Here is a 144,179-nt window from a genome sequence, read left to right on the forward strand (position 1 = left end):
GTAAGCCTACTTAATTTCAAAGGCTAAATGAAGACTATCCGGACAGGCGTGCGGAATTCTGAGAGTTGAATAGGATCCGACAAGATGTCGACCCCCAGGTTTGCTAAAGCATTCTCTGGAGCACCGAAGAATTTTTTAACGTGATTGGCAAAATGAACAGGCACAGCTTGTAACACGCCCGGGGGTACAACTGGTGGGAGCCCTTAAGCTGTTCTTCTTTGACCGTGTGCCCTGGTACTCCCACGGCGGTCGTATTTTTTTCTGCTCCAAAGTGCTGCTGGCTTGCCTGAAATTATGTATACAAATATGCAGGTGAGTTTAGAGGGAGCCACTCAACAATAAACACAACACTGTCCTACGTCTAGTATGAACAATTATATTCTGAGACCATAAGAAAATCGCAGATTGCACTGTTTACACACTAAGCCGTAAGTGTTTATGCCAATTAACATTCTTGATGGTTATCTGTCCACAATTATCACTTGGACAAGCGTACGCGTAACCAACACGACGCGAGTGATTGTTCATGGTGCGGAAGCCGAATGGTCGAACGGAACTTCTTACGCTCGTCACGTACACACAGATATCTGGTAGCAGTCCTTGACACTTGTGATACTATAACACTGTTCATAAAAGTTCATTTACAGTTTACTGCTCTCCCTCGCGGCGATACGCGGCTGACTGTTGATGCGGAAACGCGATAACCGAACGTATGTTCTCACGCTCGCTACACGACACTGACACTTGAATGCTCTCCTCTGTGGTAAACTAATTTACCGATTCACATTAGTTCATTCTAGGAGGCCGAAAACGACGGGGATGATTGATGTTGTACGGTACGACACGCAAACGGGCGGATACTCAAAACATGTTATCGGTAGCACTGCTCATATTCAACTTCTTCTTTACGCACCTTTCACTGAATCCACTTCGATATCTCATTACGACACAATAAAGGCACTTGCAGCCACTCTTGAACTTCCATAATAAGGCCTTTCCCATGCAGAGCCACTCACAACACAACGTAACAGCTCCGTGTCCCGTACTCGACTCAGCAAAAAGCAGGCACTCGCAAAGATACTCCGCAACCAAACCAGCGATAAGACAATACGCTTACAAGCTGTGTCTACTGGGATCCTACGAATCCCCATGTGAAATGCTTTTTACTGCAAACGTACATCATTTCCACCAAGGAACTGAAGTTAAGTCTTCACAAATAAATAAATTTCCTGAACTTAAAAAATAGTTGGACCCCGTCAGTCAAAATGGTAACGCAACTCTTCGCAGTAATGCAACATTGGGGATCCATGGAATACAACTATTTGGCTGCCCAAATCATCGCCTATACATCGTCATGTTTCTTTGAGATATAAATTCAGCCAGAATTGGAAACAATGTGTAACGAGACTCATCCGACCGAATGATTTTCTTCCACTGCTCAATAGCCCAGGTTTTATGGCTTTGGCATTAAGTTTTCCTGTTATGAGCATTTGCACCACTGATGAGCGTTTTTGGAATTCCATCTCGCTCTGCACTTCCCACATTACGGAGCTCCCTTCGTGTTGTTTTGGTGCTGACAGTGTTCACGAGTGCGATATCCAGTTCTGCAGTGAGTTTTGCAGCTATCGTCTTCTTATTTTTCGTTCCAGACCTCTTCACTCACCACGTTATGAGTTAACGGAAGTTTTTTCTACATCTACATATATACTCCACTAGCCGCCAAGCGGTGTGTGGCGAAGGACACAATTCGCGCCAAAGTCATATTTCCCCCCTTCCCCCGCACCCCCTCCACCCCCCTCTATTCTACTCGCGGATCGCGCGATGGAAAAACGATTGTCTGAACGCCTCAGTACGAGCTCTTATTTCCCTTATCTTTGAATGGTGATCATGTGCGATTTGAAAGTTGGTGGTAATAATATATGCTCTACATCCTTGGTGAAGATAGGATTTTCTGGAGCCGAGCGACCGGTACGGTCGCAGGTTCGAATCCTGCCTCGGGCATGGATGTGTGTGATGTCCTGATGACCTCAGAAGCTAAGTCGCATAGTGCTCAGAGCCATGTGAACCAACAAAGATCGGCTTTCGGAATTTAGTGAGCAGCCCCTTCTGTTTAGCGCGCCGTCTGTCTGCAAGTGGGTGCCACTTCAAACTTTCTATGAGATTTTTAGCGCTCTCGCGATGGTTAAATGTACCAGTTACGAATCTTGCCGCTCTTCTTTAGACCTTCTCAACCTCTTGAATCAGACCCAACTCTCATTAGTCCCATACAGATGACCATATAGACGAACAATACTCCAAGACTGGACGAACTAATGTACTGTAAGCTATTTCCTTTGTTGAAGGACTGCATCGCTTCTGGATTCTATCAATAAACCGCAATCTAGAGTTCGTCTTACTCGTTACTTCTGTTATCTGATCATTCCATTTGAAATCATTTCGAATAGTGACACCCAGATACTTGACGAACGTTACCGCTTCCAAAGACTGGACATTTATTTTGTACTCGTACATTAATTGGGATTTTGCCTTGTTATATGCAGTAGGTTAAAATTACTAATATTGAGAGGTAACTGCCAGTCATTACACCAGGCATTTATTTTCTGCAGGTCCTCATTGATTTCTTCACAGCTTTCGTGTGATACTGCTCTCCTGTAGACTACAACATCATCGGCAAACAGTCTAAGGCCGCTGTCAATACCATCAACCCGATCGCGTATGTAAATAATAAAAAGCAGCGGACGTATTACGCTGCCCTGGGGCACACGTGATTTTACGCTTGTATCTGTTGAAGTCTTCCCATTTAGGACGACATACTGCTCTTCATCTGTTTGAAAACTTTCTATCCAACCGCATATGTCATCGGATATACCGTAAGCGCGCACTTTTTGTAGCAAGCTTCAGTGAGGAACTGAGTCGAACGCCTTTTGAAGGTCGAGAAAAATGGCATCAACCTGAGAGCAGTTATCTAGAGCCTTTGTATATCATGCACAAAGATGGACAGCTGTGTGTCGGATGATCGCTGTTTCCTAAAACCGTGCTGGTTTCTGCAGATGAGCTTCTCAGAGTCTAGAAAGGTCATTATATCTGAACGTAAAATATGTTCCATGATTCTACGACAAATCGATGTCAGTGAAATTGGCCGGTAATTATGTACATTTTTCTACGGTTTCCCTGTATGCGTTGTAAATGTTAGATACGTAGTCTTTTGAAACAGCACTACCATGTTTACGGAAGCACGCATCATACGAACACCAACAGCTTGCCCATGTTCGAATTTATTGGCTCAGACACGATGCATTTACAACTGCACTGAACGGCGTTCTCACACCGACTTGCACTTGCGGTGTACTGAGGACTGTGCGTGGGTGCCATTTTCAGTCACGAGGGCTGTTCGGGAAGTAAGGCCCGATCGGTCGCCAAATAAAAACCACAGTGAAAATAAAAAATATTTTATTTGTACAGTTAGCCACGCTTTCCAGATACGTCTCTTAATAGTTGCCACTCCGACTTAAACATTAGTCGTAGCGTTGCACAAAGTTTACAGTACCCTCGTCACAGAAAGCAACCGCTGGTGCTTTTCGTCAATTCTCTACACTGGTCTGCCTATCGTAGTTTGTGCCAAAATGTTGTCTTCGTAGCCAGCGGTTCATGTGAGCAGAGATGAGCTAGGTAGGAAGCCAGTTAAGGGACGTAATGTGGGTGATAAAACACTTCCCATTGGAACCGGGGCAGGAGCGCCTTCATTGCCCCTGCAGAATGCGGCTGAAAATTGTCCTGAAGGAAGAAACACATGACATTTCTGTTATGTGGGCTGCATAGTTTCAGGCGAAATCTGTCACCAGATTCACATACTTGGCGGGAGACACTGTTGATTTAGGCATTTCTAAGTGATCACTTTGCGCTCCGAACTGAAAAAAAGCGATGTGAAGCGATCTACAGGCACCCTAAAGACACTGCCCAACACATCTGTGCAAAGTTCCATCTGTTTTTCATAGTGATTTCCATTCCGCACCTAATCGGACCTTACTTTCCGAATACGGCAAATAAAAGTAAAATCCCAAACTGCAGGCTTGGCTAATATCTATATTTATGTTCGAACATGTATTTCTAGCGTTGTTCCCCTAATTTTATTCAGGCCCTGTGTGTCTAATATCTTTTACAAAAGGCAGTTTATAAAGTATTTGACGGCGCACTGTGGTACTTTCAGTACATCTTTTTATGAAAGTTAGAGCTGGGGCACATATTTTACAAAAATTCTACCCGCGAACTTCTACGGTGTAATACGGGCACCACAGACTGCGATCTGTTTGCTGCCCCCTGTCCCCTGGAACTTAACACACGCCTACGATCTCCCTTCTGGCTTGTTTCAACGGCAACTCGGCAAAACGTGGGCAGGAATGGCAGACGCGTCCACTAATACCGCTACTCAAAACACAGTGGGTGGAGAGCAACAGGTTTGCCCTCGCCGGAAGGAAATATACGCCCTGCACGCAAAAAGAGCATTCCACTCGCAGTACCGCACTCGTGCTAAGGCAAGACTTAACGGAAGGCCACAGGAAGCAGTGAAACAGACTTAGTACTGGTGAATAATTCAGAAATACTGGCCACCGAGGTGTCGTCACACTGGAGGCCGGACGCAAACAACACACACAGCTAGTCGGTGAGGGCACTAAATCACATGTCACACGTTTCGATCTCCAAAATATGGGCTGAAATTTGACGGCAGTGTGCCCAAAATAATCTTTACAGACTTGATAACGTAGTCTTCAGATACGGGGATAGGTAGAAAGGGGCAGTTTGCGGCATAATGTTCGTACACTTCAAAAGTTTTATTTTAGTTTTAGTTCTTGTAAGTTAGTCATTGTTAACGTCTACACACAGCTGCAGTTGTGTTCTTTATTATTTTTTCGTGTTAGCTAGTGATGAAAATGCCCCCCCCCCCACGATAAATGATGGTACATTGTGTTGAATGGTTGACAAGGACCAATCTGACAGACAGGTACAAGGCCCAGTAGGACTTCTTGACACGTCACAGAAGCACACCATCATCATGTCCGACCACCAGACAGTGGTACACGAACACGTCCAAGGCCCAGTAGGACTTCTTGACACGTCACAGAAGCACACCATCATCATGTCCGACCACCAGACAGTGGTACACGAGGCTCAAGGAATCCGGGAGTGTGTTGAAAACGACGAGCTCTGAGCGTCCGACCTCTAGTTAAGCAGGTGCGGAACGGATGCAGCAGACGTCTGTCTGGAGTCCAACCAAACCAAACCGTCAAGCGTAGACGACCAACCACGGTGCTACACAAGTGGTTGAAGCTTCATTCGTACAAGGCCCAGCTTCTGCGTGCGCTTCAATCTGTTTAGAGGCCAAAGCGCAAAGCATGTGCGGTTGAGATTCTCAGTGCCATCGACGATACATGGAAAGGCTATATGCAAACGGTGATGCTTCGGTGAGTCCTCGGGTAGGAATACCGACAAAATCTGAGGATATGAAACTCTTAAGGCCTCCCACTTTAGCAGGGAAATGGTGCCCAACAAGCAAAAGGTGGTCTGCTTCATGGCCGTGTGGTTTAGATTAGATTAGGTTCAGTTTTCGCTACAGTTACCCAAAAATCAGATGATTCCCATCTGTGTGGAACATGTCAGAAAGTATAGGACAAGAAACGTAAAAAAAAAAAAAATAATATAATACTCAGTACACTGATCATTTCTCAGGAGATTGTCAGAGTATGTGAATACATTACAGTAAACTGGAACTGTTAATATCTGCAGAACTAATACACTGTCAGAATGTAACATAGTTACTCATTTGTAACAAATTTATCATACACAAAATACCTAATATTGCCTGTTGTAACCAAACGCTGTCAAAACTGAAACCTAACAGACATTTATATTTAAGCAGATCTAACAGTTCCTGTTAAGATAATGATCTATAGGGTAGGAGCTGCCTATCAAAAAGTCTCTCAGACTTTGTTGAAAATGTGCTTTACCTGAAACCAAGTTTTTAATTGTTGCTGGCAATTTATCGAATGGATCAAGATAAGTAATTTTAGGTTTTTATATAGACAGATCCATGTGCAACTGTCCCATTTTCCGCGGTGGTCTCGCGGTTCTAGGCGCGCAGTCCGGAACCGTGAGACTGCTACGGTCAAAGGTTCGAATCCTGCCTCGGGCATGGCTGTGTGTGATGTCCTTAGGTTAGTTAGGTTTAAGTAGTTCTTAGAGTAGAGGACGTATGGCCTCAGATGTTAAGTCCCATAGTGCTCAGAGCCATTTGAGCCAGTTTTTGACTCTCCCGTATCGTAATACTGCTCCCACCAGCTCTTACGTGGTGCGCTGCACGTTCCAAGGCGCCGTTCACCTTGATGACGGCGTTAGTGGACAACACCTAGTGTAGTGTACTTCACCCGAAGAGCCGACACATGCCCATTGATCGATGGTCGAGTCTCGATGATCCCGTGCAATTGTGACTTACGAGGTCGCTGTTTCAACAAATTAATTTACATTGGTGCTCACGACAGTAGCACGTGAACATTCGACCAGCTCCTCCGTTTTCGAGGTACCCGTTCACAGGCTCTGCGTAATAATTATCTGCCCTTTGTCAAAGCCCCTTTCCACAATGGATTTCCCAATTTGCAGCCCATATCTTCGCTAGGGTGATCCCCCGTCCCTGTCTGCTCCGCTCACATACTTCTGTTACATCACATGCCCGCAACGGCACGAGGCGGCGTCCAAACTCCCGTCGCCATGGGCAGTGGTCATCATGTTTTGGCTTATCAGTGTATAGTTAAATTAGACCTAATACTGAGGTCTACCCTTTATAATTCCTCCTACTCGTAACCTGCGAATGGAGCAGCTAAGAGGTGTCAGTTAGTGGTACGAGGAGTACCCTCCACCACAAGCGGGCACGTGGCTTGCAAAGTATAGATGTAGACGTAAAAAAATGCAGCAGAATTACGTGGCCCTCTGTATATTGTAAGCTGAACATCACATTTCAATATTTGTGAACGATTTACGAATTGAAAAGTAGTTAAAATACACTGACTTTGTATAGGAATACAAAATATAACACGAAATTTATCTATTCCTTTGACTCATTAGACAATCGTGTGAAACCCAGCTCGCGCTATTTGTTCACGAGAGCAGGGCCATAGACACGGATTCCAGGTAGATGCCGTGTTTCTTGACTTCCGCAATGCTTTCGATACAGTTACCCACAGTAGTTTAATGAACAAAGTAGGAGCATATGGACTATCAGACCAATTGTGTGATTGAAGAGTTTCTAGATAAGATAATGCAGCATGTCATTCTCAATGGAGTGAAGTCTTCCGAAGTAAGAGTGATTTCGGGTGTGCCGCAGTGGAGTGTCGTAGGACCGTTGCTATTCACAATATACGTAAATGACCTTTTGGATAACATCGGAAGTTCACTGAGGCTTTTTGCAGATGATGCTGTGGTATATCGAGAGGTTGTAACAATGGAGGATCTGCAACGAATTGGCGTATGGTGTAGGGAATGGCAATTGAATCTCAGTGTAGACAAGTGTAATGTTCTGCGATTACATAGAAAGAAAGATCCTTTATCATTTAGCTACAATATAGCATGTCAGCAACTGGAAGCAGTTAATTCCATAAATTATCTGGGAGTAGGCATTAGCAGTAATTTAAAATGGAATGATCATATAAAGTTGATCGTCGGTAAAGCAGATGCCAGACTGAGATTCATTTGAAGAATCCTAAGGAAATGCTATAGCGTTTACAGCGGGGTGCATATATAAAATCATATACCCTACAGAGGTATCGCAATATAAATACTTTGTACAATGATTTTAAATTACTTTCCAGTTTCCACGTAGGTTCAATTCTCATAGCTACGGAAGCTAGATATATAACCTGTAGACAAAATAAAATTAAAAAAAAGAGAACTCAGCAGCAGATAGCCGGAAGTAAGAGTGATAATGCACCCATGTTACTATATCGTATAAAAAAAGCTTTTATGAATTTGTGGGTATTAAGGATACAATAAAACAGGAGCACTTGTTGGAAGGAGTACTTTCGGTTTCACAATATTTTTCAGCATAGAAAATGTGCTTCGAACAAACTGCAGGAAAGCAGCATATGATCTACAGCTCCTTCCTCTTTCTTCTGGCAGTCGCAGAAAAAGTTAGCTATGGTGCCATTTCGATATAACTGAATTAGTTGCACAGCTGTTGGTATGCATTTCTACCAAGGCAATTTTCTCGCTAATTGAAATTTTCAAAACCACGGACGGGTTCCAATTACTGGTTTAATAACAAGGTAGTACTCATTATTCTTACGAAGCTGAGAACTACCTTCGTACGAATGTGTACCTACCATAGATCAGCCTTTGACACTTACATCGGATTAGCATCAAGGTAACCATTTTTACAGTTGTTGGAAGAAGGAAGAAGGAATTCTGAAATTACTTCACGTTTCTTTGCATTTTCCTCGAAACGCAACAGAATCACTTACGAAAACAAAATCTTGTGAAACTGAAGTTGCCACTTCTGACAAGTGGTCCTGTTTTATTGTTATTCGAAAATTCTCAAATATGGACGTATGAGAATTCAGCTGGATATGATGCAGAGCAGAATGTGCAGATAAATTTTAATTGTATTTTCGGAGCTGAACTCAACTAACTGTCAAGAAATAGACCCGAGATGCTAAAGATCCTGCAAAATTGTCTGTTCGTGTTTATAGTAAATAACGTCACTGCTCATTTCACATGCACCTATTTATGTTGTGTTATTAGGTTCGGACTTAACCGTAACCTAGTAAATCGCTACATATTCGGAAAAGAAAGTTCCATACAGTTCAGAGCTACTGCGTTCTTTTATTACATATGTCCCACCAACACCTATGTATAAGGCGAGATTACCTGCGATGTAGCCGGTGCATAGGATATATAGGATGTAAAATGTAGACTGGCAATGGCAAGGAAAGCCTTTCTGAAGAAGAGAAATTTGTTAACATCGAGTATAGATTTAAGTGTCAGGAAGTCGATTCTGAAAGTATTTGTATGGTGTGTAGCCATGTATGGAAGTGAAACATGGACGATAAATAGTTTGGACAAGAAGAGAATAGAAGCTTTAGAAATGTGGTGCTACAGAAGAATGCTGAAGATTAGATGGGTAGATCACATAACTTATGAGCAGGTATTGATTAGAATTTGGAGGAGAGAAATTTGTGGTACAGCTTGACTAGAAGAAGGGATCGGTTGGTAGGACATTTTCTGAGGCATCAAGGGATCACCAATATAGTATTGGAGGGCACCATGGAGGGTAAAAATCGTATAGGGGAACCAAGAGATGAATACACTAAGCAGATTCAGAAGGATGTGGGTTGCAGTAGGTAGTGGGAGATGAAAAAGTTTGCACAGGATAGAGTAGCATGGAGAGTTGCATCAAATCAGTCTCTGGACTGAACACCATAGCAACAGCGGGTATGTAAGCAACGACATGTAGGCAATGGATTAGTGTTTCGTTTGTATCTTACTGACATGCATGCGGTAAATGCGGAAACATGAACTAAGACAATGTTTTTACCAAGTAACGATGGACGTGCACCGTTGGACATCCATCAGAGAATGAAGAAAGTATGTGGGCCAGTATGTATGTCGAAAACCAACGTTGTGGAATGGCTCGCCAAGTTCCGTGCTGGTCGCAGTTCGACACGATACACCGATCGATCTGGAGGTTATGCACAGGTTATGCCAACTCAAGTGGGACTCACTCGAGCACATGATGCCTTCCCATGCGATTATGTCTCATTCGGTCCTTTAAAAAAGTGCTTGAAGTGTCGATGATACCTGTGTGGCGAGAGCGCGTAGCGGGCAGTTAGGGACCTCTTAACACGGGAGGTCACAGTGTTTTACCCAACGGATAATCTTGTACCTGGTGCGTCGTGTGACGATAGCCTCAACGCTGATGAGAATTTTACCCGATTCTGGACTGTACGGCCCTCAAACGGAAACTTTTTGATCGTCCCTTACAGTTTATACACTTTCTGGAAGAAACGCCATATCTGTGAAGTAGTTGGAAATCTGCCTATTATCCAAAGAACACACTACCACAGGCCTTGTTTTTCATTGCCCAATATCCTTCTTCGGGTTAGTATTAACACTGAAGTTTAGCAGAAACATCAGAAAATAATAATAGAATGATTATACGTGTGCGTGTTCAGTACCGAAAGTAGTGCAGAAGTGATAACAATTTCTCCATTATCTGATGCTGCCTATTGGAATTTCACATGCTGTTGGACCAACTCTTCATTTATGCCACGTTGCTCGTCTACGAAGTCACCATTTAAAGGAAGTGTTTCAGTAGTTCTTGATCAAAAAAATTAGAAAAACAACTAACTAAAGGAAGTCCACAAGGCCCTGTATTTAGACCAGAGTTATTGGATGTTGACCGGGTGCCTCTGTTACAGAAAATAGGAAAATTACTCAATACAAAAGCACTGCAAAGGATTAGAATCATTTTTAATTCGTCAGGAACGCACACGTTATATCCCCTCTGCAACATTCATCTTCAGTGCTGCTTTAAGGGGGGGGGGGGGGGTAGGACTTCAAAAATTTAAAATATTAAATTTTTCGAAAATATGCCTATTTTGTAGCGGACATCTTCCTGAATAGTTTAATGTATAAAACATATACGTATTTGAGAGAGTGTAAGGCACGTCATTTGGTCTCAAGTGTACCAAGATGCAGCGCAACATCCCTTTGCACAGCATTCTACTGTCATACGTAAGCGGAAAATGCCATGACAGGAATTCTCTACCAACTGCTGTAATCGAAGGCATCAATCCTACATTCAGGGACCTTGTAAATGAAAACTTATTGAAGAAATGTCTCTATGGCGGTATCCGAACCCCAAATGAATGTTTTAACAGGGAAACATTGCCAAAAACAATTTTTGTGGAAAGAAATGCGCTTCTTATTGGTGTTTGTGGTCAGTTCCATGTTTTAATGATGGTGAGCAAAACAAGAAATATGTTTAAGATAAAATGAGAATTAAGCTCGGTGTGAACTGCATCAAAGCTTTGTATGCGATAGGCAGAGAGCGTGTAGTGAAAACAGATAAATCATTTTTGGAGGTGATAAAATCAAGAAGAGTGCATCAGAGGAATGTGAAAAGGAAGGAAACTGATTTAGCAAATGAAAAGGGACCTGCTTATGGTGCCGGACAGTTCTAAAAGAATGCCAAACACAAGCAGAAACTTTAACGGTTATTTTTCGCAAAACACAAATTCCTGTACTTAGGTACATATAACATCCAAAATAAATATCCTATTACTTTCAAACTTGGTATGCTTTTTAATCACTAATTCCTTAATGTAAAACTGTAGAATCTTCCAAATGTATTAAAAACAGTAGTAAAAATTGAGACAATCAACTATAAAATTTGAGACTTTTTGGAAATATGAAGCTTAAAATATAACAGCTATTTCATTTTTCATAAATTAAATAAATTCTACAGTTTCATACACCTGTAAGTATGGTTTGTATGCTGTGCAAAATTCATAGAAGAATCTCTCTTACTTGTGAAGAAAAGTGTACCTGTAGCAACAAATTCAGCCAATAGTATGTGAAAAAATGATGAAATTCCATGTGTAAGAAAATTTATTTTGTTATGTCTTTGAAAAGTATAGACAGCGGAAATTAAATTGTGCTGTGGTGCCTCTCCTGCTCCAAGTCGGTCCGTTTGACGTCGTATCCCCCTTGAAGAAAAAGTTCTTCATTCTTTGCATTTTGTATATTAAAATAATGAATGAAACTGCAACAAATGTTATTCACGATTTCAAACAAACCAAACAAACATAACTTGACCTGTTTTGCGATGGTTTTGCTGCGCCTTCCACTCCTTTGTTGGGTCAGTCGTTCTCTCGAAATTTGGGGGGGGGGGGGGGGGGGTGCGCGTTGCTGTTGGAGAGACAGACTTGGACCACAGCGCGTGGTCGGCTGGTCGCCTGGTCGCCTGGTGTGTGTGGCGGCTCCCAGCAATGTGTTGCCACTGACCCGGATTGTGGCGACAGCGGCCGGAGCGGCTTGGCTGAGGTGTGCTTAGGATGGCTGTCACGCGAGTAATAGCGTGGGCCGCTTTGCGACTGCTAGAGGCACGTGTGTCTCAAAGGGCGCTGTCAGCAACCTCAACAACAAATCAACGTGCTGCGTGGCATTCTGGAATTGTGTGGCGCGGAGTCTTGTGGCGCCCGCGATAAGTTGCTGACATTGTGGCGAACTGTTACGGGAATCTTGTCAGTTCTTCTTCTCTGGTAGCCTGTGGCCAGAATGTCATTTCTAGCTGATCTTGAGGGGCAATCCACGGTGATAGTTATTGTGTGTGTTAACTGTTCCCGCCCCCTGGTTGCATCTTAATTGTGAGTAATGTGTTGACTCTCCTTTCAAATTTTGAATGTGCCATGGCCTCAAGTTTTTGTCTTTCGTTAATTTTTAAATCAGCAGTTGCTGTGTGCCAAAGAAGCCACTAATCCCGCCCACGTTTAACGTATAACTGCCTTCCCTTATGTTTTTTCAATGTCTGTTGCTTGTGCTAATAAATTTATGTTCGAGGTATTTCTGTCCAAATGTTCTGTTCTGTCTAATGCACTGCAAAGGCCACATTGATGACTGTTGTTTTAAAAACGTACAGAGAGCCGCATGGCAGTGAGGGTTGTATATGTGCTTGTAATTTATTGTCACTGTTTGGAGCCAGGCTCTTAAGTGATTCTTAAATTTCTCGCCCTGTTGTTAACTTAGTCGATTCTTAGTTCGCTATTCCGATTGTCCAGGGTGACAGTTATTGAACTATATGAAGAAAACAACGTAAATTAGTTACAAACTACGGCGTGCACACACTTTATTCGACACGTATACGTCACTACAGATATTCGGATTTAGGCCTTGACGTGTTCGATATGCCTACCATCATTGGCGATGATGTGCCGCAGACGAATAGTGAAATTCTGCATGATCCGCTGAAGTGTCGGAACATCGACGCTGTCGGTGACCTCCTGAATGGCTGCTTCCAGCTCAGCAGTGGTTTCCGCATCATCGCTGCACAGCCTTTCCATAACACAGCCCCACAAAGTGAGTCGCACTGGCACCGATCCGGGGAGAATGGCGGCCCAGCCTCCGAGTCGGAGTGCGGTCCCCGGAGTGCTCCTCCAGGACATCAAACACTCTCCTTCTCCGATGGCGTCCAGCTCCGTCTTGCAGTAGAAATGAGATAATGGGGATTAAATCATCTTCCTAGACCTTCACATACCGTTCGGTACTCACCGTGCCATCAATAAGTATCGCACCGATTACCCCGCGACTGGACACTGCACACCTTAGAGTCAAGCATTGAAGCTGAAGAGACTTTTCGACCGTGGAATGCGGTTTGTCAATCCCCCAAATGCACCAACAATTTTTATTATTGACGAATCCACCCAAATGAAAGTGGCCATCGTCGCTAAACCACACCATACAATTTCCGTGATGCCCCGCCGCCAGCCGTGCAGTTTGAACGTCCTAACGCAAACCGTTCAGAATGACGATTTTATTTCATAAAGTTCAATAATTGTCACCCTGTATGTACTCTGGGGACTGTTAGTTACCGAAATTTGCTATTTAGTTCCAAGCTGCCGTTAGTGTTTTGGAACTGTCTGACTGAGCTCAGTGCCTTGTAATACACTACATCGGATCCTATAGGTAGATACATTACGAAAGACTGTGTTTAATGTTATTTAGCATTTGTGTATCCATGCCTTAAATTTTAAGAATTGTTCACTAACTGAAGTTATTTAATTACTGTTGTGTCTTTTTTAGTCTCTTCACTGCACTGCCCTCTGGCTTAATGACATTTACAAGGTTCAACAATTTATATTATAATTGCAAGTTAATATTAGCCCCACCAGGTGGAAACATTGCAACTAGATTACGTAAAATCTTCGTAAGCACAGTTACGTTTCTCATTCAGATTTTAACTTGTATACCAAGTGGATTTGTTATTTTAAAGTTGTTATCTTAAGTCATGGAAACTCATTTGAGTTTTCACACATCCTCTTTTCCAGAGCTATAGTCAGTGTGTAAAATATGTGCTTACTGGTTGGTTTCATGAGGGTCAGCATCAAACTGTTAAACTATTATTTCTCATAGCGTTACGTCATCAGCTATTGTAATGTGGGTTACGAAGCATGTATTATTCACTCTGTGAAAGTTAAAACAAGCTTTAGGATTTCGATATTGAAGTTTGAATTTCTGTGCGTTAAATTATTTTAAGCAAAACGTGTAATGTAATCTCGGAGCAGCGCGTTAGCACTTCCTTCCCGATCGCACCACGTCAGAGAGAATGCTTGTTTGGTCGGGGACCACATAAATTATCAGTCAGATCATGTGGATTGTATTCTTACGTGACGTACCCTTGAAGGCACGAAATGTATTCGCGTCTAGGAACGTGGACAACCATCAGCTATTTAATGGAATGACGACAGTGAAAATTTTTGTCAAGACTCGAACCAGTTATCGCGAGGGGGTCGCCTTACCATCAGGGTACCCGAGCAACTTTGACAGCCAGATTCAAACATCCATATGTCGTCAAACATTTGTCTCCAACCTGTACTCGTACATCCATTTGTATAGTCCCATATACGTGGGACATTTTAGTTGAAAGTCATTCAACCAGTGTCGGCAGATAAATACGATACTGCAGTGCCTATTACGATGCAGTATTCGTTCCTACATACATACATCTCCAAAGGAACAGGCACTGTGGCGAGTACAGTTGTTATCATATACAGGGTGTTACAAAAAGGTACGGCCAAACTTTCAGGAAACATTCCTCACACACAAATAAAAAAAGATGTTATGTGGACATGTGTCCGGAAACGCTTGCTTTTCATGTTAGAGCTCATTTTATTACTTCTCTTCAAATCACATTAATCATGGAATGGAAACACACAGCAACAGAACGTACCAGCGTGACTTCAAACACTTTCATACAGAAAATGTTCAAAATGTCCTCCGTTAGCGAGGATACACGCATCCACCCTCCGTCGCATGGAATCCCTGATGCGCTGATGCAGCCCTGGAGAATGGCGTATGGTATCACAGCCGTCCACAATACGAGCACGAAGAGTCCCTACATTTGGTACCGGGTTTGCGTAGACAAGAGACTTCAAATGCCCCCATAAATGAAAGTCAAGAGGGTTGAGGTAAGGAGAGTGTGGAGGCCATGGAATTGGTCCGCCTCTACCAATCCATCGGTCACCGAATCTGTTGTTGAGAAGCGTACGAACACTTCGACTGAAATGTGCAGGAGCTCCATCGTGCATGAACCACATGTTGCGTCGTACTTGTAAAGGCACATGTTCTAGAAGCACAGGTAGAGTAACCCGTATGAAATCATGATAACGTGCTCCACTGAGAGTAGGTGGAAGTACATGGGGTCCCATCAAGACATCACCAACAATGCCTGCCCAAACTTTCACAGAAAACCTGTGTTGATGACGTGATTGCACAATTGCGTGCGGGTTCTCGTCAGCCCACACATTTGATTGTGAAAATTTACAATTTGATCACGCTGGAATGAAGCCTCATCCGTAAAGAGAACATTGGCACTGAAATGAGGATTGACACATCGTTGGATGAACCATTCGCAGAAGTGTACCCGTGGAGGCCAATCAGCTGGTGATAGTGCCTGCAGACGCTGTACATGGTACGGAAACAACTGGTTCTCCCGTAGCACTCTCCATTGACGTGGTCAACGTTACCTTGTACAGCAGCAACTTCTGTAACGCTTACATTAGGGTTATCGTCAACTGCACGAAGAATTGCCTCATCCATTGCAGGTGTCCTCGTCATTCTAGGTCTTCCCCAGTCGCGAGTCATAGGCTGGAATGTTCCGTGCTCCCTAAGACGCTGATCAATTGCTTCGAACGTCTTCCTGTCGGGACACCTTCGTTTTGAAAATCTGTCTCGATACAAACGTACCGCGCCACAGCTGTTGCCCCGTGCTAATCCATACATCAAATGGGCATCTGCCAACTCCGCATTTGTTAACGTTGCACTGACTACAAAACCACGTTCGTGATGAACACTAACCTGTTGATGCTACGTAATGATGTGTTTGATGCTAGTACTGTAGAGCAATGAGTCGCATGTCAACACAAGCACCGAAGTCAACATTGCCTTCCTTCAATTGCGCCAACTGGCGGTGAATCGATGACGTACAGTACATACTGACGAAACTAAAATGAGCTCTAACACGGAAATTAAGCGTTTCCGGACACATGTCCATATAACATCTTTTCTTTATTTGTGTGTGAGGAATGTTTCCTGGAAGTTTGGCCGGACCTTTTTGTAACCCCTGTAGATGAAACGTAATCACAATTGCAAACATGGACAACTATCAGCAGTATAATGCAATGAAGACAATGAAAATTTGTGCCAGACTGGGACTCAAACCAGGATTTCCTTCTTACAGCGAGCGGTCGCCTTATAAATATGCTATCCGAGCACGTTTCACGACAATACCCGAACTTCCATGTGTCTACAACTAGGCGCTGCAATAACGTATTTATCTGAGTACAATGGACAAGCCATATTTCAAGTAAAGTTTCTCGTCTATGGGGTTATATACATAAAGGACGTGCGAGTACATGTTGTAGACACATGGCCGGCCGCGTAGCCGAGCGGCTCTAGGCGCTTCAGCCTGGAACCGCGCGACCGCTACGGTCGCAGGTTCGAATCCTGCCTCGGACAGTGATGTGTGTGAGGTCCTTAGGTTACTTAGGTTTAATTAGGTCTAAGTTCTAGGGGAGTGATGACGTCAGATGTTAGTCCCCTAGTGCTTGCAGCCCTTTGAACCGTTTGTTCACTACACGTGGCTGGCGACACGGTCTGGCTGTTCATCGAACTCGGATCAGTGACGGTTACAGAAAAATCTCAAGGAGGGGGCGCTTAAGACATCTTGAGCTACCTTTACTTTTACCGTAATAAAAAATAATTAAGCCACATGCAAAGTATAAGAAAGTTTTATTTAAGCTCATTGCATACATATCCAAGACAATGCCCTCTGTTGATATAAACGAGTTAAGTATGGGGAACTATTGTTACGTTATTAGTGGAAATATTGTTACGAGTCCGTTACGGGACTCGGTACAATACCTTGTTACGAATATTTTTACTCAGAAATTACCGTTATTAATACTTCACAATCAACTGATCACTCTCACTCTTGACTCATCTTCACATTTGCACTTGCTACAACTAAGACATTTTAGCAATTCATTCTTCAGTCTTAATATTTCTGCTTCTGAACGCTAACTGTCCCTAATTGGCGAATAGTGGGTATTTATAACGCCACATATAGAATGTTCTCTGTACAGGAAAACAGTAGAATATTCGCGACTTTTCTCGAAAAAATGCGAGGCAGAAGAACGATTCGAGATCACTTGAATGGCACCGACTTTTTACGTAGGTATGTGTTAGCTATTTATGGATCAGACAGAAACGTGTATGATGACCCGGACGCGCGAGCTACATAGGAAAGTACAGCTACTCTATAACTCGATTCAGTAGAGTCGACTGACGGAGCGAAACGAACGAATGGCGTGCGGGTTGATTGGCGGGAGCGCAGATGCGGATGACCTCACGAGGGGGCGGGGGTGGAGGGCGCTCCCCCCCCCTCCCCCCCCCCTCCCCCCGCCACTGGCTCGGATGGTCTAATGATCAGGTGACCGCTGGCGATAAGCAGGCCGGGTCCGGCACAAATTTTCATTGTCGTCATTTCATTACAGAGCTGATGGTTGTCCACATTCGCAACTGCGAGTAGATTTCATGTACCGGGAGATCAAAAAATCAGTATAAATTGGAAAACTTAATAAACCAGGGAATAATGTAGATAGAGACGTAAAAATTGACACACATGCTTGGAATGACATGGGGTTTTATTAGAAAAACAAACAAAGTTCACAAAATGTCCGACAGATGGCGCTGGTCAGCAAAACGTCAGTGACTCCGCATGATAATCGTGTATAAAAGGAGCTGTAATGAGAGAATCAGATGCGCCAGCAATCACAGCATGTTGACGTTACCTGAAAAGGCGCTTTTAGTGAAGCTGTATTATCACAATGGGGAATGTGCTAGTTCAGCGTTACGATTCTATGGCGACAAGAAGGGGATTAGAACGGGTAAAGGTCCGTTGAGAAATGCAGCTATGGCGAGAATGATTTCGAAGTTCCAAGCCACGGGTTGTTTAGACGATAGACTCCGTAGTGCCCGACCGAGCACAAGGTGTAATACTGCTGAGACTGTTCAGGAAGAAATGGAGACTGTAGCGGACTCGTCTATGCACGGGGAAGTCAGCGCTCGTGCAGTCGCACGTCACACCGGCATTCCATACACTTAGGCGTACCTTCCGATGCTATTCGTACTAAATTCGTCGGTACCTGGCGGAGGGCATTTGCGGTGTGGGCGTTTCAAAAGATGGCGGAAGATGACGATTCGTTGAGTAACGTGTTATGGAACCCCCACAACTGCAGAATTTGGTCTACCGAAAATCCTAGAACTGTCGTGGAAACTCCATTCCACGACGAGAAAGTCACGGTATGGGTTGGATTTACCACATCTGCCGTTATCGGACCTTTTTTTTTTGTCGAGGAAATGCGGGATTCTGGTTTTGTAACTGCTACCGTGACGGGTGAGAGGTATGCCGATATGTTACAGAATAGCTACATTCCCAGCCTGGCTGATAAACACCTGCTCGAACGTACGATGTTTATGCAGGATAGCGCTCCACCCCATATTGCTAGACGCGTGAAAGATCTCTTGCGCTCGTCGTTTGGTGATGATCGCGTGCTCAGCCTCCACTTTCGTCATGCTTAGCCTCCCAGGTCCCCAGACCTCAGTCCGTGCGATTACTGGCTTTGGGGTTACCTGAAGTCGCAAGTGCATCGTGATCGACCGACATCTCTAGGGATGCTGAAAGACAACATCCGCCGTCAAAACCTCACCATAATTCCGGACATGCTTTACAGTGCTGTTCACAACATTATACCCGACTACAGCTATTGTTGAGGAATGATGGTGAATATACTGTAAAGAACATCATCTTCGCTTTGTCTTACTTTGTTATGCTAATCGTTGCTATCCTGATCAGATGAAGCGCCATCTGTCGGACATTTTTTTTGAACTTTTATATTTTTTTGGTTCTAATAATACCCAATGTCATTCCAAGCATGTGTATCAATTTGTACCTCTCTGTCTACATTTTTCAGTGATTTATTCAGTTTTCAAATTTATACTGACTTTTTGATCACCCTGTCTTTCACAACGGCTGTTGTCGCCGCAGTGCACGGTGCACGCATGTCCGAAGGAATCTCGCATCGCAGTCTGGAATTCCACAGGCTCTGCAATACCTTAGCCACCCCGGAGGGTGTGAAGCTCGGCGCCGCCTTCCAGCCCAGCGGAGGGCCGGCTGGCGAGCAGCCGGCGCCGTATCGACAGGAGAGTCGGCCGCCTCCACCTCCGCCCCCAGCAGCAGCGGGCAGCCAGCTAATTGCTGCGCCCTCACAGCTATTCGCGGGCCGGTCCAGCACGTCCGAGCCAGCGTTCGCATTACACACGGCGCTACCCGCAGGCCGGTTCTGCACTAATAACGCAGGGGGCGCGCGGCGGAAGGCGCCGGACGCCTGGGTGGCGCTCACAGGGAACGGGCCCACCCGCGGCGTCGGAACTTGCCGCAATTCCACTGCCTGGTTAAAAAAGACAAAAAGAAAGGAGCACGCAGGAGACACGATCGGGTGCCAGTGTAACTGGAGTTGGAAATCGCCGTAATTCCACTGCCGATTAAACTGGAAAAAAAAATGTAGCACGCAGAAGACATGCTTGGATGTTAGCGTAACTTCGCACACGCTCACACCATCGCTACAGGATTAGGGTTGCAGTTCTCTGTGACAGGTAGAACATCAATCACACTCTTCGTGTTTAGTGTTGTTACCAGGTCTGGTAGGGCGTACATGGTAAACATCAATGAAACCGATGATAAATTGCAAGGACGGGTTCGTGACTGGAAATGTAACAGAAAAGATTCTAAGAAAATGTGTCCGGAAACGGACGGTGTGCCGCATCGACCACAAACAGTCCGAGGAGACAGTACAGAGATGCATCGCATACACGTCAGAACAGACGTTGAAAGTGGTCTCCATGGGATTGCAGGTGATAGGGATACTGGCGGTTGTCATGTAGGACATGCATAATAGTACTTTGGCTCACACCATGTTGGCGGTCCGCTTGTCTGGAGCTTCTACTGTGGTTCGACTCAATGTCCTGTAGAACTGGCCTTCAAATATACACTACGTGATCAAAATTGTACGGACACCTGAAAATGACGTACAAGTTCGTGGCGCCCTCCATCGGTAATGCTGGAATTCAATATGGCGTTGGCCAACCCTTAGCCTTGATGACAACTTCCACTCTAGCAGGTGCTGGAAGGTTTCCTGGGGAATGGCAGCCCATTCTTCACGGAGTGCTGCACTGAGGATAGATATCGATGTCGGTCGTGAGGCCTGACACGAAGTCGGCGTTCCAAAACATCCCAAAGGTGTTCAGTAGGAGTCAGGTCAGGATTTTGTGTAGGCCAGTCCATTACGTGGATGTTATTGTCGTGTAACCACTCCGCCGCAGGCCGTGCATAATGAACAGATGCTCGGTCGTGTTCAAAAAAGATGCAATCGCCATCCTCGAATTGCCCTTCAACAGTGGGAAGCAAGAAGGTGTTTAAAACATCAATGAAGGCCTGTTCTGCGATAATGCCACGCAAAACAACAAGGGGTGCAAGCCCCTCCATAAAAAAACACAACACCGTAACACAAGCTGGCAGATGACGTTCACCGGGCATTCGCCATACCCACACCCAATTTCCTGATCACGTCATTGTCCAAGCAGTTATCGTAATTTAAATGCGGCGTGCGATACCCAAAAGCTATTATACCTTAGTTTCTCCCGGCGTACAGTATTCATATGTTATTAAAACACATAGACTCGGGGGCACTGGGATCCTCGTGTGTTTAGGATTACACAACTCAGTCGGTATAAAAGGAAGCCTTATAGTATCGCTCTTCTGACCTTGAATATGGCTGTCTGCCCGTCAGACTGTTCAGAGACCCTTTTCACAGGAAGTACTACAGTATAGATGTATGTCAAATACTAAGGACTATGGCCTCTTGGCGGTGTGAAAAATTTAGGCTTCTAAGTCAATGCAATAGAAAGGTACCATTTCGATACTTGTAAACTCATTCATGAAAACCAGTAGGGTACCTCCTGCTAACCTACAATCGTGAAATCTGTCAGGAAGCAAGGTTTCCCAGAGAAAGTCAAGAAGAAATCCGAAAACTGTATATTGGTAATTATGCAACTAAACAAAATACTTTTTGCCATTTGCTGTCTGTCTGTTCGTCCGACTGTTGAGATCCTTTTATGTCAAGAGGTATCAAATTGAAATTCATGTCACTTACACAAGTCTAAGGTCTCATGGCGATGTAAATAATCTGTCACTTTTTCTGTTTCCCGTCTCTCCCTTAGTTGCTTTAAATTCTTGAAGGTATGTACCATCTATGCAACTAAGTGAAGACAGTTCGCTTATTGCCATAAGCCTTTCGCTTATTTTATTTGAGAAGCATCATCACTGGCCTGTAATACATGTTTCCTTTTATAGATACAATAAACGTATTATGCGGCAGATATAACGCGGTGGTATATTACATTTTGTAGTAGTAGTAGTAGTAGTAGTAGTAGCTTTATTTATCCGTAGATCTCTTTTTTACACGGATATAGGACATGTCAAAGTATTTACAAGTTAATATCAATTTAAAGTAAGCTAATTCGCTTCCACATACATTTACAGACTTCTAGTTAGAGACAATCATTAGATTTATTCTTGGTATACAATGTTTTTTACAAATAAATTACTACATAATATAATGCCACTCTGTTCACTCATGTCTCACTATCAGTCACTGAACACAACATATACACATTGTTTCATAACACTTCACTCACTACACCCACCCACCCACCCACACACAGACACACACACACACACACACACACACACACACACACACACACACACACACACACACACACAGACTGCTGATCTCTGGGCCATTTTCTGTACCGCAACTTCCCATTTGGTGTCCTGAAAAACTGAGTCAGCATCCCTCCATAATGAGTGAGATGTTGAGCTCAGAAAGAGGAACAGGTGTTAGTATTGTGCTATGCATAGCTTTGGGGTAAGTATTACTAGAAAGGAAAAAAGAAGAAAAAAGGTCAAAGTGAAGTTGTTATGTGGAGTGTTGGATGTTTCATAATAATAATAATTATTATTTATTTCTGTAACTTTTTTTAGCAAACTCGTACTCTGTTTTGTCTAGGTAATCCTTCAATGTATAAAATATATTGCATAACAGGTACTTTTTAGCTCCTTTCAAAACAAGTGTATTTTTGCAGTTTCTTTAATCTCTTTTGGTAATTTATTGTACAGTTTTATTCCTTGGTAGAAAATGCTGTTTTAAGTTTTATATTTATTTTTCTCGGAAAATGTAAGTTGAGTCTATCTCTTGTTGCATGGTCATGGACTGAGCTGTTTGTGCAGTAATTACCAGTGCTAGTTTTGATGTGTACAATTGACTGGTAAATGCACACTCATATGTTTTTTATGTTAAAATCAACTTTTGTAGCGCAAAGGTCTTAATGTGAACTTATCTTCGGTGTTACTTACGATTTCCAGCGCTTCTAACTCATGTGTGTGTTCCTGGAGATTTATTCGTTAGCTTGTATACTCCAGCCAGCCGATTTCTGGCGTTCTTTCACCCACATTTGTCACATCGCATATATCAGTTGTATTTTCCATTTTGTAATCAACATATGAGTGATTCTTGAGTTTCTCCCGGCGTATTTGATAATCAAAATATCCACGGGTGTACTGCCGGTCTGTAGTGTCCAACCGGCACAATATTTCGGCGATCAAACATGTCGCCATCATCAGGTGAACTGACGGACTGAACTCCTGTGAACGTGCCGGCACGGAGATCCGTACGCTATGGCTGCTCAGGGGGAACTGGGTTCGATCGCGGCGGCGGCCGATTCTTGAGTTTCTCCCGGCGTATTTGATAATCAATCGCCGCCGCGACCGAACCCAGTTCCCCCTGAGCAGCCATAGCGTACGGATCTCCGTGCCGGCACGTTCACAGGAGTTCAGTCCGTCAGTTCACCTGATGATGGCGACATGTTTGATCGCCGAAATATTGTGCCCGTTGGACACTATAGACCGGCAGTACACCCGTGGATATTTTAACATATGAGTGTTTTCCGTGTGTAGTGTTGCCTACTGTTGTTGTGTGTTTGTCTGTCTTTTATTTGTGTTATGTTCTGGTTTGATATTATTCATTTGTTGTATATGTGAGGGGGGGACAGAGGCGGTGAGAGAGAAGGAGGGAGAGAGAAGGAGGGAGAGAGAAGGAGAGAGGGAGAGAGAGAGAGAGAGAGAGAGATAAGGTGGGAGGAGAGTCATTAATTATTTATCCTAGTTGCATTTCGTTTTGTTATTGTTTCGGTGGCTAGCATTATCAGAGGGTTATTTCTTATACGCATCTGGTCGTTGAGCACCTTTTTTGCCATTGCAGTGGCTCCCTGTATGTGAAAGTTTTCTTGCAACGTCAGGAGCTTTTTGTTGTGATTACTCACGCTGTAACTGTCATGTTACACTCCATGTTGAATGGTTCATGTCCATGTTTTATCAGGTGTTCGGCGAAGGTAGCATGGCCATTTTCATATGTCCAACTTTTTATATGTTCTTTATACTCGTATCTAGTTTTGTAGTTACTGCTTTTCATCTCCAGGTATACGATTTACATTCTTGGCACCCGTATATACCGACAAAATATGACATAGCAGCCTATTATATCTACCACATAATACATTTATTGTATCTATGAAAGGAAACATGTATGACAGGCCACTTATGATGCTTCCCAAGTAAAAGAAGCGAAGTTGCATAGACGGTACATAACTGCACGAACGTAAATAACTGAAGCTTCTAACTGTGTGAGAAGTGGCCAGGCACAGAACACCACCTGGTTCGGATTCGGCGTACATCTCGTTTCCTCGGCTTGATAACGGAGGTGGGTTAGGGACATCCAATTCGAATGGCGTGAAAAATAAGGGGTTTGCACCAAGCCACTGGGCTAATATTTAAATTTGTACGGAACACTCAAATTGCGAGTTCTTCTCGCACATATGTGGTTTCTTTTCATAACATCTGTATTCAGTGTACCCGAATATTCGCTTCGCGATGGAGATGAAAAGGAATGGCTGCCATCCGTTCCTTGAAGCGTTCGCCATTGTTCAACAGAACGGCTTGTGGTACAGTGGTTGATATGTACAGGTTGATAGTTGCCACCCTCCACCTGAAATGTAAGCGTAGGCTTCCGCGGCCGTTGTCAATTTCAATAAAATTCTTCTGGGCTGTTGTCCGCATTGTCAATATATATAAAACAGTCCGACGTTTCGGCAATTGTTGCAAGAGGCCTTCCTGAGCTCAACACAAAGACCTGAAGACAGCCTCTTGCAACAGTGGTCGAAACGTTGGACAATTTTATATATTGACAATGCAGTCGACAGCCCAGAAGAATTTTACTGACTTCTGGCTGAAAGCTTGTCAGCTCAGTTAGGCCATATGATCAGAATGGTTACAGTGACAGAGAGATGTGACGCGCGTTCTGCTATTGACGAAGCGTGGATCAAGTGAGTAACGATAATATCGAGGTGCCCCCCAAATTCTTATTGCAGGATGGCAAATCAGCCATCTTTCAACCGTCTAATTCGTGAAATGTTATTTTATTTTTTATTTCGGCGATTTACTACGCTATGTCCAGGGCGCTGATCGACTTGTAGAAAGATGCCAACCTCAGTTCGGGTCAAAATGGGGGCCAACATTCGAGTACTGGTATCTGTAGATTTCTGCTTGATACAGCTACATACCAACCATCACCTGCCGACTCAGAATACTGCCTTGGTGTCAGTCTCCGCTGGAAAGTAACAACGCAGAGGTTCTGGCATGCACTTCCAGGTGATTGGACAGTGTTACTAAGGAAGAAGTTTCAATTAAATCAGCTACTGATCTTATAAATAGAGGTCTTCCTGGTGAAACGACAAATGGACAGAGTTAATGCCACCTCACCTGTTTATTATTAATATTCGCGATTTGTAACTTCTGACGTTCACATCTTTAACTGTTTGGCGTCCCAAGAGAGTGTGTGTGTGTGTTGTGTGTGTGTGTGTGTGTGTGTTTCAGTCAGCGCCAGTGCTCTCTTTTTAAATTTGTGTCATCAGTCGGACATAATTCCTTGTAAGTTATGTGAATATTCTGATTGTGCCAATGAAACAAGCAGGCAAAGGCAGTGAGAATTAACGTGTTACCATAATTCAATATCAAATCTTTGTTTTGGAAAACTCAAATATTTTCATACATCTGTGAGAAATTTTTTCAGATAGCAGTTTCCACCTTAAAATTATAGTCGATATTGTATTTCGTTCGATGCTGCAGCACATATCGATGTTATTGGGATACTCCTTGGTCATTTAATTAAATAATGATTTATATACTGTCATACAGTGAGACCGGTCTATCAGCATGTAAAGTATGTATCCTCGGGGTCTTCACGGTTGTATCCTTTAATAAAATCGTAAAAAAATTCCCATCGCTACATTAAATTTCACTGACCGGTACTTAAATGCCAACAGTTTTCACCACCCTGCACATAAGAAAGCGGTACTGAATACGTTAGTGCACAGAACAAAGATTATATCTGTTGTCGACCATGTAGAGTCTGAATTTCAGCATTTGAAGCGTGTCTTCAGAGAAAAGTGTTACAACAAGAGAGAAATCGCTCAAGATTTCGAGTGCCACCGACGAAAGATGCATTACAAGTCGGCGGAAGAGGCCAACGAGTTACATTCCTTCCGTACAGTGGCGCATCTACTAGCAACGTTCAAATGGTCGAAATGGCTCTGAGCACTATGGGACTTAACATCTGAGGTCATCAGTCCCCTAGAACGTAGAACTACTTAAACCTAACTAACCTAAGGACACCACACACATCCATGCCCGAGGCAGGATTCGAACCTGCGATCGTAGCGGTCGCGCGGTTCCAGACTGAAACGCCTAGAACCTCTCGGCCACCCCGGCCGGAACACTAGCAAGAAAGGGCGCGTCTTGGACTGAGACCTGTGTTCCGGCCCCACCACAAGATAAGAGATATGCTACGCCCCGCTAAAGACGACACAGAATCGTCGAGCTCCCGGAGTGTAAGGTGTCCCTTGTGAATGTGGTAATAATTACATACGTCAGACGACTCTGACTGTTGCCGAACGATGTGCAGAGCATTTGCGACACATCAAAAATAGGAAACCTAAGAGGTCTGCCGTGGCTGAACGTTGCCTGGAAAACGGGCATAAAATACACTTTGAAAAAGCGAGAGTTTTGCCTCGGTCAACGTCGTACCGTGATCCTGTTATCAAAGAAGCGGTCGAACTTAGAGGAAACAGCAACAATTTTACCAGACAGCAGGGGTACACACTTAGTAGGGCATGGGCGAGGGCTTTGTATACTGAGCGAACAGAAAGAGACAGGCTTGGCGCCTGGAAGGACGCGCCAGCGGCAGTTTGAAACGTGGCGCCGGCCGCTGCCGTCGTGTTCTGCTAGGTTCTGCTTGTAGGAGCGGCTCCACTCCGGCCCTCTCTGGAAGGTTCCAGGCGCTCCATTACGTCGATAATAAGCAGAACACCACGCCAGTCCTGGAGATAGCTGTCGAAAGCTCGAGTGTTTTATTCGAAACGACGTGGCTTGTAAACCGAGAAGATTTTATTCAAACATGTAAAGTAGTTGGGAATCCTCTCAGAAGATTTATGGGGTGGCAGTTTAGTGAGGACCCTTGGAGACGGCCAGAGGCGGACATACGGTGATATGAGCAAAAGTAAGGCTCCTCGTTTCGAATTTAGGAATTTATTTTATAGTAGAAGGTCACTCTCAGTTTATTATAATATTGGTGAAGATTTGATTCTATTATCTTTCGTAAGAAAATAGTATCTCATTCGGATAAACTCAGCACAAACGTTTCTGTGGGAGGTGGAATGCACTTATAGTAATCGGAGGCGTTATCAAGTCATTGGGCGCAAACTGAAGTATGTCACTGCAGTTTAAATCGACTGGATTCAAATAAATGTCCTAAAGGAACGAACTACTTCATGAAGCGATCTGAGGCTTTCCCGGCGAATGTGCTGTATCCAAGGTTGTCAGGTGTCCAGCCGGATCAGATCGTCGAAGTTCCACGATATTCCGGCGAATAACCGTTCCGCCATAATGAGGTGGTGCTCAGCACCTCTTGATGATGGCGGAACGGTTATTCGCCGAAATATCGTGGAACTTCGACGATCGGATCCGGCTGGACACCCGACAACCTTGGACACTACTTTATGAAGCATTAGGCACTGCAGATGTTATTACTTCAAATTGAAAGGCGTATTATGAGGCTGTATGGTCAGCCTCAGAAAAGAGAGCAAAGTTTATTGTGGCTGAGCACACGTGGTCCCGACACCCATAGCACGGAAGGCTTTGAGTAAGGGCCAGCAGTATCGCAAGACTTTTGAATCCATGGAATTAGTTTCGTCATAAAAGTCTAATGTGATGTCATTAGGGTGTGTTTAACCTGTCACGTATTAATATTTAATTTCTCAGACGGAACTGGTTTAGTTTGGATTATGTCTGATGGCCCGGAATCTGGGCACAAGCATTCAGGAAACAATGTGACGTCTCGGCTGTTCGAGGAGTGTTGTGGTGAGCATCTTTAACACGTGGCAACCCCTTTTCACAGATGTCGGAGGTCGCAGGCCTGCGAGACTGGTAAAATAGGACAGGCGGTGAACTGTGGCTCCACTAACAGCAGACTTAAATGTTGAGCAGAGTACGAGTGTATCTGAACAAGCGGTGCACCGAGATTTTATTTCGTTCAAAGCACAACCCCTTAAGGATTTTTAAGTGTGACGTCATGTTAATTGTACTGCAGCTTCAGCATATCAAAATGTTTCCAATGGCGTCGTTACACATCATTGTACACTAGGGTGTCCATTTCATTTTGATTGGAAAAGGGGACATTTAAAATAAATTAGAGAAAAGCCTTGGACAATGAAGAAAAGAAATGGGACATAAATATATTATTGGCTAAATTTAATACGCATACAAGTTTACCTTTACAACATGCACTCAGATGATCCAAAATCACTTTTTACAGTTATTCTGCCATACTGTCACCGTACTTTTTACTTTTATGTACTTTATCAAGAAGTGCATTTTCGTTTGAAATTGTATCATAAAAGTCAGTACACAATACACCATTAAAGTGTGTTTTGACAGTGAGCAAGGCCCTCACTTCTTTCAACTTTCATTCTGTTTTTTTCGTCTGACCACAAAGAGTTCACTGACGAAAACGCACATTCCACAGCAATATTTGACCCAGGAATTTCCAGAAAAAACTCCACCAAATGAATCATGTTTTTCATTTAATGTTTTTACTTTTGAAATATGCAAATATTTTACACCACGGTGGACAAACACTTTCTTTGTCTCCTTCTTCACTTTTTATGAAGTTCTGTGCACATGAAAATTCATCGAACAGTTCGTCTTTATCAACAGGAAAATTTGGTACAATACTCTTAACAAATATCCTTCCACTGCAGCTGCTCCTTTTCTGTATTAACCCAGTCAAATGCTTTAAACTGTGTGGGAAATGGTAAACACCATTAATTAATATACTCAACGCAAGAGTCATAGAAGATGTCAGCATAAATATGAAATTGTTGTACAGTAACTTCACCCTCTTCTTCCAGCTTTCTTAGAGTCTGTACAAAGGATGTGAGAAATCTTTCAGATTTTCTACATTGTAATTTGCCCAATAATTTGTTTATTTCTTGATAAACTCCCACTATTGTGATTTCTTGTTTCTCAATACATTTAATTGTTGTAGAGAAAGGTTTTAGCTGGGTAACAAGAAAATGTAAAAGAACAATAGACACAAGGTTATCAAAGAATTGTTTAAGGATAACAGAACACTTAGCAAGAGAAATGAAATATGATTTCTAAGAAGGAAATATCTCTACAATTCTTTCCAGTGCTGGTAGCAGAGATAGCCACCTTGTCTTGCTGTGCCCAAGTACAGTTTTGTATTAACTTTCAGTAAACTTACAGAATGACTTCAGAGATTCAACCCTTACTGTATGCATGTACGTGGAAATGCTGGTACATTTTATTTACGATTAATTGGCAGTCGATGGGTAGGCAATCTGAGCCAGTTGGGGAATTGTGCACTACACGTGCTGGACAGCCAACACCTACTATATTATTCAATATGTTCTGTTGAATTTTATAGAACAAATTGTATTTCCTTTCCTCTGCTTACCACCAAAATTGGTGTTACTGTTTTCAGCAGGAACTGCAATCACCTTTCCCTGAAGATCATATTTCTTTAAAACCTCCAGCACCTAATTCTGAAATAAATCTGAAGTTTCTCCAGCTAAATTCACCAATTCGAGCCTTTTCACCGTGATCCCATTTTCAGGATATAAATACCTGATAAGGAGAGGAACCAACTTCAAATCCAGATGATTCGATGTATCAATCATTACAGAAATGAATCGAGCCTTTTCAGATTTAAAACCTGATGATTGCATACGGTGCAATAACATTTGAAATGATTGCATTTCATTTTGTGTGTCCACATGTGAATTTAGGATTGAAAAGTTTTTTAACAACTTCTATAGTACAGTCCATTGACTTAAAGCTATGGTTATGCATTGCACTGTGGTATGCAAACGTAGGTTCTTGTGCTGACAACTGCCTATCCATTTCTGTTAGTGATTTTAAGTTTATATAGTAGTCACTCACGCATTTATTTGCTCTTTTCGTTTGATCACGCATGCGATGTTTCTTCGTCTTAATGTGATTCACAATGTCAGACCTTCCACCATGATCAATAGCAAATTTTGATCTACACAACGTAAATTCTACAGTTTTCCACTACCAGTGATAAAAGGAAACTCGCTTTTTATATTGCTGTTAAAATTACAGTTTCGTTTTGGCATAATGAAACAGTGATTCCACAGAGCAAAATATTAACAGTGTGGTGACGAAAGCCAGAGAGCAAGTACCAGTGGTGTAAAGTCTCTGGACCGAAAGGACGGATTCAATGGATCGATTTAGAAGAGAAGAATCTTCGTTGTTATTCGTAACCTATAGTGCGTTTACAATTACTTCCGATTTTTGACAGTTCGGTACATGTTTGGGGTATGCTGGAAGTCATCACACGCTTCCTTGCGTAAATAATTGCGCAGTTAATAGTAAGTCAAACAAACACTAGCGTAAAACACTCTCGCCAAGCGGAATCATAAAAAAACGGGACATTTAAGCGTCCCCCAAAAAACTTTCGGGACAGCGGGACATTTTGGTACAAAACGGGACAGTCCCGGGAAAAACGGGACGAATGGACACCCTATTGTACACTGATTCCATCCCCGGCGATCCTCTGATTCTTCTTACTTGGACGGGAGCAGTGTTCGGTGTAGCTAACAGCGCGCCGCAAGCCTGCTGCCGAGCCAGGTGGCTTGCAGCGGCGGACGCAACAGGTAAACTGTGTCAGGGCGCGTCAGTCCTCGCCAGCCAGCCGGCTGACACACCTTTCCTCCAGCCGATCCGTCGGCTGCCCCTGTAAACACACGTTCCCCCCCCCCCCCCCCCCCCCCCCCCAGTCCTGTCCTATCACGTGCTCCCGCTCGCCGCACACGCGTCGCTTTCTTCGCCTCTGCTGCGCTCCATTCCGCCCACTGCACAGGTCATTACAGCGTCGCCGCGATCTTTTCGCCTTCACTACACTGCGGGCTAATTTCGTCGTCGCCACGGCGCTAACGCCTCGCTGCGCGCTGCGGCTACAAGCACGGCGGAGCACTTTATTTACTTCCGGCGGCGGGAGATGCTTAATTGCAGCGCAGGGTCGTTTATTCCGCTATCAGAAGATCTCGTAAGTGGGCGGCTTGCTTAGCTGTGACGTTCCAAATTACTCACCACTGTTCAGCGGCGTTATAATTTTCTGTTGCGTCGCACCTTAATTAAATTCAGCAGAGGCCAGCGATGAAATGAGGTAGAAGAATTGCTAGGACCAGAGAAAAGGAGAGGCTGAATAATCTCGAGTGCTTTCGACACTGAAACATCAGTTAATATTTCTACTCTCTATAATGTTTCCGTTTTCAGCACTGAAGTTCGATGCAATTGGAAGATGTCAAATAACTTCACTACTTACCTGTTAAGCTGTGAAATACATTCGTAACGCCATATCCTTTTTATTAATCGGGATTATTTCTTTCTTTCAAATCCATCCTGCAGAATAACATTCACTCGTTGTAAGCGGGCACAGCTTTTGAAAGCATTGTCCTGGCTTCCAAGTGCAAAGGAACTTGATGCTGACTTAAAGGCGTGAGTACGACCTGTGTTCTTGCTCGAAGGTGTGGATTAAGCCGTTGAGCATAAGAAGGAGAGGGGTCGCAAGCTGTGATATACAACAGTATATTAAACATACAGGCTGTTCGGAAATTACCGTTACAAACCTCAGGGACTTTTAGAGGAAAGCGTGTAAACAATATTTTGAATAGGAGCCCATGGCAAGAAACGTACGGTTTCCGTTCTACGACTTTTTCAATTCGACTTTTGCTTGAGGAATTGAGTTAGGAGTGACGCAGTACAATATTTAGGTAACAATTCGAAAGAAAACATAACGAAACATCCATTTATGACTTAAGCACATTTGTTTATATTAACATGTGTTTATGGTATTTCAAACCAAAAAAGAACTTAGCATAGTGTACTTACAGAACTTGAAGATGAAGTGTTAAAACAAACAAATGTGCTTAAGTGATTAATGACTGTTTCGTTATGTTTTTTTTTCGAATTGTACTACGTTACATATAATTCATTTCCTCAAGTAGCTGTGGATGAATTAAACATCTGAAATCATGGTGTCGTAGAATGAAAACTATCCTTTTCCGGACACGAGTTTCTGTTGGGAACATTGTGTACTCACATCTCTCTACCACACCTAGGAGTTTGTGATGGGAATTTCTGAACACCCTGAATGTAATGTAAGATTGTCTGAGTCATTGCTCCTCGTCATGTCAGTTAATACTCTGTGATAAATTGGATAACGAAGGTTCTAATACAACAACAGTGATATTCATGGTCAGAAACATTATTTTATGTTTTAGTCATCCAGGGCTCCATAAAAGATTCACAGTAAATACGTTACATATAATTCATTTCCTCAAGTAGCTGTGGATGAATTAAACATCTGAAATCATGGTGTCGTAGAATGAAAACTATCCTTTTTCGGACACGAGTTTCTGTTGGGAACATTGTGTACTCACATCTCTCTACCACACCTAGGAGTTTGTGATGGGAATTTCTGAACACCCTGAATGTAATGTAAGATTGTCTGAGTCATTGCTCCTCGTCATGTCAGTTAATACTCTGTGATAAATTGGATAACGAAGGTTCTAATACAACAACAGTGATATTCATGGTCAGAAACATTATTTTATGTTTTAGTCATCCAGGGCTCCATAAAAGATTCACAGTAAATCACAATGGACTATACGCCACAGCATATCACAAAACTTTTCACACTGAAAGTCTGGATAGCGTGTCCTGTTCTGACGCATACGTGCGATTTTATTTTTGAATCAGATTGTCTCATACCCTCTTCAAATATTGGTCAAATCGTACATTGGGGAACACAACCGTTGGGATAGGGGGTGGGAAAATGAGATGGTAGCTGTCCCCCCCCCCCCCTCTCTCACCCTCCTTAGCCACCCCCCTCTTGGATAAAATCGATCTTCACAAACCGAACTTTAAACCTACCTTGCAGTGTAGACACGATGGACAGACGTTTCAATTCGAAGAGTGGAGAAACATGTATTCGATGCTAAATATTCGCAAGGGTACCCGGAAACATTAGCCGTAAAATCTCAAAACTGTTTTATCATTCACTGTGAGACTACTATGACTCCCTCCTCCTCCTCCTTCTCTTGCTTTCCCGTACCTACCCCCCCCCCCCCCGCCCCCCCGCTCCCACCCCACTCTTCTAACACAGTTTCTCATTAACGTATTGTTATCGGTCAGTGATACGGTTTTCTTATCAATTTACTATTATTCGATAATCATTCCTGCTGTTTTATTGACAGTATTTTATTCAAGTGATCGAATTCGAAATGTTGGAACTTTATTCCTGTTTATTCTCTCAACACCTCGGTATCACTTGCCTTTATATACACTCTGTATATGTACCTGTAATCGATAAAAGTAGTTTTCTTATGAAAGTCTAAAATAAAAAATACAAAGGTAAATGTAACTGTCGGGCAGATGGACAGAGGGGAAAATGCGATGTTAGGTCATAAAGTTTTTATTATCAGCTGGAAAGAATTATCGCACGCCGTTAGAGAAACAAAAACACAATGGTAAAAGTTTATTTTTTCGAGGTGACAAGTCGTACTCTTTTATATGTAATAATGAATGGTGTGATAGACTCAGAGTGAGGCAATCATATTAATTCGTATCACAGTTGACGTCCACGGAAGGCAGCTGAATGGTTACAGAATGTAGGCGGTAGTACTCAGCTAGCTTGCAGCGAGCCAAAATGTAGGTAGAATTACAGGCGCAATTGAAATCAATAAGCAGCACTAGCATAGGAAACGATACTTTTTATAATCCGATAGTGATGCTAATGACATCTTTCACTGTACCAGAGTTTGTTTATTTTGCAAATCGGTTAACAATATTTACTGGCATCCTGAATTTTTATTAATTTCGTAGAAGTTGTTACGTCTTCATTTGGATGCTGTGTGGTTCTTTAGTGGAGAAAGAAGGGAGGAACGGATGCTGTTCATGAACAGAGAATTCAGATATTAATTAGTTCTACATATAATATCAAATAGTAAAGATAATACATAACTTCGTTGCAGCCTCAGGTGCTAATAGCAGATTTGAATTTTGAGACATACTGTATGTACTTACAAAAGATTTATAAATCTCTAACTCTTCAATATAATGTCTGTTTAGGATGTGTCGAGACATGGCAACTGTGAAAGTCTGTTAAGTTTATTCAACTGGCAAACACAAAAATGTGGCCTGTGCGTGGTCACATTAACGTGACTGGGTCTACAGTACTGGCCATTAAAATTGCTACACCACGAAGATAACGTGCCACAGACACGAAATTTAACCGACAGGAAGAAGATGCTGTTATATGCAAATGATTAGCTTCTCAGAGCATCCACACAATGTTGGCGCCGGTGGCGACACCTACAACGTGCTCACATGAGGAAAGTTTCAAACCGATTTCTCATACACAAACAGCAGCTGACTGGCGTTGCCTGGTGAAACGTTGTTGTGATGCCTCGTGTAAGGAGGAGAAATGCATACCATCATGTTTCCGACTTCGATAAAGGTCGGATTGTAGCTTATGGCGACTGCGGTTTATTCGTATCACGACATTGCTGCTTGCGTTGGTTGAGATCCAATGACTATTAGCAGAATATGGAATCGGTGGGTTCATGAGGGTAATACGGAACGCCTTGCTGGATCCCAACGGCCTCGTATCACTAGCAGTCGAGATGACAGGCATCTTATCCCCATGGCTGTAGCGGATCGTGCAGCCACGTCTCGATCCCTGAGTCAACAGATGGGGACGTTTGCAAGACAACAACCATCTTCACGAACAGTTCGACGACGTTTGCAGCAGCACAAAATATCAGCTCGGAGACCATGGCTCCGGTTACCCTTGACGCTGCATCACAGACAGGAGCGCCTGCGATAGTGTACTCAGCGACGAACCTGGGTGCACGAATGGCAAAACATCTTTTTTTTCGACTGTATCCAGGTTCTGTTCACAGCATCGCGATGGTCGCATCCGTGTTTGGCGACATCGCGGTGAAGGCACAGTGGAAGCGTGTATTCGTTATCGCCATACTGGCGTATCACCCGGCTTGATGGTATGGGGTGCCATTGGTACACGTCTCGGTCACCTCTTGTTCACATTGACGGCACTAAGCCGGCCGTAGTGGCCGAGCCGTTCTAGGCGCTACAGTCTGGAACCGCGAGACCGCTACGGTCGCAGGTTCGAATCCTGCCTCGGTCATAGGTTAGTTAAGTTTAAGTAGTTCTAAGTCTAGGGGACTGATGACCTCAGATGTTAAGTCCCATAGTGCTTATAGAACCATTTGAATCTATTTTGACCGAAGGTAGATTCTGATTGCCCGGACGCTTAGCACAAGTATTTCGGAAACTGCATTATTTGTGGGATGCTCTAGGAGTGTTTGGTGAGTGTCTTCAACCAAGGTGAAGCCATGACCAGAGGTTGTGGGTTTGTGCAGCCACACCCAGTTAACACATGTTGGGCGTCGTTGGCTGGACAGACTGATGAAACGGGACAGACTTCGAACTGTGGCGGAACTAACATGAGACTTTAATGCTGGGCACAGTACAAGTGTGAACACACAGCACCGAACGCTCTTAAAGCGTGCCGCTGCAGCCGATGACCCGTGCATGTGAAGCTGTTGACACCACGACATCAGCAACTACCACTAAAATAGGCAAGTGACCATCGGCACTGGATTTTGACGTAATGGCAGAACGTTGCATGGCCTTATAAATCCCAATACGTCTATCATCATGTGGATGGAAGGTGGCGAATTAATCGTCTTCCACGTAACTGCTCCTTGACATCTGTACTGCGGGACGAAGACAAGCTGGTGGCGGCTCCATTACGCTGTAGGGAACACTCAGATGGGCATCCATTGGTCCAGTGGCGCTCGTGCAAGATCCTTGACGGCCAAGGAGTGCCGGTTGCAGGCCACGTACACCCCTTCTTGAACATGTTGGATGTGAGTGAACGTGGCTCATCACCCCACCTCCCAGGAGTTTACGGAAATAACGTGACTTGTGTGTCAGCTCCCTCCAGCGACCTACCAAAGTCTCTTCACCTCCGTGACACGACACGTCGCTTATGTTATCCGTGTCAAAAGTGGACGTACCGGCTATTAGGTAGGTGTCAAAATTTTCTGGCGGATCAGTGTAAAAATTACATCTGACGGAGATATTTTGCTTTTAAATTGGAATTATATAAAATGCTTAATAAAAGAACTTGGCCCTCCCACATCCATCTATTGCGCCAACAAACGAACAAACACACTATAATTAAAGCGGCTGGCTTAATGCATTAAGTAGATATACATCTGGAAATTCAGATGTATTCCCTTGAAGACGGAGGCACAAAATAATCTCATGATTAAAGATTTTGATATGTATAGTAATTATTATTGCCACTGATGAAGAATTTAACTGGTTTTATATTGCAGTTAACTGATATAAACTTTTCTAAACGAATTTAGTGCTCCCGGTTTTGTTGGTTGTCCCATCAAAATACCAGCTTACTGTCTCTGAATAACAACATGTGAAGTGCCGGTAGTGCGATTAGCTCACACGAGCGGTACTGCGACGTATCGGTCACTATATTTAAACGGGATCGCAAATAGGGCTTCGTAAACAGAGTTACCAGTAACGCTTCTGGTTGATCACGGGAACACTCTAATATAGATTCTTCAAATGGGATTCTAGCCACCGAATTTACTCTCCATCGGTCGATTTTCGCTCCCGTCTACTAACATTTTTTGACTAATCTAGAGGACGTGATTTTCTGTGATGTGAATTAAACGTAGAAATGTTAAAAACTTATTACATACGATATTTAACTGAGGGAGAGACATTTTGCTGACAATATCAGAGACAGAATCAGCTAATTGTCATTTGTCAATGGTATAAAATAACAGACGATCGAGAAACCTTTGTTAGACAGGTCCAGAAAAACGGCTCCAGGCTTTAACATGTAAACCATCAGCGAAAAACGATATCCGAAACTCAATTTTCGTATTTTCCTAAGTTGTGTGTGATGTAAGCGTAACAGGTGTCCAGTCCATGGGAACTATTTCTCGTGTATGTATTAAATGAGATTAGAATAATAGTTTTTAATTCCCCATGTCCATCCAATTTTTGTACCGACTTCGTTGCTATACGTGACGCAATCTGTTGTTAATGTACGTTTAAGTTATGAGCTACGCAGTCGTTTCTCAGAAGGAACAAAGAATGACACAACGTGCCAAATGGCTCTATGGACCATGTCGAGTGATTATGTTCGATAATAAGACTCGAGGTTATCACCGTAGTAATCTCCGGATACCAATAGCCTTTAAAGATGAAGTACTTAAGCATAAATGATACGGGTATTCTTTTCTCTGCGCTAAGAATACGTTTTCAGTGATACTGCCCTATAAAAGGAAGTGAAACGAGTTGACAATAACTCATGCAACAGTCGTAAAACACAAGGAAAGTAAGCTCTTGACACATTAGCAATATACTGAGAAGAACATCTGCCTAAAGTGATATGACGGAACATAATTTACTGGGTCGCTTTCTGCATAACAGCGATTGTGAAATAACTAGGCCAATAACGATATATAGTAACAAAAATTTACTAATAATGGTAGTGCTTATGTAAACTTCAATAATTTTGACACAGTTAAATAAGTCGTCTTACAAAAGAATACGCTAGTAGTGGCGAACGGGTTGTGCCTTTTGTTTGAAAACATGTGTGGTGCTTAATCGCAAAAATAAAAAATAAATCGATCTTACATACATTCATTATAGTTTTATAGCATGCCAGAACTTAGTTACTACGTAAAGCTAATGGGTATGTTCACTTAATTTCGGTTTATATTTACTGTCGTTTTTCTAATTTGTTGCCATGCGATAATAATGGCTGTGATACCCATATTAATAATCGAGAAGGGAAATGTTTCACAACCGTAACGTGTACCAAAGCAAGGGTTGTTTAAGATTTCGTACTAACACTGAAGATATTATTTGAAACAAAAGGTAAATCACTTATACCGTTGAAAATAGCCATGGGCCAGTTTTTATATATTTTGTTTGTTATCAACGAACATACGAAAGATTATCATCTGCCTTCATTCAATGCCGTCCGTGAAACATAGGTCACAAAAGACATAGTGCTGCTATAGTTCAAAACCAATTGTGGCTTCAAAGCTGTTGGAAACTCACAAGAATCACTTTGAAGAGAAGTATCTGAAATTAGAAAGAATACGGGTGGCATATCTAAGACGACCTGAAATGAATTATTGTCTCACGTTTAAGAATTCGAATGTGAGTCACATACCTTCTTGCTTTCCGCAATTTTAAGTACAAACAACTGACTCGGAGCAGTCTCGGGGAGCCTACGTTCGAAACGCGTATACACAGACAGACTGAAGTGTGCCATGGTTAGGCTCCGTTATATATACAAGTAACGTAGTGAGAAAGAAATTATTACTTACCTTGTAGCTTAAGTACCGAGCCATCGGCCTTGGGTTGTGGTTAAAATTATCTAGTCAAGAGCGAGTCTACCCATCAGGGCAGGGATTTTCTGCTTCACGTAGCCAGAAATCGTAACGGAGATTTGTGGGCTCGACGTCCTATCGATGTTAAACAGAACATGGATGTGGCAAGGAAACTACGGTAAAACAACGAGAAAAGTAAGCACAACCTATTCTGTTATCAAGAGATCGCATATACGTCAGAAAAAGGTGGAAACATCGGACTAAAGTAACGTTTGTTTGGCTTAATGCTATTCTACGTGTTTACTAATCGCTGACTGCAAATTACTTTCATATGTATGTGCTTCGAAACTGGAATGTAGAAAGTTTACACACACACTCACTCCATACTGCTTTCTGTTCTTCATAATTAACTATGATTACATAATATCGTCGGAAAGTAATTGTAACTGTGCGATATAGGACTTGACGTGGCCGATTTTCAGGAAAGGAGCTAGTCCTCACTGTATACCTAAAGTGGCCCACTAACCAACTGCAGCTGTAGACTTGAGGATTTATACTCAGTACAGGTGTACAGTTTCGGCCACAAGCCGTTTTCTAATCCACCAGGTGTAAAATTTGAATTTGAATCATTCGTGAAGAAAAATATTTCGACGCTGGCCTCTTGTACCCTCTTGTATGTACTTCTAGGACTTGTAGAACGGAGTGTTGAGTACCTAATATTTTGAAGAGGAACGACGGTTTCAATTTAGGTGTTAAACTCAACGCTTCTGCTTGAGGAGTTGTATTAGGCGTGACGTAGTAGAGTTATTAGGTAACAGTTAGAACGGAAACACAACGAAACATCCTTTTATCATTTATGCACATTTGTTTGTATTAACACTTAAACGTTATGAGTTTACATTAGATCAAAACAAAAAATAACCCAGCATACTGTGTGTACAGAACATCACTGATGCACTCGGACAGCGGCTCGATGTGGCGACCACCACAATTGTTACAGGCATAGTAACTACGAAGCATGTGCTTGTACATGCTCTCCATCCCAACTGGCGTCTCTTCAGTTTCTAGTGCAGCGGGTAACCGTCTGGTGTAATACGTGCCATTCTGTCTACCCCACTGCGCACAGGACAAGCATATCTGAGACTTTTCCCTCAGCAGACGTGTACGTGTTACGCATCTGAATGGAAACCGTCGTAGAACGGAAACGGTGCGTTTCCGGACATGGGTTCCTACGCAAAATATTATGCACTCACTCTCCTCTAGCAGTCCTAGACGTCTGTAACGTGAGTTTCCGGACGCCCTGTAAATCCACGTGCCGGGCCTTCGTAGTTTCGAGAGCGAAATAATTAGTAGTCTTGCAAGTACAATGCTCGAGACGTGGATTTATATACGAGATCATAAATATGCTATCACGGATCATTCCATATGTATAATTCACATCTAAGGTACTTGAAAATTGCATAACCCAGAAATTGTACGATTTTGCTGAGAATGCACTTATAGGATAACACTTGCAGCCGTTTATGGAGTCATTCCGTAAATGTCTGGCAACTGAAGACATAGCTATAAAATTCATCGGTTTTCATCTATAGAAGTTGTTTAACAATTGTTTAATTTAAAAACCGCACGATGCGTTTGGAAAATGGGATAACGAAAGCGTCTGTTATCTTTGACGATCACCTGTTTAACATTATATAACCACGCAGTCACTCACAACTAGTGTCGTAAAAACTCTTTCAATGAAAATCCGAACTTGCAACAATAAGCACCGCTTTCTTCGTTACAAAATCTATTGACTTTTGAAGAGGTAACGGAATACCTTTTTCGTTCACGAAGTTTAAAAAGCAGCTAGCCTAGAATTTGGCAAAGAAATCTCCAGTCGATGGAGCCTCCTCTGTCTATATAAATAAGAGTATAAAAACAGAAAAAAACTGCCAGTTATTACGCACTACTTGGAGTAAAACCTGTACTTTTTTAGCTTGGTTTACGCACTTTCTAAGTTATTACGTGAATAATGAAAACTGAAACCAACAGCATTTTTGTAATTCAAACGTCATTTATTGAAAACATGCTACCAGTATCGACGCGAAAAAACGTCATATTGAGGCCCCAAGCGTAATGTGCCATCACCGTACGAATCACAATGCCAGAGATCAACGGAGTCTTCAACCGTAAACAGTACAGCTTATTAGACATGTTACGCCAGCATGTGCAACGAACAAAGTCGAGTGCAACGGGACCAAAATCAACCGGAATCCGTAACTTCTAGAGTAGCAAGCCAACAAATAGACGAAATTTATTGTCGGAAGCCTAGACTTTCATAGACGCGACAAGTACACTGAGAACAGTTATAAAATAATGCTACGTAGATAGCAACGCAAAGGTCGCTATTCGTTTGAGAACAGGATGAAGTGCTCCTCGGCACGCGGTGCAAGCGTTGCCAACCGCAGGCACGCTCTGGCTCGGTGGATGACAGCTGAGGCGCTAAAGAGGCGACAGCTTGTTGATGACGTCACGACAAGTAGGCGGCCAGGCAATGGAGTGTACTCACGGCGTGCTAATGGCGGCGTTTCTGCGCGGCGGTTCAGGCGAAGTCGTCCCGAGCGGCGCCGGGACCGCGGGCGGAAGCGACGTTCGCCACGGCGGCGGAGGCGGCGTCGGCGTCGGCGTCGGCGTCGGCACCGGAGGCAGCGGAGGTGGCGGGGGCGGAAGCACGGCGCTGCGAGCGCGGCGCGGCGGGCACTGGCCACCGGACGGCCGCTGCGCCGCCGCCGCCACCGCCGGCGCCGCCGCCGCCACCTCCGACGCATGCGTTCCGCCCCCACCACACGGCGCCGCCCCCACCGACGTCCTCCAAACGCAACAGGCTCGACGGTACTACAGTCCCCGACCAGTGCGTAGCTGAGAATCGCCACGCAGTCTGCAGCGAACCGTGTTACGACGTGGGCACTCCAGCGGCGATGGCCGTGGGGACTTGGCGGATTCCAAATATCCCTACTGTGTTTAGGTCGTTGTGTTGACCTCGAGTGCTCGGACAGTGGGCTGGCAGAATTCGTGCTGTTTGGGTACAACCGAGCAGTCGGCTGATACGTACAGTGCATTTGCCGTGGAAACGTGTTTCTTTTTCAACTTTTTTCGTGAACCTTATGAGAAGACATCTACATCTACATTGATACTCCACAATCCATCTGATGGTGCGTGACGGAGAGTATACCGTACGGCTAATAGTCATTTCATTTCCCGTAACATTCGCAAACAGAGTGCAGGAAAAACGACTGTCAATATACCTTTGTATGAGCTCTACTTTCTCACATCTTATCTCCGTGGTCCTTACGCGCAATGTATATTAGACACAACAGAATCCTTTTGGAGTCAGCTTCAAATACTGGTTCTCTAAATTTTCCTATTAGTGTTCCTCGCAAAGAATATCGCATTGTCACCAGCTATTCCCGTTTGAGTTCCGAAAGCATCTCCGTAACACTTGCGTTTTCTTCGAACCTACCGATAACAAATCTAGCAGCCCGCCTCAAAACTGATTCGATGTCTTCCTTTAATCCGAACTGTTGTGAATCCAACAATACTCAATAACAGGTCATCCTAGCGTCCTATATGCTGTCTCCTTTACAAATGAACCACACTTTCCTAAAATTCTTCCAATAAACCAAAGTCGTCAGTTCGCCTTTCCCACCACAATCCTCTCGTGCTCGTTCTATTTCATATAACTTTACAACGGTCACCCCCAGATGTTTAAACGATGTAACTGTGTCAAACGGGACGCTACTAATGCTGTACCCGAATATTATAGGTTTGTTTTTCCTACTCATCCACATTAACTTACATTTTTCTACATTTAGACTCAACTCGAAATTTTGTCTAAGTCGTTTTGTGCCCTCCAACAGTCACTCAACATCTATATCTTATCGTACATCACAGCATCATCAGCGAACAACCGCAGACTGCTGACCACCCTGTCCGCCGAATCATTTATATGTATAACGAATAGTAGCGGTCGTATCACACTGCTCTGGGGCACTCCTGACGGTACCCTTCTCTCTGATGAACACTTGCCGCCGAGGAGAACATGCTGGGTTCTATAAATTAAGATGTCTTCCAGCCGCTCATATATCTGTGAACCTATTCCAAATGCTCGTAACTTCTTTAGTAGCATACAATGGAGCACCGTGTAAAACACTTTCTGGAAATCTATAGATAAGGAATCTGCTTGTTACCTTTCTTCCATACTTCGCAGTATATCAGTTGCCACGCTCATGCAATCTTCATCCACACAACTGTTCTGAAATTCACCCTTAATTGCCTGGCTGAGGGTCATGCAGCCACCTTCCTGCTTTCGACTCTCTAACAGATTTCCGGAAAAGCGAATGCTTAAGTTATTCCGTGCGAGCTCTGATTTATCTTATTTTTATGACCTACTGACCATTTCTTCCTAGAAAGGTGTGCGTCACGATAATGTTTCCGTATTCGGAAGAGAAAGTTGGTGATGGATATTTCGTGACAAAATCTCGCCCCAATGAAAAACGCTTTTTTTATATGATTGCCACCTCAGATCGCTTATAACAACGGTCATACTTTCTTCCGTATTTTGTGATACTATAAAACGAGCTGCCCTTCGTTGCATTTTTTCTTTTCGATGCTCTCTGTCAATCGTATCTGATAAGGATCCCATACTGTCCAGCAGTACTTCAGAGAAGGACATACAACCTTAGTGCAGGCATTCTCTTTACTAGGTTTGTTTTATCCTCTAAGTATTCTTCTAATACAACACAAAATTTGGTTCTCCGTCCCCTGAAAGTTATCTGTGTGGTAGTTCTAATTTAAGTTTTTCGTGATTCTAGCACCTAGGTATTTAGTTGAACTGACAGACTTCAGATTTGTGTCATTTATCGTGTTACCGAAATTTAACGGAATCCTTTTATTACTCATGTCGATGACTTCACACTTTTCATTATTTTCAATCAAAGCGCAACTATTCGAACCGTACAGTTACCTTGTCTAAGCCATTTTGTAGTTACTTTTTATCTTGGGATGACGTTACCACACATATTTTCAAACAATCTCAGAGGGTTGCTCAGATTGTGACCTCAATCATTTACATAAATTAGGAACAGCGGGAGGTCTATAATAGTTCCTCGAGGAACACCTGCTACATTCCTATGAATCGGATAGTTTCGACAATCTTTGAATAACACACTTCTGGTCGTTAGTCTCGGTCATAATTAAACACTAACACAACTATTAAAAGGATATTTCTCCCATGTTTGTAGCAAACCTCTTCAGAGTGATTAAACTGTTTGATTCTAGGGATGGTGATGCCTATTTCAAGTGTGTTGCATGATTAAGAACGACACGAGCGAAGCAGCAGAACCCAAAATTCTCCAGTAAACAGGCACCTGGAAACAAGCCGTCTGCAAGATAATTTCCCACCAGTGACTACAATATGAAGTGTTCTTCTAGCTAAGGCATGGGCAATGTATCGTGAACTGCGGGTGTGTTTCACATACTTAAGTAAGCTTGGAGGCCGTCTCACAGATGACGCGACAGCAGCGCCTCTAGTGCATAAAGTCAAAACTATAACGATCGTGTCGTTAAATACTTATGGGGTAACGGACCGATATGGATAGCATCCCTTTGCTGAAACGACACGCCAACAAATTATGCCTTAAAACACACGTTTTTGACAATTACATTTACTTTCTCGGGGTGAACAGTGTTTCCTTATATGCTGTTTCCTCGCCTCGCCTAAAGAGCTTCTGTAGCAAAATTCTGGAACGGCTTATTAAAGAAATAATGTTGTCAACACGAAACTAAATGTGTATACATTCTAAACTGGTTATAACGGCGTCGAATGCACCTACAAACCGGGTTTTCGCATTATTTTTTTAATGAAAATTTTGTATCCGTAACTTTTATACTGTCATACAGTTAACACATCAAAAGGAGCAGAAATATAGTACACCTACAGTAACTGTGGACAAGGAGAGAAGAGAAATTTTAGTTATGTTTATGGAGCGCGTACAGCAAAAAAATAGCAGCAAAATGTAAAAACCTTTAATAATTAGGGAAAGAAGTAGTAACATTGTAAATTTTTCAATAAAGTCGAACCTATTCTTGGGTAACGTTTGAGATAAAACGATAAGAATGTTTAAACTATCTGTAAGTGGTATATAGTGCAATAGTCATGAATGGCACAACTTCGTTCCAGGTCCTGTATTACAAAAATTGATCATGAATAACAAAATGAAAAGACAGTATTCCATTCATAAATTACACGGAGACCTACACTTCCGCATTTGTTTCTCTTTAAAATGTTGTACAAATGTGATGAGCTGTATCTAACACACCAAAAATGTCTAACACATAACCACAAACTATCAATAAGGAATACACTTTTAATCCACTTTTGTACTTTCCTTTTTTCAGAGTACAGAAGCGGATTAATAATGTATTCGTTATTTATGTTTTGTGGTTATGTGTTAGATATTGTGTCCCTTTTTTCAATCAGAGTTTTATTTTTCTAACGAAGATAGCGATGTATAGTTTTGTAATCAGTTCCTTTCAGATGCAATGGTCTAAAGCATCCTGCAGTATACTGCCCTGCTTAATGTAACAACTTATCTTTGTTTGCTTTTTGCATTTACGAAGTGCGTACGCACTTTGCATTTGAGGATACATTCGTTTTAGCGCCTAATTCGAAACCATCAACCAGCAAAAAAAAAAAGAGGTTGGAAGTAAGCATTACATTCTTACAAACGTATGACGTAACAAACAAAAATGAACATTGGACGTTATAACCGATATATTTCCCCGAAAGTGTAATGAAAAAATACGTCGTTTTATGTCATTAGCCGCAGTAAGCGATGTCGAACTAAGCGATTTATTAAATCTATTGTTTACATAGGATTTGGAGGGTACCGTTAGATTTCGCTGTTATAGCCAATATTTCGTTGGAAGAGATGTCGCTATAAACGGTATCGATTATATATGAAAATAGAATACTAGGCATCTTGAAACGTCATTATACAAAAATAAACGCCCATAAAGGCAACTGGTTGCAGAAAATTCATTGTAAATTAGCTCCAGTTTCAGCACTTGCCTTAACTCTAAAACCTCGAGAATGGGAAAACATTACTAACTAATATTAATACGAAAATGAATAGGAAAACTACGAGGGCTGATCAACAAAGATTGAGACTAATTTTCTTGCACAGATGTTTATTTACTCCATTTCAGTATTAACGTTATCTTTTACAAAGTACTGCCGTCGTAATTGAACGCACTTTTTATAGGACCTCTGCCAGCCATCGAACACATGGTGCAGGCCATTTTTTGCCAGGTTCTTGCGAATCGCCTCTTTTTTCTTGAACACTCAGTTCTCCAATCAAATGCCCCAAAGCTTTGACATTGGTGTTCGGAACATTACAAAAGTCACACGGTGGTAGGTCAGGGCTTCGAGGCGAATGTGCTACACACGTAATACTGAGCTGATCCAGAAACCACTTGACTTGATTTGGGACATGTGGCCGTCAACTGTCATTTTGAAGTCGCCATCCAGTCCGAGAAAGTTTTGGTCGTTTCCTTGCGATGTGCTTCCTCAATTTAGCCAGTGCTGACGTGTAGTATGCTGGTAAATCATTCCGTGACAATAAAAAAAATGTGATCACCATCAGTTTCCTTGCAGATGGAACACCTTTCATCTTTTTTGGGGTCTGCCGATTTCCGAGCTGTGCTAGTACGTTTTCCTTCAGGATCATGATGCTGCATCTGTGACTCATCGCCACTATTCGATTGCAGAAACGCACCGCCTCCATGAACATAGAGACACGGCATCTCACGGTTTGTCTCCACCGGCAAAACCTCTCGTTAGCGAGTCAACAGATGTGGCACACAATGGCCACAAACACGGATCATATGGAGATGATCATGCATAATCGTAAAGAGACAGTCGTGTGAAGTTCTCATCATCTGACTGAGGTTACATACTATCACCCGCCTATCCTCACGGACAATCAGCAGTACCTGTGTTGTTGCTGACACCAACCACAACAGAAGCCGAAACGCCAGGCTCATCTTTCTTAACAGAAACAACTCGGGCTCCTTTGGAGTCCTTGGACCAGATAAAGACTGACGCACGAGGTGGTGCATCTTCACCGCACGCCTGCTGCAGCCTTTCGTATGTTTCAGTGGCTGTGTAATTTAAACGCACACTGAATTTTATTGCGCTGTTGTGCTCCTCACCCGTCACCTCCACTGTCTGGCAGATGAAATGCAAGGACCGTCTACACAATAGAGCATTAGTAGCGACCTACTGACGGTATAATGCTGCCGCCTGCTTTTTGATGTATTCGTGGCGCAGACAGGAAGCTATCACGGACGCTACAGGGAAAGAAAGCAGTCTGAGTCTCTGTCGACCAGTCCTCGTGTACGGCAGTGACTGCCGCCTTCGTGGATGAGGTGGCGCGTGGTGTGAGGGTCGGTGACAGGTGTCTGACTCCTCTGGCACTCTGGCACTTAAGTACCCGTCTGAATCCCCATCAGACGCCTCCTCGCCCGCTCCTCTTTCCGCACTCTGTACACTTCTCACAAACAGAGACGAATTCCGTCAAGCGGATTTGTGCACAAATTGTTTGCTGCCGGCGAGAAAAATGTCCTTCATGTTTGTCACATCCTTAATAAACGCCATTGTGCAGTTGTCCGCAATCTCAAATGCAGACAGTCTTTTCTTCCATTTTCCTCTATAGTGTCTTTTTTTAACCCACCCCAGAGTTGCTGTATTACTGCGTTATGGAGTTCCACTCTGGGAACCGATTATTCTCTGTTCATCGGAACGTTCTTCCTCGAAAAACTATGCATCGATAGTCTCACCGAATCTGGCACCTTTCCGCTCCCCTTTCCTCACGACATCGGCTTTCTGCTATACTGGCTGGTATTAATAACATTAAAATCAAAAAAATGAAAAATGATTGACGTCCTTTGTACATATACTCCAGTTTCCCTACCCTTTCTTTGTTTTCTCGGAGAAGGGTATGGGACGTGGTGGCCATAAGCAAAATCGTAGTGGCATTGAAAAAAAGATAGATTCAGGAGTCAGCTGGTTCGAATCCTGGTGGTGGAAAAAATTATCACTGTACTGCAATGCAAGGGGAGAAGACGTGGTGCCGTAAAGTTGCTGGTCACCAGACTTTGCGCCAGTGATATGGTTTAGATGCTAAAGCTACACACACTGTTTCATGAAGTGAGGGTATGTGACACTATTGATGGTGATTTCTCTTCAAGTAGGCTATGCGTCGACACCTGACTTCACCCTTCTCACATCACACAACGCAAGCATTACTCTAAACTACACACACACACACACACACACACACACACACACACACACACACACACACACACACATACACACAATACATGTAGAGGGTGTTTCACTATGTTTGCCTGTATAAGTTACGAAGTAATAGGCGACGTGTTGGGAAGCAGGCAGCTTGGTAATTAGCCGCAGGAACAGACGAAGAACTGCAAGAAGTAGGGAGACGGAGGTGTTTGTTTTAGCTGCAGTACACCTCGATCCTCATGTCAGCTTACCAGCCGTTGCTGCAGTCGCTGGTGTCAATCTGACATGTGTGTGGCGTATAGTACACGGCCACGGGTTTCACCCGTACCGCCTGTCACTGAAGCAGGAGTGCATGGGAACGATTTCCGTCCGAGAGTTACATTCTCTGAATGGTCCATGCGTAATTTCACGCTGGAGATACTGGGCTGCAGACAGTCTTCGGGGGGTACGACCTGTTTGACCGTCAACGTAGGTGGTCTACTAATGCATGGTGTCTACTCCTTGGAGATGAAATCATAGGTGCACACTACTCCCCACGTACACTGACAGGTGAGTTATATCGCGCGTTCATAGTCGACAGGTTGAGTGGTCTCCTTGAACATGTGTGAGTCCGTATGTGGATGCAGCACGATGATCAGCCAGCGCATTCTGCGCGTGCTGCTGTGGAAGAACTGAACAACAGTTTTGCAGGAAGGTGGTTGGGGCGCTATGGTCCTCATTCATGGCCAACAAGGTCTCCCAATTTAACACGATTATATTTCTTTTTGTGGGGATATCTAAAGGATCGTGTTTATGTCACTGAGCCCGCATCACCAGATGATCTAAAACTGCGCATCGAGGTCGCATGTTGCTCCGTGACACCGGGGATGTTACATCTCGTCCGCAGATCCTTTAGAAGGCGCGTTGCATTCTGCATTCAGAAACATGCACACACAATTGAACTTCCCGCCGCGAGAACATCTGTACCCACCACACAGCCATGTATTATGTACAGTGTGTGGTATCGCCCCCTGAAACTTTGAAGGGTTGTAGCTCCCAAACTAAAAGTGATAGGAATGTATTTTAAATTGATGTATACACAGCTGGTGTTACTGATTCCAGTGTATGATAGAAAAAACCATTACCACATTTAAAAATTGCATCTTTTTGCTGTAATTCTTTGGATAACAACGCAATATTTATGTTCACTTGTGGCGTCGCAACTAGTGCGAGCGCACAGTTTTCTATCAAATATTTACTGTGAAATGTAGACAGACTGTAAAGTAGCCATCAGATTAGCATATGTGCTGTAGCGGGCAGATTACCGGTGTCCGTTCGTCTGACGTCACGACCATATGGCATGTCTGTACCGTGAGAATGTAAGACCTGTGCGCTAACTAGCCGCGTGTATAACGTGGAACTTTCATCTTTAATAACTTCTAACTGAGGAACCTGAGGAAATTAAAAGTTAATATACTAGTTTCTGTTATGAATAAAAATAAGTCATCCAAATTTGAGCTTTGAAACCTGCATATTTTGGAAATTAGAAAAATCTTACAGAAAACACAAATTTCTACAATTTTCGAGTCTAAATAAATACCATTATGTATAGATCACCTTCAGTGACCATCCAACTATGAAACAAAATCACCTTCCGTGCTTTTGTATTTATTTTGAGAATTTTACTTTTAGAAATTCACCTATAACTTTGTTAAAACCATAAATGTTTTAAATTTTTGTGAACAATTATTTTATATGAGTAGGTGAGAGTGAATGAGTGTGCCTGAGTGAATGAAAGAGGGACATTCGCCATTCTTTGCAAGTGTATAAAATCTAGGTTGGAACTCGCAAGTGTTCAGACGATGTAACCGTGGGAACAGAGTCGCCAGTGGTTCCCCATCTTAGTGAATGTCGGATGTCCAAGAGTGTATGGTATTGTACAAGCAGCCAGAACGTTCGCGAGTATTTAAATAATTTCTGGAAATAAAGTAAAGTCTAGTTTTCCTTTCGGTTTGTTAAATTATACAGTAAATTTTGTGTAACAAGAAATCATGACGTAAATGATTCAGAAGTCATGACTGGTGCGTGCTAGATTTTGGCGCGAGGCGCACCCAAAGAGTTAATTCTGATTGGCTGTGTGATGTGTGAGCCAATGAGATGCGAGGACGGTTAGCAGACTAGGAGAGTGATTCGCGAGTGGATGAGGAGTCGCGAAGGAACTGTGATCGAGAAGAGACATGCTTGATGTGTCCTCGCGAATAATGTGTAAAATGAAGTCATAAAACGGCTTCATCGGTTCGGTACTGTGCGATTTGAGACTGGAAGAGTCCAGTAACGCGTAGTGTGAGTTTGAGCGAGTTGTGACTTTTCGTTCCGCGAAAGACGCGAGTAACTTTAATAATTAAAAGCGTGGCGGTACTTCGTAAACTTTTACTAAGTGCTTATGGCGAGCATTAACGTTAAAAAACGAACTATTATTGAACATCGACTGCAAACGTGTATGTTAGAAAATCGTCTGTGTTGCAGTTAAGTAAATTCCGTAACTTTGAAAGCTAATTCTGGCGGGGTTTGAGTGTGGATAGAATTGTGAACAGAACTTTCTTCAAACGTAGATTAGCGGGCTGATGATCAGGCTTAAAGACAATAAAGAGCTTAAATAGAATTACCAACTTCGCGTTCTCGTTTGAGTAAACAATTACTACCATTCCAATAACTCAATTTATTTAGGAAGATTGCTCATAGATTGTATTTCAGAAAACATGTATCGCGGCCTCCGGTGAGCGGCTATTAAATTGCAGTTTCTTCAACACTGCTTTTCTGCAACTTTTCCAGTAGCTGCTATCAGGAGAGGCGAGTGCAGCAACTACCTAAGAAACGAGGTAGGTGGATTTTCTTTCAGGGAAAGGAAACTGCGCGATAAGAGCCTGACCCGTCGCAAGTGGTGCATCGGCCGGGAAATAAAAATAGTAAATTCCAGTGAATTTCAAAAAAAGCAGTAGTGACAATTACCGGACAATACAGAAGTGCTCGCTATGTGTAGAAAATGTGTAGCGTACAAATTGATATCGCCACGTGAATAGGAAGGACAGTGAAAGTGTCCGTGAACTGTAATGTGTTGTACGGAACGGAAGAATTTTTCGGTGACTACGCGCCGATTGGAATAGCAGTCTACGACGGCGTCTGGCAGACGACGAGCTACGGAGACTACGCAGAGGCGACGACAGCAGTGGCAGTTGGCAGCGCTGATTCGAGCGGGGGCCCGGAAACTGGTACAGCATTGCAGTGTATGGTGAACGGACCCGCAGTTTCATCTAGCAGCAACGCAGCACGCCGAAGCACAAAGTTAAGTACAGTGCTTTTGAAAACTTGGTATGTTTGTGGAGTCAAACTGAGAAAAATGGCTGAGTTTCAACCAAGTGACAAAAAGGCGGAACTAAGTTGTGATAGTGGGATGGAGACAGGGGAAAATGACCCCATGAATTTTAGTTTAGACGTGTCTCAACCCAATTTCAGTAGTAGTTTGACTGATTCATCCTATGTTAATTATAGTTTGGAGTCAGATCCAAATATGTCAGTGCCCAGTGAGTTACAGTTACCCATGCCGGTAGTTAATGTTAATAGGGACATTGTATCAGCAAATGAGGGGGCGAAGGATAATGTCGCCAGTATGCTGATGAATCTATTAACTAAGATGAACGTGTTGGATTCCAATATGTCAAGTAAGATGGATTCCAGTATGTCAAAATTGGAAACTAATATGTCAAGTAAAATGGATTCAAAAATGTCTAAATTAGGATCTGATTTAAGTAATGAGATGACTAAAATGGGCGCTGATTTAGATTCCAAAATATCCGATCTCAGAGACTGTTGGAAGCAAGATTTAGCAGTGCTCAGTAGTAAAGTAAATGTTGAAATACAGCAGGTTAAACTAGAATGTACAGAAAATATTGTTCAAGTGCAAAGTGAATTGACGACACGAATCGAACAGGTTACTGAGGATCAACAGCAATTTAAATCCCATGTTGATGCAGAATTAGATAAAGTATGTGAGCACATAAAAGTGGTAGAGAATTCCAATGAAATTAATCATGCCGCCTTAGAATGTAAAGTAAATGATACCAAAATTCGGTGTGAGAAACTTGGAGAGCAAGTTGTAAATAAGGTCAATAATTTAGAGACTCACATAAGCCATTTCAGTGAAAGTGTGAATGAGCAACTTTGTGGGCATGAATGCAGACTAACCAAAGTAGAACAGTGTGTTTCTAACCATAGTGGTAGTATAATTTCCAGTGGAATAATTGAATCTACCGAGGTTGCGTATGTTACCCACAGACAGTTTTTAGAATTTGACCCAAGTAAGAACATGCACCCCAGAGAATTTTGGAACGATTTTGAAGACGTTTTGCCGAAAGTATGGAGCGATAAACAAAAGATAGGCTTTATCACTTCAAATTTGATGGGAGAGGCCAGAGTATGGGGGAATTTAGCCTCTGAAAAATACGCGAAATTGTCAGAATTTAAATTAGCGTTCTTTGAGGAATACTGGGGAAAGAGAAAGCAGATGGATGTTCTTAATCGGTTCTGGTCGGGAGAGAAGTATGACCCCAAGAGAGAGGGCATCAAACGATTTGTTCAAAGGTGGGTAACAACTCTGTCCTACCTTAGTAATAAGTTAGAAACAGAACAGATCATATTAGGGGTAGAAAATAAGCTACCGTGGAACTGGAAAACTAAGATCATATCTGCGCCCCGAGATAACATTGACAAGTTCGTACAGTATTTAGAAAGGGTTGAATCCGTCCAAAAAGAAGAAGAAAACATGAGGAGGGAGCATCGCCCGCCTGCTAGGCAGAATGACAATCGCGCGGATGTAAACATTAATAGGATGGGTGTTCAGAGAGGCGGCGGATACCGTGGCAGTTCACGTGGTAGAGGAAGAACATATGTTAACAGGTTCAATGAACGCGAGCAGTATGACAGCGGCCGACAGATGTCAGGAGGTGAGGCGGTCAGCTGGAGGCATAGTGATGACGCACCGCGCTCGGAAAACCATTAATTGTCTACGAGTGTGCTGGCGATCGTAGGCAACAGCGTTTAAAGTTAAATCCGCTGGCAAAACCATTCATAAGAAAGCAGCCTGAACGACCACCTAACATAAGTATTGTTGCTACAAAATTTAGGGAGGATAACGTAAAACAGACAGAGATAGTAGCTTTAAGTCAAGTGGAGGTTAATGAACCAATTAACTGTAAGAATAATCATAAGAAGCCACTTATTGAAGAACTAAGTACTAGTTATAAGGGTAATAATCAGAAAGACATTATGCACAGTAAAACTAATGAAGAGCTGTCGGATAGGGGTGAGAACAGTAATAATGGCAGGGTTGTGACTGTGCTTGATAAGATAATTGATGTTGTAGATAGTTACGAAGAAGAGGATAGATTAGAGGAGGAGGTAGAGGTTAATGACGACGCCTTGGATAGGGTCGTAGAAAAGGAGGTTAATGAGAAAGGGGGGGAAACATTGGAAAAATGTTTTGACTTAGCAATAGTGGATAGGCTAATAGGAGCTGCCACTAGAATTGAGGGTGATAATAAGCATGAAATAAACCCTGTAAGTGTGAATGTGATTGCCACCCAAAAGACAGGCTTCGAAAGGAGAGAAATTGTGCAAGATTTATTGGAGGAAGCAGAACCCAAAATAAATAAAGAGTACTTAGGGCAACCGATAGTAGAGCTAAGAGTATTAAATGAACCAGTTAAATGTTTGATAGATACTGGATCGGAAGTCTGTGCAGTATCCCAGAACTTGGTAAATGAACTCCCTAACAGTAAACAGATTGTTAAGATGCCAGTAAGTGGCTTGAACATTGTAGTAGCAACCGGTAAGACTAAGAAGACAGTAAAACAGGAAGTGTTTCTACCCATAGCATTTAAGGAAGTAGAAATAAGACAGAACTTCTTAGTTATAAATGGACTGAGTGTAGACATATTGGTGGGGGCTGACTTTTTGAATAAATATGAAGGATGGGTGAATTTTTCTACCAATGATGTTATGGTAAAAATTAAGGGTAAACTAATTACTATACCTTTCATCGGTAAGCAGCTATGTGAGGATCCTGAGCAGAATGATTTTCCTATATGTATTTGTAAAACAGAGAAATTCTTGGAGGGCTATAATGAGTACGGTGGCAAAAAAGTAGAGGATCCGTCTGAGCTTGTGAGTGTCAGAAATAGGATCGAGGAGAAATTACTAGAATTAATTGATATTGATGAAGCAAGGATACCTCAGAGAGCTTTGCACTCTTTGCAGAGCTAAGTGCGTGACGAGCACTAGGTCTCGAGTCGTTTGACAATATTTCTTCCACTTTCTTTTCCGTATTGTCAACCTACCTCTTCTTTCATTCAGAACTAAAATTCTATCGTCTTTCCTTCTTCTCTATCGTAGTTTTTAAGTGATAAAGTGTTTAAGTAATGAGTAGGAAAGAACCTCAGTGCAGTATAGGTTAAGCGTAAGGAATGAGTGTAAGAGAAAATCAAAAAGGATTAAGATACCTCAGAGAGCTTTGCACTCTTTGCAGAGCTAAGTGCGTGACGAGCACTAGGTCTCGAGTCGTTTGACAATATTTCTTCCACTTTCTTTTCCGTATTGTCAACCTACCTCTTCTTTCATTCAGAACTAAAATTCTATCGTCTTTCCTTCTTCTCTATCGTAGTTTTTAAGTGATAAAGTGTTTAAGTAATGAGTAGGAAAGAACCTCAGTGCAGTATAGGTTAAGCGTAAGGAATGCGTGTAAGAGAAAATCAAAAAGGATTAAGATACCTCAGATAAGTAATAAGTCTCAGTAAAGTAAATGTTTGGCCTAAGGTGTGAGTAATGCCCTTAGAAAGGTAAAATAACTAAGAAATGTAAGAGCCTCAGAAAATATGGTGACGAACATTGAAGCTGTTTGTTAAGTAACAGAACGATATGTTAAGACGTAGCATTAAGCTAATGTTTAGGAAAGGAAATGGAGCAGTACAGCAAAACTGTCTGTTCAATGAAGTCAGAGCCTCAGGAGGTGATTTAGTGGTAAAATGAGTAAAGGTACAGTGCAACAAGGTTGACTGTCAAAGGGGTAAAGGAAGTTAAGTTAAAGGGACAGTGCAGCAGGACTGACTGTCAAATGAAGAGAAATATGTGAGAAAAGGAGAAAGAATGAGCATAGTGTTTGGCTAGCTCGATATTAGGAAAAAGTGAGGCTACGAAGGTGAGTAAATAAAAAGCTTAATGTTGGTAACCAGAGGTGGCGTTTGTTGGTAAACAGAGGAGATGTTTGTAAACAAAAGGAAGTGAGGCTACGAATGTAAACAGAGCTGAGGCGACGTTGGTAACTCAGGAGGTGGATGTATGTTAGAAAGTATGGGTAACGAGGTTTCGCAGATTAGTAGGAAACGCTTTAACAAATACTAACCTGAGTGTGTGAAGTATGAGTATGAGAGTTGTAAATTAAACCCGAATGTGACTAGAGAAAACCTGATGTTGACAAGAAATTGAAGTAACTCCAGATATGTGAGATGAGGAAAGTACCCATGACATCGATTCCATTTTTGACCAGAGACACACAAAGCTCCCCAAGTTTGTCGTAGAGATTAGTATAAGGATTGTAGTGTTGATAAATGAATAAGTAAATATGTATTTTTCAGTGTTTAATTTATGATACAGGACTACAGGAGATTGCCTGGAGACAGAATTGTAATATTGATAATTTTGTGTATATTTTATATTGTTGTGTATTGTACAGGAACTGGAGAGTCACCAGTGCTGGCGGAGATTTATTATGTATTTGTGAACTATTTGTAGGAATTGTTTTTCTTAGTATTTCTTATGTAACCATAACTTGTTTGATTATGAGATGAAGAAGTAATTAAAGAGTAAATGTGCCACTTCGGTACTGCATTAGGAAAGTCAATTCACTTTTCACTTAAAAAAAAAAAAAAAAAAAAAAAATTTGAAAATTGTACATACTGTAAAGTAAATTTTATCAAAAATATGAGACTTTAGAGTCAAGCAGATAGCGCCATTTATCGCTGCTGTAGGTTAAGACGTAGCAGTTAGAAAGGGAACTGAGGCCAGCTGATGTTTCAGGTGCGCCGAAGTAAACAGAGGTGGTAGCACGAGACTTGAAATGGACCTCCCAAGCAGGACCCGGTCGAACTACGAGTGCTATCAAAATCTTAAGTGTAAGTGGTAAAAAAGTGACGCTCACCATAGCGATAGTAGTGTTAGTGTGCGTGTGACGTACATCAAGATAGTATTTAGGTTTGTTTTCTTTTTCAGGAATTTGTAAATAGAATTTTGTAATCTGAAAAATTTTTTTTTGAATGATGATAAAAGTGCATGTTTAGATATAAGATGTTTTGTAGGTCGTCAGCCCTAGGTATAAGTGGATGATTGATGTACAGGAACTATAAATGTTAAATAGCTGTTTGAGTAAATCTTTAATAGAAATTTTTTTAGAAAACTAAAAGTTTGTCATGAATGAAAAAATTTAGTTTCCTCAGGAGGTGTGTGGCGTCGCAACTAGTGCGAGCGCACAGTTTTCTATCAAATATTTACTGTGAAATGTAGACAGACTGTAAAGTAGCCATCAGATTAGCATATGTGCTGTAGCGGGCAGATTACCGGTGTCCGTTCGTCTGACGTCACGACCATATGGCATGTCTGTACCGTGAGAATGTAAGACCTGTGCGCTAACTAGCCGCGTGTATAACGTGGAACTTTCATCTTTAATAACTTCTAACTGAGGAACCTGAGGAAATTAAAAGTTAATATACTAGTTTCTGTTATGAATAAAAATAAGTCATCCAAATTTGAGCTTTGAAACCTGCATATTTTGGAAATTAGAAAAATCTTACAGAAAACACAAATTTCTACAATTTTCGAGTCTAAATAAATACCATTATGTATAGATCACCTTCAGTGACCATCCAACTATGAAACAAAATCACCTTCCGTGCTTTTGTATTTATTTTGAGAATTTTACTTTTAGAAATTCACCTATAACTTTGTTAAAACCATAAATGTTTTAAATTTTTGTGAACAATTATTTTATATGAGTAGGTGAGAGTGAATGAGTGTGCCTGAGTGAATGAAAGAGGGACATTCGCCATTCTTTGCAAGTGTATAAAATCTAGGTTGGAACTCGCAAGTGTTCAGACGATGTAACCGTGGGAACAGAGTCGCCAGTGGTTCCCCATCTTAGTGAATGTCGGATGTCCAAGAGTGTATGGTATTGTACAAGCAGCCAGAACGTTCGCGAGTATTTAAATAATTTCTGGAAATAAAGTAAAGTCTAGTTTTCCTTTCGGTTTGTTAAATTATACAGTAAATTTTGTGTAACAAGAAATCATGACGTAAATGATTCAGAAGTCATGACTGGTGCGTGCTAGATTTTGGCGCGAGGCGCACCCAAAGAGTTAATTCTGATTGGCTGTGTGATGTGTGAGCCAATGAGATGCGAGGACGGTTAGCAGACTAGGAGAGTGAGTCGCGAGTGGATGAGGAGTCGCGAAGGAACTGTGATCGAGAAGAGACATGCTTGATGTGTCCTCGCGAATAATGTGTAAAATGAAGTCATAAAACGGCTTCATCGGTTCGGTACTGTGCGATTTGAGACTGGAAGAGTCCAGTAACGCGTAGTGTGAGTTTGAGCGAGTTGTGACTTTTCGTTCCGCGAAAGACGCGAGTAACTTTAATAATTAAAAGCGTGGCGGTACTTCGTAAACTTTTACTAAGTGCTTATGGCGAGCATTAACGTTAAAAAACGAACTATTATTGAACATCGACTGCAAACGTGTATGTTAGAAAATCGTCTGTGTTGCAGTTAAGTAAATTCCGTAACTTTGAAAGCTAATTCTGGCGGGGTTTGAGTGTGGATAGAATTGTGAACAGAACTTTCTTCAAACGTAGATTAGCGGGCTGATGATCAGGCTTAAAGACAATAAAGAGCTTAAATAGAATTACCAACTTCGCGTTCTCGTTTGAGTAAACAATTACTACCATTCCAATAACTCAATTTATTTAGGAAGATTGCTCATAGATTGTATTTCAGCAAACATGTATCGCGGCCTCCGGTGAGCGGCTATTAAATTGCAGTTTCTTCAACACTGCTTTTCTGCAATTTTTCCAGTAGCTGCTATCAGGAGAGGCGAGTGCAGCAACTACCTAAGAAACGAGGTAGGTGGATTTTCTTTCAGGGAAAGGAAACTGCGCGATAAGAGCCTGACCCGTCGCACACTGTTCCGCGACTGTGTAACGTTTCTTATGGTGTCCTACCGGAATAAATATTTGCGTCGCCTATACTTCGTAACTTACAGAGGCACACACATTTAGTGAAACACCTTGTATATATATTATGATTCACGAAGATACGCAAATATTTCAATATGTTATTATACGAGTAAAACTAAAGAAAAAGTTCATATAAACATAGGTCCGCAAATGTCACATACTTCATCGGTAGACTGACAAAGTCAAGCTGATTGCGAATGTTCCCCTATACGCAGCAAGTATTAGAATGAAGTTTTGAAAAAAGTAGACCGTGTTTTTCTGCAGCGGTACCACAATTGATCTTTAAAATGAACTGAGAAACGATCTACATCTACCTGATTACTCTGCTATTCACAATAAAGTGACTGGCAGAGGGCTCAGTGAACCACCTTCAAGCTGTCTCTCTACCGTTCCACTCTCGAACGGCGCTCGGAAAAAACGAGCACCTAATTTTTTCTGTGAGAGTCATGATTTCTCTTATTTTATCACGATGATCATTTCTCCCTATGTAGATGGGTGCCAACAGAATGTTTTCGCAATCGGAGGAGAAAAATGTTGATTGAAATTTCATGAGAAGATCCTGTCGCAGTGAAATGCACCTTTGTTTTAATGATTGCCACTCCAGTACAAGTATCATGTCTGTGGCACTATCTCCTCTATTATGAGATACTATGAAAGAAGACGCCCTTTTTTTCGATGTCATCCGTCAGTCTCACCTAATGCGGATCCCATACCGCACAGCAGTACTCCAGAATAGGGCGGACAAGCGTGATGTAAGCATTCTTTTTAGTAGACCTGTTGCACCTTCTAAGCGTTCTGCCAATGAATCGCAGTCTTAGGTTTGCTCTACCCACAACATTATCTATCTGACCGTTCCAATTTAGGTTACTTGCAACTGTCTTCCCTAAGTATTTAGTTGACTTAAGAGCCTTCAGATTTGTGTGACTTACCGCGTCATCGAAATTTAGCGGATTTCTTTTAGTACTCATGTGAATAACCTCACACTTTTCTTTATTTAGGGTCAATTGCCACTTTTCACACCGTACCGATATCTTATCTAAAACATTTTGCAGTTCGTTTTACTCACCTGATGACATTACAAGACGGTAAATAAAAGCATCGTCTGCAAACAAACTCAGACGGCTACTCAGATTGTCTCCTATGTCGTTAATTTAGATCGAGAACAATAGAGGGCCTCTAACACATCCTTGAGGAACGCCGGATTACTTCTGTTTCGTTCGATGACTTTCCGTCTATTACTAGGAACTGTGACCTTTCTGACAGGAAATCGCGTATCCAGTCGCACAACTGAGACGATATTCCATAAGCATGCAGTTTGATTAGAAGTCGCTTATGGGGCAACGTGTCCAAAGTCTTCTGGAAATCAGAAAATATGGAATCAGTTTGACATTCTGTTGATAGCATACATTACTACATGAGTATAAAGACCTAGTTGTGTTTCACAAGAACGATATTTTCTGAATCCATTCTGACTCTCTGTCAATAAATCGTTTCATTCGTGGTAATTTATAATGTTCGTGCACACTTTAGACTATGTGAAGATTTCTCGGAGAATGGCAGCCCATTCTTCACTAACTGCTGCTCTGAGGAGAGGTATCGATGTCGGTCGGTGAGGCCTGGTACGAAGTCGGGGTTCCAAAACATCCCAAAGGTGTTCCATAGGATTCAGGTCAGGACTCTGTGCGGGCCAGTCCATTACAGGGATATTATTGTCGTGTAACCATTCCGCCACAGGCCGTGCGCAATGAGCAGGTGCTCGATCGTGTTGGAAGATGCAGTCGCCATCCCCGAGTTCCTCTTCAACAGTGGGAAGCTAGAAGGTGCTTAGAACCTCAATGTAGGCCTGTGCTGTGATAGTGCCGTGCAAAACAACAACGGGTGCAAGCACCTCCAACAAAACCGCGACGCCACCACATCACCACCGTCTCCGAATTTTACTGTCGGGACTACACACGGTGGCCGATGACGTTCACCGGGCATTCGCCATACCCACACCCTGCCATCGGATCACCACATTGTGTACCGTGATTCGTCACTCCACATAATTTTTTTCCGCTGTTCGATCGTCCAATGTTTACACTCCTCACACGAAGCGAGGCGTTGTTTGGCATTTACCTGCGTGATATGTGGATTATGAGGAGCTGCTCGACCATAAAATCCAAGTTTTCTCACCTCCCACCTATTATTGTACTTGCAGTGGATCCTGATGCAGTTTGTTTGGAATTCCTGTGTGATGGTCAGGATAGATGTCTGCCTATTACACATTACGACCCTCTTCAACTGTCGGCGGTCTCTGTCCGTCAACAGACGAGGTCGGCCTGTACGCTTTTGTGCTGCACGTACCCTTCACGTTTCCACTTCACTATCATATCGGAAACAGTGGACTTAGGGATGTTTAGGAGTGTGGAAATCTCGTGTACAGACGTGTGACACAAGTGATGCCCAATCACCTGACCACGTTCGAAGTCCTAGAGTTGCACAGAGCGCCCCATTCTGCAATCTCACGATGTCTAATGATTACTGAGGTCGCTGATATGGAGTACCTGGCAGTAGTTGACAGCACAAGTCACCTAATATAAAAAACGTATGTTTTTTTGGGGGGGGAGGGGGGTGTCCGGATACTTTTGATCACATAGTGTATGTTCCAAAACTCTATTGTGAATCAACGTTAGTGATATGGTCCTGTTATTCAGCGAATTACTCCTATTTCCCTTTTTGGGTACTGGTGTGAACTAAGAAATTTCTCAATCTAAGGTCTCGGATCTTTCTATGAGCGAGGGGTTGTATACAATTGCTAAATACGGAGCTACATGTGGGGTTAATGGTTAAATCGCTTGAACGTAGCACGTATCGGCCTTCTTATACAGAAGGCGAACTGGAAAGATGCGAACTACAGTATGAGGAATATCGTTGGCAGAATACTACGTGAGGGCCTGACTCTCTTTCGAGAGAATGAGGGCCAAACCCTGTTCGCAGGCCGCCAGTTGCCGAGGCGTATTCTGGTTGATGCTGACGTAATGTGAACTTCTCATTTAAACCACCATGCAATTCAGCTACAATTTCACGACTGGTCGATAGTTAAGAAATATGCTAGATGCATGATGGGGTACAGATAAATTTTGCTAGTGGTGTAAAGTGAAACGTAGTGCACTGCAGTGGCCCATGGTGTGTAGGTCGATTTTTCTGCCTACAGTTGTCTCAAAATTGAAGTACGCAGTAATGCTGTTGATACAGTTGAACGAGTGGAGCAGCGAATTGTTGAGCTTTACGAGATGATCCGGTATTGAAAAAGGTAGTAGCTTACTGCAGACGTGAATTGAGGCTGCATCTGGATATTTCATACTGAAAGGAATGGAGGCCGTAACCACAAATCCTCAACTATCTCGCAAACGGCTCCTCTGTTTATGTGCCACTTTTTCGTGAAACCTCTGTAAGTTTTCGCTATTAATGTATTTCCTGTATAATGTTTTATTTCGGCTGTCTGGTAGCAACCGACGTGACACTGTGCTATGCCACTGAACAGTTCGACGTCAGGACGCCTGTGGAATGGTGGCTATACTGTAGGTTAGTGCCTGCGCTACTCTAGCAGGTGGTGGGCTCGAACTACAAATCTGAAACTTGTACCCACAGAAACTGCCAATAACGCTTTGACTGCATATTTGCCTCGGATGCTGTTTCGAAGACTTGGCCATGTATCACCTTTAGGTACTTCAACTGAACGTATTTCCGGCTTTAGGCAGAATTTGCTATCAACACTCAACTTTACACCTGCCTCATATCATATAGTAAAAGTACCGCAACACGACGTGGCACACAGGGCGGAGATCTCTTCTGAACAGCGCACTTCAGAGCATCCCAGATATGATCAATAATGTTCATGTCTGGCGAGTATGGTGGCCAGCGGAAGTGTTTCAATTCAAAAGAGCGCTGCTGGAGCCGCTCTGTAGCAGTATTTGACGAGTGGCCTGTCGCATTGTTCTGCTGGAACTGCCGAAGTCCACCGGAACGCACAACGGACAAGAACGCATGCAGGTGATCAGACAGGATGCTTACGTACGTGTTACCTGTCAGAGTTGAATCTAGACGTAACAGGGGCCTCATATCACACAAACAGTACACGCCCCACACCATTACAGAGCTTCCACTAGCTGGGACATTCCCTTGTCTCCTCCGACCAGGCAACATATTTCCAGTCATCAACAGTCCAACGTCAGTATTGCAGCGAAATGCAGGAAGATTTGCAGCGGATAGCCACTTGGTGCAGGGAGTGGCAACTGACCCTTAACATAGACAAATGTAATGTACCGCGAATGCATAGAAAGAAGGATCCTTTATTGTACGATTATATGATAGCGGAACAAACACTGGTAGCAGTCTGGATAATTGACTGATCTGGCCTTGTAACACTAACCAAAACGGCCTTGCTGCTCTGGTACTGCGAACGGCTGAAAGCAAGGGGAAACTACGGCCGTAATTTTTAACGAGGGCATACAGCTTTACTGTATGGTTAAATGATGCTGGAATACCCTTGGGTAAAATATTCCGGAGGTAAATAGTCCCCCATTCGGATCTCCGGGCGGGGACTACTTAAGAGGATGTCGTTATCAGGAGAAAGAAAACTGGCGTTCTACGGATCGGAGCGTGGAATGTCAGATCCCTTAATCGGGCAGGTAGGTTAGAAAATTTAAAAAGGGAAATGGATAGGTTAAAGTTAGATATAGTGGGAATTAGTGAAGTTCGGTGGCAGGAGGAACAATATTTCTGGTCAGGTGACTACAGGGATATATAAACACAAAATCAAATAGGGGTAATGCAGGAGTAGGTTTAATAATGAATAGGAAAATAGGAATACGGGTAAGCTACTACAAACAGCATAGTGAACGCATTATTGTGGCAAAGATAGATACGAAGCCCACATCTACTACAGTAGTACAAGTTTATATGCCAACTAGCTCTGCAGATGACGAAGAAATTGAAGAAATGTATGATGAAATATAAGAAATTATTCAGATAGTGAAGGATGGCGAATATTTAATAGTCATGGGTTACTGGAATTCGGTAGTAGGAAAAGGGAGAGAAGGAAATGTAGTAGGTGAATATGGATTGGGGCTTAGAATTTTGCACACAGCATAAGTTAATCATAGCTAACACTTGGTTCAAGAATCATAAAAGATGGTTGCATACATGGAAGAATCCTGGAGATACTAAAAGGTATCAGATATATTATGTAAGGGTAAGACAAAGATTTAGGAACCAGGTTTTAAATTGTAAGACGTTTCCAGGAGCAGATGTGGACTCTGATCACAATCTATTGGTTATGATGTGTAGATTAAAACTGAAGAAACTGCAAAAAGGTGGGAATTTTAGGAGATGGGACCTGGATAAACTGGCTAAACTAGAGGTTGTACAGAGTTTCAGGGAGTGCATAAGGGAACAACTGATAGGAATGGGGGAAAGAAATAAAGTAGAAGAAGAGTGGGTAGATGAGGGATGTAGTAGTGAAGGCAGCAGAGGATCAAGTAGGTAAAAAGACGAGAGCTAGTAGAAATCCTTGGGTTGTTGTTGTTGTCTTCAGTCCTGAGACTGGTTTGATGCAGCTCTCCATGCTACTCTATCCTGTGCAAGCTGCTTCATCTCCCAGTACCTACTGCAACCTACATCCTTCTGAATCTGCTTAGTGAACTCATCTCTCGGTCTCCCTCTACGATTTTTACCCTCCACGCTGCCCTCCAATGCTAAATTTGTGATCCCTTGATGCCTCAAAACGTGTCCTACCAAGCGATCCCTTCTTCTAGTCAAGTTGTGCCACAAACTTCTCTTCTCCCCAATCCTATTCAATACCTCCTCATTAGTTACGTGCTCTATCCACCTTATCTTCACTATTCTTCTGTAGCACCACATTTCGAAAGCTTCTATTCTCTTCTTGTCCAAACTAGTTATCGTCCATGTTTCACTTCCATACATGGCTACACTCCAAACAAATACTTTCAGAAACGACTTCCTGATACATAAATCTATATTCGATGTTAACAAATTTCTCTTCTTCAGAAACGCTTTCCTTGCCATTGCCAGTCTACATTTTATATCCTCTCTACTTCGACCATCATCAGTTATTTTACTTCCTAAATAGCAAAACTCCTTTACTACTTTAAGTGTCTCATTTCCTAATCTAATTCCCTCAGCATCACCCGATTTAATTTGACTACATTCCATTATTCTCGTTTTGCTTTTGTTAATGTTCATCTTATATCCTCCTTTCAAGACACTGTCCATTCCATTCAACTGCTCTTCCAAGTCCTTTGCCGTCTCTGACAGAATTACAATGTCATCGGCGAACCTCAAAGTTTTTACTTTGTCTCCATGAATTTTAATACCTACTCCAAATTTTTCTTTTGTTTCCTTTACTGCTTGCTCAATATACAGATTGAATAACATCGGGGAGAGGCTACAACCCTGTCTCACTCCTTTCCCAACCACTGCTTCCCTTTCATGCCCCTCGACTCTTATGACTGCCATCTGGTTTCTGTACAAATTATAAATAGCCTTTCGCTCCCTGTATTTTACCCCTGCCACCTTTAGAATTTGAAAAAGAGTATTCCAGTCAACATTGTCAAAAGCTTTCTCTAAGTCTACAAATGCTAGAAACGTAGGTTTACCTTTTCTTAATCTTTCTTCTAAGATAAGTCGTAAGGTCAGTATTGCCTCACGTGTTCCAACATTTCGACGGAATCCAAACTGATCCTCCCCGAGGTCTGCATCTACCAGTTTTTCCATTCGTCTGTAAAGAATTCGCGTTAGTATTTTGCAGCCGTGGCTTATTAAACTGATAGTTCGGTAATTTTCACATCTGTCAGCACCTGCTTTCTTTGGGATTGGAATTATTATATTCTTCTTGAAGTCTGAGGGTATTTCGCCTGTCTCATACATCTTGCTCACCAGCTGGTAGAGTTTTGTCATGACTGGCTCCCAAGGCCGTCAGTAGTTCTAATGGAATGTTGTCTACTCCGGGGGCCTTGTTTCGACTCAGGTCTTTCAGTGCTCTGTCAAACTCTTCACGCAGTATCGTATCTCCCATTTCGTCTTCATCTACATCCTCTTCCATTTCCATAATATTGTCCTCAAGTACATCGCCCTTGTATAAACCTTCTATATACTCCTTCCACCTTTCTGCCTTCCCTTCTTTGCTTAGAACTGGGCTGCCATCTGAGCTCTTGATATTCATACACGTGGTTCTCTTCTCTCCAAAGGTCTCTTTAATTTTCCTGTAGGCAGTATCTATCTTACCCCTAGTGAGATAAGCTTCTACATCCTTACATTTGTCCTCTAGCCATCCCTGTTTAGCCATTTTGCACTTCCTGTCGATCTCATTTTTGAGACGTTTGTATTCCTTTTTGCCTGCTTCATTTACTGCATTTTTATATTTTCTCCTTTCATCAATTAAATTCAATATTTCTTCTGTTACCCAAGGATTTCTAGCAGCCCTCGTCTTTGTACCTACTTTATCCTCTGCTGCCTTCACTACTACATCCCTCAGAGCTACCCATTCTTCTTCTACTGTATTTTTTTCCCCTATTCCTGTCAATTGTTCCCTTATGCTCTCCCTGAATCTCTGTACAACCTCTGGTTCTTTCCTTAATTTCCCACATTTTTGCAGTTTTTTCAGTTTTAATCTACAGGTCATAACCAATAGATTGTGGTCAGAGTCCACATCTGCCCCTGGAAATGTCTTACAACTTAAAACCTGGTTCCTAAATCTCTGTCTTACCATTATATAATCTATCTGATACCTTTTAGTATCTCCAGGGTTCTTTCACGTATACAACCTTCTTTCATGATTCTTAAACCAAGTGTTAGCTATGATTAAGTTGTGCTCTGTGCAAAATTCTACTAGGCGGCTTCCTCTTTCATTTCTTAGCCCCAATCCATATTCACCTACTATGTTTCCTTCTCTCCCTTTTCCTACACTCGAATTCCAGTCACCCATTACTATTAAATTTTCGTCTCCCTTCACTATCTGAATAATTTCTTTTATTTCGTCGTACATTTCTTCAATTTCTTCATCATCTGCAGAGCTAGTTGGCATATAAACTTGTACTACTGTAGTAGGTGTGGGCTTCGTATCTATCTTGGCCACAATAATGCGTTCACTATGCTGTTTGTAGTAGCTTACCCGCATTCCTATTTTCCTATTCATTATTAAACCTACTCCTGCATTACCCCTATTTGATTTTGTGTTTATAACCCTGTAGTCACCTGACCAGAAGTCTTGTTCCTCCTGCCACCGAACTTCACTAATTCCCACTATATCTAACTTTAACCTATCTATTTCCCTTTTTAAATTTTCTAACCTACCTGCCCGATTAAGGGATCTGACATTCCACTCTCCAAGAGGATGCCATCATCATTTAATCATACAGTAAAGCTGCATGTCCTCGGGAAAAATTACGGCTGTAGTTTCCCCTTGCTTTCAGCCGTTCGCAGTACCAGCACAGCAAGGCCGTTTTGGTTAATGTTGCAAGGCCAGATCAGTCAATCATCCGGACTGTTGCCCCTGCAACTACTGAAAAGGCTGCTGCCCCTCTTCAGGAACCACACGTTTGTCTGGCCTCTCAACAGATACCCCTCCGTTGTGGTTGCACCTACGGTACGGCCATCTGTATCGCTGAGGCACGCAAGCCTCCCACCAACGGCAAGGTCCATGGTTCAAGGGGTAACAGAAGATATATTGGATTTAATTGCTGAAAGGAGGAAATATAAAAATACAGTTAATGAAGCAGGCATAAAGGAATACAAACGTCTCAAAAATGAGATCGACAGGAAGTGCCCTATGTAGGCGGGTGCCAACAGAATGTTTTCGCAATCGGAGTAGAAAACTGGTGATTGAAATTTCATGAGAAGGTCCCGTCACAATGAAATACGCCTTTGTTTTAATGATTACCACTCCAATTCACGTATCATGTCTGTGACACTTTCTCCCCTATTTCACGATAATACATAATGAGCTGCCCTTCTTCGTACTTTTTCAGTGTCATCCGTCAGTCCCACCTGATACGGATCCCACACCGCACAGCCATACTCCAGAATAGGGCGGACAAGCGTGGTGTAAGCAGTCTCTTTAGTAGACCTATTGCACTTTCTAAGTGTTCTGCCAATGAACCGAAGTCTTTGGTTTGCTCTACACACAATATTATCTATGTGATAGTTCGAATTTAGTTTATTTGTAACATCATTTCTTTTATTATAATCAGTGTCTATAAAACTTTCTTTGACAGTGTTTAATAGACCTCTATATGGGCGCCTTTAGGTCCACGAAGCACAAGACGGTACTCGATTTCTTGCCATGTTCGCTGTAGCCTAGCGGCATCGGTGGTGGCAATGACATTACGAATACTTTGCTTCAAGTCAGCAGTGTCTCGTATCCGTGTTTGATTGACGATGTCTTTTACATACCCCCCTAAAAAAGTCCAAGAGAGTGATATATGACGAACGTGGTAGCCAAGGAATTGGCTCATCCCTTCCAATCCATCTGCCTGGAAATGTTTAATTGAGGAACCGACTAACATGCTGTACCCAAAGTGGTGGTGCACCATCTTGCTGGAAAATGATAGTTGGTTGTAAGACAATCCGTTGTGGTGCTACATATTCGCCCAGAATGTCGAGGTAAACCTCTGCAGTAATTGTTGACTCGTTAAAGAAAAATGGACCAGTTATTCGGTTGCCCGTGATTCCACACCATATATTCACTTTCGGACTATCCTGTTGAAGCTGCTTAGTCACATGGGGTCGTTCAGGTCCGCAGATTCCCACATTGAGGCTGTTTAATGTCGCAGAAACAAGAAAATTTGCCTCATCACTAAAACAAACTCGCTTGAGGAATGCTTGATCCTCCGAAAGGCGTTCCAGCACGTTGAGTGCAAACTCTGTCCGTTTTGGCTTGTAATTTGGCTCACGTGTCTGTAAAAGTTGCACTTTGTAAGCATACAACCGTAAGTTCTTCTGGAGGACCTTTTTCACAGTTGAGTGTGGTAGTTGCAACTGTCTGGGAGCAGTGCGGATGGACTTCGTAGGTGAAAGAGTGAAGACGTTTAAAACGCGATCGGTGTTTTCCTCGAGTGTTCTTGGTCGCCCGCTCCTACTTTTATCCAACACTGTCCCTGTCTCCGTAAATTTTTTTGTGTCAAGCACGGATTGAAGGGCACGATGGTGGATCTCTTCCATACTTCGATCTGAAGTTCCGTTGAGTCTGAACATCCGATTTTGTCTCAATAAACAAGGACAAACACTGTGCCTTCTATTGAGGTGTTGCCATTTTATAGAGGTTCACTTCCATCCATCAACAAAGTATCTGAAACACAAAATTTTAGTATATACAAAAACTTTAGTAACATTTCAACAACAGCCGTTGAATATAATTCTGAGGTTGTAAAGGGACTTTATGGACACGCTGTAGATTTCGATGCGTGAATTTCCAAGTATGAAAATATGTGAATTAAATGTTGAATTGACTTAGAAGCTTCAAATTTTTGCACCACAAAGGGATTATATACCTCAATATGTAACATAAATTTGAACTTTGTAAGTCTACTACTTCCTGAGAAGTAGGATTCTCAGTCGGACAGACACACAAACAACAACAAAGCGGATTCTGCTCCGAAGAGCCAAAGAAACTGGTACACGTGCCTAATATCGTGTAGGAACCCCGCCAGCACGCAGAAGTGTCGCAACAAGACGTGGCATGGACTCGACTAATGTCTGATGTAGTGCTGCAGGGAACCAACACCAGATTCCTGCACGGCTATCCGTACATCCGTAAGAGTACTAGAGGGTGGAGATCTCTTCTGAACAGCACGCTGCAAGGCATCCCAGATATGCTCCATAATGTTTCTGTGTGGGGAGTTTGGTGGCCAATGGAAGTGCTTAAACTCAGGTGAGTGCTCCTGGAGCCACTCTGTAGCAATTTTGGACGTGTGGAGTGTCGCATTGTCCTGATGGAATGGTGCAAGTCCATCGGAATGCACAATGCACACGAATTGGGGTAGGTGATCAGACAGGATGCTTTCGTACTTGTCACCTGTCAGAGTCATATCGAGAAGTATCAACGGTCCCACATTACTCCAACTGCACGTGTCCCACACCATTACAGAGCCTCCAGCAGCTTGAACAGTCCCATACTGAGATGCAGGATGCATGGTTTCATGAGGTTTCCTCCATACTCTTACATGTCCATCCTCTCGATATAATTTGGAACGAGACTCGACCGACCAGGCAACAAGTTTGCAGTCATGAACATTCCAATGTCGGTGTCGACAGGTCCAGGCGAGGTGTAAAGCTTTGTGCCGTGCAGTCATCAAGGGTACACGAGTGGGCCTTCGGCTCCAAAAACCCATATAAATGATATTTCGTTGAATGGCTCGCACGCTGACACTTGTTGTTTGCCCAGCATTGAAATCTGCACACAACCTGCAGAACGCCTGCACTTCTGTCACGTTGAATGATTCTCTTCAGTAGTCATTTGTCCCATCCTTGAGGGACTTTTTCCCGGTCGCAGCGATCTCAGAGATATGATGTTTTACCGGGATCCTGATACTCACGGTACACTCGTGAAACGGTCGCCAGTTCATCGTTACCTCAGAGATGCCGTGTCCCATCAGAAGTGCGCCATCTGTAACACTACGTTCAGACTCACTTAAATCTTGATAACCTGGGATTGTAGCAGCAGCAAACCTGAGAACTAAGCCTCACACTTGTTGTCTTAGGCAAGCGTTGCCGACTGCAGCGCCGTATTCTGCCCGTTCACGTCTCTCTGTATTTGAATACATATGCCGACACCAATTACATTGACGCTTCAGTGTATGAGGGCTCCTTTCTTAAGTACTGAGGCTCACGGCCCTAAAAATCAACTGTGGGTCCAACGAACCAGTGAAGAAACGCACATGGGAAAAGTGTTATACTAACGTTGATCTGTGAGTGTACTGTGTTCAAAAATTTCCTGTTCTGTACGCTTATGCCACATTATGCATGCCCGCACCGTAACACCTGGAGCACGAAAACGTTCGACAGTGCTGGACATACCCCGACATGGCGAGAGGTGGGAACCGTAAAGCATCCAGGAACACTGCCGAACATGAACGATTTGTTGGTCCAGGTGTTATGATGTGGGGGCATAATGTTACGTGCGAGCACTGGCCCAGGGATCTTTCCAGTCGTGCACTCACCGGGCATCGTTATTAGCACGCTGTACTCCTTCCTCGCGTGCGTCTTTTGAGGGTCGCATTCACCGTCTAACAGAGTGTGAAGAGCGCAGGTGGTGGAGGTTTTGGAACGAGAGAATATTCGATCAATGGATGGCCTGCCTGTTCCCCCAACTTAAATCCCGTAGAGCCCGTGGGAGATGCGTTGCGTTGGTGAACAACGACCATTCAGCATCTCCATCATTTGCATTATACTAAGCAAGCCACCTAATGGTGGGTGGCGGAGGGTCCTTTCGGTACCACTATTTGATCGCTCCAAACCTGTTCCACTCGCGAATAGGGCTTGGGTAGAATGACTGTCGGTAAACCTGGGACTGGATTGATGGGTGACCTTCGATTCTGCACGTAAGAAGAACCCCGGACGTCAAATGTCTAAATTCTCTCGTCTCTCCGACAAACCATGGCTGGAGGCCCCACGAAAGACGGGCATCAATCTGACGGAGATTGAGCTGACTGGGGATGCAGTTTCCGTTCTGGAGGATGGACTTAATTTTGCTCCAGCACCTAGATTCACGCCGGTAGCGGACATTAACAGTGCAGTTGAATAGGTTGCTGCGCGACTACCACCTGAAGCAGCTGAAGAAGTACGCCGGGAAACCAGCCGTGCTCTGACGAGAACTAAACCGATCAAGTCGAATATTACCAGCAGGGAGAGGGCAGCCATTCGAGACCTGAGACAGAGCCCTGGGATTGTTGTCTTACCGGCTGACAAAGGCAATGCTAAGGTTGTCCTTCCCCATAAGGCCTACATTGAATAGATGCAGAGCCTGCTAAATGACGAATCTTACAGGAAGATCAACGCTGACCCCACAAAGAAGGTGGAGAACAAGACCAGAGTTCTAAGTCCACAAACAAGGGGTGCCGTTACGCCCAATTGTCAGCAACATTTGGGCACCTACATATTTGCTGGCCAAATACCTGGCAGAACTACTAAGCCCTTATGTGGGTAAATGGCCTCATTACGTTCGTAATTCTGTGGATTTCGTAAAACGTCTCCACAACTTCAAGCTGAAAGATATCCTGGTGAGTTTTGATGTTGCTTCATTATTCGCCAGGGTGCCTCTTCGAGAGTCAGTTGAGCTTATTGCACAGAAATTTGACGAGAAGACGACAGACCTTTTCAAGCATGTTCTCACCTCCACCTATTTTCTCTTTAATGGAGAATACTATGAACAAACAGAAGGAGTCGTAATGGGGAGCCCACTCTCCTGTGGTGGCGAATTTCTATATCGAGTACTTCGAGGAGGAAGCTTTGGCGACATCCAAATGGAGACCTGTTTGTTTTCTACGTTATGTGGATGACACGTTCGTGATTTGGCCCCTTGGAAGAGACAAGCTCCTAGACTTCCTTACACACCTGAACTCCATACATCCGAGCATCAGATTCACTATGGAGACCAAAGCAGAAGGAAGATTACCATTCCTGGACGTCACAGTCAAAAGAAGAGCGCATGGCACCCTGGGCCACGGGATGTATAGCAAGAAAACGCACACCGCCTTGTATTTGCAAACGGATAGCTGCCACCACCCTGCAAGAGGAATGGGATGATGAAAACATTGGTGCACAGGGCGCGCACCATCTCTGCTGCGGAGATACTGCCCCAAGAGCTGGAACACTTCAAAACTGTATTCCGGAAAAACGGGGACTCGGAGTGGCAGATCAGACGCGCTCTCCGCGCCAACTCTACAGTACAGTGTGTGGAGACGGAAGAAGTCACGGAGAAATAGATAGCCACTGTCTATATACCTTATACAGGCGCACTATCGGGGATAACAGGACGAATATTGAGGAAACACCGAGTAGGAACTGTCTGTTGCCCATCAAATAAAACGCGAGCATTATTGACAAGTTTCAAGGACGATCTCGGTTTGCGGAAGGCCGGCATTTACCAGATTCCGTGTCAGTGTGGGAAGACTTATATTGAACAGAAAATGCGCACCGTCGAAGATCGTTGCCGAGAACATCAGAGGCACACTCGACTTGGGTACCCCAACAGGTCGGCGGCCGCAGAGCACCGTTTGTTCGAAAATCACGAAATGGACTACCAACATACCAGGGTCTTGACACAGACTGGGGCAGTGTCGTTAGAGAGGCTATCGAAATTCGTACCAGGGACGGACTCATCAACCGAGGTTGCGGCATGGGAAACAGCATTGAGTCTAATTAAAAAGATGCTCAGCAAAGGAAACGTACGGGTGACTAGAGCGGACGAGGCGATTACTCCGACGCCACCACAGACGCCGACGCCAGCGTCTCACCGACCGCTGACGCGCGGGTGCGGCCCGCGGAGAGAACGTTTCGCGAGGGGAGGGGATTTAAGACGGCCGCCCGCCCTCAGAAGCTCAGATCGTCAGCGCACCTGATGATGGCGACATGTCTGATCGCCGAAATATTGTGCCCGTTGGACACTATGGACCCACAGTACACCCATAAACTCTTCAAACAACAAATACGCCGGGAGAAACTGAAGAATCACAACCTCTGTATTGATTCTAATTTCTGGAATTTTCTCCTCGCGGTCAATACGCGAGATATACACTCCTGACACCGGTGTGTCAGACCCACCATACTTGCTCCGGACACTGCGAGAGGGCTGTACAAGCAATGATCACACGCACGGCACAGCGGACACACCAGGAACCGCGGTGTTGGCCGTCGAATGGCGCTAGCTGCGCAGCATTTGTGCACCGCCGCCGTCAGTGTCGGCCAGTTTGCCGTGGCATACGGAGCTCCATCGCAGTCTTTAACACTGGTAGCATGCCGCGACAGCGTGGACGTGAACCGTATGTGCAGTTGACGGACTTTGAGCGAGGGCGTATAGTGGGCATGCGGGAGGCCGGGTGGACGTACCGCCGAATTGCTCAACACGTGGGGCGTGAGGTCTCCACAGTACATCGATGTTGTCGCCAGTGGTCGGCGGAAGGTGCACGTGCCCGTCGACCTGGGACCGGACCGCAGCGACGCACGGATGCACGCCAAGACCGTAGGATCCTACGCAGTGCTGTAGGGGACCACACCGCCACTTCCCAGCAAATTAGGGACACTGTTGCTCCTGGGGTATCGGCGAGGACCATTCGCAACCGTCTCCATGAAGCTGGGCTACGGTCCCGCACACCGTTAGGCCGTCTTCCGCTCACGCCCCAACATCGTGCAGCCCGCCTCCAGTGGTGTCTCGACAGGCGTGAATGGAGGGACGAATGGAGACGTGTCGTCTTCAGCGCTGAGAGTCGCTTCTGCGGTCTGCACGTCCAGCACGAACGCTGGTCCAACTGAGGCGCCAGGTGGAAATGGCATGGCAAGCCGTTCCACAGGACTACATCCAGCATCTCTACGATCGTCTCCATGGGAGAATAGCAGCCTGCATTGCTGCGAAAGGTGGATATACACTGTACTATTGCCGACATTGTGCATGCTCTGTTGCCTGTGTCTATGTGCCTGTGGTTCTGTCAGTGTTATCATGTGATGTATCTGACCCCAGGAATGTGTCAATAAAGTTTCCCCTTCCTGGGACAATGAATTCACGGTGTTCTTATTTCAATTTCCAGGAGTGTATTTGGGGGGAAGTATTATGTTGTTCGACTCCTTCTGAAAACTACAGTCCCGAAGTAAGTTTCAATAGTAAAGCTTTCGCTGATACACAACGCCTCTCTTGTAACGCCTGCCAGTGGAGATTGTTTAGCATCTCCGTGAAGCTCTCTCGCCAGCTAAACTATCCCCTGACGAAACGCGCCGCTCTTTGTTGGATCTTCCCGATCTCCTCTATCAGCCCTACCTGATAGGGATCCCAGATAGAGGAACAATACTCAAGAATCGGGCTAATAAGCGCCTTATAAGCCACTTCTTTCGTGGATGAGTTACATTCCTTTAGGATTCTTCCGATGAATCTGCTTTTCCCACTGTCTGTTTTATGTGGTCATTCCACTTAAGGTCGCTCTGGATGGATGCGCCTAGATACTTTACGGCAAACGCTGTCTCCGACTGTTTATATCATCAATAGTGTATCTGTTCGTTAGCGGGCCGGCCGTGGTGGCCATGCGGTTCTAGGCGCTTCAGTCTGGAAGCGCGCGACTGCTACTGTCGCAGGTTCGAATCCTGCTTCCGGCATGGATGGGTGTGATGTCCTTAGGTTAGTTAGGTTTAAGTAGTTGTAAGTTCTAGAGGACTGATGACCACAGATGTTAAGTCTCATAGTGCTCAGAGCCATTTTTACGTTAGCAGATTTCTTTTCCTTCGTATGCGTAATATGTTAGATTTATTTACGTTCAGGGTCAACCGCGAGGACCAGCGGTATTCGTCAATTCCCTGCAGGTCGTTCTTACTGTTTCTGGCTTTGCTTCTTTGGTATAAGCAACTGCACCATCTGTGAATAGCCTTAAAGAGCATCGGACGCTTTCTACTAGATCGTTTATACATATTGTAAACAGCAACGGTGTTATCACACTTCCCTGTGGTACTCCGTGTATTACCTTTCCATCTGTCGACTTAGTTCCGTTAAGACCGACGTGTTGAGTTCTATCTGCAAGAAAGTCTTGAATCCAGTCGCAAGTCTTCTCCGATACTCTATAAGCTCGTATTTCGTTCGTTAAATAGCGATACGGTACGGTGTGAAATGCCTTACTGAAATCAAGGCACACGGCACCAACCTGAGCCTCGTTGTCCACTGCGCATTGGACCTCATGGAGGAACAGAGTGACCTGAGCTTCGCAGAATATCTGTTTTTTCGGAATCCATGTTGATTTTTATAGAGGAGATGTTCATTTTCCAGAAACGTCATGATCCTTGAGCACAAAACATTTTCCATAATTCTACGACAGACTGACGTCAACGATGCAAGTCTATAATTGTGTGGATCTGTCTTATGGCGTTTCTTAAAACGGGAATGCCCTGCGCTTTTTTCACTCTTTCATTGCCGTTTTAACTAAGAGCTGACTTGCATGGAGTTTTATTACTACGTAAAAGGGAAAAAAGACTTGCTGAAAAAGGTGAAATCTTCCGAAAAGTGTGGTGTACCAACTACTTTTACCACATCAGGATCCATGTAATTGGCTTCTAAATAAAGAGTTATTATGCTGAATATATTTTTTACTTCATTTCTATGCGCTTAACTCAGAGTGTCCCTAAGAGATCCGAGCCAGATATGGCAACCCTACCTCTGATTCATTTCTGCGCAGCGCAGTTTCTCTGCCGAGGACGTTCGCATGGCTAAGCGATCCATACACTAGCAGCGCGATTCCAGGCATCCAAAACAAGAAAAATTCCTACGAAAATTTACGCACACGCCTTCAACCTACATGTTTACGTGCGGGATCGAGCTTCTGTTATTTTATAACGCTGGTCTTTTTTCGCCCTGTAAGTAGGGGCAACCAAATATTTTGGCAATTGAAGCAAACCAATTTTGATTAGTGAAAAGCCATCGCCTCAGGAAGAAACGTCTGTGTTTTAATGGCTAAAATGGTCTTGGGTTTCCGGCCACTACAAGAGGTAGAATGCCGCGAATTACAACGTCGCACTCTTCGGCCATTGTCAAGTGGAATGACTGCCGGTGGGATGCTGTTACGCCCTTATGTACTGCTGCCTCCGGCTGTGACGTCGCGGTGCACGTGATCAGTTATGAACATTCTTCTATACGCTTCAGCCTCGCTGCCGAGCACACTGGACGCACATTCGGGAGGACGACGGCTCAAACCAGCGTCCGGCCATCCTCATTTAGGTTTCCCGTGATTTCCCTAAACCGCTTCAGGCAAATCCCGGGATGGTTCCCTTGAAAGGGCACGGCCGGCTACCTTCCCCATTCTTCCCTCATCTGAAGGGACAGATGACCTCGCTATTCGGCCGCCATACCCCGAATCAACCAACCAATCAATCAACCTCGCGATCGCTGGAACCCTCGCCGAGCTGAAGAACTACAATGGTTTTTTGATTACACTGCACCGCAATCCCTTAGTATGAGTCAAAACATACGTTAGAATTTGTCTGGTGGTGGTTTTCAAGAGCGTGTTCAGATAAAACAGATTTTTCAGTATACACAACAAAACATTCCATTCTCTTTCTTGCATTGTTCTACAGTGTATCCTGTTTATAGAACACCTCAGCACCATTAACGGTAATGTCTAATATACAATGCGAGTAGAAAAAAATGATGCCTCCTCCATCCACGACGGCCTCGTCCGATATGAACCAAGTGATTGTCTTGGCCACAGCGTCTACTACGGAAAACCTTCGGACACTGATTTGTACTGTCACGCTGTCAACTGACATCATCCAGTGCAGAAATGATCTGTCATACAAACGTTGGTACATCGCGCAAGAACGACGTCAGACTAACAGAATCTGGCCCACGAGGTTAGCACCCATCAAGTGGTCCCCAGTAAGAGTCGCAGTGAAACCAACGGTGGGAAGCAGCAAAAACGTTTGCATTTTTACTGTTCTGCGTATCTGTGTCGGTTAAGGAAAAGCTATTACTAAAGAGAGTCAAGATCAAATCAATGTTCTGGCCTCTGTCAAAAATCTGGTAATTATTGAGGCCATCAAAAGATGCAGCATGAACATACAAGATATTTTTTAAATTAAGGATTGAAAATACTCGAAGTCAAGATCGATATTTTTTTTCAAGGTCAAAATTATTTCTTAACTTTTTATTCCTTTTCTTCCAAAATAATTTGCGATCTTGGCTTGACAATTTTCACTCCTGAAATTACGACAGATCGTTTGTCTCTAACATTAACCATCTCGACAAAAATCGTTCACAAAATACCCTACGAGTGGGGACAGCCTTACATCGAACAAACGCTGCGCTCTGTATTACAATTCAGGAAGGAACACCAGAGAATTTATCCCCTACGCTACCCTCAAAAATCTGCTTTAGCTGAGCGTTCTCCAGAAAACGTAAACAACATGAATTCTGACGACACCTCTGCGTCGCACTAACACCGTCTGTGACTGTTTAATTGACGAATCCGTCGAAATAAAAATTATTGACAAAAGTCTTAAGAAAAGTCGCCCTACAGCTCAACCCGGCGTGGGATCAATCGATCACGGGGTTAAAGCGGGTCAACTTACGCCCATAACTACATCAGCAACTGTATACATCCACAGTAAGGTGCGTGACGGAGGGTACCATGTATGACTGTAAGTAATTTTCTTTTCTATTCCACTCAAAAAAGAAGCGAGGGATACACGGCCGCCTACTCGTCTCCGTACAGGCCCTAACTTCTCTTACCTTCACTTCCTTACGCGAAACGTACTTTGCCGGCAGTAGAACAGTTCTGCATTCAGCTGTCTACTGTGCTTTATATTTTCTGAGTAGTGTTTCGGGATAAGGACGTCGTTTTCCTTCGAGGAATTTCCATGCCAGGCTACAGAACATGTGCGGTGAGAAATTTTGCAGTGTGCCTTCCTCCAGTCCGACCTTCTGGGGTCCCAAACACTAGAGCGGTGCCCACCAATTGGCCGCGCTAGTCTTCCACACGCGGTCTCCTTTATAAATGAGCTACGCTTTTCTAGAATTGACGTAATAAACCGAACTCCACCCATCTACTTTCCTACTACCCTACCTACGTGCTAGTTCAATTTCATATCATTTTACAGCTATTGGCCAGGATGTTAAACTCATGTTTCTGCGTCAAGCAGAACACTACTAATGCTGTATTTGAACACGAAAGGGTTGTTCATTGTACTCATCTGGACTAACATTTAGCGTAAGCTGCGTTTCATTACACCACATAGAAATTTTGTTTAGGTCATCCTTAATTCTGCTACAACCACTCAAAGGCGATACTTTCCTCTATGCTACAGCGTCATCAGGAAATAGTCGCAGACTGCTGCTCAGGCTGTGAGTCGGATCGAGTATGTATATAGAGAGCAAGATCAGTCCTGTCACTCTGGGACACTACTGATGACACCTTGTAAGGAATTTGTTTCATGCAGAATATTGTAATTTTGGTAAAATTTTGCGTGTCACGCGGAAAAATAAAGCTTCAATTGCATGTCCGTAATAGCAGCCAACATCTCTGCCAAGGAGTTTGTGTTGCGAGAGATTGTTAGTAGAAGCTTCACTTGTGAGCGGAGTGCAGTCTCGGAGGGAGAGAGAGAGAAGAGAGGAGAAGAGTCGAGTTGTACCTAGTGGTGGTGTAAGATGTGTTTAGGCCGTACTATATACCAGCAATAATTTTCTTATATTAGTTTTCATTTATGGAGAGATATTCCGCAAAGACTTCAAAAGGTACTATAATATCATATTTGCCGGGACATTCAAGCGTAGTAACTAATTTGGTCAGGGATTTAGAATTAGAGATCTTTATGATAACACAACAGTCGGTGATTTACTGATTTCTCTTAAAAGATGAATAGTATACCTTTTTATAAGGAAGTAAAGAGAATTTTTCAGGTTTTTCTACTATTACCGTAAAGAGAACTTTTTATATTTCAAGTTTTAAAGTAGTTCGTCTTAGTGATGTAAAAGTTTTGTTATTACAGTTACTTTATTGTTTTTCCCACAGTTACCATTCGTCTCTTTATTTCAAGTTTCACATATATAATTTCGCTAACCCGAGTTTCTCATTAACAGAACTTTAATTTACAATGTTCATTGCGGTAATCAGATTTATTAGCACAGAACATTTGTGGATATCTCTATAGTTTAAAGCACGCACTGCACATCGCGTTCCTAATAGTTTGAATTTTTATTTTTTTAACTACCATAGCAACAGCAGCCACAGTAGTTTGGAGATAGCACCAACACAGCACTTTTTCATTGCGCAAATAGGTAGGCCATTCATGATTTATAAGTGATTTTTCTCGCAGTCAGATTGCTTGTATTATTGCTAACAGGACACTTTTCTTAAATGGAACAGAACAGACTGTACTGTCGGCACTAGCGTTGCAGTATACAGTTTAATGTTGAATTTCTGATTAACTTTTGCGTTCCTGGTCACTTTTCAAGAATTACAACATTAGTTACAAACTTAAATACGAGCTTAAGTGTATCTCTAATCACGAATTCAACTTCAGATTACCACGCAGACAAAATACCACTAAATATAACTATACACTACCATAGAACAAAAACTAATTAGCCACTTTCAATCTTTGCCTGTGAAGCATACTTTGAGTACTGGGTCATATTACTCAGGTAGGCTTCGAGCCACTTAAATACCCGGGAACCTATTCCGTAGGCTCGGACTTTTGGTAGCATGTGCAGTGATGTTCGATGTCAAACTGGAGAGAAGTTCAGTGTGCGCTCGACATGTCTGGTGTGGGCTGATGCGAGATGCGGAGGGAGCCCCGACTCTAGATGTCGAGGGAGCAGCGTGCAGTCATCTGCAGAATGTAGTTCATGTCGGCACTAACGACACCTCACTGGCTGCAAGCAGGCCTTCGATTTTCAGTATTCTACCCGGCACTGATCGGGGTCATTTGGTTTGGAACCGAGTGGACGGTCTCAAACAGAGACTCCGTCAATTCTGTGATTTCAGATTTCTAGACGTGAGTTACGCAGTAGAGAACTGTAGGATACTCCTTGATGTCACATGTGCACTAGACACAGGAAGCAGCTGCTCGGGTAGTAAAGCAATTGTCGATTGGGGATTTTATAGGCTAGGCAATAGTTTGAGACGCTCTAACGAATGTCCGCCAGTACATAAGCAGAGAGCAGGTTGCGTATGAGCTGACTTTGGCTGCCAGAATCCTAACAGGTAAAGTGCCGAAGCATTTGTAAAGACGTTCCTGAATGTGCTGTCCTCCCGGCCCGAGTGGCCGAGCCGTTCTAGGCGCTACACTCTGGTGCCGTGCAACCGCTACGGTCGCAGGTTCGAATCCTGCCTCGGGCATGGATGTGTGTGCCGGCGTTAGGTTAGTTAGGTTTAAGTAGTTCTAAGGTCTAGGGGACTGATGACCTCAGAAGTTAAGTTCCATAGTGCTCAGAGCCATTTGAACCATTTTTTGTGCTGCACTCCACGAAACTTGTCCCACTCGAATTATTCTCCGGACAAACAACTGTAGGAAACCCGAAGCAGAACGCTCTGAAATATTTAACGAGGCATGTTACCTATATCGGAAAGACTGGCTGGGCACCATAAGAGAGGAAGTATTCATTGCAATTGACCTAAATATTGTCTCTACTGACGTTCAAATCGAGTTCAACTGTGAAGTTACCTAGCCACAAACAACCAGCATAGGTGAACTCAAGTCAGTTATCACACGCTTTTGCCAGGCAACCGATGCCCCCGCAAATGTTGTAGTATCATTCTGTAAGGTGGAAGCTAGAATGAATGTCAATTTCGCACCTAAGATGTGATTTTACACAGCGTAACAAGTAGGAAGATATGTCGCCTGAAATACTTCGGCGATAGTGAACAGATTTGCTACCAAATGCAAAGGTATGTCACTCGATTCGACAGTGTTAACACACCGAACACAAATCCTGCATGTCAATGAGCAAAAGGTGAAAAAAGAAGGCTGGAAGAAACATTTTAGTTGGGGACAAACGCTACTTGCGCTGCCACAGCCCGCGTACAACGGAAGGCTTCTAAAACGGGTTGGTGACTCGTGGTGAGGACAACGAACGCCCCGGGCGATACAAGGGGGGGGGGGGGGCAGAGGGGGGGGGGGGTAGGGGTAGTGGAGCAGGTAGCGGCGCAGCGCTGCTTGTGATGGAGAAATTCTTTAGAAAACTGCATTGGGACATTTCCAGATGGATACAAACAGACCAGCGACGCAGCAGATCACATGACAGGCCCGTGGGACGCTCTTGATGTGTGTACGTATGTTTTAGGCCTCAGGAGCGGGCAGAAAACGTCCGACTGGCCGAAATGAACTCTGGAGGAGAAAAATGGGCGATATTGCTACGCACGTCGAGGTTAGCCTCTTTCCGATTGTCAGGGGTAGTTTCCATAAGATGAAAGGAACGCTCCCATTGGCCTGAAAAAGCCAAGACGTGAATCACAAAAGGACACAGGTGAGGGACAGTTTGTTACGAAAGACACAAGACCGAAAACTTCACGGACTCTCCTCTGATCCAGCGTCAAATTATAGAACAGTGCGCCTCATGCCCTGTATGACGCAAAAAGAAGAATTTTGTGTGAACACCGCATTCAGTTTGGCTGACATTCAGCTAGAAGATAGCTGAAGAGCCGTTGAGCTCCGACAGTGAAGAAACGAAACGGCCACGTAGTTAATTGTTCCTGCAGAACTGTGAAGGTGTTGAAGTATACACGCTGCTCCATCTATGCGCGTGTATATAGCCATATTTTCCAGACTAGGGATGAGTACATGTTTTCTCGACTAACAAGAAACGTAGGACAGTTCTAACTGATAAAATCAGTATAGATTCTGATAAGCGTTTTATAACATTTTCAGAGGGCGAGAGAAGCCATGCAGCCGACAGCATGTCTCAACTAAAGGTAAATGCCACTGGCAGAAGCAGAAAATTTTTGGATCATCAACTTGCATCCACTGTGAACGTGAGCTGCCTTGAGTAATCTTTTGCTCATCTTGTCTCAAAAACTAACCATTCTCTTTAGACTAGATTGTCATCCTAAATAGCATCAAACTAAGAACCGGGATCGGATGATTTGTGTTAATATTGGCCAACTTCACTGTCTAGAAGTAAGAAAAATATTGTAGAGAACCTTCTATTTAAATTTGGTATTGTTCTCTTCAGTGTTATTTCTGCTAAACAGGACGTAATGCGCTATATTGTCAACTGTCCTGAAATTTTTATGTCACAGTCTATGTAAACTCTTGTGCTTCTTTGACACGAAATACAGAAATTAAGCTAATTTTACAGCCAAACACCGACGTGCTCTGTTATAGAATAAGGGTCCACTCCTAACCTCAATCATTTGTTCTACTGACACTAACGCACTCACAAGGCGTTTTTGCTGATGTCTGACGAACGTGGAAAGGAGTGGAGTGCCAGATAATGGCGACCCTGCCAGGAGGAAATTGTCTGCCAGGATGGCATTCAGTCAAATTAAAAGCAGTAATTAAAATTTTGTATTGAAAAATTATTTTTTGAAAAACGTAAACTTACAAGGTTACTCACTGTATGTGTCTGCATAGTGGTCAGATTACTGTAAATGTGTGATCCACAGTGTAGAAAACGTTGTATTAACGAGTAAAGAAAAATTTTTGTGTTGAGTAAAATTAGCTCGTGCATGACCTTTCTGGCGCACACGAAGTTATTCATGTCGTTGTTGAGTTGGTTTGAATACCCACAAACTGTGAACGGTGTTGATATTGATGTATTAGTGGCGTAAGAGACTTTCTGTGATATTTTTGAGATGTGTCAGCTCATATAATTCATATTGACTAGAGCTCAGGCTTGCGCAAATCATGAAACACAGAGGTCAGTTAGACGGTCTGAGTTGGCGGGCGGACGTAGATCATCGCTTATAGGGCAAAATGAGCGTCCTGATAGGATAGAAAATGACTGTACAACAAAATGTATCGAATGCAAGTAACGAAATCGAACGAAGTGGCAATGTAGAGGGAATGATGGCAGTGAGACCACGCAAAACCGAAAAGATGACAGATGTAGCGGATCAGAAGTAGAATCAGAGGACGTGCAACTTCAGTACGATGAACCAAATGTTGTAACTGTGAATCAAGCGGGACTGTTTCCTACGGAAAGAATGTGTGTAAGTGCGTCATCACTGTGAGACGTCACATGAAAGACGCGAACTGCAAAGTTTATACCAAATAGTAACAGATGACGATTGTGAAGAGTGTGATAGTGTATTCGCAATGTTGAAGTAACTCGCTCTTGTTGTCAAGCAAATAAATGCATTGTTAGTACACTTAAAAACAGAAACAAATGCAGCTTTAAATGGTCTCAAATTTGAAACCAATGCTGGGCTCGAAAAATCTGAAAGATCAGCAAAAGATGCGAACAGAAGTTAATGAAATAGTTTAATGAAATCCGGAAAGAGGCGAGAGACTCCCGCGAACTAATTCAAGTGTCTTGGCTCAAACTCGTCTAGGGGTTGAACCGCACGTGTCGCATTACACGCCCTAAATTAGACACATGTGACCCTTTGGTGAAATTTTCTAGCTGATGCCAAGTTTGCAAAATTGTATGAAACATACAAATTTAATATATCATATAATGACAGTAGTAATAACATCGGCAACTAAATTAACGACCCATAAATGATGTATGCCACACAGTTGCGATTTGGTTAGAATAATATGTATTCAGAAAGCAAATTAATAGCGAAAGTGGTCGCATTTAGAGTTAATGCTACGCTCGAGCGCATATCCATTTGACACAGTTCAGTTATTCACAATCTCATCGCAAAATACAGGTCCAACACTCAACCTCGTTATCTACGCGAAGAGTTAGAGTTCACACGAGGCGCGCGGCTTCACACCGCTCAGAAACTAAGTGCCGCGATAGCACACAACGCCAAGCTTACTGAGTTATTTCACTTGGTAGCTACCTGAAGGCCGACTGTCCTGTTACGTCTCTCCACCAGCACTTCCCTCTGCCCTTCTCCAGCCGCGTCTCCCACGTGCCGAACATCGTCGCTCAATGGCCTAGTGCAGTACCCTGCCCTGAATCCGTACCTCTGATTGGCTACAGCTTACTCTACATTATTTTACATTTTAACATATTTAAGTAATCTAGGATTGACCACTTTCACGTTCTAGATAAAGGAACATTAATATCCATTACATAATAAACGCTAAATTCTTTTACATAAAACCAATACAATTTCCTTCTTAACTTTGAATGTCACGGCCCATAGCCTAGCACCAAAATGCTTTCTGAGAAATAAATAAAGATCAATATAAACTATATTTTACTACTTTTTACAACACATATTCTATTACCTAATAATTCAATAACGTGTCATGCTGCCATTGTTCAATGTGTTTTGTATGGAGAAAATGATGATCCATTGCTTAACTGAAAAAACAGATACTTTAAATTTACTATATATTTACAAATATTTACATTTGTCATTTTAATGGTGCGCTTCTACATAAAATGTCAATAGTTAAGATCGACAAAATCGTTCAGATTTTAGCACCCAGGTCTTTGTTATAAAACTTGTGAATTTCACTTTAACAGTAAATCCTAAACTATTATAGGTATAATCAGTATTCAAGTTCTATTGGGATCACCATGACAATTTATGTGGGATTGTGGATTAAAATTACTGTGGCTTCATTCCCTGAAGTACTACAGAATTAGTTATCATAAATATTTCCCTTTACGGCCGATCCTAGGTTCGCCATATGTAACATTCCTACGTCTCCCTGGGCACAAACAGCTCCTACGAGGTTCCCCTATGATGTAGGTTCCCGTCTGTCTCACTCGCACAGTACACTACTTAGGCCTATTCAGCCTGGTCTCATTCAGCACAGTAGATGGCTCTGAACTTCCCCATCTCGTGGCGAATTTGCACTCTTTGTGGCACATGGTCCTGAACGACAGCAATCGTTTCACAATTCCTGGATGGCTATCTCTTTCGGCCACATACTTAAATGACATCGAAATGCTCGTTAACTCATACTTGACACGTCATACGTCTGTGAAACAGGATACACCAATTAATCAAACACCAAGATGAAACCATATGGGTGTATGATTAAGGATGAAATGACAGTATGAATCAGTTTCTTTAAAGTTCATGAATGATGATTAAAACCCAGTTTAAATTAAAGGTTCGCGCTGTGCAAAAGTAAAATAAAAAAATCTAATCTGGTGGCTGTAGGCTTCAGAATCGCGAACAATTATAGCCGCTACACTCCCAAAGTAAGGCATGCAAGTATCTTGCTGTGTGGGCTTCTCTACTTGGCGTCGTTCAGTTTTACACATAGTAGCCTGACAACTTGCACGTGTGCCATAAGCCGTTTGCTGTCTCCATCTGAGGCAATTTTGTGCAAATTTCCGTGCAAAGCTTCTCCTGCTCCACGAGGGTAGTGGCTCCATCACTGGTGCTGACAGACTGTGAGATTTACTTTCTGCTATTGGTCTAAGTAGCGCGCCAATTCGCCCTTACACCTTTTCCACTCCTCAGAGCCTCTTTTGTTTCGAACAAAAGGACACTGGCTTTTACATAACACCTATTTCTTGTATTGTTCCTAAGCGTGACTGTTTCTTACAAATGTCAAATTTACATCTACATGAGTAATTTATACACAATAACATTTTTAATGCAAATGTCATCAGGAAATTATTTTACGTAATAAACAATTTATATAGTATTATACATACAGATATCGAGTTGTTGTTGTTGTTGTTGTTGTGGTCTTCAGTCCTGAAACTGGTTTGATGCAGCTCTCCATGCTACTCTATCCTGTGCAAGCTTCTTCATCTCCCAGTACCCACTGCAACCTGCATCCTTCTGAATCTGCTTAGTGTATTCATCTCTTGGTCTCCCTCTACGATTTTTACCCTACACGATGCCCTCCAATGCTAAATTTGTGATCCCATGATGCCTCAGAACATGTCCTCCCAACCGGTCCCTTCTTATTGGCAAGTTGTGCCACAAGCTCCTCTTCTCCCGAATTCTATTCAATACCTCCTCATTACTTATGTGATCAGCCCATCTAATCTTCAGCATTCTTCTGTAGCACCACATTTCGAAAGCTTCTATTCTCTTCTTGTCTAAGCTATTTATCGTCCACGTTTCACTTCGATACATGGCTACACTCTATACAGATACTTTCAGAAAAGACTTCCTGACACTTAAATCTATACTCGATGTTAACAAATTTCTCTTCTTCAAAAACGCTTTCCTTGCGATTGCCAGTCTACATTTTATATCCTCTCTACTTCGACCATCATCAGTTATTTCGCTCCCCAAATAGCAAAACTTCTTTACTACTTTAAGTGTCTCATTTCCTAATCTAATTCCCTCAGCATCACCCGACTTAATTCGACTACATTCTATTATCCTCGTTTTGCTTTTGTTGATGTTCATCTTATATCCTCCTTTCAAGACACTGTCCATTCCATTCAACTGCTCTTCCAAGTACTTTGCTGTCTCTGAAAGAATTACAATGTCATCGGCGAACCTCAAAATTTTTATTTCTTTTCCATGGATTTTAATACCTACTCCGAATTTTTCTTTTGTTTCCTTTACTGCTTGCTCAATATACAGATTGAATAACATCGGGGAGAGGCTACAACCCTGTCTTACTCGCTTCCCAACCACTGCTTCCCTTTCATGTCCATCGACTCTTATAACTGCCATCTGGTTTCTGTACAAATTGTAAATAGCCTTTCGCTCCCTGTATTTTACCCCTGCCACCTTTAGAATTGGTTACCGTCTGTTTTTTCGCCTTTCTCAAGCGAGGAGGCAGCACACACACTATCTCTACCTTATCCCTCGTTGATAATGCAGTAAATAATTACGTGGACAAACTGAAACATCTGTACTTTATTTTTACATCTGCAATGAGGCTCCCGCTCTTGCCGAGATCGGCGTGAGTTTTCAAGTGTTGGAATGGCGAACATAAAGGTTAGGAACTGTATGTATGTATTTCAAAAGATTCAGCACCACATAGCCGATGTCGTGTCTGCTATGGTCTCACTACTGAAGGAGCTCAAAATTATTGACTAACGCTGCTCTTAAGAGAAAGAAAAATAATTGATTCTTCACATGGCTTACTTCACACTTATTCTTCACAACTTTTACGAACTTTAACTTGCGCGTATATAGTTAGCTGCCATCGAATCAGTTTTTCCTGTCTCATCAAAATATAATTCCTCGTAAAGTTACATAAAGTATTTAAAATCTTCATAACTCATTACTTCGTTAAAACGTCTGTATTACTACAGATACTAGCCTCGGCTTTAATACATACCATGGACTAGAACATCAGCATCGTTAATTATGCGAAGAAACTCAGTACTTAACTGAAGCATCTCTTGGCTTTTAACACATTTATTACTACCTCTCGTAATTGGATACAAAGTTATGCTGGTTGCTGCAGCGGCAATTACGCTTCTTGGGACTGTGGTCAACGTCACAGAGTAAGTTCAATTTACGCGGCCATCTTGCTTTCAACGGTGGTAATATAATTGTTTCACTATAAGAAACGCAGACTCATTAACTGTTTGTTGATAAATGTTCGCCTATGCTATTTTGGTTTTCAAATATGAAACGTGACTACTTAGACGCAAATCCGTTAGTTGTGTTACTATGTTACCAGTTACTGATGTTTTTGTATTAAAGCCAAATTTAATCGTTAGCAGATAGTAATCTGTACAGCATTGTATTGCACACAATTTTGTTGCGGAGGGATTGGTTAAATTCCATTTCTGGAGTATTTACTGCACAAAATGTGTTATAATCACATTTTTATTCAGGTCCCAGATTTACTAGACATAGATTATCCTGTCGGAATATCTACAGTACACGACATCCACCATACTACCTGTTACATATTCAGCGTCTGCCCACAGAATTCACAAAAGTGTTGCCTCCTATGGCTCGTTCCTTTATTTACATAGCCGCTACGTGGTACGTTGGAACATGTCTCTTTAGAATGAAATTTTCACTCTGCAGCCGAGTGTGCGCTGATGTATCGGACGAAGACTCGAACTCAGGATCTTTGCCTTTCGCGGGAAAGTGTTCTGAGCTGCCTAAGCACGACTCACGTCAGTACCTCGTCTCCTACCTTCCAAACTTCACAGAAGATCTCATGCGATGCTGCAGAACTAACATTCCTGGAAGAAAGAATATTGTGGAGACATGGCTTACGACAGCCTGGGGGATGTTTCCAAAATGAAATTTTCACTCTGCAACAGAGTGTGCACTGACGTGAAACTTCCTAGCAGATTAAAACTGTGTGCCGGACCGAGTCTCGAACTCGGGACCATTGCCCTTCGCGGGCAAGTGCTCTCCAGGAGAGCTAGTTCTTCAGCATTGCAGGAGAGCTTCTGTGAAGTTCGGAAGGTAGGACACGAGGTACTGGCAGAAGTAAAGCTGTGAGGACGGGGCGTTGAGTCGTGCTTGGGCCCGTTAGAGCACCTGCCCGCGAAAGGCAAAGGTCCTGAGTTCTAGACTCGGTCCGGCACACAGTTTATTCTGTCAGGAAGTTTCATGTCTCCTTATCTTTCTCTCATATCGATCTGTGCATTCCGATCTGTCAACCTAATTTGTACCAATTTCCTGTACTTCGCGTTACATCTGCATAGAATGCCGTACTCCATAGGTGCTAGAGGTATGTTGTTGATGAAGGCCGTTCTTCCTTGTCAAAAGTACGGCAGTATCGGCCTTGCTTTGATATCCTTGGGTAGCTATACATTTCAGGTATCAGTCTCCAACCACTCATCTTTCCTCCATTTTGGTTATAGTTCAGAAAATCGGTGTTCTCTATCCTTCTAAGCTTTATTGCCATGGTCTTGTCATTGTTTGTATGTAAACCATATTCTATGATAAGATGATAAGTAAGGTGTCTATTTCACTTATAATTCCTCTTAAGCCTTTCTTAAATAATGCCAGAATAGCTGCGTCATTTTTAAATCACAAATGCATTCACATATGGACCGGAATAGCACAGTGTCCAACCTGGTAGGGAATATCATAACACGATTTCGCAATTGCTACAGTAATCTTCTTTATATCTTTAACAAAATTAGCTGTAAATTGTTTATATCTTGTTGGTTAGGTAACTTCACGACAAGCTTGTTTCGGCATATGTGCCATTATCAAATGTTCGTATTGACATTACATGCATAAATCGTTTCATTCTACGTCTGTGTAGCAGTACTACGAGATTTTATATTATACTTACCTCTGGTTTGAGTTACATCCATAAATTATCTTGGAACGTAGATTGTTTTATGTTCTATGTTGTTAACATAGGTCACATTTTTACTTTCTACACAGCAATAATAGTGAAATTTCGTTTTACTTTACGACAGTTGTAAAATGACAGATCGGTCCAACGATGCTTTATGTTTACATGCAGATTATATCTCAGATAGTTCAAATGTTTTTTGTCAAAAATATTCTTTATTATGTTGACGTGATACCTTAATGTTGTTTATTGTTTTATTGTTAATCGTGTGTATACTTTTCCTTTTTCTACTATGTTACTAAAGTTTCCCAGAAAATTTTTTATGTCTGTGGTCCATGGGTTCATTTAGGATGTCATTCGGATACCTGAGAGTGCACAAATTTCCAACTCTTGTAAAATGTTTATGGTTTGATCACCTTTCGGTATCCTACGTAGAATTTTCATACCGTTTACAATTATATTCGCCTTTTCATTTTTATTTTTTAAGTGTAGGTAAAACCTTTGGTTCTTTTCACAATCTCTCGTGTCAGCATTTATTCTGATACTAAAACTTCGTCTAGTTTGTGTGATCTAAAATCTTTTGCAATCATTGCAAGAAATTTTGAACACATCTGAATCATAAAAGATAGGGACTTCACTTTTTCTGATGGCAGCTTTGTAGGTAATATACATAAGGTATGTACATCGGTTGGGCTTTAGTTTTGAGACCAAGTATACATCTATACTTAAAACAATATAAACCAACGTGAACATAATTATAAATTCCATGAAAATTCTATATAACATACTAAAAGGTGGTCAAACCATGAACATTGTGGAAGAACTGGAAATTTATGCACATACAAAGAGATATGCGGGCGACATCCTAAAGGAACAGACAGACCTCAAACATAAAAGTTACCTTAAAAATTTTGTTGCCATAATAGTAAAAGAAAAGTGCTACACACAATAAACAAAGACAATAAACAGTAAGGTCGCCCATTTACATAACGCACAATACCTGAGGCAAAGACGACTGTCTACCCAAGACATAATAACTTGTAAACGTAAAGCATAATTGTAACGATCTGTCAGTTTACAACTGTCAAAAAGTAGCACGAAATTTCCTTGTTATTTTTCTGTAGTAAATAAATACCTGACCTACGTTAACAAGGGTGTGCAGAAAAGATATAAGTTGAAAGATGATTTGTGGACGTCTATCCATCTTGACTTGAGTATAATGTACATATATTAAAAACGTATATATATGTATCACATCTTCTCCTAAACCATCGGACCTATTTCATCCGAACTTAGCACACATACCAGTTACTGTCTCGATAATCGTAGCTGTGAAAGTAAAGACCGCCTAGCTATGAAAAGGAAGGGGTGACGGGGGGGGGGGGGGTGAGAAAACATGGTGTACCCTCACTGTGAGAATACTCATACTTTACTCATCCAGTATTTGAGAATGAAAGAACTTAGAGACTTACAACAAACTTAACGCATAATTTCAAACCTTTATGAAACTTCTTCCCCATGACGAACCTCACATAATGATGCACTGTTCGTGAAGTAAAACTGCTGCGTGAAACATGGGGTTCTAATACACTACTGGCCATTAAAATTGTTACACTACGAAGATGACTTACAACGTGCTGACATGAGGAAAGTTTCCAACCGATTTCTCATACACAGTCAGCAGTTGACCGGCGTTGCCTGGTGAAACGTTGTTGTGATGCCTCGTGTAAGGAGGAGAAATGCGTACCATCACGTTTCCGACTTTGATAAAGGTCGGATCGTAGCCTATCACGATTGCGGTTTATCGTATCGAGACATTGCTGCTCGCGTTGGTCGCGATCCAATGACTGTTAGCAGAATATTCTATCGGTGGTTTCAGGAGGATAATACGGAAAGCCGTGCTGGATCCCAACGGCCTCGTATCACTAGCAGTCGAAATGACAGGCATCTTATCCGCATGACTGTAACGGATCGTGCAGCCACGTCTCAACGGGGACGTTTGCAAGACAACAACCATCTGCACGAACAGTTCGACTACATTTGCAGCAGATGGGCTATCAGCTCGGAGACCATGGCTGTGGTTATCCTTGACGCTGCATCACAGACAGGAGCGTCTGCAATGGTATATTCAACGACGAACCTGGGTGCACGAATGGCAAACCGTCATTTTTTCGGCTGAATCCAAGTTCCGTTTATGGCATCATGATGGTCGCATCCTTGTTTGGCGACATCGCGGTGAATGCACATTGGATGCGTGTATTCGTCACCGCCATACTGGCGTATGACCCGGCGTGATGTTATGGGGTGGCATTGGTTACACGTCTCGGTCACCTCTTGTTCGCATTGACGGCACTTTGAACAGTGGACGTTATATTTCATATGTGTTACGACCCGTGGCTCAACCCTTCATTCGATCCCTGCGAAACCCTACTTTTCAGGAGGATAATGCACGACAGCATGTTTCAGGTCCTGTACGGGTCTTTCTGGATACAGAAATGTTCGACTGCTGCCCTGGCCAGCACATTCTCCACATCTCTCACCAATTGAAAACGTTTGGTCAATGGTGGCTGAGCAACTGGCTCGTCACAATACGCCAGTCACTACTCTTGATGAACTATGGTATCGTGTTGAAGCTGCATGAGGAGCTGTACCTGTACACGCCATCCAAGCTCTGTTTGACTTAATGCGCAGGGGTATCAAGGCCGTTATTACGGCCATAGGTGATTGTTATGGGTAGTGATTTCTCAGGACCTATGCACCCAAACTGCGTGAAAATGTAATCAGATGTCAGTTCTAGTATAATATATTTGTCCAATGAATATCCGTTTATCATCTGCTTTTCTTCTTGGTGTAGTTATTTTGACGGCCAGTAGTGTATATTATTTCTTTACTACTAACTATATTCGGTACAGATTTTGCTGTCAGTAGCCACAAACACCACTGAAAGCTCACTTTCAATGAGACATCGTTCAGGAAGTATGACGTCATAAAGACTTAGATGTGTACACAACTGCCGCATTATCAAAGATTCAAATTTATTTCTCCGTTGCTACTCACTCTATTCGTAACACGTATCTCAGAGAGTACAGACATGTACCATTGAAAGTACTTACAAAAATATATCATTGTACCACAAATCGTTCAGGAGAGATGGAATGAACTACAGAGATGAGTGAAAAACAGCAGCAATATCGTGACGTTTTAATTTATTACTTTTTTAATACCATCTCTTTTGGTAACGCATTTCATAGACGGTATCCACATGTGCCGCTGAGTGTAACTCCAAAAATATATCGTTCTATGACACATAGATCACGTGGTACAACGTCATGTCATTGAGGTGCACGAAAATGAGAGTACAGTTAGAAATACGCTAGAGAGCAGGTGAAATACGTCTACAGATACATGTGAAATGTGTTAAATTACGTGAAATGTATATGACATGTGTGTATGTGGGCAAAGCTTTAGCTAAAAAGTTCTTGCTAAGCCCTTGGAAAGATTTAGACCAAATTTGTTGCACTTAGCAGATATAATCTGGAAAGGAATACTGTAGTCGTAACAACCATTAGAAGCTGAATGTGATAACGTGTAGAGAGGATGGGGGAGGAGATGATCAGCGAGGTGAGAGGAGGAGATGGACACAAATAGGGCGAGAGGAATGGACAGAGTGAAGGGAGAGGGAAATGGACAGAAAGAGGGGAGAGGAGCATGTGGACTGATAAAATAAAGAGAAGGAGATGGACAGAAACGGAAGAAGAGCTAGGCAGGAGAGGGGTAGGAGGAAACTTACAGAAAAGGGGAGAAAGAGATGGATAGAGAGAGAGGGAAGAGATGGACAGAGAGATGGAAGATGACATAAACATGAAGACAGGAAGTAAGAAATGGACCAGGATAGGGGGAGGAGAAGGTGGATATGGAGAGGGGAAGGAGAAAATGGGCAACGAGAGGGGGAGGATGAAATGGAATTAGGGGGTGGAGGTGGAGAGGGAAGGAACAGGCTGACAGAATAAGGGTGAGGAGGAAGTGGATAGAGGAAGAGGATATGAAAAAAGATTGGGTGAATGACGAGATGGATGCAGAAGAGAAGAAGGAAAAGGAGTAACACAAGATAAAAAACTACGTACCTGAGCCGTGTTGCGGTTCAGATTGGTGCCGTAGGATGGTTGGCATTGTGTAGTAGGTATAATGGTGTCTCGTTTTCTTCTTGTGTTTACTGGCGCCACTTCGTTTGCTAGCAGTGCCTGTGCGCGAGTGGCAGCAGCAGCGGTTATCGATACCTACAATGGTGGTACTATCCTTGGACTGACTTCAAGTGTTGTCTGGGTCGGTTTGTCAGGGAGTTCAGTTTGGGGCGGCGCAGCAGTGAGGTCCGACACGGCGGGACCGCTGGCGGCGCGCGGCCGCTGCCGAACTGAGGGGCTCTACCTGTGGGGCCACTGGACCCAGCGCGTTTGAGTTGAGTCAACATTAACCCAATACTGACGCCTCCACTGTTTTTAGGTCACGCCGTTCGTTTGCGCATTGCTGCTCGCAGGGTCGCTGAGACGAAGAGCAACGAGTGCAGTGTTTGGAATTGGCGAAATTAATTAGCCATCCTCCACTTCTTATTATTAATCACTGAATTTCTTGTGTTAGTACTGGTGAATTTCAACCAGCGGTATTTTGCAGCCTAGTGGCCGCCAACGCCACAGTTACCTGCCCTGGAGGTTAGCGTATTTTTACGGCAAACTACCTTTCCTTGCCTTGCCGCTGCTGTCCGGTAAGGCGTGTAGTTCGACAGCCTCCTAGAGTGTGGTTCGGATATTTCCTTTGTTAGGACTACTTTGGTCGTAGGGGTTCCTTCTGCTTCTGGATGTTCTAAACACCGGGTTCTGAAGACGCAGTGCTGTCTGCCAGTTCCACCTTGCCTGGGTTATTCCATCGTAGTATTCGTTATCAGATTTTAGGTAGATTTTGTAAGAGTGTTTGTCAGTGTTTATACTGTCACTAGTTTGAGTTGCCATCTGGTTAAGTGAATACAACCCTTGGCTGCCTGTCTCATCATTACGAAGTTGAGCGACTTTCCCAGGTCGATCCTTGGAGCACTGTCTGAGGTCTGAGGCCCACTTTTCCCTTGATTTGGTCAGATTGTGATGATTGTTTTTTTTAATATTTTGATTTTCAATTATTACTGATTGAATTTTTTGTTAATAAAGACTTCAACTGTGAGTGTAAATTGTCTTAAGAAATTTTAATTAGACAAATATCTTAACACTGAAATGTTGATGACTGTTGTTTAAAATATTTTAGTATCTCTCGAAGAAGTTTAATTGCTTCTCAAAAAATTTGCTATCCAGGCCTTCAGCCGTCAAAATGTTTTTTGAGTTATTACTATAGGGGCCTTCAGCTGACAAATAATTTGAATTTCTGGTCAATAACGCCTTCAGCTGTGAGTGCTTAAGAATTTTTTAAATTGGACATTGTGTCTTAACAGTCAAATTTTGATAATTATTCTTTTTTGTCAATTTTTATTTGCAATTGTTTCCAAATAAAGTGTATGTGATTTAAATGAAAAACTGAGCAACCAACGGTAACTGATTACGGCCCCGTCCATAATCTTAACCCAGTTGTGCCTTTCCCTACGTACCAGGTTCCAGTACCTGAGCAATGCTGGATACTCAGGTAGTATGAAGTAAAATCTCATAGTGCTATTACATAGAATAAAATGCTGCCCTGTATAAATGAAAAGTCAACAGGAACACTTGATAATACCACGTACGCCGATAGAAGCTTGTCGTGAACTTATAATCAACAAAAAATGAACTATTTGCAGCTAAGTTTGCAGAAGATGTCATATTATGACCTGCAGACGATACAGCAATTTTCAGAAAATTCTAGGCTACCGTTTTTGTTGACGTGAACTACTGTGGTGAGATCTGCATGTAGCCAGAATTATCCAGCGTAACGAAAGCCCACTACAGTAGCTTTTCCACGTTTTATAAATTCTCGTTGCATAGTGCATACAGCGTTGTGTGCTATCACAATTCACGCTAGAAGGGCTGCTTCGTAGTTTATGGCGTTGTGCAAATTAATGACTTGCCAAGAGATAATACAGTGAGCTTAAGTAGGATAAGCGTGAAGATCGGCAACTGAATCAGCTGTTCCTGGACTATCCAGTATTCTGCCTAACGTCCAAGTAAACACAACAGCACAGCCGCTTCAGCAGTTCATGACCTCTCATTAATTAACTACAACACGGCAGACCATGAGGAAACAGAAGTACCTGACCGTCGCACACCGTTCAAGGAAGGCATTTCCGCAATCACTCTTGATGTGGCTTACCTTACTAATTCTGCACGTGTAGCAAAATTCCGAAGTATTCTGCAATATTTAAATGTACTCTCTATTGAGTAGAGGTGCATTTAACTGATTTCTGCGAATTATATAATATATGTGCTTACAGTTGTTATAACAATCAAGTAATCACTATACACAAAATTAGAAGAAAATTCTCCACTACTTAATATTTCTCGCTAAAATATTGAATCACTTAAGAGTAGAAACTGAACTACATTTCTTCATAGGCCTATTAAAGTTTCAGTCAACATAGATTCTAATAGCCGTTAGTAAATGACCAAAGAATTATTACGTAGTTGACGGATTTCTTTCACTTACTATTCATCAGCATTTTTCTCATCCGTACTTTAATATAACACGGCCGTTCCTGCCAAATATATTGTTAATAGTAATGTATTAAAATAAGCTGTAGTTGTACTAACTGTTATAAATATTTGACCGTTTGTCATTGTTTGCAATTTGTGATGATAGATCTGTCATATCTGATGACACAAATGTTTTATCCAGGATCGTTCCGATCTAACACAAAACTAATCACAGGAAAGTCCAAAAAGGATCTGAGACGTTCAAAGAAGAAAGTGTTTACGGCGCAGTTTAACCACTACCAATTTCCTGTTTGAGTATAAAAATGAAGCATTATGAAGCAATACGCTTAATGGAAAGATGGAATTTAATAGAAGCAATTAATCATTTTTATTTGTTATTGTCACCACCATTACGTGTTTCCGTGTACTGACCTAAATGTTTCACTGTTATTTAATTCCAAGCCGGCCGGAGTGGCCGTGCGGTTCTGGGCGCTGCAGTCTGGAGCCGAGCGACCGCTACGGTCGCAGGTTCGAATCCTGCCTCGGGCATGGATGTGCGTGATGTCCTTAGGTTAGTTAGGTTTAATTAGTTCTAAGTTCTAGGCGACTGATGACCTCAGAAGTTAAGTCGCATAGTGCTCAGAGCCATTTGAACCATTTAATTCCAAGATACAAAACCCTATGCACTACAGCCGTAAAAATGCCGAACAACAATGGCGCACATCCCCAAAGCTTAACCCAGCCTCTGCACTATTTCTCGCCACGCTCTATACGCTAGCCAATTGCAATTTACGACATTGCTAACTGATTTATCATACAATTGTACTGTTCCCACTTCTGTGTACACGTCAATAGACTTTTCCTCCACGATTCTCTGGGATGTTTTATTACATCTCAGTGAATAGTGCACTCACTGAATTTTATAATAGAATACTTTGTAACTTTCTTTTACAAAGAAATGTTTACGATTACTCTGAACGAATGTCTCAACTGTGGAATGAGTACTAAACACGAATTACCGTGTAGCATGTTGTTCAAAAACTGGCTCTGAACACTATGTGACTTAACTTCTGAGCTCATCAGTCACCTACAGCTTAGAACTAATTAAACCTAACTCCTGACTGTAGTGCCTAGAACCGCACGGTCATTGCGGCCGGCTAGCATGTTGTAACTGCAAGTGGTGTGTGTTGTGTACATAGTTCCGCGTAGTCAGCGCGTACACAACTTCCCCACTAGAGCGCGCCCCGCTAAGCACAACAGCGCAGGCGCAGCCCTCGTCCGTCTCCGCACTACGAGATGGCGCTGCCATAGAGACGGACCGAATTCTGCTTCCGCCGATCCTTGTATTAATATGTAACGCAGCCAATGAGATTGCTGCTAACGTAGAACATTTTCTCCTCGCGGATCACACTCGTGCAGTGATACATGAAAGCACGAGGTATTATAACGAGTGTACAGATCTCCGATTAGTCAGTCGGCATTAGTCTGCATTTGTCTGTACCAGTCTATAGTCAAGTTTCAGTCTGCGCCTAATAAGATTATCATATTCCTGTACATAGCCATGAAGAGAAATGTATAGACACTTTGTCAAGTATCAGAGATGTGTGAGAATAAGATTAACTTACCAAGACCAAAGGAACTTCAGATTGTCAATTGCAAACAGCATCCAGAATCAAGTTACGTAATATATGTGTTTTTTATTATTTTAATAAATGTGTGTGAAAATTAATCAATTTCTGATTAGAGTTGGTCACCGTCAATTTGCTACTCTAAGCGTGCAGGTGGCATTTCTATCGTCTGACCTAAAGGCAGAAGATAAACACGCCACGATTAGACCACGAGACATATTGCTGACTCGCCTACTTCGTTAGAGCGACAAGTCAAATAATCTCAGGGTGTGCGTACCGAAGGTCTTACAGTACGCACACCACAGTGTGCTTAGTATGTGTTAGTGTTAGCAAACTCTGACACTCCACCCCTCTTCACGTCAGTCAGACATCAGCAGAAACACCCTGCGCTTGCGGTAGGGTCACTATAACCAGTGACTGGGGCTCGGGGTGGATCCTTATTCTAGGACAGAGCGCATTGCTGTTTAGCTGTGAAATTGGTTTATTTCTATATTGTCGTTAAAGAAGCACACGAGTTTACATAGATTGTGACATGACATTTTTAGGACATCTGTCAATATAATGCATTACATACAGTTTAGCAGAAATAACACTGAACACAAGAATATAAAATTTAAATAGAAGGTTCTCTACAAGATTTTTCTTACTTATACACAGTGAAGTTGACCAATATTACTACAAATCATCCTATTCAGATTCTAAGTTCGGTACTATTTAGGATAACAATCAAGTCTATGGAGCATGATTAGTTTTTGTGACAAGATGAGCAAATGATTACTCAAGTTTGCCCGAGTTCACGGTGGATGAAAGCTGGCATTTACCTTCTAGCTGTGACCTGCTGTCGGCTGCATGGCTGCTCTCGCCATCTGATAATCTCATAAAAAGCTAATCAACATTTTTACTGATTTTTATCAGCTGAAACTGTCCTATGTTTGCTGTGCGGGGTAGAAACATGGTCTGAGGCATCTTGTCACAATCTGCACGGCTTCCCCCCTAGGAGGGTTGAGTCCTCCCTCGGGCATGGTTGTGTGTGTTGTCATTGGTGTAAGATAGTTTAAGTTAGATTAAGTAGTGCGTAAGCATAGGGCTCGATGACGTAAGCAGTTTGGTTCTATAAGACCTTACCACAAATTTCCTAATTTTTGTCCTGTTCCATGTTTCTCGCTGGGCGAGAAAACATGCACTCATCCCTAGTCCGTAAAATATGACGATATACACGTGCATATATGGTGCTGCATGTATACTTCAATGTCATCTCGGTTACCGCAAGAACAATTAACTACGTGGCTGTTTCGTTTCTCCACTGTCAGAGATCAACGACTCTTCAGCTAATTCCTAGCTGAATGTCAACCAAAGTGAACGCAGTATTCACACAAAATTCCTCTTTTTGCGTCATACAAAGCATAATGCGCCTTGTTATACACTTGACGCTGGTTCAGAGGAGAGTCCCCAAAGTTTCGTTCTCGTTTCTTTCTTAGGAAACTGTCCCCCACCTGTGTCGTTTTGTGCTTCACGTCACGGCTTTTTCAGACCAATGGGAGCGTTTCATTCATCTTATGGAAACTACCCCTGCCAGTCCCAAAGAGCCCACCTTTACTCTGCATCGAAATATCACCCCTTTTTTTCTCCTTCTTATTCCAGCCAGTTGGACATTTTGTGCCCAATCCTGATGCCTAAAAGTTACACGCATACATCACGAGTGCACCACAGCCATTTTACGTGATCAACTGCATCGCTGGTCTGTTTGTATGCACATGCAAATTCCCCCAAGAATTCTGTAGAATTTCTCTGTCACAAGCAGCAGTGTACCACTACCCGCTCCCCTCGATGTGTCACCCAGCGCTTTTGTTGTCCCTCTCGCCGCAGGTCACCAACCCCTTTTTGAAGCATTATGTTGTACGTGGGCCATGACAGCGCAACTCGCGTTTGCCCCCAGACTAAAACGTTTATTCCAGCAGTTTTTTTCACCATGTTGCTTATTAACATGCAGCATTTGGGTTCGGTGTGTTATTACTGTCAAATGGAGTGTCATCCCTTTGCATTACATACTGTACATTTGATAGGAAAATCTGCTCGTTATCGCTGAAGTATGTCGGGTGACATATTCATCTACTTGTTATGATGTATAAAATGTCTTGTAAGGTGCGAAATTAATATTCCTTAAAGCTGACACCTTACATAACTTTACACAGACTGATTGGGCAATGCAACTGACAATACCAATAAAGAAATACAGTCACTGCAAAATACAAACAGCCCCTTAGGCACTGCATGCTCCGACCCTGTTAAAAAATGATAACTTTGGTTCCTGTGCACATAACAAATAAATAAATGTGTCTTTCTAAAGCAGCAACGATGGAACGTGATGTAGTCTGGTCTCTCATAAAAAAAAAATATGAATGCTATCTACAGGCTCAGCAGTGTGCAGTGGTGGCCATAATACTTGAAACGCACATGAAATTAATTTGAATGGTAAACGAGCACATTTAAGAAAATCTAATTTCTTTGAAGAACATATGACCTGGACAAAGAGGCAGTACTAATTATGGTGAATAACTAACACTGAGTTTTACTTTAGCGAAATTATATTGCAAGTTATGTTTGTCTTCCCAAAACATTTGACAACTGAAGTTACATTGGTAGAAAAAGGAATATATCATATTTAATAATTAACCCACAAATAATGACATTTTTACAGCAAGTATTATTTAACCTCACTAATCCAGCATAAACGCTAATCATTAAATTACAGATAACTCTGTTAACAAATCTTAGAAGCATTACAAAAGTGAATTATCTAACTAGACTTTTCATCAAATCACTTTATACACATTCTGGGGTTACTCAACAGTTACAAATTACCTGCCAACTCATCTATACCATCGCATTGTCAAAACAACGATCATAATTATTTAAGATCTTTATCTTGGTTAGCATGAAGACTTCTGCTTCCATGTTCAACAATATTGACATACCTACATTAATCTAACACTACCTATATTAATCTAACACCACAATAACTGCCTCCTCCATCCTCTTTCACTCACAGACAGCTACCTACATCTGTGCGCCAAGTGATCTCTCACTCCAACACTACAATCTCAGGGCAGAAGCCATATCTTTGGCTCTGTGGCCACGCGCAGTCGGCGATCTGCATTATAATCTCTGTCAGACACATATATAGTTTGTCATATTCGGGTGCCACGTACAAATGTGCCCCAGTAGACTCCTTTCAAAAAATGGCTCTAAGCACTAACATTTGAGGTCATCAGTCCCCTAGACTTAGAACTACGTAATCCTAACTAAGGACATCACATACATCCATGCCCGAGGCAGGATTCGAACCTGTGACTGTAGAAGCAGCGAGGTTCCAGACTGAAGCACGTAGAACCATCCGGCCACAGCGGCCGGCAGACTCCTTTCTACTTTTTCTGTAATGTGGTAATAATGACGTTAGAGTACGAAGTGTCCAGTGCCTCCACATGCATTATGTAGTTCGAGTACACGTCTTCCAGAGATTCATAATTCATTGGTTGAATAAAAATTGAGCGAATTTCAGCGTACAGAAATTAGCTTGGGATCCCTTTATTAATTATTTCACGGGCTTTTGATGCTTCCATTAAAATGTATTTCAATATATAGTCACACATTTAAAAACGGGCCTACCTTCTAAAGTTAACTTGTGAGTACATAGCATATTGCGTCTCAGGTTTTGATTCCCTGAAACCATCTTTCTTTCCATGTAATTTGGTCCAAGAACGAACAACAACTCGATATGATTACTTTTAGTGAAATTTTTGGAAGTGAACCAACTTTCAAAGGGCAACGGAATAATAAAGTGGCAGTTATGTGGAATTACGATAAATTGTAGTCAAAATCTTCGGCTGCGCTACTACAAACAATTAGCATTAATGTATAACTCGTTGAATATGTTACACGTGCTATGCCGATGGAAGTGACCACTGTACTTTCTAACACCGACTGGATGGAGAATGACTCATCTGGAAACAAAGTATCACAGTACACTGATCAGCCAGAAAGTTATGACCATCTACCAAACAGCCTGTTTGTCCACCACTGGCACAGATAACAGCGGCGACGCGTCGTGGCATCGAAGCAATGAAGCATTGGTACGTAGATGGAGAGAGCTGGCACCACATCTCGACGCAAAAATCGCCAAATTCCCATATATACTGGGGAGGGAGGGTGGGGGCAATGAGCTCTGAAGTCACGTTCAATCAGATGCCAGATGTGTTCGATCCGATTACGATCTGGCGAGTTGGAGGACCAGCATATCAAATGGAACTCACCACTGTGTTTATCGAACCATCCAATCACGCTTCTGGTCCTACGACAGGGCGCATTATGTTGATGAAAAATGCCGTTGCAGTCGAGAAACATGATCGTCACGAACGGGTGTACGTGGCTTGTAACCAGTGCACAATCCCTCTTGGCCGTCATGGTGCCTTGCACGAGCCCCTCTGGACCCATGGATTCATAGAGCATAATGGAGCCGCTGCCAACTTGTCCCAATCCCGAAGTACCGAAGACGACGGATTCGCGCCCTCCCATCGTCATGATGATGAAGGTATTGGGATTCGTCAGATCGTACAGCTATCTGCCAATGCGCTAACGTCTGGTGCCGATTGCCACGTACCCATTTCAGCCAATATGAATCATTAGTTGCCGATGTCCTGGTGTTAACATTGACCCAGCCCTGTGTGTTCAGACACACCTTTACTCTGCCAGCATAAAAGTCTGATGTTAGTTTCACCACATTTCGCCGCCTGTCCTGTTTTCCCAGTCTGCCCAGCCTATGACGTTCGACATCTTCAATGACAGGTGGCCACCCAACCCCACGACCTCTGGACGAGGTTTCGCCTTGGTTTCGCCGCGTGTTGAAGACACTCACCACAGCTCTCTTCGAACACATGACAAGTCGTACAGTTTCAAAAATGCTCACGCTGAGGCTCTGGGCCATCAGAATCTGCTCTCGGTCAGACTCAGATAGATCACGCACCCTCCTCTTTGTACACATGCGTAGTACGCTCATTGATAGTGCACGCACCGCACGTTTGTCTGACTACTGGTCATTCTTCACCAGGTGACTCTGGTACGCCTGAATGGGTTTACATCGATAGTAGGTCGGTGGCTATAATGATCTGGCTGATCAGTGTATTCCTTGCTGCAGAACATGTCTTTACTGCAACTTGCATTCACTTTAGTTTGCAGAAAATTGCATATAACACCAGAAAATGTTACTGCTGAAGAGAGTTTAAGAAATTTTGCCACTTCTGGTGGCAATTAAAGTAATATTTCAAGTACGTTGCACTTGCACGTGGTGCCTCAATGAGCAAAGCTGAATGAGGAAGTGTCTGAACGACCATCGAACGACTGGAAAATAACTTCATGAGGAAAAGAATTCATGAGAGGGTGAATTTAAACTCAGTTGCTATTCAGAAAGTGGACACAAAAGCTCATTAATAACGCATGCTGATGTTGTCTAATGGACTATCTGGGTATACAGAACGACACATTTACAAAAGACAGAAATGTAACCTCATGTTCATAATTAATCCTTATAATAGCAGAGGGAAAGTAATGAGATAGCCACGATTACGCTTGGATGAACCAATGGAGAATAGATATTGATCCCCATGTAGTCTAACAAATAGGCAAATCGAACAAAGAGCTAACATTGATTACATGGGACACAATTGCTAAGAACCTCCAGTAAACAAAAGTGAAAAATCAAATAACAGTGAGGGAGATGGCGCACAGGCCAGCACACAGAACTCGCGTTCGGGAGGACGACGGTTCAAACCCGCATCCGGCTTAGGTTTTCCGTGAGTTCCCAAAATCGCTTCAGGCAAATGCCGGGATGGTTTCTTTGTAAGCGCACGACCGACTTCCGTCCCCATCCGTTCCTAATCTCTTGGGACCTGTGTCCTCGCTGTTTGGTACCCTCCCCCAAATGAACCAACCAACCAATCAAAAACATATAATTTTGCCAGTGCAGGGAGGGCAAACAATCGTCTCACTAACAATCGTGGATGATGTATCTTCAAAATGGCTGTTTCAGTGTCACAACACAAATGACGATGCATTAAAAGTGTGCAGCAGGGAGAAGTGATTCACAACCCTTGGTGAAAAGAAGAGTACTTTGTCTGTCCGTCGACGCAGCCCTACCGAATTCAGTCTCGATGCCAAGAGCTATGTTTGCCCGGCGTGGCTACATGTTCAAAGTACTCGGTAGAGACATGCTGTGCACTACGCAACCACAGAACAACCTACTCTTAGCAGACGGAAATCGTGACTATAGTACATTGGCTGACACAAGTGCATTGCAGTTCTCCCACGACTGCAATATGTCGAAGTCGTTTACACCAGGCGGCTTTAAATTATTGACACAAGAATGTTAATATTCCCATCATCACTATGCAATTAACATCCGCTCCTGGCTAAACCCCTTCTCTTATTTTTTTCCATACACTACTGACTGAAAGTATATTTATCCATGTTGGTCCTACATTGTCTCTAACGTCGACAACCCACGTTGGGCTAGCTCATCGTTTTTGTCTCACTTCTTGGATTCCAGTACAGACGTTCTTTGGTTCTTCAGCCACCCTATCGCCTGACTACATTCCTCGCATAGTTCCATTTCCTTTCAGTTACAATTACGTCATCGACTTCAGTTTGCTCCCTGAATAAATCATTCGCTTTCCTGTCTCCATGTCCTATTGCCAACATCCATCAGTCCACTGTTGGCGGAAGAGCTGTCTGTTTTTGAATGGTTTACGCTTTGAGGCACACGTGTTCCTGACATTAGGTTAAACTGTAAACATAATGCTTGTATAAACTTATCTTTTCAGTCACATCGAATGTTTGGAACCGCGAACGCTAAGGACTTAGCCAAGAGCACTCACCCCGTTTGTACACTTCAGAACATTTCTTTTGCTTTGCGTTTATTTTTGGTCAACTGCTTGGATGACTTCAGTATTAGGTTCTTACTATTTTATGCTCCACTTGTTAATTATATACTACTATAAATGTTTTTCAGGTCGACTTTCGACGTTACTCAATTATGTTCTTGCATTAATTGTTAACGGTAATAGGTCTACAGGCTAGCGACACAAGGCCATCAGAAAAACGGAGATAGTAGATTTACATCCAAACAACCATTACCATTAACACCTCCATAAAACGTCCACCATGCCTATACCATACTGTGATTATGACTGCTTGTGGAATTCATTTCAACATCTGGACTTTTACTGCATCTGTTCAGCTAGTGTGTGTGTGTGTGTGTGTGTGTGTGTGTGTGTGTGTGTGTCTGTGTGGATAGGTGTTTACTTCGCTTTATCAAATCATGTCTGTTAACCTAACAGGCCACTGCAATTAATTATGAGTTATTAACTATGTCAATGAAATTTTTGTTTTACCAAGGATAGACTGATACTTTCAAAAGGTAGGCAGCTTTGTTTGTTTGTACTCGTCCCATTGCTGTATCCAGAGGCCTATAAAAATTAACAATAAATAAAATTTTCCACTAACATAAGTGTCTTGATCGATTCCCCAGTTTATCCGTATAAAAACTAACTTCAGGACTGGTTTGAATGGTTTTCATGGTACGGAGTCTACCTATCTACCTCCTCTCTCAATTATAAATTTCTCATTATCTTGCAATGGTGTGCTGGATCATTACTCCCTATAAAAGAAATAGAAGAAATGTACGATGAAATAAAAGAAATTATTCAGGTAATAAAGGGAGACGAAAATTTAATACTGATGGGGACTGGAATTTGATAGGAAGAAAACGAAGAGAAGGAAAAGTAGTAAGTGTATATGGACTGAAAGAAAAGAATGAAACAGGAAGTCGCCTTGTAGAATTTTGCACAGAGCATAATGTAATCGTCGCTTACAATAGTTTAAGAATCGTGAAAGAACAAACCTGGAGACAGTGAGAGGTTTTAGACTTGTTATATAATGGTAACATAGAAATTTCGAAACCAATTTTAAAATTGTAAGGCATATCCAGGGGCAGATGTGTACTCTGACCACAATTTATTGGTTATGAAATATGGATTAAAGCTGAAGAAATTACAAAAAGGTACGAATTAAGGACGTACAGTTTTGATAAGCTGAAAGAGGCAGAGGTTGTTGAGAGCGTCAGAGGGAGCAGTAGACAGCGGTTGACTAGAGCAGTGGAAAGAAATGCAGTGGAAGAAGAAGTGGGTGGCTTTAAGAGATGAAAAAATGAAGACAGCAGAGGATCAAATAGCTAAAAAGACAAGGCTTAGTACAAATGTTTGAGTAATACAGAAGGTATTGAATTTACCAAACGAAAGGAGAAAATATAAAAATGCAGTAAATGAAGCAGATAAAAGGTAATCCAAACGTCTAAGAAATGAGACTGATAGAGAGTGGAAAATGGCGACGCAGGAATGTCTAGATTACATTGCCGGAAAGATAACACCTACAGCGAAATTAAAGACGCCTTTGGAGAAAAAAGAAGCCGGTGCATGAATATCAAGAGCTCAGACGGAAAAACAGCAAAGCAAAGAAGGGAAAGCTAAATGGTAGAAAGAAAATATGGAGGTGTATCCAAAGAAGATAAACTTGATGGCAATGTTATTGAAGTCGAAGAGAACATATAAAAAGATGAAATGGGTGATACGGAACTGCGAGAAGAGTTTGACAGAGCACTGAAAGACCAGTGTTGAAACAAGGGCACGGGAAGAGACGACATTCCGTTAGAACTACTGATAGCCTTGAGAGAGACAGCCACGACATCATTCTTCCAGCTCGTGTGCAAAATCTATGAGACGGGCGTAGTACCCTCAGTCTTCAAGAAGACACACATTCGTCCAATAGTAGACTGGTCATCCCTTGATGTCTCCGAATGTGTCCTAACAATCGCTCCCTTGCTTTAGTCAAGTTGTGGCACAAATTTCTTGTTTCCCCAGTTCTATTCAGTACCTTTTCATTTCTTTTCCAGTTCCAAAGAGAGCAATTGCTGACAGGTGCTAAAATTATCATCTTTCAGTTTAAAAACTCATGGTAGTCAAATACTAACATGAATTCTTTACAGAAGAATGGAAAAAATGATAGAAGAATATTAGTGTGGTTTTCGGAGAAATGCAGGAACACGCAACGCAATACTGCTCCTACGACTCATTTTAAAAGGTAGAAAACTTTTGACAATAGTGACTGGAATACTTTCTGTGAAACTCTGAGCGTGGGAAGAGTGAAATTTATTGAGCGCAGAGCTATTTACAATTTGTTCAGAAGCGAGATGGCAACCGGGAGAGTCAAGGGGTATGAAAGGGAAGCAGAGGTCGAGAATGGAGACAGGGTTATAGCCTATTACCAATGTTAGTCACTTTCTACGTCGAGGTAGAGAAGCAGTAAAGGAAACCAAAGAAAATTTGGAATATGAATTAAAGTTAATGGAGAAGAAACAAGAAACTTGAGGTTCGCAAAGGACTTGGAAAAGCAGTTGAATGGAACGGACAGTGTCGAGAAAGGAGATCAGAAGATGAACATCAGCAAATGAAAAACAAGGATAATGGAATGTAGTCGAATTAAATCAGACGAGGCCGATGGAATTAGTTTCGGAAGCGAGACACTTACCGTAGTAGATGGTTTTTGCTATTTGGGCAGCAAAATAACTGGCGATGGCCGAATTAGAAAGAATACAAAAATATAGACTTGCAATGACAAGAAAAGCGTTTCTGATGAAGAGAAATTTGCTAACATCGATTACTGAGTTAAGCAATGGAAAGATTCTTATGAAGGAATTTCTCTGTAGTGTAGCCAGAGAGGAAGTGAAATATGGATGATAAATAGTTTGGACAAGAAGAGAATATATGCTATTAATATGTGGTGTTACAGAAGAATGCTGAAAATTAGATGGGTAGATCACGTAAGTAATGAGTAGGAGCTGAATAGAAATGGGGAAACAAGAAATTTGTGGCACAACTTGACTAAAGCAAGGGAGCGATTGTTAGGACACGTTCTCAGAAATCAAGGGATCGCCAGATCACTGTTGGACGAATGTGGTCGGGTTAAAGATTGTAGAGGGAGACCAAGACATGAATACAATAAGCAGATTCAGAAGTATGCAAGTAGGTTGCAGTAGTTACTCGGAGATGAAAGGCTAGCGTAGGACAGAGCAGCATGGAGAGCAGCATCAAATCAGTCTTCGGAATGAAAAACACAATAGAAACCTGCATTAAATGAAAGTGCCGTTCACAGATGTACAGGTCACTTTTAGGAACCCCATAATTATCTCCCATTGCGAAGCATAAGTTTGAAATTTGGCCGAAAGGTGCCTACGACCTTCCTCTGCAGTGGAGCAAAATCGTGGCGCGCCGTGACGTCATCCTGGAGCTCGACGACGCTTTAAACAGAAAGGTGTCGACACAAGCGAAAAAGGTAAGACCTCAGAAGTTCATGTGTCGTGTAAGTTTGGTAGATGAACTCGCATTGACACCAATACTAACTCCACCGTGGACGTTGTGAGTTAACGAGCATTTCGCACTCGTTTAAGTATATGGCCGGAAGAGTCAGCCTTCAGGTATTGTGAAACGAGCACTGTCGTTTAGAACCATGGGCCACAAAGAGCGCAGATCCAACACGAGATGGGGAAACTCACAGACGTCTATTGTCTATTGAGACCTAAGTGCTGCCGGCCGCGGTGGTCTCGCGGTTCTAGGCGCGCAGTCCGGAACCGCGCGACTGCTACGGTCGCAGGTTCGAATCCTGCCTCGGGCATGGATGTGTGTGATGTCCTTAGGTTAGTTAGGTTTAAGTAGTTCCAAGTTCTAGGGGACTGATGACCACAGATGTTAAGTCCCATAGTGCTCAGAGCCATTTGAACCAACCTAAGTGCTGTAGTGTGCGAGTGCGACAGACGAGAATCTACTTCATAGGGAAACCCAGTAGAACCCGTTTGTGGGCAAGGAGATGTAGCAGTGTTAGATATGGCGGACCTAAGATCGGCCATAAAGGGAAAACATTTATGGAAACTATTTAATTCTGTAGTGTGGTGTGCGTACTGTAAGACCTTCGGTACACACACACCATGAGATTATTTGACTTCTCACTCTAACGAGGCAGGCGAGTGTCAGCAATATGTCTCGTGGTCTTACTGTGGCGAGTTTATCTTCTGCCGTTAGGTCAGACGATAGAAATGCCACTTGCACGCTTAGAGTAGCAGATTGACGATGACCAACTTTAAACAGATCTTGAATAATTTTCACACACATTTATTAAAATAATAACAATCGTAAACCTTACTTATTTTGATTCTGGATGCTATTTACAATTGACACTTGAAAAAGTGTCTATTCATTTCTCTTCATGGCTATGTACAAGAATATGGTAATCTTATTAGGAACATACTGAAACTTGACTATAGACAGGTACAGACTAATGCAGACTAATGCAGACTGGTATGGACTGGTGCAGACAAATTCAGACTGACTATTTGGAGGTCTGTGCACTTGTTATAATACCTCGCGCGTTCAGGTTATCACTGCGCGAGTGTGATCTGCGAGGAGAAAAGGTCCTACGTTAGCAGCAATCTCATTGGCTGCGTTACATATTAATACGCGGATCGGCGGAAGCAGAATTTGGTACATCTCTATGGCAGCGCCATCTCGTAGTGCGGAGACGGACGAGCGCTGTGCCTGCGCTGCTGTGCTTAGCGGGGCGCGCTCTGGTGGGGAAGTTGTGTACGCGCCGACTATGCGGAACTATGTACACAACATGTAGTAATGCAGGGAATGAAGCCACAGTAATTTCAATCTACCATACTTCATAAATTTTCGTGGAGATCCCAATAAAATTTTAATATTGATCATATCTATAATAGTTTAGGATTTACTGTTAAAGTGAAATTCACAAGTACTGTAACAAAGACATGGATGCTAAATTCTGAACTCTTTGGTCGATCTTAACTATCGACATTCACACAGAAGCGCATCATTAAAGTGACAAATATTGTAAATATCAACACTGTAACTTCATTTGTTTAAAAGATGTAGTAAATTAAAATTATCAGTATTTTCAATTAAGTCTCAGATCATCATTTCCTCCACACCAAACACATTGAACGATGACAGCATGACACCTTATTGAATCATTATGTAATAGAATATTTGTTGTAAAGTTTAGTGCATAATAATATACACTTTTGTTCTTCAGTTATTTATCAGAAAGCAGATTGGTGCATGGCTACCGGCCGTGACATTCAAAATTAAGAAGGAAATTGTATTGGCTTTATGCAAAAGAATTTAAATTGTTACTTTATTTAGAAAGTAAAAGTGGTCAAGCTTTGATTATTTAAATATGTTAAAATGTAAAATAATGTAGAATAAGCTGTAACCAATCAGATGGACGGCCTGAGGAAAGGAAACTGCCGTAGTCAGTAGATGTTCGGCGCGCGGGAAAACGGGGTCTGGAACGGGCAGGCGGGCAGACGGGCAGTGCTGGTGCAGACACGTTAGCGGACGGCTCGGCTGGAGACACCACAGGGTACAGTTCGGATTGAGACGCGCAAGCGGGCGGTCGGCCTTTAGGCAGCCAGGAAGTGAAACGACTTAGAAAATTTCGCATTGTGTGGCATCGCGGGTCACAAGTGTCTAATTTAGAGTGTTCAATGCAACACGTGCCGTTCAACCCCTAGACGAATTTGAGTCAAGACATTTCGAAGAAGAGGAACCGCATGTGAGACCGACCATCTTTGGGATGTTAGCTCGCAACGTGTAATACGATTAAGTGGTCGTCACGCCACCTCTTATTCACATTTCATCCCTTCCTTTGACACTTCTTCGATGGAGGTCAGAACCGCAATGGCCAGTGATGAAATCGGGTAGTTTTTTTATGGGTGACCGAGAAAAAGATTTCAGACAGCCGCTCAGAATAGGCAGGAAAAAGCCTCAGGGGGTGGCATAAAAGCATGAATAGAATCACTCATTTCCGTGGGGCGTCGATTCCATACATTTCGCAGTCGAAACCGCCAGTTCACTGTGCCATGAGCAACAGGACGACGTCCTTACCGCCTTTAACAGTGCTAACACGTCCGGAGGTTCGATCCTTTCTCTAACGACGCTGTGGGTTTCGCATCCAAATTGAACGTGATCGCAAACCTTTGGAGTGCAGCACGACCGCAATTTTGCTGTCGTGTATGTGTTAGATACGGAAGTTCTAAGGAATGACGAGATGCGTTGGAAGTTCTCTAACTCTATCGATACAGCAATAAGGAATAGCGCAGTAGGCAGTACAGTTGAAGAGGAATGTACATCTCTAAAAAGGGCCATCACAGAAGTTGGGAAGGAAAACATAGGTACAAAGAAGGTAGCTGCGAAGAAACCATGGGTAACAGAAGAAATACTTCAGTTGATTCATAAAAGGAGGAAGTACAAACATGTTCCGGTAAAATCAGGAATACAGAAATACAGGTCGCTGAGGAATGAAATAAATAGGATGCGCAGGGAAGCTAAGACGAAATGGCTGCAGGAAAAATGTGAAGACATCGAAAAAGATATGATTGTCGGAAGGACAGACTCAGCATAAAGGAAAGTCAAAACAACCTTTGGTGACATTAAAACCAACGGTGGTAACATTAAGAGTGCAACGGGAATTCCACTGTTAAATGCGGAGGAGAGAGCAGATAGGTGGAAAGAATACATTGAAAGCCTCTATGAGGGTGAAGATTTGTCTGATGTGATAGAAGAAGAAACAGGAGTCAATTTAGAAAAGATAGGGGATCCAGTATTAGAATCGGAATTTAAAAAAGCTTTGGAGGACTTACGGTCAAATAAGGCAGAAGGGATAGATAACATTCCATCAGAATTTCTAAAATCATTAGGGGAAGTGGCAACAAAATGACTATTCACGTTGGTATGTAGAATATATGAGTCTGGCATCATCCACACAATTCCAAAGACGGCAAGAGCTGACAAGTGAGAGAATTATCGCACAATCAGCTTAACAGCTCATGCATCGAAGCTGCTTACAAGAATAATATATAGAAGAATGGAAAAGAAAATTGAGAATGCGCTAGGTGACGATCAGGTTGGCTTTGGGAAAAGTAAAGGCACGAGAGAGTCAATTCTGACGTTACGGCTAATAATGGATGCAAGGCTAAAGAAAAATCAAGACACGTTCATAGGATTTGTCGACCTGGAAAAAGCGTTCGACAATATAAAATGGTGCAAGCTGTTCGAGATACCGAAAAAAGTAGGGGTAAGGTATAGGGAGAGACGGGTCATATACAATATGTACAACAACCAAGAGGAAATAATAAGAGTGGACCATCAAGAACGAAGTGCTCGTATTAAGAAGGGAGTAAGACAAGGCTGTAGCCTTTCGCCCCTACTCTTCAATCTGTACATCGAGGAAGCAATGATGGAAATAAAAGAACAGTTCAGGAGTGGAATTAAAATACAAGGTGAAAGGATATCAATGATACGATTCGCTGATGACATTACTGTCCTGAGTGAAAGTGAAGAAGAATTAAATGATCTGCTGAACGGAATGAACAGTCTAATGAGTACACAGTATGGTTTGAGAGTAAATCGGAGAAAGACGAAGGTAATGAGAAGTACTAGAAATGAGAACAGCGAGAACCTTAACATCAAGATTGATGGTCACGAAGTCAATGAAGTTAAGGAATTCTGCTACCTAGGCAGTAAAATAACCAATGACGGACGGAGCAAGGAAGACATCAAAAGCAGACTCGCTATGGCAAAAAAGACATTTCTGGCCAAGAGAAGTCTACTAATATCAAATACCGGCCTTAATTTGTACGTCTGGAGTACAGCATTGTATGGTAGTGAAACATGGACTGTGGGAAAACCGGAACAGAAGAGAATCGAAGCATTTGAGATGTGGTGCAATAGACGAATGTTGAAAATTAGGTGGACTGATAACGTAAGGAATGAGGAGGTTCTACGCAGAATCGGAGAGGAAAGGAATATGTGGAAAACACATAAGGAGGAGGGACAGGATGATAGGACATCTGCTAAGACATAAGGGAATGACTTCCATGGTACTAGAGGGAACTGTAGAGGGCAAAAACTGTAGAGGAAAACAGAGATTGGAATACGTCAAGCAAATAATTGAGGACGTAGGTTGCAAGTGCTACTCTGAGATGAAGAGGTTAGCACTGGAAAGGAATTCGTGGCGGGTCGCATCAAACAAGTCAGTAAACCGATGACGAAAAATAAAAAAAATAAAAAAATTATTAGAACATAATGCTTAAGAATGCACAGAAAAGGAGGGTTAGCTTATTTCATAAAAATAGTGGAGGGCTGAGTTAGAACGTAGAAGAACTTCCTGTTTGTTTGGAAAATTTTGAGCGCTCTGAAAAAGCAGGCATCCTGTGCCTATCGTAGCGTCACATAATCACATGGTTAGATAAGTTACATATTACACTCTAGAAGCTTACTCATGCAGAAGTGATATGGGAAAAGGAGGAGTTGTTATTTATATTAAGACAGGACACAAGTTCAAAAACTTTGACACAATTAAATTTTATAGTGACTGGCACACATAAGACCATGCTCGTGAATTAACACTGGAAAACCCTTCACTTTTAACTGTAACCGTTTATAGATCCCCACTGGGAAATTTTGAACTGTTTATGAGAAATATAGATTCCTTACTGTGCCATCTATCGGATAGCTGCAAGCAGTCAATAGTCTGTGGTGGCTTCAGTGTAGATTTTCTAAAGGATTCTGATAACAGAAATGCTCTGAAATCTTATTTGGATCCTACAATTTGATCTCGTTAATTAACGTTCCAGCATGAAGGCCGTAGGACCATAATTTATAATGTTTTCTTTGGTGAAGCTCATAGATGGAAAAAAACTGTTTACCCAGAAACAAATAGTCTTTCCGATCATGAAGTACAGTTAGGATAAATACGATATTGCCTTACAGTATTGATACTCCTCAGTGGAAATCAGCTAAGATAATTAATAACTCCAGCACAGTTCCTTTTAGAATAGTTTGCAAAAGAAGATCTTGAATGAAATTTATGATGAACCAAATGCTAAGATAAAATTTCATCTATTACATGATAAATTCATATCATTATTTGAAAATGACTTTCTGCATAAGCTAATCAGAAAAAAAACATTAAACACCCATGTATAACCATGGATCACTAGAGGGTTTAAAGTGTGTAAAATTTCTCGTGAAAGAAAAAGGCAAATCAATGTTTTGACAAGAAAAAGTGGAGGTCCTGCAATAGTTGCACACTACAAAAACTACCCAAAATTACGAAGGAAGGTTACTAAAAATATCAAGAAACGTCAAGAAATATGTAGATAATGCTACAAATCCGTAATTCAACAATAGATGTAGGGCTACATGAAATGAAGTGAAACGAGAGACAGGACAATCAGCCACAGAACAGAATAACATCAGTACTGAACTGAATGAAACGGCTGTAAACGATGGATTGTAGTTAGCAAATGTATTTCGTAATAATTTCTTGAATATGGTAAAAAGCATAGGGACAAACAGGTGAACAGCAAAATCACAGCAGTATTTTGAAAAAGTAACTCTCATAATATTCGATCATACGAAAGTATCACCAACATCTCCTTCTGAAATTAAGTAAATTATACATTCTCTCAAATATAATAACTCATCTGATGTGACGGTGTTTCCAATAGTGTTCTAAAGATATGATCCCATATAATAACCCCTGTCTTACCTGAAATATGTAATGTATCAGCCACTCAAGGCATTTTTCCAGAGATACAGAAATATGTCGTTATTTAACCCCTCTTTTTAAGTAAGATGATAAGAGAGATGTCAATAACTACCGACCTGTTTCACATTTTCCAAAATTTCGGAGGAGATGGTATATTCTTTAACAGTACCTCACCTTAGCAGCAATAATATCACAGCAAATCACAGTTTGAGTTTCAGAAGGGTTGGTACTGAGAATACCATTTACATTTTCACTGACCAAATTTGCGGTCCTTAAATAATATACCAGCACCACTTGGTATTTTCTGCGACATGTCTAAGGCACTTGACTGTGAGAATTATAGTATTCTCCTAGATGTGCTGAGGATTTGTGCGGCTGTGGCACAGCCGAGCAATAGATAATGTCGTTATCTAACCAAACGACTGCAGAAAGTTGTACTTTGGAATACAACAAATTAATTCGAGGATACAATTTTGACTGGGGGAAACCACATACAGGATTCCCCAAAGCTCAAGCTTAGGTCTGGTGTTGTTCCTCATATATATAAACCATCTTCTGTCTAATGTACAACGGGCATAATTAGTGCTTTTTGTAGATGACACTAGCATTGTAATCAGTGCAAGTGTACATACAGAAACAGCAGAAGTGGTAAGAGTTCTTAAAAATAATATTTGCTTATTTCATGCAGATGGTCACGCCCTCATTTTGAAAAAAGCACAACGTATTCAATTCTGCACATCTAGGGGTACCAGTGATAAGTGTTACACGTGATGAGGAAATAATAAATAGGGTGGTAACTCTAACATTCTTAGGTGTCCAAATGAAGGAAAATTTAAATTGGGAAAAGCATGTTTGGAGCTCATAAAATATCTTCGTTGAGCCACATACGGATTTAGAATTATTGCAAATTCAGTGGAGGGTTAAAGAAGTAATATGAAATATTTTGCACATTTTCATTCAATAATGTCTTATGGAATAGTATTCTAGGGTAGCTCACCTTTAAAAAAAAGGCTTAGTTGTTCAAAATCGTGATTAACGATAGTACATGGTGCTCACCCACGATCATCTTGTAGATGTCTGTCTAAGGAATTGGCCATTCTGAACACTTCTTCACAGTGCATTTATTTCCTCGTGAACTTTGTTCTAAATAATCCACTACAGTTCAAAAGGATCTAAGGTGTACATAATTATATTACCATAAGGAAGACTGACATTCATTACTCCACATCAAGGATACCTTTGGAACAAAAAAGGTGTACAGTGCTGCCAAAAAAAATTAAAAAAATCGATCACTTACTCAGTGATATAAAATGTCTCGTAGACAGAAAAGTAAAATATGAAAACAAAGTGAGAAAATTTCTCATTAACAATTCCTTCTATTCCGTACAATAATTTCTATTATTGTAATGTATAAAAGGTGATCGGTTGGAATTACTAACTCACATCTGCGCATCTTTTTTGTTGTAAAGAAAAAATAACGGATAAATGTTAAGAATGTAACAATATGTAGAAACTAAATAGCGATGTGAACGTAAAATTATTCATTTCACATCATTACGATTTATCGTGCAGAATGATACATGGGTCATGAAACTAACTAACTAGCTACCTAGGGGCCATTCAGAACTATTTGACGAAAGGTGAGCGTGATGCAGAGCAGAGAAGGATGCTTACGCACTTCCAGCCTCGCTGTTTCGTGCTCTCATGTGGCGTGGTCACGTTAGGGTAGCCACAGCTCGTCGTGGCTGTGGTCATCTGTCGAGGCCTCAGCGCTCCCAATGAGTGGAGCTGCGTTTAGGTTCGGCCCTAGAAATCTGCATACTCCAATTGGAGGTTATCGAGATGGCGTGAGGTGCAAGACCCCACAGCGGGAAATCAGTAGGTGCTCCAAGGACACAGCCAGTAAGGCGGTACTTCTGCTGTCCCAATGGTGATGACACATGCACCTTGCTCCCAAGTGGAACAGCTCGCAGACGGACAGATCAGTTATTCATTCACTGAAGATGGTCCCGCCCCTCATCTTCCCTCAGTCTCTGTTGTGACCAGGAGGAGTGCAGCTCACAGAGTCTACGTTCCCGCCACAGCCAGTAGAACGGTGGACTTGGCGTCTGTAGACACTTCGCTGTCTTCACCAGTGCGTCCCACAGTTATAAGAGCCTGTCGGAGCACTTGGCTGGTCTAATGTTTAACTTCAGGGCTCCAGAGCGTTCCTTTAATCAAAGTTTGTAGCCTGAAAGGCGTTCTTGTGGCATCCTTAGTTGGGGTCACTTCATGTAGTCTCGTTACACAGAAGTGTTGTGTCTGCACCGTTATCCAACAAGGACAGGTCCTCAGCATGGGGCTGAGGTGGGTTAAGATCCCAGGTATTACACCCCGCAGCCATTCGCTCTAGTGGGCTATAGTTTGTGAGTAATCAACGAAAAATTTACGAAATTTCACATGATACTCTATAACTTTGTAAGGAGAGCAGTTAACAGACTGTTTGTGCAGCGTAACGGTAGAGGTGCAGGCTTCACATGCAAAACGTTGTAGGTTTGAATCTTGTTAGAAGCTTTGAAATCATTTAACTTTTATCGAAATGACTTTGGTCATTATTTTTAGCGAATAAATTCGGGTTAAATGTAAATTTGTACATAATTTTTTTATTTCTGTGTCTTTGTCACACTTTCTAATCACTGTATTAACTTTTTCAACTGCTCTAACTTTTCTTCTTATCATTCGTTTACGAACTGGAATCTTCGGTGTATGTGAACCCACATACCATCCAGCTTAACAGTTCACTATTTAAAAAAGACAATGCTGTGATGTTTGTTAATTTCATAAGTGTTGATCAATGTTAGTTAAACAAAAGACAAATGAAACATCAGTCGAAATTGCAGTGCTAAAATTATTGTTGTATCACGTATCAATCTCATTGTTTAATAGAGTTTAAAAATAGCACGTCCATTTTGCTATGTTACTACATGTTATTTTACAGCAGAGAAACAGATATATACGTACTCTTTGCATTGTGTATTACCGGATCTAAAGAAAGATACTCTCTTCTCTAACACAAGTTCTTTGACATAACTTTAACTATACTCTTTGGTTTTGTAAATCGTCTGGAACATTCATTATGTTTTCCAGAATGTTGTGTACATCAACATACAACCAATGGATACTGATCACTGCAAGCAAAGAAACAAAATCTGTCTCCTAACGTGAATAATTCTCTCCACACTCAGTGCTTGCATGTTTCATTTATACGTCTTGTCACAGCTACACGACTCCCACACTGCTGAAGACAATTAATAAATATGTACCATCCGATGATGATTCGCTAAGCGGTTCGAAAACGATAATGGAATAATAAAAAAACTCGAAGAACTAAAGAAAAGGGGGCTGGTTGCAGTAATTTCAAGAAATCTTTACTTTTTTATTTATCTATCACAATATTTAAACATTTGAAACTGCTGAAATATCACTTACAAACAGAGAACTAAAGAAAATCTATCGATATATACTGTACAGTTGCATTAGAAATGTATTTTTTGTTGCAAGGTGTACATTTTCTTACATGGTAACCCTCATATAGATATTCATAAAGTAAATCTTTATTAAATTGTGGACAAAGTAACGCAGACGACGATTTGAATGAAAGAAGAGATTATAAATAAAGCGAGATTCGAGCAAAATGTAAATCTTTGTCAGATTATGGACAAAGTAATGGATGATTTAAATGAAAAGAGGGATTATAAATACAATGAAATGCGAGAAAAATGATAAATGGAAATAATGGACGGAACAATATGAACAAAAATATAGAATCATAAAACGGAAGAAATCAATTCGAAGTTAATACATAAAGATAATTAAAATCACAGGAACAAACATTCCAAAATGGGGAACGAATGATGGGAAGAAAAAAGAGAGTAACTAGAGAAGTCAATACCGTGACTGAACGCTGTGTCTTGCTGTGCTGTTGGATGTTTTGCAACATCTGTTCTGCTGAAATCGGCCCCTTTTGTGACGGTAGTACTTGGCCTAATGAGAGAACGATATCGGAATTTAGGGGACCTGTTAACTCGATCATTGTCTTACTCTTAAGGTGACTGGAAGGCGAAATGTTGTCCTGGCTATGCCGCAAAGCCTTCCATCTGTTAGGATTCCACTGTCTTTTTGCTCCATAGTATTCATGCCCTACGATATCTTTCTTTGCCTCTCAGGTGATGATTTTTACTCCGTTGTTTCGGTGCATCATCTGGGACAAAATATTCCCCTGTGTTTGGTCAAAACACCCGTTCCTAAAACAACGCCCACACATAAAATATTTGCAGTACTACTACACACATAAAAGTGGCCGGTATCTCGTAATTACGTCGCTTATCCCCACAGGCTGACTATGTCTTGCAAGCCATGTTTCCTTATACCTTCCATTTTCAAAACTAGCTTAGTCCTGTTCTTCAGCGCTTAAATGTGTGCATTAAATCTTAGTGGTGCTGTACGCAGTTTAAGTCGTTCTACATTCATGATAATAGACCTTTGCGACTTTGTCTCGCTTGCGGCTGTCCACTTCTTCCCGAAATAAGCTGTGAGTTTAACAACCATTACACGACACTGTTTCTTATCCTACCTACAACATTGCAAGTATCACGAAATTTACACATTTCTGAAAGTATTCAGACTTTTCGGCTCTTTCGTTACCTGTTAGAAGAAGTGGTGAATCCATGTGCTTCAGAAAGAAATGAATCTGCACTGTTCTGTTATCCACAACATCCGCAAAGCAAATAACATCAGCAATAGATTCTTGTGCGTTATCCTTACTGTCTATCTTAATATCAACATCTGCAGTTCCACTCTGGACGACACAGGAATGAGAGACACTTGTACTTCCCTGTACATCTGGCCCAGACTCCACGGACTCAAAACAACAACTATTGTCACCCAGACACGTAGAAATTACTGCACCTAAGTCAATATAACCCCTACTGCTACTCACGCACTCATTTCTTTTAGTACATTCCACAATTTTTTAGTTCGTTCGACACTACAGCTACATCAGACTGCGGATTTTCACAAGATTTTGGAGCTGATACTTCCGTACCACTCTCCTTATGTACATCAAATTGTAAGTAGGCTGTTTAGGTTTTTTTTATTGGTAACGCCACGTAGCGGTCTGTTTGAAAATCAGTGGCTGTGCTGTGTGCAGTCTGTGGCTGGTTTGCATTGTTGTCTGCCATTGTAGTGTTGGGCAGCGGCAGCTGGATGCTAACAGTGCGTAGCGTTGCGCAATTGGAGGTGAGCCGCCAGCAGTGGTGGACGTGGGGAGAGAGATGGCGGAGTTTTGAAATTTGTTTTAAGAATGGATGTCATGAACTGGTATATATATTATGACTATTAAGGTAAATACATTGTTTGTTCTCTATTATAATCTTTCATTTGCTAACTGTGCCTATCAGTAGTTAGTGACTTCTGTAGTTTGAATCTTTTATTTAGCTGGCAGTCGTGGCGCTCGCTGTATTGCAGTAGTTCGAGTAACCAAAATTTTTGGTGAGGTAAGTGATATGTGAAAGGTATAGGATAATGTTAGTCAGGGCCATTCTTTTGTGGGGATTATTGAAAGTCAGATTGCGTTGAGCTAAAAATATTGTGTGTCAGTTAAAGCACAGTTTTGTATAATTTTTCTAAGGGGACGTTTCAAAATCATCTCATAGGTATCTAAACAATGGCACCATTATATGCATTTTCCAATATTCTGATTTTCCCACTCGCGAAATATCGTCCCTGAAATCATACAGTTCTGTTCTACTAACAACCAACAGATGTGCAGCTGTGTCCTCCAAGACTTGATATTTCACATTACTCACTTTGCCAATCAAGCAGTAGTCCGTCTCTCTACACGCTCTCGCAGCGTATCATTTCATTGGGAACGGTCACTGACGGTTAAGGCACTCGCATAAAAGTTTAAAATACGCTTCTTTCAGCTTCATACTTTTGCAGCCACACATCTGAGCCTTGGTAAAAATTGCTGTTTTGAGAGTAGTGCGAAGCAGTCGCCCTCCGTTTCTGGCGCGGGCGCCGCTGCGGCAGTCGCAGCTTTGGTGTCCCCCTCTGGTGGGAAAGAGGAAATGTTGCCTCTTCACGTGCATTTAAGGGGCGCTATGAGCTCAGCAAGGGTCGGTCTGTTGGTCACCCGGGTCAGTGTGGCGCAGTCAGTGTCTGTCTGTCGTCCGGAGTGTTAGTATGTGTTAGGACGCCAGTGTGATGGAGTTTGCTCAGGCAATGGCCATTAGCGGTTGGATCGATCGGTTGGTCGGTCGCGCACTGAGACACAAGATGACTTGTCCCTCTTGAGCGTCGGCGCACGTGAGGTCGCCACGTGAGTCCAGTGGGCCGCGCCGTATAGCGAGGGGTAGTGGCTTCGCGGCCGACACGAGAGCTACAAGAGTCAACCCACGACATCAGTCTGGCCGGTGCGAGCTGCGACGGCGTGAGGCGGGAGACCGGCGCGCCTTGCTGCGTTCGTTGAAGCGGCTGGCAGCAGACTGTTCGGGAGAGCGTTTCGGGGGTGCTGCGCCAGGTATTCTCCAGACATCGCAGCTTATTTGAAGTTAAGTGATTTCTGAGACGTTGTTTCATTTACTTGTTTTCTTGGTCAGTCTATCGTCCCCAGCTTGCTCGTCTGTCTCTCGTCCGCATTTCTTAGGCAGTTACTGTCTGTCTGTCTGTGGGTCTGCCGTACGTTAATAGCTGCCTCTGTCAGATTTGTCGGATTCGGTGTTAACGAATTTATTGCTTCAAGGGTAACGGCCGAATTCCTGAAATACGTTTTTATGTTCCCTATCATCTTGAGAGGCGGTATATTTGTAATGTAGAGCATGTTTCGCTGACCTATATTTTATGTGAGACTGCATTTCATGAATTTTAATTTAAATGGTTATTTTAGTCTATAAAGTTGCCACCCTTCCACCGTAAGAGTTTTGTTTAAAATCTAGTTGCACCTTCGGTGGCAAGTTAATCTTTTAATGTTAGTGTTTTGTACCATTTCCATCCCTCCTATGGGGTGCATAGTTTATGCACTAGTGTGAGTTGTTAAAATTTTTAGTTTAAAGTGATTCTTGTGTTGCAGATTTGCACCAGTGTAGTCTTTCAGAGGTTGTTGTGAGCGGTCGTGACTACGGCCGTGTCAAAAGGGAGCGGCAAGGTTCTCAGCCCGAAAGCTCATACAGTCAAAAATTGTTCTTTATGCCTCTGAATAAATTGTAACTTGATATTTAGAGGGTGCTTTCTGATTATAATTTTAAATCTGTTTAAAGAAAGGCTTTTAGGAATGAAATTTCCATTTGTTGAAAGAAATTTGATTTGTTTTTATCAGTTACCCACTGGCAACCCCATCCACGCTCACATATTGTGATGAAACGTGTTAATGTTCTTGATGAATCGCTAGTAAATGAAGTAAATTCTTAAGAAAAGATTTGAAAGTAAGTGCACGGTTGAACATCTTTTGCCCAACCACATCACATTCAAAGCGGTTTGGTTCGTGACACTACTTCTTCATGTGGCACACTCGTCCACATCTTCCGACGAGGAGACACCTTGGCCAACCCGTTTCTGAGTCGCAGTATCTATCTTCTCCAGATGTGTAGTAATCTCATTAGCTGACGACATCTCTACGATTTACCATCCTCACCTGTCATGACATATTCGCTGAAATATCCTTTACAAATAAGTCTAACACCACATTCTCCGTTTCTCGCAAGAGGACTCCACTCGCCTCAGCACCGGCCATCAATCAGTAACTCTGAGAACTGAGGTCACGAATTCTGTCAGAAAAAGGCTCTGCTGATTCATTCCGTTTATCTGTTAATCTCATGAGATTTTCCCTGAGAAACACTGCTTTATGTTGCTTTCATTAGCGTTGGGTATGCCCTTCTCCCATCTGGGCAGATGCCTGTGTTTTACCAAGTGTTTCGTGATACGTGGCCAACGTTTTAGCGTCACACTTTCAGTGCAATTTTGCCATAGACAGATATGTTCCATGGCACCCATACACTAATCGAGCTGCTTCCCTCACAGAATGAGTGTACATCCTCGGATGATTTTCCAGAAAAGGCTTAATGAAAGTAACGGCCATAGGGTCAGCTGATCGGAGTTTAGAACGGTCTTGGTATCCTCACCCTCTGATTGCAGCGACCAAGCCACGGCCAGTAACGTTTCTACCTCTCTCTACATTTATACCCCATGCTGGTTTAATTCTCTTTTATCTTCGACTAGCGTGACCACCTGACGTTTAAAAACTCCGGTGGTTCCCATCAGAGTTACTGCATGCATTTCTAGTCGTTGTATAACATCCATTTCGGCTCATAACCCACACCAAGTGGGAACCTGGTTTACTGACACACTGTAGATAAGTAAATGCAATCTTTACCACGTAGCGTAGCCCAGCGGGACTAACTGCACTGCACTGATCCATGTACACTATTGGCCATTAAAATTGCTACACCACGAACATGAGCTACAGACGCGAAATTTAGTCGACAGGAAGAAGACGCTGCGATATGCAAATGATTAGCTTTTCAGAGCATTCACACAAAGTTGGCACCGGTGGCGACACCTACAACGTGCTGACATGAGGAAAGTTTCCAACCAATTTTTTATTCACAAACAGCAGTTGACCGGCGTTGCCTGGTGCTACGTTGTTGTGATGCCTCGTGTATCGAGGAGAAATGCGTACCATCACGTTTCCGACTTTGATAAAGGTAGGATTGTAGCCTATAGCGATTGCGGTTTATCTTATCGCGACACTGCTGCTCGTGTTGGTCGAGATCCAAAGACTGTTAGGAGAATATGGAATAGGTGGGTTCAGGAGGGTAATACGGAACGCCGTGCTGGATCCCAACGGCCTCGTATCACTAGCAGTCGAGATGACAGGCATCTTATCCGTTTGGCTGTAACGGATCATGCAGCCACGTCTCGACCCCTGAGTCAACAGATGCGGACGTTAGCAAGACAACAACCATCAGCACGAACAGTTCGATGAGGCTTACAGCAGCATGGACTATCAGCTACTGGGTGCACGAATGGCAAAACGTCATTTTTTCGGATGTATCCAGGTTCTGTTTATAGCATCATGATGGTCGCATTCGTGTTTGGCGACATCGTGGTGAACGCACATTGGAAGCGTGTATCCGTCATCGCCGTACTGGAGTGTCACACGGCGAGCCTGTACGGGTCTTTCTGGATATAGAAAATGTTCGACTGCTGCCCTGTCCAGCACATTCTACAGATCTCTCACGAATTGAAAACGTCTGGTCAATGGTAGCCTAGCAACTGGCTCGGCACAATAGGCTAGTCACTACTCTTGATGACCTGTGGTATCGTGTTGAAGCTGCATGGGCAGCTGTACCTGTACACGCCATCCAAGCTCTGTTTGACCCAATGCCGAGGCGTATCAAGGCATTTATTACGGCGAGAGGTGTTTGTTCTGGGTACTGATTTCTCAGGATCAATGCACCCAAATTGCGTGAAAATGTGATCACATGTCGGTTCTAGTATAATATATTTGTCCAATTAACATTCGTTTATCATCTGCATTTCTTCTTAGTGCAGCAATTTTAATGGCCAGTAGTGTAATTTAGTTATGTCACTTATTAGCAAGAGTTCTACTTCGCTCTACCTTCTTCCCTGTGCTGCCTCTCAGATGCCGTGCTGCACCAAGGAGCACAGTAGGTCAGCGCTCAGCGACGAATTGGCGGGCGCAGGGCTGTAACGGATCGTGCAGCCACGCCTCGATCCCTGAGTCAACAGATGGGGACGTTTGCAAGACAAATAGCATCTGCACGAACAGTTGGACGACGTTTGCAGCAGCATGGACTATCAGCTCGGAGACCATGGCTGCGGTTATCCTTGACGCTGCATCATGGACAGGAGCGCCTGCGATGGTGTACTCAACGACGAACCTGGGTGCACGAATGGCAAAACGTCATTTTTTCGGATGAATCCAGGTTCCGTTTTCAGCATCATGATGGTCGCATCCGTGTTTGGCGACATCGCGGTGACCGCACGTTGGAAGCGTGTATTCGTCATCGCCATACTGGCGTATAACCCGGCATAATGGTACGGGGTGCCATCGGTTACACGTCTCGGTCGCCTCCTGCTCGCATTGACGGCCCTTTGTACAGTGGGCGTTACATTTCAGATTTGTTACGACCCGTAGCTCTACCCTTCATTCGATCCCTGCGAAAGCCTACATTTCAGCAGGATAATGCACGACCGCATGTTGCAGGTCCTGTACAGGTCTTTCTGGATACAGAAAATGTTCGACTGCTGCCCTGACCAGCACATTCCCCAGATGTCTCACCAACTGAAAACGTCTGGTCAATGGTGGCCTAGCAACTGGCTCGTCACAATACGCCAGTCACTACTCTTGATGAAGTGTGGTACCGTGTTGAAGCTGCATGCGCAGCTGTACCTGTATATGCCATCGAAGCTCTGTTTGACTCAATGCCCAGGCGTATCAAGGTCGTTATTACGGCCAGAGGAGGTTGTTCTGGGTAGTGATTTCTCAGGATCTATGCACCCAAATTGCGTTTAAATGTAATCACGTGTCAGTTCTAGTATAATATATATGTCCAATGAATACCTGTTTATCATCTGCATTTCTTCTTAGTGTGGCAATTTTAATGACTAGTAGTGTATAAATGTTTTTAAAAAAGGTGTTCAACGTGTGTGATTTCCTAAGAGACCAAACTGCAGATGTCATTCGTCCCTAGACTTACACACCACTTCAACTAACCTATGCTAAGAGCAACACATGCACCCATACCCGAGGGAGGACGTGAAATCCCGGCGGCAGGGCCCGCGCAATCCGTGACATGGCGCCTCAAACCACGCGGCCACTCCGCGTGGCAAACCTTTCACAAGTTTGACATGTTGCCGACACTGCCTTATTACACGGTAATTCGTGATCTGATTAAATTACAATACTGGCACTTAGTCAGCCCCATACGTACTCTTCACTATGGTCACACCAGAACTGGGAAAGGTCTGCAGTTTCCTGTGGCGTATACAATGTCAATTTCAAGTTCAGATGTTGATCACTCCGACTCAGCATGGCTCCAAAATAAAAGAAAATGGCCAACAGGAGTTGGTCTTTCACCGCACTGCATAATGACTGATGTCGGTGGATGCTGAAGTGCAGGAATGGCACAGTTGACAGCTGACGACAGAAGCCCTGGCGGCCAACGTGTGCAGTTGCAGGTTATTCTGGCACTAATACGGGATACCATTACCACTTGCTGCCACCATAGTTGTAACAGCCCACCAGATGCTGTTTCCTATGTGAGTGTGGCATAGGCGAGCGGAGACGCAATGGTGAAGCCTGCGGAGTGCCGGAGCGCTGTTGAGACATGTTTCAGATTTTTATTTACTTATTTTTCTTTTAAGTCGTCAGTCTTCCTACAGGTTCTATGCGGCTCGCGACAATTTCTTCGTCTCAGAGTAGCAATTGCAACGTTTTCATATACTTAATTACTTGCTGTATGCATTCCAGTCTGTCTTCCTCTACAGTTTTTGTCTTCTGCAACTCACACCAGTACCAAGAAAGTTTTTCCCTGACCCCTTAAACATGACCTATCAGTCTGCCCTTCTTCTTGTCAATGTTTTCCGTATATTCCTCTTTCCGAGTGTGCGCAGAACCTCCTCATTTCTCACCTTATCAGCCCACCTAATTTTCAACACTCTTCTCTAGCACAACATCTGAAATGCTTCGACTCTCTCCTGTTCCGGTTTTCCCACTGTCCACACTGCACCACCATTCAGTGCTGAGCTGCAAACCAAACTTACATTCTAAGGAATTTCGTCCTCAAATAAAGGTCGATGTTTTTCACTAGCACACTTCACTTGGCCAGGAACGCCCTTTTGCCAGTGCTGATCTGCTTGTTACGTTCTCCTTGCTCCCTCCGTCATGGGTTATTTTCCTGCCAGGTAGCAGAATTGCTTTACTTCATCTGCTTCATGACCATCAATGCTGATGTTAAGTTTCTCATTACTTTCATCTTCTTTCGATTTACTCTCAATCCATATTTTGTACTCAATAGACTACTCATTTAATTCCGCAGATCCTGTAATTCGTCTTTACTTTCATTGAGGATAGCAATGTCATCATCGAATCTTTTCTTTATTCCGGTCACTGAGTTTTCGACGTATAGATTGGACAGTAGGGGCGAAAGACTACATCTTATAGTTTCATTTGTAAGAGGTGAAGCCCCTCCACGCCCACACCGTCATGATGGCCAACACAAAAGGTCTACTGCCATCTCTAGATAATGGTTACTTTCCACTAAATTGAGGTCTTGCAGGATGTGGGTACTGCGATGTTTGCGTACGATTGGTTAAGGTTAATCATTAATAGGCGCTCATCTCGAGATAGATTGGATCCAAAGATAAACGAGGGGTGGCGGTTGGAAGGGCGGAGGGAGAAAGGTGCCAAGGCAATAGCCAGGTGAAGAAAACCTCTGCGGTAGTTAGGTCGGGTTGTAAGATCAGTAGCGGTTTTCTTGCTGCCTGCGACAGGTGGTCAAGGGTAGGCTTTGTTAGTAGTGGGTGTCAGGCAGGTCTATACCTTTGACGTTGTGTGGTGGTCGTACTCGGCGGCTGATGCCGCGTGCCGGTGGTCAGCTTCAGCATGCCTCTAACAGTTAGGTTCACCAGCGTTTTGTGCCCAATAGGTCATATGTCGGATTCACAGTGTAGGGTAGTGCTGGCGGTTTTTGTGTGTGTTAGTATGCTAGCTTGTCGCTTTCCCTGCTGTAGCCTGTTGGCGGGCTTTAATGGCAGCTGGCAAATCCGGTCAGTGCTGCTGATGCGCAGGGGCTCGCCGATGCTGCCGCTTGCGGGCGTATGTCAGCCCGCCGCAGGTGGGTACGCCGTAGCTAGTAAGCTCTTTGGTCGCTTGGGCTTTCATGTATGGCTGTACGCATTGTCTCCGAGAGCAAGAATGAAAGGCTTGTTCGAGTGTCTCAAGTACCTGTCTAGTCGTGTGGCGTGCTTTTTGAATACTTTGTTGAGACTTTCAAGACGGTATTCAGTGTGAAGATAAATGGTGCGTATGTAGCGTGGGGCGTGGATAATGATGTGTAGTACTTTGCTGTGTATGATCTGCAATCGGCGCAGGCGTGGAGGAGCTGCGTATCTCCAGGCGGGAGCTGCGTGCGACATCAGAGGTCTAATCAGTCTCATGATACCGACCTCGACACCAGCCTATTCAGTGTGCTTTCATTGCTGAGAATTGGATAGAGTTGTTTGTGCGCTCTATATCTACATCTACATTTACAATTATACCCCGCAAGCCACCCAACGGTGTGTGGCGGAGGGCACTTTACGTGCCACTGTCATTACCTCCCTTTCCTGTTCCAGTCGCGTATGGTTCGCGGGAAGAGCGACTGCCGGAAAACCTCCGTGCGCGCACGAATCTCTCTGATTTTACATTCGTGATCTCCTCGGGAGGTATAAGTAGGGGGAAGCAATATATTCGATACCTCATCCACAAACGCACCCTCTCGAAACCTGGACAGCAAGCTACACCGCGACGCAGAGCTCCTGTCTTGCAGAATCTGCCAATTGAGTTTGCTAAACATCTCCGTAAAGCTATAACGCTTACCAAATGACCCTGTGACGAAACGCGCCGCTCTTGTTTGGATCTTCGCTATCTCCTCCGTCAACCCGACCTGGTTGGCCTGCTCTGTTGGCTACGTATTCGATGTGGTCCTCCCATGAAAGTTTCCGGTCCAGACAGACGCCGAGATATCTGACTTCTTGGAAACGTATTGGGCCTGAATGTAGTGTCACCTGTTGACAGTGTTGACGTTTGCTTAGTAGCCTCAGTCTGCGTGTGGACAGAACTGCTTCGCACTTGTCGAAGTTTACTTTGATACGTCATCGTCCCAACCAAGGCTCGGCAGTTCTGAGTGCCGTCTGTATTCTTGAATTGATGTTCGACGATTCCCAATCTTGGTCAAGGATGGCTGTGTCATCCGCGTAGATGGCTAACGTCATGTTTTGTGTTGCTGGAAAGTCATTAATGTACAGATTCAACAAGACGGGCACCAGGATGCTTTCCTGGGGAACTCCAACTTGGATACCGTGTTGTCTCGAGTACATCCCTGTCTTATATCCTTTATAACCTGGCCACTTTGTTCATGGTCTGCAGTTCTTATTATTCCGTCTTGGCTCCTTTACATATTGTATATTACCCGCCCCTCCCTATATACACTACTGGCCATTAAAATTGCTACACCACGAAGATGACGTGCTACAGACGCGAAATTTAACCGATAGAATGAAGGTGCTGTGATATGCAAATGATAAGCTTTTCAGAGCAATCACACAACGTTGACGCCGGTGGTGATACAGACAACGTGCTGATATCAGGAAAGTTTCCTACCGATTTCGCATACACAAACACCAGTTGCCGGCGTTGCGTGGTGAAACGTTGTTGTGATGCCTCGTGTAAGGAGGAGAAATGCGTACCATCACGTTTCCGACTTTCATAAAGGTCGTATTGTAGCCTATCGCTATTGCGGTTTATCGTATCGCGACATCGCTGCTCGCGTTGGTCGAGATCCAATGACTGTTAGCAGAATATGGAATCGGTGTGTTCAGGAGGGTAATATGGAACGTCGTGCTGTATCCCAACGGCCTCGTATCACTAGCAGTCTAGATGACAGGCATCTTATCCGTTTGGCTGTAACGGATCATGCAGCCACGTCTCGACCCCTGAGTCAACAGATGCGGACGTTAGCAAGACAACAACCATCAGCACGAACAGTTCGATGAGGCTTACAGCAGCATGGACTATCAGCTACTGGGTGCACGAATGGCAAAACGTCATTTTTTCGGATGTATCCAGGTTCCGTTTTCAGCATCATGATGGTCGCATTCGTGTTTGGCTACATCATGGTGAACGCACATTGGAAGCGTGTATCCGTCATCGCCGTACTGGAGTGTCACACGGCGAGATGGAATGGGGTGGCATTGGTTACACGTGGTGGTTACCTCTTGTTCGCATTGACGGCACTTTGAACAGTGGACGTTACATTTCAGTTGTGTTACGACCCGTGGCTCTATCCTTCATTCGATGCCTGCGAAACCCTACATTTCAGCAGGATAATGCACGACCGCATGTTGCAGGTCCTGTACGGGTCTTTCTGGATATAGAAAATGTTCGACTGCTGCCCTGTCCAGCACATTCTACAGATCTCTCACGAATTGAAAACGTCTGGTCAATGGTAGCCTAGCAACTGGCTCGGCACAATAGGCTAGTCACTACTCTTGATGACCTGTGGTATCGTGTTGAAGCTGCATGGGCAGCTGTACCTGTACACGCCATCCAAGCTCTGTTTGACCCAATGCCGAGGCGTATCAAGGCATTTATTACGGCGAGAGGTGTTTGTTCTGGGTACTGATTTCTCAGGATCTATGCACCCAAATTGCGTGAAAATGTGATCACATGTCGGTTCTAGTATAATATATTTGTCCAATGAACATTCGTTTATCATCTGCATTTCTTCTTAGTGCAGCAATTTTAATGGCCAGTAGTGTAATTTAGTTATGTCACTTATTAGCAAGAGTTCTACTTTGCTCTACCTTCTTCCCTGGCTGCCTCTCAGATGCCGTGCTGCACCAAGGAGCACAGTAGGTCAGCGCTCAGCGACGAATTGGCGGGCGCAGGCTCTGGCGTTGCCTGCGGTCGGTGCCGCGGCACCATCGCAAGTGGGGGTCCGGCGTCCAGCGCGTCGCTACGGCCCAGTGTGGCTGTGGACCTCTGTGGGAGGCTCGACTCTCCTATAGACCGAGGCTGCACTTAGGCGCAGCCACACGAAGCTGCACGGCCCTGTCGTCGGCTGCCAAGATGGCGTGTTGGCAGGAGACGCGACCGTGACATGAAAGACAGACCGAGTGGCGGTGCCAGCATGCAGCCAGTAAGGCGGTACCTGCGCCTCACAGGTTTGGCGGCCCACAAGCCTCAGGTGGGGAGACTAATTCTTAATTCACGGAAAATCGGCCATGCCCTCACCTTCAGTCAGTCACCTTTGTGGCCAGCACGAGTGCAGCTCACAGAGTTGAATTTCCCTCCACAGCCACACACTTGTGGACTTGTGCAGGGGACTCCAAGGTGGCGATGCGTGTGGACCTTACATTGTAAGCGAGCGATGTGGCGCAGTGATCGAGTAACTGGAATCGCATTCGGAAGGACGACCGTTCAAAACCAAGTCGGGACACCCAGATTTAGGTATTCCGCAATTTTCCTCAACGCTCCTGCCAAGTGCCGGGATAGAAAACGTTACTTTATAAATGTAACAAAAGGTAGGAAATGGTTCAAATGGTTCAAATGGCTCTGACCACTATGGAACTGAACATCTTAGGTCATCAGTCCCCAAGAACTGAGAACTGCTTAAACCTAACCAACCTAAGGACAGCACACACGTCCATGCCCGAGGCAGGATTCAAACCTGCGACCGCAGCGGTCGCCCGGTTCCAGACTGAAGCCCCTAGAACCGCTTGGCCACAGCGGCCGGCGGAAATTCACATATTTAGATAAATTTGTATATAAATTGAAAAAAATGATGTACTAATGAGATGAGAGATTTTTAATTATTCAAGAATTAATTTTTTTAAAAGTATGTATGAGTAAATATGTGGAAAGAAAACTCTGTGAAACAATGTACATTACTTTGAGTAATTATGTTAATTTGATGTTAAGGAGCCGTGTTTCATTCGAAGATCCCTTTCCGTGCTATTCATGTTAAATGTGATTTTATTATCCATTGTTTTAGTGCACTTTATGTTGCATCGAAGAGAAGTTGCTTGCGCATTGTCTGGTGGCCACGGTTAAACACTGACAGTCTTTATCCGCCGTTTAATCCATCAGATTAGAATTCATATGTCCCTGAGATCATTTTTACCGATATTTTTCTCTCAGAATCCCGGCAATATTATTACGCTCCAGGAAATGTCGCCTACCAACGCACTCGCCGATCTGATGCACTGACGATGCTGGAAGCCAGAGTTCAGCTTAATTGGAAAAAGGAGTAAAATTTTTCTCTGCAATGTTTAATCATTTTAATAGCATTGCCTCCAGCAAAGTAAGAAACATTCATGTAGTGTTCTCAACTAGTACTTATCTATTATTCAACTCTATCTTAAAAGTCATATTTTCTAGCAGAGATAAAATCCATTAATATTCCATTTTAATTAAGTGATTCATATCTTTCCAACCAATAATAACACAAAATACGCCATTTTCCTTTTTTTGTTGAAAAACGCTGCAGAAGGTTGCTGTGAAGGGGCGCTGCCGATTTGCTTCCCCATCCTTGATACAATCCGAGCTTGTACTTCTTCTCTTCTGACCTCGGTGTCGTAGTCAATTCACTAAAACGTCACGCAAATAGACGTGGTTTTCTTTAATTATATTACCTCCTAAATGTCATATAAATTAAATATGAGCGGTGATGAAAAAAGTATAAATTAAAAAATTAGATTTGAGTGGGAGTCGAAATCTCACCACATTCTTATACTCCCACCGAAGCATGAACACTAACCACTTCACCAACACCTACTCTAACTCTAAGGTACAGCACCTCCGCGCAGATTCATCCGTTTCATAACAGATGCGTGAAACTTCTCTGTCGATGTCCTCGGAAATTCCAGATTAGTGCACCTTACTACTGGCACATTATTTGGTTACAATGGCCTAATAAATGTGTACTAAGTTTGAAGTAAACCTGAGATCCCAACACAGTGGCGTCTCCTTGTGCGTTACATGTTTGCTTACATTTTGATAAAAGGGCAGACGTTCGTGGGACCTCTTCTCCTCGTGCCGTGGCACTGCTTTGTGGTGCTATTACTTTAATACTGTTTGATAGAGTCCTACGCATGTTAAGACGCTGAAGTTGTCTTACAACCATCTTCCAAATGCCACAAAAAAGTGTGTAATGGCATTAAAAAATACGTGTCCATCGTGATTCCTTAGCTATAAATGATAACAAGTAATTGCGAACGTCAGGAAATTCATCATGTCGTCCGCTGTAGCATAGGAAAACGGCACATCGACGTATTTATTCATTCTGGATATATCTCTGGTTGCCTGCCTTAGCTGCCTAGCCCTATGTATTAAGAGTAAATACAATTTGTGATTGCTACGACCTCATTTTTCACTCCTTTCGCTCTTAGTTCAAGTTATCGTTTGACGTTTGCCATACCCCCAAATACATTCACTCAAGTATTGTCTTCTCGAATGTAATAAATTCGCTTTAGCAGCATTTAAGCGCGAGAGGGAATACGGTGTCTTCAGCAGTGATAAGGATTTTATTTTAGATGACAATTTAAGCTATGATGATAAGTTCGTAATACTGATGAACTTCAAAGCCTGTGAAGGAGGCTCCGAGATGGAATCATGCTGTTGCAGAATCCTTTAAATTTGTTAGGTATGTAGAACACAGAGTACAAAATCACTTGCAGCACAAGAATTAGATCTACAAGGGGTAATTCATACACGTCTATAGCAGGTAGTTGTACTAGGTACGTTGTATTGATTATGTGTTCAGTTTTGTCTATGTTTAACTCATGTTAACCCCACTTCATTATGTTGCGCTACAAGAAATTTCTTGCCTTTAGGAAACTTAAAAACCTATTGCGTTTATTCATATGAGGGTCATGTCTTCTTGTGTCTCTCCCTCTCTCTTATTGTTAGCCAATAAGTAGATTGTAATAATAGTTGTTGTTGTTGTCTTCAGTCCTGAGACTGGTTTGATGCAGCTCTCCATGCTACTCTGTCCTATGCAAGCCTTTTCATCTCCCAGTACCTACTGCAGCCTACATCCTTCTGAATCTGCTTAGTGTTTTCATCTCTACGAAATTTTCCCTCCACGCTGCCCTCCTATGCTAAATTTGTGATCCCTTGATGTCTCGAAACATGTCCTAGCAACCGATCCCTTTTTCTAGTCAAGTTGTGCCACAAACTTCTCTTCTCCCCAATCCTATTCAATACTTCCTCATTAGTTACGTGATCTATCCACCTTATCTTCAGCATTCTTCTGTAGCACCACATTTCGATAGCTTCTATTCTCTTCTTGTCCAAACTAGTTATCGTCCATGTTTCACTTCCATACATGGCTACACTCCATACAAATACTTTCAGAAACGTCTTCCTGATACATAAATCTATATTCGATGTTAACAAATTTGTGTTCTTCAGAAACGCTTTCCTTGCCATTGCCAGTCTACGTTTTATATCCTCTCTACTTCGACCATCATTAGTTATTTTACTTCCTAAATAGCAAAACTCCTTTACTACTTTAAGTGTCTCATTTCCTAATCTAATTCCCTCAGCATCACCCGATTTAATTTGACTACATTCCATTATCCTCGTTTTGTTTTTGTTGATATTCATCTCCTATCCTCCTTTCAAGACACTGTCCATTCCGTTCAACTGCTCTTCCAAGTCCTTTTGCCGTCTCTGCCAGAATTAGAATGTCACCGGCGAACCTCAAAGTTTTTACTTCTTCTCCATGAATTTTAATACCTACTCCAAATTGTTCTTTTGTTTCCTTCACTGCTTGCTCAATATACAGATTGACTAGCATCGGGGAGAGGCTACAACCCTGCCTCACTCCCTTCCCAACCACTGCTTCCCTTTAATGCCCCTCGTCTCTTATGACTGCCATCTGGTTTCTGTACAAATTGTAAATAGCCTTTCGCTCCCTGTATTTTACCCCTGCCACCTTCAGAATTTGAAAGAGAGTATTCCATTCAACATTGTCAAAAGCTTTCTCTAAGTCTACAAATGCTAGAAACGTAGGTTTGCCTTTTCTTAATCTTTCTTCTAAGATAAGTCATACTGTCAGTATTGCCTCACGTGTACCAACATTTCTACGGAATCCAAACTGATCCTCCCTGAGGTCCGCATCTACCAGTTTTTCCATTCGTCTGTAAGGAATTTTGGAGCTGTGACTTATTAAACTGATAGTTCGGTAATTTTCACATCTGTCAGCACCTGCTTTCTTTGGGATTGGAATTATTATATTCTTCTTGAAGTCTGAGGGTATTTCGCCTATCTCATACATCTTGCTAATAATAGTTAGAAAGTGCTTTTTATGCAAACATAGACTTTTTTAAATGGAACAATGCCAGTGGACGTTAATTAACTAAAAGTAGGGTAAATTAGAGTGACAGTGGTGTCTGTTGCAGGATTGTAGTGCGAGTCGTTTACGAGACATTGTATTTTCAAAAGTTTCCACACCGACGCTTGTTTGTGCCACTTGACCTGCGTAGATGCTAGGTTATGTTGTTAAGTTTCCCTCCAGTGTGCATGGGCGTTCCTTGAGTGCAATGCGACTTGCCAGTCAGTTGGTGTGTGACAGTCCAAGCAGTAAGTCGTGAGTGGCGCTCGGATTTACTAATGCAGAAAAAGCCGACATGTTCACGGTGTATGGAGAGTGTAGGAAGAATGCAGTTCGTTCGTGTACGGTGTATGCGGCAAGATATCCCAATGGACGTCAAATTATTTAACCTCATCAACCAGTTATGTAGAAGTAGTAGTGTAGCACCTAGACAAGGGAACAAATGACGACAGAAAAGGGGGGGAATTAACGTTCTTGCTGCTGCTGCAGTTGATCCGAACGTTAGCCCCCTTCAATCGTACGAGGAAGTGGCGTGGGTCAAGATATTGTCCTACACATTCTACATCGGCATAGGTTCCATCCCTATCACATCTCTCTCCATCGGGAGTTGGATGAAAACGATTGCGAGAATCCTGTTTACTACTATACATAGGTATTAAGGTGGAATACTGCAGATGTATGATGTATCCTCTTTACTGATGATGCCACATGTACAAATCATGGCCATATAAACCACCGAAACATGCACCGCTGGTCTGTTGACAAATCCCTTTGGCTTCGTCAGGTGGAACATCAGCGTCTATTGAGTGTAAACGTGTGGTGTGGGGTAGTGAACCATCGGACCATAGGTCTGTTTTTCATAGACGGAACACTGAACGCGCACAAGTATCGCAGTCTCCCAACAGACCATCTTCCACGGATGCTAGAAGACATTTCTGTGCAGATTAGGAGTGACCTAAAGTAGCAACATGATGGCTGTCCAGCCCATAGGGCTCGAAGTACTAGCGTTTCCTCACGAATTGCTTTCAGATCGTTGGATTGGACCCAGAGGTCCTATACCTTGGCCAGCCTTTCCCCCGGATTCGACGTCTGTTGACTTTTTTCTGTGGTGCAATGGGAAAGAAGCTGTCTACAAGGATATATCAACTGCCCTGGATGATATCCAACGACATATTACTGCAGCCTGCACGGACATCTTCGCTGAAATGCTAGCAAATGTTCAGCAGTTGTTCCATGCCAGACTGGAAGCATATATTGCCGCTATTGGTGGTCATTTTGAACACACCTGTGATGGCTCATTGTCTCGTTACCAGTCACAATCGACAAAAGTAATTTATGCACTTGTGTTGTTCCTTAGCGTGTGCGACCACAGGTATTGTACAACTTCTTAAAATACGATAGCTCGTAAACTACTCGTACTAGAATCCTGCAACAAACATCAATAATAATTTCGAATGAAATTTTCAATCTGAAGCGGTGTGCGCCGATGCGAAGCTTCCTGGTAGATTAAAACTGTGCACCGAACCGAGACTCTGCACGTTTCGAAGAAGAGCTCCTGTGAAGTTTGGAAGTTAGGAGACGAGGTACTGGCAGAATTGAAGCTGTGTGGACGGCTCGCGAGTCGTGCTTGGGTAGCTCAGTTGGTGGAGCACTTGCCCGCGAACGGCTGACGTCACGAGCTCGAGTTTCGGCTGGCACACAGTTTCAATCTAAATGGTTCAAATAACTCTGAGCACTATGGGACTTAACTTCTGAGGTCATCAGTCCCCTAGAACTTAGAACTACTTAAACCTAACTAACCTAAGGACATCACACACATCCATGCGACCGTAGTGGTCGCACGGTTCCAGTCTGTGGCGGCAAAAACCGCTCGGCCACCCCGGCCGGCAGTTTTAATCTACCAGGAAGTATCAATAACATTCTAATGCACCCTACCTCTAGTTTGTTGCTGTCAACAGGCAGTATTGCAATGGAAACGTTTATATCTACACAAAAAATACACTTTCTGATTGTTATTACAGTCTGTGAATTGGCTAACAATATGAGCCCCCAACCACCAATCCATTCTGTGAAAACCGCTCATCAATAGCATTTCCTATTTCTGGAGTCCAGAAAGTTTGGAAGGTAGGAGGCGAGATACTGGCAGAAGTAAAACTGTGAGTACCGAGCGTGAGTCGTGCTTCGGTAGCTCAGATGGTAGAGCACTTGCCCCCGAAAGGCAAAGGTCCCGAGTTCGAGTCTCGGTCGGGCACCCAGTTTTAATCTGCCAGGAAGTTTTATTTCTGGAGTATTTACAGTGCAAATTTTAGGTGATTCGCCCCTTGTATAAACTGAAGTCGCTCGCTTGGCATTCCCGTGTGCATGCGGGTTAACTCCAGGAACTGCTGTAAGGATCCGGCTTTGTCTAATACTTAGGTTTCAGAAGGGAAGTTTATGTATAAAATTTATAAAAATTTTGCACAAATTGTCTGAATAATGATCATTTAAAGTTAAGTTGTGAAAACGATACCGTTGCCACTTAGCGAACAGCTTCCACGAGACAGCAGGTGTGCCTCGAGAACGCAGCAAGGAGGATCAAATTCTCAGCAGGTGTGGTAGTCTACAGGTAGTTCCACTTGCGCTCATAACGAGCAGGTGCTCGTTTGCATACAAGCTCCGCCGCAGCATCTCTCAAGTGTTTGGGAGTTTGTTCTTTCACTTGTGTTTGTGCCTATGTGTGTGTGTGACATCATCGTTGTCTCATCTCTTCCCCCGTTCGGTGTGAGTCCGACAGCGGACTCCTGTTTGTTTCTCATAGCGTCCAAGAGTGTTCCACGTAAAGGCACTGTGAGTTTTTCATTCGATAATTCGACACGTAACGTGCACCCCGGATCTTTGGAAATCTATGGCTGGTTATTTGATACTTTTCAAGTTGCCACGGAGAAAGTGCCTGCGTCTGTTTTAACACTGAGATACGTGTTTTTTTGTGAAATTCGTAGATCTCCTTCGAATAGGCAAGTTCCTATTAAAGCATGGTGATGATGTTTTCGACCGGCATAGCGATGGGTCGGCTAGTATGGTGCTGTTTACGAATGCGGACGTAGAATGTATCAATGTTCGAATATTCAATGTTTCTCCGAGATGTAGAATATTTAACTTAAGGAAGTTTTGGCGCAATATGATGATGTGAGAAGCACTGGACGCGAACCCTGTTTAAGGGGAGAGACAGGGTGACGACCGAAAAACCTCTATTTTTTATTACGGAATTTGAATGTATGTACAGTGAAGAATTATTCCTCGTAATATTATGCGCGAACTCCAAAAAGTAACGATTCGCTGAGCGTTTGTAACCGAGCGTGCAGAACACTACACGCTATTGCCACAAGTCGGTATCAATGCCGCCGCCGCTCTTTGTACTGACTTCTGATTTCCTAGAGCGTTGTTTGGGCGGTTTTACTCACAATTTGAACGATAGTTTCAATAGTCTCGTTTGGAGACATGCTCCAAAAAATAGCATCTGGCCGAAGCGAAATTGTGAACTTCGCTTCAAATTTGGCCGTATGCCTATTAATGCTACTGCATTAATGCACATAGCAAATGGCCTTGACATCAAAATCGGCGGTGAAATGCCCCGATTTTGTGAATACAAAGCCTCCAGCAGCGATGCGCTCAGAGACGAAAAGAATTTTGAGGACGAAAATGAGGGCTTACCAGATCGATGTAGCAGAAAGTGGCCACCCGGGAGTCGGGGCGATGGTTATTTTGGACCCAGCATCGGTGATGTTTCGTAAGTTTCAACCTTTGTCCCTTGTTTATATCATAAATACGTGTAAAACTTTAAACGCGTTTTTCTTATTACCATGTTTTTCGATAGGATTGTCGTCGCTCACGCTACAATTTTCATCCGAGTTTAATGATGTCTCGTCTCCTTTGAAGTACATTGAATTATCTTCAGTTTATCGTTGGCGATCTTTTTATGTTAATATTTAAAAAAAATCGGCCGTAAAATGTGTATAATTTCCCCAAAAATTGTTTTTGCAAATTCCTACTGACGAACTAAAATTATATATGTAGGGATCAGGGTGATAACTTTCAGCATTGCAGCGCGTCAGCAATCGTAATTATCTAAATAAATTATGAATAATCCCCCTCGATTGCGAAAATTCCCGGTGTTTACCCAGGTTTCAACGTGGATAACCACGCCTTCTTCAGAACAAAATAAAAAAAAAAAACAGCTTGCCTAAATGGGCATGGTCAATTTCTAAAATGAACACCCACAACGGCAGGTCCCCATAAAATTTATTAACATTACACGGTACATCCGTACCAAGTCAATAACACTACTTAACTGTGTGTGCTGCCTCGCCCCAGCCAACGTGCGATGGGTCACAGGCTCTCCACTGCACTGAGTGCAATCGAGGCGGATTATTCATAATTTATTTAATCAGGGTGATATGTTAATTTCATGTTTCAGATAACCACAACCGGAGTTACAGTGTCAACCATCGAACTACCTCCTTTCAGAGCTGCCCCGTGAAATCCCAATTAAGCAATGAAGATATTAATATTTTTCAATAAAAAATACCAATAGAAACTTCAATGTATGGTTTACTCATTGCAGCAAACCCCATTTGTCTACTACATCCCAATACGGAGAAAAAATAATCTGAATTTGAGAAATATTTTCGTCCTTCAACATGTCGTTCTCCCTTAAGCCAACATAAGCTACAGTGTGACAGCGGTATACGCTGGGTGGAAATGCTAACCTATAGAACATTCCGTCTCATTTGTAAGTTAGTGGTTACCATATACATGTTACGAATACAAGACAAGTGGGAACGTGTTTCTATCCAGTGAAAGTGGCCATAGTCGAACCAAGTTCCTTCGCAGAGATATTGTTTTAAGCTCTTTCTTTGCTCAGCGTCGCAAGTTAAAGGTTGCTAACCTTGCCCTGCCTCGTAATGAACTTGTGGCTACAGGCTGTCTCGTTTCTGGTGATCATCCGAGAGTTTCCACTATCACTGCTGGTGATTTTCCGCAGTTGCAAGCAGAACCTGACCCAGCTCCTTCTACTGTTTGGCCGGAGACGTGCGCAATTCAGAAGCGGCGCCGCTCTCAGGATGGTGATAAATTAGTTTGCCTTCCCCTGTCCCACCTCACCCCTGAGCCGTGTCCGTCTGTCACTCCTAACAGTAGCCCTGGCGAGGTGGGGATCGGGGAGGCAGTCTCTAGTACACCTGCTGCTACAGCGGTGGCTCCTATGGAGCGAGTGTGTAGTCTCCACCACAAGTACGACTGATAATTCCACAAGACCCTCCTGTTCTTCTGTCTGGTCTCCACGATGGGATCGTCATTAGGCCTAAACTCTGGGAAGTCACAGGTTGATATGGATGCGGTACAAGATTCGCCTCCGCCACCGACTGCAGAGGCTGCCATACCTCGCAGCGATGTTAAACAACGTGTACTTCCGGAATGTGCAGTGGAGAGCAAAACAACCAAGGCTAGAGTTTCAGTTGCGGCCGGTTATGGATCCACGCTCTCTGATTCGTTATTGGACTCTGCGATGGCCTGTGAAGGAGCAACTGGTGGAATAGTCCTTTTGTGTTGTTTCTTTTGATTGATGACTGAAGCTGGTACATTTGTCTCACTAAATGGTAACCGAGTTGTGTAAGAGCTCCGTCTACCTTCACTGCGTCACCTCATACATTGCTGGAAAAAAAGTTAGTACACGTGGTAAGAGAACGCCGATCTTCATCCGAAGACGGCATACGGCACTTGGGGGATAGTAGAGACATAATTATTAGAGCACCCCCTGTGTCTACCCTTCAGTAGAGAATGCTCACAGTCAGAGGGCTGTGTGTGGTGCAAACGTGTGAAGCAAGCATGCAATCTTGATGCTTAGACGCACTCGTGCTTTCTACAGCCAACTGAACAAGTTTGAAATGGGTCACATTGTAGTCTTCTGTGTGACGGGACGGTCCTTTCAGAGAATTTCCACACAAGTTGGACGTTCTGCGTCTCTTGCGAACCATGCTGGTAGCAGTAGTCACGTGAACAATCTGATGGCACACCCGTAGACGAGATTCTGGATGTCCACGCAGCACAGACGTCCGCCAGGATCGTCATAAGGGCAGCAGTGGCAGATTGTTCAGCTACCACACAACAGGTGAGAGGCCTCGTGAGCGCAGACGTGTGAACATGAACCGCTGAGAACTGGTTATTTCGAGTGGGATCTGTGGCCACGCACACTTCTGTCCCGTCTTCCACTCACGCCACAGCAGTAACGTGGATGATTCGACTGGTGCAGCCAAAAGATCACTTGGAAGATGGGATAGTGCGCTGTGGTCCTCGGCGATGAACGCAGATTCCGCTTGCACGCAAGTAATGGTCGTTTGTGGGTACGACGTAGACCTGACGAGCTCAGTATCATAGAGTGCATTCGTCCTACACACCCTGGCCACATCCCAGGCCTTTTGGTCTGAGATGAAATAAGCTACAATTCTCGTTCACCTTCAGTGATTCTGGAGGGGACGTTAACCAGCGCTCGGTCCACGCAGAATGTTTTTAGACCTATTTTTTTGCCGTTCTTGCTACAGGAAGCTGATTTCTTGTTCTAACCGGATAACACTCGCCCACAAACTATCCATGGAACACAAAGTGTTATGCAAGATGTGCAGAAACTTCCCTGACCAACACTATTTCCAACTAAGAAAATGTGGGATATGTACGACGAGAAATGAATAGTGCAAATCGTCAGGCAATAACTCTTACAGAACTACGTGAACATGTCGAGTAGGCTTGGAATAACGTTTTCTACGAAGGTATCCCCCATCCGTACCATCGACTGAATGCCATTGTCTGTGGAGGCTACACCACACGCTACTATAGGCATTTTATCATGGGTTGATACCCTGGTACCACACAACGACTTGTGCTATTGATCTGTAAATGTAATCATTTCATGTACTCTTTATGCACTGTCGCAACAACAAATCTTCAGTCAATTGTAAGCGTCTGGATAGTTTTTTTCGTGCACTGTACATGACTACTATGCTCATATAGTATTCCTGCAAGAAGTATTTTCTCTAGTTTCCCTCTTCCTGATTTCGATTTTTTTAGTGTGGTGCCCCAATTTTCGATGAAAACTGCCTCATTCTTTCGGGTAGGCATTTAAATTGCTGGGGAAGAGGTTCTTGGGACTAGCAGAGGTGTCGCCTGTAGACGTTCTGACCTGACTTTCTGGTTCTTGTCGTCCTCGGGGTCTATTGTTGGCTGGTGATATTAACTTTCTTTGACCTGCTGATCAGTCTCCCCATTTCAATTGTTCTAGAACTTTAAACGAGTTGATATGCTCGATGCACATGAAATATGTTTGGAAATGAAGCGTTCGACGTTCGCCTAATTTATCCGTTTTATAGCAACATCTAGTAGCAGAATTTACTGGATTCTGCTTATGGTATTTGATGCGTGATCGCATTTTTGCAGTCAACATTATCCCTGAAAGCTTTTCTGAACACTGTGCTTTGGCCATCACTCTTCAGCTTGATGCTAAACTGTGAAAATATTCCGTTCCCCGTGAACATTAAATGTCCCTTACTTGGCAGATCCTTCTCTCCACGACGTGATCACACCTGGGAACGTAGCCTTAGATCCGTCCTTAGGTTAGTTAGGTTTACGTGGTTCTACGTTCTAGGGGACTGATGACCTGAGGTGTTAAGTCCCATAGTACTCAGAGCTATTTGAACACTTAGATGCGTCGTGAAGTACACTCTATCACGCTTGACTGGTGGGCTGCAGTAGTTGAACTGAAGTGCAGTCAAACTTCGATAACTTATAGTGCTGCTGTGCCGACAGATTTCAGGAAAGCTCACGAATTTTGGTATTCCCTCTTGTGCGACTAGTATGACGGCTGGGGTTGCTCCCCCCTCCCCCTACGGATTTCAGATGTAAGATGAATTCAAGCGATGTTGTTGCAGATGAAACGGCGACAGATGGGCGGGTTCTGGGTGCGATCGAAACTACCATCGCTAGTGGCGGGGGATGGACTTCGTTATACCGTCTGCTTCGACATGAAGCTCGGACCACCGCTCTTGTATTAATTCTCTTACAGCTGCTGACGGCCTCCAGCTAACAGCGAAAGCTTACGTGTTTCATTCCGTACATCAGTAATATGTGGATTTTATGACGTGGACAGACCTAGCGGCCCAGCGATGTAGTCGCGTGGTCGCGGCGCCTTGCCACGGTTCGCAGAGCTCCCCCCATCGGTTCGAGTCCTCTCTCGGACTTGGGTGCGTGTGTTGCCCTTAGTGTAAGTTAGTTAATGTAGTATGTAAGCCTAGGGACCGATGATGCCAGCAGTTTGGTCGCACAGGAACTTACCACCACCCCACTTGGCGACTTTCCCTTTAACCCAGCTATTGGGACCCTAGGATGGCCAGTCAAGTCTGAGCAGAACACCTGAGTTGGCTTCCACCTCCGCTCACTAAATTTGCGCCGAAGCTGTTTAATAATGCACGATGTAGTTGTCCCAGATTGGCGTTGGGAGAAGCATAACTAAGGATGTGCACCGTTCGAATTCTTAAAATATAATTTACATATCGCGATCTGCTAACGGCGCTTCGTTGCGCAGTTACTTAAAATTCTCGTTCTTCTTGGAATGTCTGCAGCTTCCGTTTGTACAATAAACGAAAAGTAGATACCGAAAATTTATGACGAAATCACGCCAATGGTAGATAGGTGGCCCGTCGAAATGTTGCGTCTCTCCCACAAAATGCTGAAAAATGAAACTCTTAATCGCTTGTAGTTAGCATAAATATGTTCACTGGCATGGCAAGACTGTATTCGAACAGCCATTGATGGAGAATTAGCTTAATACGAGGGATGTTCAATAAGTAATGCCATATGTTTTTTCTCAGAACATATTTACTGATAAGAGTCAGAATTTGGTGGCAATATACATCAACATGTCTTATCTATGTCCTATTTTTTTTACGTAGCCTCCGTCACGTTCTATGGTCGAACGCCAACGTTGTGCAAGAGAATGTATTCCATGTTGGTAAAAGCTGTTGTCCTGTAGGCGTAGCCATGTTTTCACTGCATGACTGACACTCTCGTCATCTTCGAAGTGTGTAGAGAAGCTTCAAGCGGCTCGAAGAGATGGAAGTCAGACGGTGTTAGGTCTGGACTGTATGGTGGATGAGGAAATGAGCTCACTGAGCGTCGGTGATCATGGAGCTCTGTTTCTGCATTTCCCGAGGCCTTAACTTCCTTTACCCATCACCAAGCTGTACTATCAACTGCAGCATCAACACACACTGCACGTAAACGTTTATGGATATTCACCACTGATTCTTTTTCTGCACACAAGAGTTCAATAACAGCTCGCTACGTGTTACGTGAGTCGTAAGTAGACGCCATTTTGGCGCTGTACTACGGCTCTGCCGTCTGCCAGAACGGTTCGAAACTTCACCGGCGCACAGAACAAACATCAAATGTGAAGCACCGACAAGGACGTTTGTCTATGTATATTAATGAATTTTTTAATAAAGATGTGCGGCTTTAATTATTGAACGACCCTCGTATATTACGAATTACTCAGAAGTAAGGAGATAGACGCATACATGATAAGACCAGTACGGTAAAAGTGAAAAGCGAACAGACAGGCATCCCCCAGCCACCCTCGAAAAAACTGAAGGCTGCGTCCTTGTTTATTTGTTCAGAAAATGTAGACATTAACATATGACCTCTTTGGTCCTCAGTCGTAACACAGATTTCACACGTAAAAATTATTTTTTGAGAGTGTAGTATTACA

The sequence above is a fragment of the Schistocerca gregaria genome, chromosome 7, assembly GCF_023897955.1.
Source record: "Schistocerca gregaria isolate iqSchGreg1 chromosome 7, iqSchGreg1.2, whole genome shotgun sequence".
NCBI classification, from domain to species: Eukaryota; Metazoa; Arthropoda; class Insecta; order Orthoptera; family Acrididae; genus Schistocerca; species Schistocerca gregaria.